Source organism: Cynocephalus volans, chromosome 8 (assembly GCF_027409185.1).
Source record: "Cynocephalus volans isolate mCynVol1 chromosome 8, mCynVol1.pri, whole genome shotgun sequence".
In the NCBI taxonomy this organism is placed as follows: Eukaryota; Metazoa; Chordata; class Mammalia; order Dermoptera; family Cynocephalidae; genus Cynocephalus; species Cynocephalus volans.
This window is the reverse complement of record NC_084467.1, coordinates 142334719-142453482: the sequence shown is the minus strand read 5'-3', so window position 1 is coordinate 142453482 and position 118764 is coordinate 142334719. Positions and strand designations below refer to the sequence as shown.

Here is a 118764-nt window from a genome sequence, read left to right as displayed (position 1 = left end):
TATCTTAGATACCTGGAGATGCCACAGTCATCATGGTGAAGGCTATTCTTTTACTACAAGTTACCCTGTTTTTTTCAGAAAATTCCAGAGCCTTTTTAACGCGTGTTCTAAATGCTTGGAAGCCCCATTATCTACTAAACAGAAATGGTACTTAGAAGAAAAATGTGAAGGTATGGGAAAAACTGGATTCCCATGCCTCAAAAGATTATCTGAGTTCCTAGTCATCAGTGCCTCTATGTAGCAAGAAATGCAGGATGAGGATATGTAGTTATTTATTGTACAGGCAAGAGAGTTCCACATTTTTTAAAAATCCCATTTAGAATTCCAGAGAAAAGAGATTTATCCCTATCAGGATCTTTGAAATTATTAAATAATTTCAAGGAAGGATGCTGATTGGCCTGGCTTTGGTCACCCGCAAATCCCTAGGCATGCCCACCCCTAGCAGGTGAGTAGAGTAACATGATTGGGAGCCCACCAGAAAACCATGGAGTTTGGGAAAGCAATTCAAAGGAAAGGTTGCTGTTGCCAGAAGGGGGCAGGTTACAAGGCAGAAAAAAACAGCAGGTGTCTACTACATCAACATTTAGAATCTGTGATATAATTAGAAAAATTTAAAAGTTTGTATAGACCTTTCAAGATTGCAACTTTGTCCCTTTTTATCCTTTTATAATTACCAGTGTGTTTATTTTTCCATTCCATAGTCTTTCTGACCTCATTTCCCTGTATTCTTCCTAAGCCTAAGCACCACTATACTATGTTTTATCTTTTATATTTAGATGTGTAGACTAAAAATAACAATGATTATTAATAATATAATAATGTTAGCCTATTTATACACCCTGTATTACACTTCTCAAAATGACACTGAAGCAGGGGATGTTATCACCTATGTATAGTTGAAGAAACTAAGGCTCAAAGAGATTAAGTAATCTCTACAGACTAGTAGGAAGCAAAGTTAGGATGAATCCTGCTCTTTCTGGATCCCTGTCCAGAGCTGTTTCCTGTTCTGTTGTGTAAAGGTCACAATAGGGAAGAGGGTAAACGAAGAGCTACCTCACACTTCCAGGGTTTTTAGGTTATCAAATGAAAATTTTAAATTAGGTGAAAATCAATGAGATACTGGAAAGAATTACAATATCCCCCCTTCAGAGTAACTGCACATGATACTTTGTGTTAGGTTTATAGATCCTGCCTGGCTCCTTGGTTCTGCTCCAAGCCTAACAAGATAAGATATCTTTTGTGGCCGTGCTCAGGTAAAGACAGGATTCCTCCTGTATGAGGTAAACCCCTTCCTTCCCACCCAGCCCATGCACCCAATTCAAGCCATCTTTATATTGTGATACGGGTTTTAAAAGAGAAAGAAAAGAGTGACATATAATTCGTAAGATTTAAACCAGTATTTTATTACAAAGACAATAAAAAAGAAGTATTTCCAAGAAATGAGTAGCAAACCCCACCCCTACCCTCACCTATTAAGAGAGAACTTCACATCTCAAAAATTTTATTATTCTATTAACCAGATGTGAACTGCATCCCACTGTAGAGAATAGAGACAAACAATATTTTATATGAAGATGACATGGTTTTATCATGGGAATGCATAATATTCTTAATAAGTTGTTGACCCTGATGGTTAATTACTGTTAGAAAGAAAGGGTAATTCTTTTGAAACCAAAGTTATTGTAATTGGTAGTTTTCTCCAACATTTAATTGCCTTATAGTTTATTACCTCATTCCATTATCTGGGTATTTATTGCAACAGATTTTTTTGGAGGTTATACCTGAAAATTGTATTGTTCAAAATTAGAAGTTCACAGTTCCTTGAGTGAGATTCTTCTGGGGGCTGTGGTAGAAGGTTATAACACCACCTTTAAAATTTTTTCCAACTGAAATTATTATGGTGCTCCACAGAACTCGAGGGCCCTCATCTCCAGTTTATATTTGTATTTGAACAAATGCCAAATTATTTTTTCCTGCCACCCAAATTTTATTTATTGTAACAATAAAATTAAAGCAAAGCAAGATTTTAAAAAAATTTTATCCATGATTCTCTACACTAAAATGACTCATTTATCAAAATTCCCTCTCCTAGCCCATATTATTCTTTTGTTTTAATAAAAGGTGTCAACATCTTGTATTGAAATACTGTATACAAACAGAAAAAGTGCATAAAATCCAAGGATATAGTTCAGTAGTTGAATGAGGTATCATAAAGTGCACACACGCACACACACCCACGTGATCACTATCCAGGTCTGGAAATGGAATATCACACTCACCCAAAAGCCCCATCCTGTCCTCTGCCAGTCAGTACACTTCCCTTCTCCTCAAATGTAACTTCTATTCTTCTGTCACCATAGATTAGTTTTGCTTGTTTTTGAATGCTATTTAAATGAAATCACACAGTATGTACTTTGCATGTAGTTGACTTCTGATCATTATTATGTTTTTGACATGTACCCATATTGATATATGTAGAAATCATTTATTATTTTTCTTTGTTGTATGGTATTCTGTTGTATAAATACACTGCAATTTATTTGTTCATTCTACTGTTGGTGGACATTTCAGTAGTTTCCAGTTTGTGGCTATAATGAATGTTACTATGTTACTATCAACATTTCTTATTTGTCCTTTGAAGATATATTTTATACACACACACACGCACGCACGCACACACGCACGCACGCACCTGCACACACTTTTGATGAGTATATACCTATGAATGGAATTTCTGGGTCATAGGGGTAGACATGTACTCAAACTTGGTAGACACTGCCAAACTGTTTTCCAAACTAGTTGTGCATGAAAGTTGTTGTTTCACCACATCCACATCAACGCTTTGTATTTTCAAATCTTAGTCATTCTAGGCTAGTGTTATTATGGTATTGGCACAGAACTTGAGGTCCTCCAGCTCCAGTTTATACATGTATTTGCACAAATGATAACTTGCTTTAATCACTGGATGTGTACTGTTTAATTGTGGCTTTAATTGCTAATTCCTTGATATCCAATTGGACTGCCCTCCTTTTCATATACTTATTAGCTATTTGACATCCTCTTTTGTGCTGCTTTATGTTTTTGCTAATTTTTTTATTGAGTTGTCTGGGATTTTTTATTGATTTGAAGGGATTCTTTATACATTTTAGATGTAGACCCCTTTTCTGGTTCCATGTGTTGCAAATATCTTCTTTCACTATGTGGTTTGCCTTTTCCTTCCTTAATAGTGTCTCTCTTTTTTAAACTTTTATTGTGAAAAAATTCAAAAATAAAAGTAGTGAGAATTATGCAGTAAAATCCCAGCTTCAAAAATGATTCACGACAGTCTTATTTCAGTTATTATCCCTCACTTCTCCCCCACCTCACTCCAACCACCACTTAAGTATTTTGAAGCAAAACCACAAATGTCATACCATTTCATTTAACAGTGCCCTTCGATGAAAAGAAATTCCTTGTTTTAATGTATGAAATTTAAGCTTAGTGCTATTTGTATTCTCATTTAAGAAATCTTTAAGGTCATTAATGTATTCTCCTATGCAAAGATCTGAAAATGAAGATTAAATTAAAATTTAATCCACCTAGAATTGATTTTTGCATATGGTGTGAGGTAGAGGTCAAGATATATTTCTTCCTATGGCTACCCTGTTAACAAATCCCCATTATTGATAAGACTATTCTTTCCCCCATTACTTTGCAGTGTGTGACCTTTATCACCAATCAAATGCTTAAATGGTCTGTTTCAGGTATTGTATTTTGCTTCCTTGTAACTTCGTAATAAATTTTGCTGTCCAGTAGTATAGGACCTCCAACACTTTTTTTTTTCTTCAAGACTATCTTGGCCCTTGGCATTTCCGTAGAATTTTAGAATTAGCTTGTCAGTTTCCACCAAAAAACTACACAGAATTTTGCTTGTGATTGTATTCAATCTATATATTAATTTTGGAAGAAGAAACACCCACACAGTATTGAGTCTTCCATCCCATAATATGATATCTCTCTCCATTTACTTAGGTCTTCTTTAGATTCTCTTGGTAATCTTTTATAGTTTGCTATGTAGAATCTTGCACATCTTTCATTAAATTTTTTGCTAGGTGTTTTTTTATCCTATTGTTTGTTACTAGAATATAAAAATACAATAGATTTTTATATATTGGCCTTATATCCAAAAATCCAACAACCTTACAAAATTCACTTATTATTTCCAATAATTTGTAAATTCTTTGAGAATTTCCATCTATACAATTGGGTCATCTGTACATAGTGACAGTTCTATTTCTTTTTTCCAATTTTAATACCTCTTAGTTCTTCTTCTTGTCTACTTGTACTGGTTAGGGTATCTAGTATAACATTGAATAGAAAAAGTGACAGTAGACATCTTTATCTTGTTTCTGATCTCAGAGGGAAAGTTTTCAACGTTTTACCATTAAGTAAAATGTTTGCAATACATTTTCTGTATTTACCTTTTATCAGATTAAATAATTTCTTCTATACACCTAGTTTAATAAGAGTTTTTTAAAAAATTATGAATGAGTGTTGGAATTGGTCATGATTTTTCTGCACCTATTAAAATGCTCATATAACTTTTCTATTATATATACCATATGATATTATTCTGTTAATGTGGTGAAATATAGTAAATATATTAAATATATTAAATGCTAAACCAATTGAATACCTGCAATAAACACAATTTGGTTGTGCTGTTATCTTTTTATCTATTATTAGATTTTTAGTTTCTAATATTTTATATAGGATTTTTATCTATGTTAATGAGAGAAATTCTTCTCTAATATTCCTTTTTTTAAAAAAACATACCTGTCAAGATTTGGTATCAATATTATGCTGGCTTTATCACACAAATTGGGAGGTATCTCTCTTTTTTATTTTCTGGAAGAATTATTTTAAATATTATTTCATCTTTAATGTTTGGAAGACTTCATCACTGAAGCCATCTGGACCTGTTTTATTTTGGGGGGTTAAGGGAGAATTTTTAATTATAGATTCCATTTTTTACATAAATATACAGCTATTTAAATTTTCTATTTTTCCTATAATCCGTTTTAGTAAGTTGTGTTTTTTAAGGAATTTGTTAACTTCATCTATATTTAAAATTTATTGGCATAGAGTTATTCATGATAACTACTTATTCTCTTTTTAATGATGGTAGGAACTTTTTTCATTCCTGACATTTGTGTCCTTTCTCTTTTTTTTTTTTTTTTTAACTCAGTAGGGTTCGTCAGTTTCATTAATTATTACAAATTACCAGCTTTTGGTTTTGTAATTTTTCTCTTATTTATTATGTCATTTATTTCTGTTTTTTATTTTCTTCTTTCAACTTTGAGTTTGATATCCTGTTCTAACTTCTGGAGATGAAATCTTGGATAATTAATTTCAGCAATGTTTTCCCTTAATGCATATGCTTAAGAATATACATTTCCCTCTAAACACCACTTTAGCTACATCTCATGAGTTTTTATGTGCCATATTATTATTATTATTATTTGGTCTAAATATTTTCTAATTTTTGTTTCAATTTCTATTTTGGCCCATATGTTATTTACAAATGTGTTGTTTAATTTCCCAACATTTGGAGATTTTCCAGTTTTTTTTTTTTTATTATACTGTTTGTTATATATTGTTATTTAAAGGTGAATAGCTGGGATCTTGATTTTCTTGCTCAGATCATGGAGTCTGCCCTAGCTGGACTTGAGGGAGATGAGAAAGAGGACTCTGCGGTTTGAGCAAATTGGAAAGGGAGGGCTGGCACCAGAATATGTCTGACCCACTATCCTGAGGAACGTTGCTACAGGAGCAACAATGGCCTTTCAATAGCAGAGAACAGTCATCAGAATTGATCCCGTGAGTGAGTAATACCCCTCTGGGTTCCTGGACTTACCATAACACGGGGACCCAAAAAAGGAAAGATGCTCTTATAATAAGCAAGATAGATGTTTGGAGTCATATTACTACTAAAATATGTGGCCTTGGGGCCAGCCCGTGGCTCACTCGGGAGAGTGTGGTGCTGATAACACCAAGGCCCCAGGTTCGGATCCCATATAGGGATGGCCGGTTAGTTCACTGGGTGAGCGTGGTGCTAACAACACCAAATCAAGGGTTAAGATCCCCTTACCGGTCATCTTTAAAAAAAAAAAAAAAAAATGTGGCCTTAAGTTATTCTCTAAGCTGATGGAACAGGACATCCCATTTTTCATTTGATATCATTCTTATCATTTTATATTTCATTTGATATTTAGGAGACATGTATATAATTTAGTCTCCCTAATGTAAAAATAATATCCATAGCTAATATTTACTGAGCATTTACTATGTGCTAGGTACTCTTCTAAGCATTTTGCCTCCATCATTTATTTCAGTTAGTCCCCATGTTTGTTATTATCCCCATTTCAGATGAAGAAACTAAGGTATCATGATATTAAGTAACTTGTCCAAGGTTACTCAGCTGCTGCTGAAGCCTGGATTCAAACTCAGGATGTTTGATACTAGAGTCAATGCTCTTACCCACTATACATAATGGTAGCCAATGCTTGTTTGGAGTTTTCTTTGTAGCAATGACATTTTAAGTACTCAGTATATATTAATTCATTTAATTTTTGCAATATTCCTATGAGATATATATTTTTACTATCATCCCATTTTATAGATAAACAAATGGAGGTATGGGGGAGATCAGTAACTTGCTCAAGATCATACAGCTAGTAAGTGGCAGAGCTGAGATTCAATTGAGTCTTTGTCTCACCATTACATAATACTACCTCTCAAACTAGATTGATTTATCGAAGACATGGCAAGTGTCAAACATCAGTAATACTGTCAGTCACAAATTAACATTCACTTAGGTTTGAAAATTATTTAAGAAGTGACAAAACATTTGTTTCTGAATATGTTTTTGCTTGTAAATAAAATCTTCATGAAGTTGTTTTTTGAATTTTTAAAATTTAGAAACATAATTTATAGACATAATAGGAATAATCTGCAAACAATGTTGACAAATATCATTACACAAAAATACGTATTATATTCTAAGTTTGTATTATGTGATCAAAAAATGACTGTTACAGATAAGATCAGCTGAAGGAAAGAAAAATTCAATTTACCTTAAATTAAGCACACAGATTATTTCTTCCATGGCTGCAGTCCGAATTAGGATTTCATTAATATACTGTAGTTTTATTCAGTGTTTGTTCCAGCTGAAGGGGAGAAGGGTCCATTTTCATCTAAGTCAAGAGACAGGGTTGCCTTATAACCAAGTAAGCTTAATGGCAGCAAAACCAAACAAACTTCTCCCCGCACATCAGTTTTTAAACTGCCCAGGAAATCATATAGTTATTGAAGTCCTTAAACTGAAAGAAAAAGCTCCTACTTATAAGTGTGCCAATTTCAGGTATAGGACTTTAAATCCTTTATTCGATCATTTTTGACTGAAATAATAATAGCTTTCTACTAACCTTTCACCTTTCATCTTTGATGTGTGTTCATTATATAGATTTGTTAACCACAGAGGATGTGCTTTTCCAAAACAAGCATTAATACTGACTCAGGCTGATTTTATTGAAAAGTCATTCCAGGAAGTAATTTGACATCAGAGAATTCACTAAATCAAGAATGACATTTTCTTTTAAAGAGCTGGATAGTTTTTTGGATGTCCAGTTTACATGAGCATCAGAACTTTTCAAGCATAAGGCACCCTTGTTTTGTTTTTAATAGCATCTGAACATTTGTGCTAATGGAAGCATTGATCACTTATTCGGGAATGATATTTGTGGAAAGGGAAGTCTGAATAAAAATGACCTCTGTGACATCATCGCAGCTTCAACAAAGAAAATAATCCAGCATATAAAGCAGGAATACAGTATAATCACTTATATAAGGCAAGTCAACAAAAAAAAATATTAGACAGGTTTTGAAACCTTAAGCAGAAAAAGAAGATAACCACCTCCAAAGAATTCTTCTCAGTGTGTCGCAAAATGAAGAGCCCATAGGCACTCAGCAATGTCAAAAGAAAATTGCTAAAGTTTAAAAAAAATTAAAAATTTAAAGTTTAATAAAAACCAACAGAATGTTAGAAAAACCAACACTTTCTGGAAATTGGCACCATGGTAACTCCCAACAGCTAGAAGTACATCAAGAAAGAAAAAAAAAAACCCTTTAAATTATTGTTGCAGAGTGAATGTTTGTATCTCCCCCTCCCTGAATTCATATGTTGAAGCCCTAATTCCCAATGTGATGATAATTAGAAATGGGGCTTTTGACAGTATTTAGGGTAAGATGAGGTCATGAAGGTGGGGTCCTAGTCTGATGGGATTAGTGCCCTTATAAAAAGAACACCAGAGATCTAACAACCACGAACCCCCATGTGAGAACAGCGAGATGGCAGCTGTCTGCAAACCAGGAAGAGAGCCCTTACCAGGAACCAAATCAACCAGCACTCTGATCTTACACTTCTAGCTTCCAGAATTGTGGGAAAATAAATTTCTGTTATTTAAGCCACCCAATCTGTGGTATTTGTTATGGCAGCACAAAGTGACTATACAATTGTCCAAAACTACCTTCCAGGGTTTAGTAGACACAGGGTGAAACTGCTACATCTCAGAAATTGTGACTTTGTGTGTGCTGAAGATGAGCCTGCTTTTTTTCTTAATCAGTTGTGGAACTTAAAAGTAGGAATAAGTTATATCTTAAATATGCCAAAGTTTGTCATAATCTAAAAGTCACTGCCATCTAAAATATACCGATAAAAGTAGCTCCTTAGTAACTCAGTGAAGTGCCAGTAATTAGTCATAACAATAAAAGCCAAAAGCCTGTGTTCCTATAGCTCTAAGGTGTGTTCCAGCTCTGAAACCTTGTAATTTTAGATATGTGAAATTTTATTTCAGTAATTGTAAGAGTGTATTTTCTTTGCCCAGCGAGTAAACCGTTTGAACCTTTTTGTGGAATAAGATGTTCAAACTCAGAATAGTACTTTTCCCTCATTTTGTGTGTAGGATCATTTTAAGCAACAGAATAGCTTTAGATTATTCTGAAATCCTGGAATATTTCTTATTCTGGAACTTCCTTCTTCGGGCAAACTCATTATAAAAACATCATATCGATGTCTGTTGAGTGCATGAAAGAATCATTGTCATCAGGCTGCCGTCTTGATCAGTCTTATCCCCTCATCTGAGATATATAATTACACGGCAGCACTGAAGCTACAGAAAGTGGAATGTGTTTCCCACCGCCATGGCAGAACTGCCAAGGAAAGAGTTCCTTTGAGTGCAGACAGAACAGGGCAATAACCAGTGACACACAAAGAATAAATTTGCAGGTGCCTGATTTTATCCATATGATATGGCTCTTATATTCCCCATAACCTGAAGTTAAAAACCAAGATTTTTTGTTTTGTTTTAAATATTGATACCAGTGAGAGGTGTGAGGGAGACTGTAAGAAAAAAAAAAGGAAATATAAATTAGATCTTAACATTAACTAATTTCTAAGGAGTAAATGGAGTTTACCTTGGAGATGGCAGGTTTTTGATAAATTTAAAACACCTTATAGAAACAATTTTCTTCTCCATTTTTGTTTTTAAGTATCTTACATATAACAAGGGTCCACTAACTATGATTGACTGAGTTGTTGGAAAAAACGCATCCTGGGATAAAGCCCAACAAAAGTAAGCCAATGAACACTAGGCACCTGTACCTCTGACCCAAACCCTACAGGACAGCCCCAAAGATCATTCCTACTCTGAGGCAAAGCCAGGATTTATTTCAATATCTGTCTGCTGAGCATTCCTCCCATCCATCTTTCACTCCTATAGGTTACCTTTGCCAATCCTTCAGTCGCTATTACTAAGTGTTCTCTACATATGCAGAACACAATGCTAGGCACCTGGAAGTTAAAGATGTGAGGAGTGGCAAGAGATTCAAAACAAACAGAACTTACATTTCAATTCTAGGGGAATTTATAATTCAATCAAGAAGATAGAGTATATAAATGTAAAAATTACTTAAGTACACTTACAAAATAACGAAATTTTAAATGATGTTATGTAACTCAAACATATAAGTGAGTAAGAATATGCAAAGAGACTCCTTTTCCAATAAATGAGCCATACATTAGAATTTTAAAGGTTGCAAGGGCTGTAGGCTGGCATGAGGAAGGGAAAGAGTAAAGGGAAAGAGCACATAAAAATATGTGCTGATAAAACATTTCAAAATATGCCGAAAATTCATATTTGCTTGAAGATATGTGGTTGCTTATCTATTCAATAAACACTTATTGGGTACCTACTATCTTCTAGGTATTCATTTTTTTCAACAAATATTTCTTTACTGCCTGTTATGTGCTGGAAGCTGGAAATATAGCAAGAAATAGGCAAGACAGTTCTATACCCAGAACAAACTGAAATGTAATGGGGAGAACAAAAATTGAAATAAACAATTAAACAGTAAAGTAATTTGGTATATGATATAAGAAATATAGAGACTACTGGAAATCATTGAAGGAAATATTAAATGACTGAAAGTGATTTAACCAAAGGAGTAATACAATCATATTCTCAAATTTTAAAACTCATTTCTCTTATTGCAGATGAAAAATGAATTCCAAAAGAGCAATAGAATAGGGCCATTTAGAAAGCTGGTGGCTGCCATCCCAGTAAGAGACAAAGTGATGGATAAGAGAATAAAGAGACAAGGCAAACTCAAGACCTACTTAGGAGATAGAATAAGTATCTCCTAGATATTTCTTGACTTAAAAAGATTAAGAAGACAATAAGAAAGATAATTCCAGATTCTGGAATGAGTGACTAGGTTAATGGGGATGTCATTTAGTGAGATAGAAAACACTGGAAGAAGAACAGGTTTGGAGATAAAGTTTGAAAATGTTGAGTTCAATTTCCAACAAGTTCAGCTTTGGTTATAACACTGTGTTAGGTACAAAATGAGGCATAGCATCTTACTGAGGGTTTACAGTATAGGAGAAAAACAACACGTTATAATAATTCGGTATAATAAAATGCTAGATAGAGATATGTCACATGTTGAGTTACTCAGGGTAGGTGAAATGACACTGTGGTAGCAAATAAACCCCAAAGCTCAGTGGCTTAACCCACTAAAGTTTATTTCTTGCTTACATGAAATCTAATGCAAGTTCAGAGGACTTTTCAGAGCAGCCCCCTCCATGTGGTGTGTTTAAGTCATCTCCATCTTGTGGTTTTGCCATCTCGTCACAAGACCTTCATAGTTGCCAATGGAAGAGAGAGTTGGAGAGTCAAACACCAACTCATAAGTAGTCTGGACCAGAAGTGGCGCATCTCACTTCCACTCACAGATCTTGGTGCAGAAGTCACATGTCCCTACCTCACTGAAAGGGAGCTGGGAAATGTGAGGCCTCAAGAGACTAGTCTCTGAGGAGTAAGCGTGTCTGCCATAGATATGAAATGGAAATGATTAATTGTATGGGGGAGTCAAGACATCGTTCATAGAAAGGGCACATTTGTGGTGGGATTTGAAGGAAGCCTTAGGAGTTGTTCCTCTCAAAACAGAGAAAAGAATCGGCAGGATAAGGGAACATCACATGCAAAGACACTGATGCATGAAAGAGCTGGAGATGCTGGAGATCTCCGGGGTATGGCAAGAAGAAATCATCAGACTAAAGGGAAGTAGAAGAAAACAAGGTGATTATCAAGATTGAGGAGGGCATGAATATACTAAGGAGGTTGTATTCTTATCTGTATGTAAAGGTGAGCCAGTGGTGGTTTTTAGGTAAATAAATAATTGTATTGGATTTGTGAGGAAAAAGATGACTTGAAATAGGAGAGAATGGAGGCAGGAAAACCATCTAGAAGACTGTCGTATGGTCCAGCAGAGAGGTGGAGAGGCTCAAACTTTAGAAGAGGCAATGGAAATTACAACATATTTTACACAAGTAGATTCAGTAGATGTATCTGCTTAGAGGATAGAATGGGCAGAACTTGGGAAATCATTGATGTGTGAGGGTGAGAGAGAAGGAGCTGTGGAGAAGTAATTTGAGGTTTCTAGCTTGGTCGGTTCAATGGATGGTGAAACCATTAACAGAGGTAGAGAAAACAATCATTGGAGCAGATTTAAGACTAAAAATAACTGTTTCTACAGCTAGAAATTTAAGCCTCTGGGATCGTCCTTTGTTAAAAACTGTTTACCGAGAACAATCTATAACCGTGCTATAATAATATTTTTCTTAAAAAAAAAAAAAATCCTTGTCTACGGAAACACTGGAAGAGTAGACTTTGTTATTAGCTAAAAAACACCCCACTTCTTTGAGTCTCAGCCCAGTTTCTCTTGCCTACTAGATCCGATGTGCTTGGAGCATGGAAGCATCTGGAGCAGCCACATTTCCTTATTCAAGCCAAAACAAGTTAACTCATCTGTTGCTTATCTCATATCCGCCCTGTAGATCTCATGGGAGGATATAGCCCTTATTACTAAAATAATGTGTAGAAGACAAAAGTAGCATGGAAAGAAGTTTCTGAACATCATCTTTATAGTTAATTTCCAATTAACTTACTCATATAAACTTAACATAAATTAATGTTTTGTGTCTAATTATTGCTTGATTTTGATAATGTACCTCTGTTATGATTTTTTGTTGTTGTTGTTATTCTTATGTACGTTAATCTAACTTTGGGGGAATCTTTTTTGTAATAAGAAAAAAAAACTCCTAGATTCTGTTCTTTCCCCTACTGCTTGACTTTATAACTTGTAGTAAACCACTTGACCTTTTGGCAATTAAGACCTTGATTGTGAAACAAGGATAATAATGTTTAATTCTGTTACAAGATTAGTACTGGAACTTATTCAATCAAAGGCTCTAAAACAGGTGAAATGTATTCATAAATGGTAAATATGAATAATTACTACTATTTATTTCAAGTATAATAATTTATTGAGTCCTTAAATTTAGTGACCCCTCCATTAGATGCTAGGTGCTGAAAATAAAAACAAATACACGATTCCCACCTACAAGGAATTCCTTATTTTAGTAGGGAAGATAAACAATAAGATCAAAAGGTCAACATGAAGAAGCACAATTTCATGAATGGTCAAGTCAATCACTAGAAGAAAAAAAGTGAAAGAGAAGAAAAATCAACAGAAAGGTTACCTGAGCTAGCTGTTCTAAAAAAGTGCGAGAATCTTGGCTGACTCTTCTCAGTAAGTTATAGTAATTTCCACAGCTTTCTCTTCATGGCAAGTTGTTTGAGGCAAGGCATGTTTTTCTTATTTATCAGAAGGAATGGTTAAGAGTGTTGGCCCTGGATCCAGACCACTTGTATTTAATTACTGGTGTGTGACCTTGAGCCAGCTTCTTAGCCACTTAATGCCTCAGTTTCTTCATCTGTAAAATGGAAATAATAGCAACACTTCACAGAGTGGTTGAGGACCAAATTAGTTATATATGCAAAGTACTTAAAAAGTGATTGGCACTTATCACACATTCAGCAAGCGTTAGCTATTATTATCTGCTACACTTAGCAGAATGTTTTGCAAATAGTAGATACATGTTTTTTGAATTAAATTAGCAGACAGGCATAATACAGAACCAGATGTCAGAGCTACTCCAATGTCACTGTTACTGACAAAGACTAATATAAAGTCTGGAAAGATTTCACCTCACAGACAAATGAGGAAGGAGATAAAAACTAAATGTGGGCCATGAAAAAAATCCTGCAGAACAAGGGGAAGGGAACAGTATCTTTAAAATGCCATGTGAGCAGGAACACCACCAGTCTCTCAGCCCCTGCACTTAGCTAATATCTTGCACATAGTAGATTCCCCACAAATGTTTGTTGACTGACAAACTAACAGAAGGGGTGGGGTGGAATATATTTCTGAAAATCATTAGTGCATTATTCAGAGGAAAATTTCTTTTTTTCTTTTTTTGGCCTCTTCCATAAAATACCAGAAGACATGCCCTCTATGAAAAAGTATCAGAAAACCATAATGAAAAAAGGATAGGACATCAGTAGTCCTAGCACTCAGTAATAAAACACTTAAATTATACCTGTGATTACTTTGAAGCAAGTGTCTATCAAAGGCAAGGCCTTAGCAGATGTCACATCTGCTGTAAAAAATCTTAAGGGGTGGGGGGAACAACGAGTCAAAAACTGTTAAGTGGGCTGGCTGCATCTAAGTGCTAATTTATATTGTCCGAGCCCTGGTGAATATGTGTGATAATGGATTCTGAGGTTGTTAGATCAGGAGGCAGGAACATAATTTTAAATTAGGCTGAATTTATCAATTGGCATGTATCTATGAGAGATTCTGAAATCAGTGAGCCAACTCAAACAGCTGAGAATTGTTTCAGTGGTTGGCTGAGATGCAACAGTGTTTTGTGCTAAGCTGAGATAGAAATTCCTTGGTATTATTCAAAATAGTGATTCTCAACCCTATTAGACCTAATACCCCTTTTTATGATAATTTTTTGGTAATACCCCTTTTATTACTCTCAAATGAAACTCATAGTTAATATAATCTACCTAACCATATTTTTTTAAATCAACATAACATTTTAACTGTGACATATAGAATAAAAGGAAAGTATTATTTCAATGTGTGAATGCTTAGGCACAACTCTACTAGAAGACGTGGCAAAGCAGGCCTGTGTCTGCATCTATACGTGAAATCACCTTGACTAAACAGCTCCAAATGCAGACCAATACAGATATGTTGCTTTGAGGATAAAATTTTGCAGGCAGTATTGCAATCAGTAATGTGCTTTTTCAAAAATGATGAAACAACTATTGGTAAAGTTATGAACAAAACAATGCAATAATACCTTTATTTACATGATTCGTACATTCCAGAAAATATAGTGTATAATAGAACCTCACGAAAATACTTTGTGTTTATATATGAAATGATGTCAGGTTCTAAATTCAGATTATTATAAATATATTTTTCACATAGACCGTGGAATGTTATGCAAGAGGCAGGATAATTCTTTGTGGAGTTTGTCCCATGAATTGGTGTATGGAGCCTGATTTCAGATGCCCCAATCATCATGACCCCTCACCATAATATTGTTTGAGATCCAGAGCTCCTAACTTTTTCCAAAAGACTCTGTGTCTTTTACTGATGTAACTGAGCACTGGGAAAGAGAAATACCATCCATCTCACAGTGGGTCATGAGATTTACAAACCTATCCTACCATTACTTCCCTTATTCCAGAGTGTATAATTGGGAGCATACTCAGTAACTAGTAAAATTCTAGCACTGGCTCCCTAATTCATATAGTAAGGGCTATTTTGGTAGGAAAGGTCAAGCAGAAGACTTCTCACAATCAAAACAGCAAAACAAAAGCAATACTGCATTCCTGGGAGAATCATAGAAATGAGTTTAAAAGCCTTTAAAGGGCTTAAAAGACTTAAAACTAACAAAAGTAGTAGTAATCTCTATCTTATCTCCATTGAACTTGGCATTGTCCTGTGCTAATGATAAATAAGTCTTGGTGTTGCAAGCCTAATCAGAAGAGTTGAACATTGTAGCTATGGTCTCTTTACTGGATCAAATCAACAAAATACTACATCTGTGTGAAGCTATTGATCTTCTAAATGCATTCTTTTTCTCTCGTATGCTGAGAACACTAGAAGTACCTTACTTTCACTAACAAAAACTGCAGTACATCTTCACTGTCTTGGAGAGCATATGCCATGTATGCCAAAGAGTGGTAGATGAATCTCGTAAAAGTGTATGGTCCTGCCACCTCAGTAAAGTTTCTGGAATTCCAATTACTTGAGTCATATCAGGATAGTCCCTCCAAAAGGAAAGATACCCTGATGTATCTTGCAACTCTGCTTTGAGAAAAAGGCACAGCACAATATTTGGCAGATTGTTTGCATTTGAAGTTCATATGTGCCATAATTTGTGCTCTACTCTGACCTGTTACTGAGTAACCTGTAAAGGCACTGATGCTGAATAAGGCCTGGAGTAAGAGAAACTGCTAGTCTGGGCTGCAGTGAAAGTACCTGGTCATTGAGACACAGAGGATACAATGGTGATATACCCATGGCTAATTTGGAGTGCTGTGTAGAAAACACGTGGCAGGCCTAAACAATAGAATCATGTAAAAACCCCTTTGAATTTTATCACAAAGACATTCCCTCTTCAGCAAATAATTACTCTCCTTTTGATAAATATCTCTTAATTTGATATTGGATCCTGATAAAGATGATAGGACACTAAATGACTAACTAGCCTTGTTGCTCTTTACAAACTGGGTGGGTGTCTCCTATCTACTCTACCATAGTGTAAAATTGGGTATGACCTGTGCTCTCTCATCCAGTGGAAGCAATAATTGAGAGCTTTGTCTGAAGCAGGCCCTTAAAGCACAGGTAAGTGGCTTACTATTCCAATGCACCTACTCACACTGTACCCCATATATGACTTCATGGGAATACAGCAACACCAGTTAACTGAAAGAAGAAAAATTCAAGTTTGATTGACAGATGATTTTGGAATATATGCTGGCACAGGCAAAAAGTAGACTGCTATAGAATTAGACCTCCATCCAGAAGTGGCCCTGAAAAACAATCCTGCTCCTGGTGGGAAGAACTTTAAGCAGCAATATGGTTACCTGCTTTGCCTGGAAGAATAGATGGGCAATAGCTAAAATCAACAATGATTTATGAACACTATACAATGGTTTAGCTGAATGGTCAGGGACTTGGGAATAATGTCCATTGGAAAAATTAGTAACAAAAAGATTTGGGTAAACTACACTATGTATATAAACTTCTCAGACTAAATGAGAATTTGAGGGTATTTATGTCCCATGTGAATTATCATACAACTCTCCACCCCACCTCATAGAGAAGTCTGTAAATAATCAGGTGAACAAGTTGACCTGCTTTATGGATGCCCATCATCCCCTTTCTCTAGCCTTCTAATGGATGTTCCATGGGCTGAAGTACAAATGAGCTATGATGGCCATAATGGAGACTACATATAGGCTCAACAAAGTGGACTTTCCCTTATCAAGGCTGACTTTGTGATTGCTACTGCTGAGTGCCTGTACAGGCTAGGCTATAGATTAGGCTGAAAAGATAGCAGCTTAACAAGGCAAATGTAATAGGAATGAAGTATATTTCTCTCTCCTGTAAAAATCCCAGTAGGTAATTCAGGCTACTATGGTAGCTATGGGAATTTGGGGGATCCAGATTCTCTCCTGCTTGCTTTTCTGTCGTTTTCAAAATGCACTTTCATTTTGTGGCTTAAGGTGGCTACCGCACCCACAATGAGGTCCACACTTTTAGCCAGCTGAAATTAAGGAAAAAGGAAGGGTAGCCCACTACTTCCCTTAAGGGCATGAATTGGAGATTACACATCACTTATGCTCACATCCTATTTGCCAGAATTTAATTGTAAGGTCAAACTGCAAGGGAGGCTGGGAACTGTAGTTTTTATTTTGGGCATCCATGTGGGCAGCTAAAAAACTCTTGTATGAGGGTACTTCAAAAAGTTTATGGAAAATGGAATTAAACAAAAAGATAAATCATCCCATGAACTTTTGGAAGATCTTTTATATAACAAAGAAAGAACATAGTGGGGACAACTGTATCCATCTGCTCAGTGCTACAGAACCCAGCAGTGAGACCTTAAATGGCACACATTCAGGGGTCTGACGATCAACAGTTTCTACTGTGGTGAAGGTGAGGTAAACATTTATTAAGAATATGGATTTCCCTTTACTACTTACCATGTTCCCACCAGCAATACTATCTATGGGTTTACTGAATATCTTAATCCCCATCATGGTATACCAAATAACATTGCATCTGTTCAAATCACTCATTTTACAGCAAAAGAAACAGGACAATGACCTGATATATATATATGTACACATATACACTTATCTCACCACTTATTTCCCAAAAGCAGATGACCTTACAGAACAGCAGAATGAACTGCTTTAGACTTGCTTATCTTCAGGCTGGTAGACAACACCTTTAAAGCTTATCATATGTGCTCCTAAAAGTGATCAGTATATGGTGTGATTTCTCCCATAGTGAGAATACACGGTCCCAGAAACTATAGTAGTGGAAGTGGTACCTCTCATAATTACAGCTAATGACTCACTTGCAAAATTTTCATTTCCTGCTCCTGCAACTCTGAGCTCTGTTGGTTTAGAAGTCTTAGTGCTCAGAAGGAAAATGTTTCCATCGATGGTTCCATTGAACGGGACCTTAAGATTCCCATCTGGCCATTTTAGCATCCTCATGCCACTAGACTATAGACTAACGGGAGTTAGTATGTTGGCTGAGATGATTTATTATGATTGTTACACACTGGGTCAGGAAAAAGTATGTCTAGAACCCAGGGACTCCTCTGGCAAATCTCCTGGTACCTCCACATCCAGTGCTAAAAATTAATGGGAAACCAAGCAACTCAATATAGACAGGACCAACAAAGGCTCAGGAATAAAGGTTTGGTTACTCTACCAGGTAAAAACCCTGGACCGGCTTGGGGCTGGCTGAGGTCACATGGAACATGGAATGAGTTGTGGTGTAGACAGTAATGAATATTGACTATTCTTCATGATCAGTTGAAGAAATTGGACAGTAGTAGCTATGCATTTTTTTTTCCTATAATGTATGTATTTATATAAAATGACTAATTTTACTTTCTTCCCTTTTTCTTTACCCTACAATTTTATATAGGGTGTGTTGATGGTGGCAAGTTTATTTAGTTCACAGGTCACAGTTTACCAACAGGGAGATTGTAACTGAACTGGAGGAGGAAAGAACATTGCTCAGAGACAAATGTGTTAACTAAGAAGATCTTGGATCTCTTCTTTGGGGAAGATGATGAGGATGTTTTCATTTGTACAAAGTATAGTTGTATTATGTTAAGTGAGAATATGTTGTTGATGGAAGTTTTAGTGTGGGAAGAAGGGTGGGTATAGATGTTGGGCAATCATGAGGCCTTTGGTTCATACTGTGGAATGGCTTGTGCAAGACCTATTTCAACCTTGTCTGAGGATACCTCCCTGTAATGGAGAAGCTGGAAAGCTGAAAGTCATTCATCCCAGAAGTCCTTGAAAGTAAGTTTCCAGATTCAGATTATTTGGATTCAGCCAATCAGATGCACTCAGAAAGAATTTGATTTGAAACTAAATTATCTGAGAGTAGAGACTGGTAGAGAGTGTGGAGAGGTGATATGGTTCCAAAGCTGGCAGCCGTGGCTGTGGCATGCTGATTCCCAGGTGTCCTACTGAGTTAGCAGGAGGCATTTCAATTCAGCAGCTTTTGCTGCAGCAGAGGTGGCCTGGTTCTGATGCCAGTCACTGTGGAAGCAGCCTCCTGATTCAGCAGCTTCCTGATCACAGCAGAGGCAGCAGCTAACTTGACAGTCTGTTTCTATGGTGTGGCTGTGGGCGGGCTTCCTGGAAGCTCAGCCTAGAGACCTTTCCTTCAGCTTTTTCAATGGTTGTATAAGCCACACAAATTTCTTTGGGCTTACACTAACTAGAGTATATTCTCTAGACTGTTAAGAAAAAAATAATACACATGGAAGTCAGAACACAGGGATCTACCACAGGAGAATGATAAAGGTATGTCCTATCTTAACAGATATACATCAGGCCTAGAGGGCACTAAGTACAGATTGGAGTAGGAGGATGGTAAGCACTGTGATCTGAGTGTTTGTTCCCCCCAGAATTCATATTTTGAAAGCTAATCCCCAATGCAGTAATCACCATTAGAAAATGATTAAGTAATGAGGTCAGAGCCCTCATGAATGGGATTATTGCCCTTATCTAATCTAAGAGGCTTGAGGGAACCAGTTTGTCCCTTCTACCATGTGAGGATACAGCAAAAAGGCATCATCTATAAAGTAGAAAATGAGACCTCACTAGACACTGTGTCTGCTAGAATCTTGATCTTGGACGTCCCAGCCTCCAGAACTATGAGCAATAAATTTCTGTTGTTTATAAATTACCCAGTCTAAGGTATTTTGTTATAGCAGCCTGAATGGACTAAGAATGAACAAAGATGTCCAGGAAAATAAAAATAGAACTCACTTATTATCTGATGTAATTGGGCATTTGGAAAGACTATTGCTAGATGTTTAGTAGATCTTGGGGCATTTGAAAGAAAGCTTAGAGCTAGGTACAGAGAAAACAAGCAAATTTTTAAAAGGAGGCAATTATAACTTGAAGGAAAACCAGCAAGGTTTATAAAAAGAATGCATAATCAGGGCTGGCCTATGGCTCACTTAGGAGAGTGTGGTGTTGACAACACCAAGTCAAAGGTTAAGATCCCCTTACTGGTCATTTTTTAAAAAGAATGCATAATCAATATTTGCATCCTTTCTATCTCAGTAGTGAACAATATTTACATAGTCAGAACAATTTATACATTGGCTATCATTTCAACAAAATTTTTTGAGAATGGAAGAAAGGAATTACAGAAGAAAATTCTCAGCTTCTATAACAGGTAATCTATAGATTCTATCTAAAATTGATAAATCAAGAAATAGCAATATAAATATAATTTTGGAAATATGGAGATGAATAGCAGAAGATACAACTAAAAGAATTAGAAATGGCTGCCTCTAGGGAGTTACATTTGACAGTAGACAAAGGAATGACTGATGCCTATTAATGTAAACCTTCAGTACTAATATATAATTTATCTATAGATAATTTATTTATTTGTATATAGTACTTTGATAAACATAAGTTTTAAAAAAATTTAAAAATTAAGAGAAAATACAGGAATTAAGCATTCCATTCAAGAAGTTAGGGAAAATATAACAAAATATATCCAAATGGGTAGAAATAAAGAGTTAATAAAGACAATGAAGTGAACTGATAAATAAGAACCCAAACAAAAATAAAAATGTAAACTTAATCAAGAAAACCAAAAATTGCTTCATTGAAAATATCAATTAAATAGAAAAACTTTCGGTAAGAATGGCCAAGAAAAAAAGAGTATAAATCATTAAACACCATTAGAAGCAAAAGAAAGAAACATAATTGCATGTAGCAATGTGATTAGATACTCTTAGAGAATAATGTTTGCTACTATACAAAATTAATTTGACAAACCATTTGAAATAGATTATTTTTAGGAAAGTATATTATAAATGTTTCTTTTGACTTAAGGAATGGTAGAAACAACGAATACACTAAAACTATAGAAGAAATTGGAATCTGTTAAAAAAAAACACCGTTTAAAAAAAGACGAGCCAGTTGTTTTCTCCTGCTGAACCCAAGGCTGCAGTCGCTCCAAAAGTGGTGACAAGGTAGTTCCCACAAGGAGGTGCTCCAAACCATCCCAATACGGGGCTGGTTAGGATTAAAAAAAACACAACAACAACAACAACAACAACAAACCATTAAATGCTCAAGCGATAGTCCAAAGCATTTATTAGAGGAACTTACAGAGTGCTGCAGTGTGTCCTCACAATGAACGGCAAGAGAAAAGGAATGTTCTACCTAGGTATGTCCACAGTGAGGGGTTCAGGGTAGGGAGTTAATATGAGGGTTTAAGGAATTTGGCTCAGACCAAGGGCCCGTTTCTTTCAGTGTTTCAGGCAACAACCTACATACCTTTATCAGTGCCTTGGAATGTTCAAGGCACTGGTTTTGTTTCAAGCCTTGTGGAAAAACTTGCAGCTGGCTGGGTCACAGAGTAGTCAAGACACTGTGTGATTTTCAGTCAGGACACAAAGAAAGTGGAAGGAGTAGAGAGACCCTCCCTATGCAATTTATTCATTTAAATGCAGTAATGTCTATGTTGTAGAATCTGTTCAGGAATATGTGTTTGAAAAAATCTTCCCAACCCATTCAATGAATCTGACATAACCATGGTATTAGTCTATATACAATTGTAGCACACCACAAAGAAACTTAAATGTCATTCCCACTAATAAATAAAGTTGCAAAAGTGCTAAATAAAATACTAGCAAATTAGATGCTTCAATGTATGAAAAGATGAATTGTTTTGCCTAATTAGGATTATCACAGGAATATAAAGATACATCACCTTTATGGAACCTAAGCATGTAATTCACTACATTAACAGATTAAAGATTTTTTAAAAAGTAATCCTATCAAAGGACGACACAAAATAATTTGATACAATTCCACAGCTATAAAGACCCTCAGAAAGCTAAGAATATAACTTGATAAAAGTAATCTACCAGTTTCTATGGTGAACATCATATTTAATGATGAAATATTAAATGTAATCCCATTCAAGTCAGGAAAAAGCTAAGATTAATGTTATCAACATTGTACTAACCATTGCAATAAGATAAGAAAAAAATGAAGTACAAAGTTTGAAATGAGATTGGCAAAATAGCCATTATTTATAGACAATATGTACCATTAACAACCACTTAGAAAATGTGATGAAACAAACAAACAGCGGCAAATTAATTAAACATACAAAAATCTCTATAAGGCCAAAAATTAAATCTGTTAGGATATGAGCAAGACCTATGTGAAGAAAACTGTGAAATTTTACTCTAAGACACAAAAGACAAGCTGACACATAGAGAGGTGAATTATGTTCCTGGATCGGAAGACTAAATATTGTGAATATGTTCCTTTCTCCAAAAAAGTAACCCATATACTCTATTAAAGGGTATTTAATTTGTTTTCAATGTTTTATTCCATATTTCATCCATTGTTGTGAATATCTGGTATAATCCACTGCAAGACTGATTATCTTTCCTTTGTAGATAAGTATTTTTCTTTCTTGATGATTATAAAGTTTATTTATCTTTGAAATTTGTATATTTTATTGGAATATGTTCAAGAGTACACCTCTTATTTAGTGATCCTGACTGCATATCTATTTGCAAATTTCTTTTTGTTGTTTTCTTTATTTTTATTTCTGTTCCTTTTCTGCCTCCTGCAACTCATTTAAAAAAAAAAAAAATCTACATTCCATGCTTTAATCTTTTATCTAATAATTTCCGTCAGCCTTTTTTCCCCCCATTTGGGTAAACTGACCAAAACTTAATTCACAATTTTCTATAGTTTGGTGCTCCTTCAACTCCAATCTGTCGTAACTGAGTTTGTTTTAAATACATTTCTCTTTCTAATTATCAGATTGTTTCCTTTGAGCAGGAGCAGAGCCAGTGGCTGTATAGATCACAATCTTCCTGGAGCAAGTCTCCAAGCAGACTTCTTTGTTGAGTGGTTTTGAGAGCAGGGCCAGGCACGTCTTTCCCCGGGGGGTAGACCTGTGAAGAAATTGCCTCCAAGGTGGGAGGCTAATAAGTATTTGAGGGCCAACCAGTTCTTATACAGCAAGCAAAAAAGGATATGAGTCAAAGCCATCCTCCCTACCTCTCCTTGGAGAAAATGGCTTAAGGTACACTGCCAACAGGTTGGTGCACCTCTTTCTCGCTTATGGTAGCTCAGTGAAAATTTCTTGAGTCTTGAGATATGAAAGTGGGACAGGCCTTTATTTTCTAGAGTGAGGCAAAATTTATCTACTTGATATTTGCTAGGCTATGTTAGTTGGTGTTTGGAAAGGGAAGTCATCAAATGCCTGTGCTTATGTTATTATCTTGACTTTATCCTAGGAAGAATTTGTTGTTAAGCGGGAATGTGAAAAAGGAGAATGTTCAATTAGAAAAACAGTAACTATAATTTAATTTTACTTTTTTGGTTGATGTATATCATACATGCAATCAGGTACACAAAATCTTAAGTATATAGCCCAATTAATTTTACAAAGTGCACACACCTGTGTAACCAACATCCAGGTGAAGAAAACTTTAAGAGATCTGGCTGCTTCCTCTGTTGCTCTGGGAATCCAGCCATCAGGCTGAAAGAAACCTGGGCTAGGCTCATGAATGAAGATACTCCAGTGGGGGGTGGGGGTGTTGCACTTGAAGGAGAGCACAGAGGAGTCAGACAGTGAGTGACGTCTTCTTGGAGCTTGTAGCCCAGCCTCCAGCTGAATGCAGAGGAGTGAGTGACCCCAAACTTTGCTACGTGGAGCACAAAAACTGCTCAGTTGAGTCCCTCGTGAATTCCTGTCTCAGAGAATTGTAAGGAAGTTGCATTCTTTTTCTTTGTACACGTAATTTTATGTTGATACCATCTGAAACTTAGAGAAAAGTTACAAATACAATACAAAGAATTTTTTCCTAAATCATTTGAGAGTCAAGTTGTTAACTTGATGTCCCATACCTGAGACCACTTTATGCATTCATAACCACAATACCACCATCAAAATCAAGAAATTAACACTTAAAATCTCCTTTATGGACAACAAATTTAGTCTAAAATCACCTACTAAATTTACTTGGGATGTCTCTGTAGGCTCCTTCAGTGCTGAACAGTTCCTCAGTCTTTCCTTGACTTTTATGACCTTAATATTTTTGAGAATTACTGGCAAGTTATTGTGTAGAATGTACTTCAACTTGGATTTGCCTTAGTTTTCCTTATGAGTTCAGGTTTTTTAATCTTTGTCAGGAACATCACAGAAGCAATGCTCTGTTCTCATGCCAACCAATCCGGGGGCACAGAATTTTGATTTGTTGCATTTAACTCTGATGACATGATTAAGGTGATGTCTGCCAGCCTTCTCCACTTTACAGTTACTCTTTAATTTGTCATTAATAAGTATTTTACAAAGCAGTACTTTGAAACTGTGCAAAGTTTCACCAAATATCCATTTATTCACTTATTAATCTATATTAGTACGGACTCATGGATTCTTAACCTGTGACAAGCATTTTTTATTTTGTTGTTCAAATATTTTGACCAATGGAAACTTCCTTCAAATTGGCTTCTCTGTCCTTTGACATGACCCCATCACTTGTTGAGTATTTCCTTTCTCTCTGGTGCAATAAAAAGTTCCAGGCTCTTCTTGTACTCTCTCTGTACCAACCTTGGAATACCAGCCATTCTTATAAAGAATTTTGATTCCTTTTAGTGGAAATGGTATTTAGAAACCAATTTCTAGACCCTTGGTATGCTCACTGCTATTAGGGAATTGCTGTTGCAGACTAGAATTAGAGGAAAACATGTGTGTTATATCTATAATTATTTCCATATGTATCTATATACACTGAAACCCAATGAGTTCATACCAATACCTCTAATTCCAATCCAACACAAAGTGTTCATTCTAGTTTTCTCTCTTTCCATATCTGTAACTCCCTTTCCTGACAGTGAGGAACCTGGCACCCATCATTGTTAATATATTCTGTTATTTGACTGATCCCCTGTTATATAACCATTTTCCCATTGTCTCTGTTGCATGTTTAGCTTGCTCCAGGAATAGCAATGGGTCCAGTATAACAGAAGTGGTGGAACAAGAGAGAAAGTGGTGGAAGATAAAATCAGCATTATATCACTAGCATCTTATATTAAATCTTCATTCTGATTCCAGGATAAAACAGAATAGGTATAATATAAATGTTAGTTAAATTTAACTTAAACGAAGGATGATGTTGTAGATGGACTTCATCTCCACACATGTACATTTTTTCCCTCTATTTTATCTTTTGAACTGTTTTTGTCTTATTAATCTTTGTATGCTTCATAATACATAGCAGGTACCCCATATATTTTTTATTATCCAATTTTGATTTAAAATTTTAAGTTAAAAACAATAAATTTAAATTTTTTTAAAGCACAATTGAATGTTTTTATTTTCTAAATAGGTATTGACTGAATTTTTTCATAAAGGAAATAATGATTTGCAATATTTCAGAGGAAACTAGCATATTTTTATATATTCTTGAGGCTTTCTTTTTTAAGAATTCTATTGTTTTAAATATGTAGCTTAGACTCTTAAAAATAACATTTCCTCCCCCTTAATACCAATGTATTTATTTTTTCCTATTTGGCAAACATTAATTTGAGGCTTCCAAAGTTTACAGTAGAACTAAAATCAACCCATACCATTCCCAAGAATTAAAATTAACACACACTTTATTGCATTTACCTTTTTGGGTCTCTTTTCAGAACTATGTAACATCTTCTTAATGCTATAACTTGGTGAGAACATATACTTTGTAGAGTATAACAACAGGGTCCAGTCAGGGAATTAGAACCACTCTAAGATTTATAAACAAGTGGATTTTAATATAAGTAATTGGTTCTGTAGGTGATGGAGGAACTGAGAAGCCTCACTATCCCAGGGTGTGGTGCGGCAACCCAGGTATTAGCCAGGTCAGTGCGATGGGGAGCTGTTCCTAGAGCCTAGAGGCCAGGGGGCAGCAGGGGACTAGCACCATGGTGGGGATGGGAGTAGATATGGGGAAACAAAAGAAAAAAATAGAGTACAACATAATTTAAGAAAAATATGTACAGATATAAAATGAGTAAATAAAAATAAATAGTGAGGTATTTCATTAAGTTTGATTCAGTATGTTAAACTTTCCAGTACACTTAACAAGTATTTATAGAATTCCAAGTTCTAATAACGTCTCTTCTCAGTTTTTCATTTAGCCTACATGTTATTTTATTTTCATTTATTCACTTGAAGGTATTTTTCCCACCTTCCAAAAGTCTGGATCAACTGGTGTGATTTGCTCACTGAGTATACGTAATAGCATATAAAAATCACTTCCTTTTTTCATAAAATTACTAAGTTGATTGATTACAGGAATGCTATAGACATAATGTTTTTTTTTCCATAAGGCATTAGGCACTCATGGAAAATATTCTACTGAAGAAGATGATGAAAAATAGGAGTAACAATAAATGCTAGATGGTTTCATATCTAGTTGAAGAATATGTCCAAATACTGGTGATTAATGGCTTTGGAACAAGCTTGAAAAAGTCTCTCATGGACTTTCACAAGGATCTGTCCAAGGCATTTTGCATTCAACAATCTTTAAAAATGACCATAATAATTTGGAGGAAAGTTTGTCACATTTCAGATGACACAAAGTCCATAGGAATGAGAAAAATCTAGTTTTAAAGGGATTTCAATAGGCTAGGATGTTAATTTAAAATCTTTAAAAAGAAATTTAATAGTTATAAATATAATGTCCTATGTTTATGTCCAAAAATAACTCACACCACCATAGGCCAGGGAAGATCTGGCTTGATAGAGACTAGGTGAAAAGAACTAGGAGTATTTAGCCAGAAGATTATTTAAAATTAAGCTTTTAAAGGGATACATTAGAAAAGAGGAAAAATAATTTGTTCTCAGTTGTTTCAGAGGCTAATACTAGGGCTAAGACATTTATAAGAAAATAGGTGGGATTTGTTGTTTTTGTTGTTCAGTGTAATAAGATATTACCTAATAATTAGAGTCACCCCAAAATGAAATGGGCTGGCTTGAATGCAACTACCTCCCCTTCCTGAAAATACTTAAGCAGAAGTTGCATGACCACTTACTGGAGAGACTAGAAGTTTCCACTGTACTTTGTAGAAAATTGGGTTAGATAAACATATACTCTTCTGTTAACTCTAATATTTAACTGTTAGGAATCATTAAGTAAAACCTGCGCCAGCACCTCAGTGCCCACCTGGGGACCCGAGGCATGGAGAAGGGGACCGGACCCTCCTCCCACAACCAGACACACCATGCCAGTACCTTGGGGCCTGCCCAGTGACCCGAGGCATGGATCTGGGGAGTGAACCCCCTTCCCACAACCAGGTACTCCATGCCAGCGCCTCATGGGCCTGCCCAGGGACGCAAGGTATGGAGTTGGGAAACAGACACACCTCACAACCAGGCACACCACCAGCGCCAAGGAGCATGCAAAAACTATCACCTCCATGTGTGTGGCCCATGACAGCTACCACAATAACCATGGCTGCTGCGAAAGTGGCTAGATGCCACAACTACCATGCAGATGGTCCACCAGCCACTGGAGTGCATTGACACATGGAGAGTCACCAGCAGAGATAAAAAAAAGAAGAAGAGGATGTCTCTCTCCACAAAGCCCATTTCAGAGTGACAGAAGAAGCATCTGCTCTATGATAATATTGGAGGACTTGATCACACCTCTCAGCATTGGACAGATTATCTAGGCAACAAATCAACAGAGTAACCATTATTCTTTCAGAAAGAGAGAACAAATCTAGGGTAATTGGGGAGAGAGAAGGGGATGGGGAGAGATTGGACAAGGGGCCTAAAGAATAATTACAATTTGTAACAATATATATGCTAGTAATATTGATTTGATCCACATATCTCAATGTTGAACCCCCCAAAAATGTATGATTCAATAAATAAAATAAATTAAAAAAAAAAAAAAAAGCTTTTTTCCACATGTGGTAATGCATTACTTGGTCAAATGAACTGATTTAAAGAGAAAGTTTCTAATGCTATAAGACCTTGCAGGAACCAAGATCTATGAAAAGAAGAAAACCAAGAGAGATATGTCTGCTATTTAGGGCTGCATTTCCCCTTGATGTGATTGTCAATTCTGAAAGTTGAAACAGCAATTAAAGGGTTCAAGCTTACCAGAATTTTTACAGTCTCATGGTAGAAGGAAGACAAAAATTGGAGTACTAGGTCCAACAAAGAGGAGAGGCCCTGATAAACATGAGACCCTGAAGGGCTGTACTCTAGAATTAAGAGTAGACAAGAAAGAGACCAGCCTTCACAAAGACTGAAGCCAAGCATTGAATAACCTTAGGCCCTGAGTGAATTGAATTGATCTTCCATTGCCTAACTGATTGTCAGAAGCAAAAGGAGATCAGCTGTGGGAAAAAAATATCATTCAGAGCCTCAAATTATCTCTATAATTTTTCATACACAATATCTGGAACTCAATAAAAAATAGCCAGACATACAAGCCAAGAGAGGTAAGCTGGCATTTGAGGCTGATATTTCTCATATTTAAATGGTGATTATGAAAGTAAAGTAGAAGCTGAAGGGCTTCCCAAAATGAGAGATAAAAACAATAGGAAAAAAAACTCAGAATTCCAAAGATTGAATATAGTTATTAAACTATAATTAATATGCTTGAGGAATTAAATAACAAGATGGAGAAATTTGGCAGAGAACCAAAAATTAAAAATAAATAATCAAATGGAAATTATAGAACTGGATAAAAACTGAAATTAAGGATCAAAGGATGTATTTAACAACAAAATAGAGAGGATTAGTAAACTGGAATACGGGGTCAAAAGAAAACAGATTGAAGACGGGGAGATTAAAAGAGAGAAGATACTAAATTGAGCATAATAAACACAGAGGACGCACTGAAAAAGTCTAACATACATATGTGTGGAGATTCAGAAGGAGATAAGAAAGAGAAAATGGGCAGATCTAATATTTGAAAAGACAATGACTGAGTATTTTCCAAAACTGGTGAAAAAAGTAAACCACAGTTTCAAGAAATACTGTGAACCCTGAATAGGATAAATACAAAGAAATCACACGTAAGCACATTATGTACAAATGGTAAATATCAAATCCAAAGGTAAAAATCTTAAAAGAAGTCAAATCCAGGTACCTGCAATAGAACAATAATATGACTGACTAGTGACTCACAACAGAAGCAATGGAAGCCATAAAACAATGGAATGATATCTTCTAAGTGGTGTGTGTGTGTGTGTGGTTGGGGGAAACTGTAAACCTAGGCTTCTATATCCTGTGAAAATATCCTTAAAAATAAATATGGAGTAAGGATCTTTTTCTCAGACACACACACAAAACAAGAAACCAACAGGCAATGCTATAGGATGTTCTTGGCATAGAAGGAAAATGACCTAAGATTGAAACTTAGAAACGAGGGAACACATGACAAGCAATGGGAAGGGTAAATGTTTCAGAAAATATAAATCACGTTGACTATATGAAATAATAATAAAGCCTTGAGGGGATTAAAAATATGTCTAGAACTAAATTACATGATGGTAGCAGCACATAAGGAAAATGGAGATCGAGTCTTCTAAGGTCCTTCCACTGTCTAGAAAGAACTAAAAGTGATCATTTGAATTAGACTTTAAAAGATCAATAATGGCTCATCATCTCTAGTCATAAGGGAAATGCAAATCAAAACCACAATGCGATATCACTTTAGAACCAATAAAATCACTGTTATCAAAACAAAAACAAAAGCAAAACCCAGCAAATAACAAGCGCTGGTGAGTGTGGAGAAATTGGAATCTTGTGCACTGTTGGTGGGAATGTGAAATGGTGCAGCTACTAGGAAAACAGTATGGAGTTTCCTCAAACAATTAAACATAGAATTACCATATAATTCAGCAATTCCACTTCTGGGTATATACCCAGAAGATTTGAAAACAGGGACACAAAAAGATATTTGTACACCCATCTTCAAAGAAGCATTATTCACAATAGCCAAAAAGGGGAAGCAACCTAAATGTCCATCAACAGAATAAACAAAAGGAGATCTATACATGCGATAGAATATTATTCAGCCTTAAAAAGGAAGGAAATTCTGACACATGGTACAACAAGGGTGAACCTTGAACACGTTAGATGAAACAAGCCCACCACAAAAGAATAAATAATATGTGATTTCACTTATATGAAGCATATAGAGTAGACAAAATTCATGGAGACAGGATGTAAAATGGTATTGCCAGGGGTGGGGGGAGTGGAATGGAGAGTTACTGTTTAATGGGTACAGAGTTCCAGGGTGGGAAGATGAAAAATTCCGGAGATGGATGGTGTTAGTGGTTGCACAACAGGGTGAATGTACTTGATGCCACTGGACTGTACACTTAAAATGGTTTAAATGGCATATTAGTCCATTTCTGTTGCTTATAACAGAATACTTGGAACTGGATATTTTATAAACAAAATGAAATTTAACGCTTACAGTTTCAGAGGCTGGGAAGTCCAAAGTCCAGGGAAAACATCTGGTGAGGGTCTTGGTGGTGGTAACAGTGACCCAAGAGTCTCACATGGCAGAAAATGGCAGAGCAAAGAGAGAGAGACTAATCTCTCATGTGCTCTCCTTTTAAAGCCCTCACAACCATGCCCTGACCACCATTATTAATCCACTCACTACAGCCTGGTCCTACAATCTAATCACCTCTTCAAGGCCCCACCTTTCAATTACCATAATAGGATTTCCCACCCTCAACATTTACAGTGGGAATTAAGCTTCCAATGAATGAAATTTGGGGGACACAATTCAATCAACCCACAGCAAATGATAAGTTTTATGTTTATTTTACAATTAAAAAAATTTTTTTAAAGTGCAACCAGTAGAAGAATAGTAAAAGAACATATATGCAGTGAGGTATTTGAGGGAGAAAATCAAATAAAAATAATTTATTTCACATGTTTATGTATAATATAGTAAAAAGTTATTAATGAAAATATATTCAGGTGAAAAAATACTGAAAATATTTACTAAAAAAATATTGAAAATTGTGTTAGAGCATTGAGATCATTCATAATTTGTTGGCCTCAATTTTCCAAATTCACTATGCTATGGTTGCCAGTTTTTAATATACTTCTTTGTCATGAAACTTTCTCTATAATGTAAAAAATTATGCTTTTTAAAGTGACTTATGGTTTCAAGGAGAGATCAGATCTGAGCTACTTGTGAGAAAAATTTTTAAAGAACCACTAATGGAAGTCATAGATTCTATTAACTTAGAAATCTTTAAAAACAGGTTATCTGTTTTACCTAATCATGATTTGGCATATGCTTCATTAAAGCAAGTTCTACTTAGGCATTTTAGGTTAAAAACAGGTAACTCATTTGGGTGATTTACTCATAAGATGTTCACTTTCTATAAAAACTTAACCAATATCTGATCAGTACTAGGATGAAAATTAAGTCCATGCGCAAACACATGAGGTACAAAAGGGCAAGTTTCTGTTTTGTCTAGTATGAATTCTCTGTTCATTTTCAGTTGCAACATAAATGTTCAGTTTGTTCCAGAACAAATCCTGCTCTGTGAAAAAGCATGTTGTTAATTCTCCTATAAAGACTGGAAATGATAATGAGCCATTATAGATGATTTAAAGTAAAGCATTTTAAGGCCTTTTTTCTCTCCTCAATTTAATTCCTTTCTCTTTTAATAATATGTTTTGATTTCACTTTTAAAAAAAAACATACAAAAACCAAAGCTTTCTGTTACTTGCCCAACTACCTATAAAGATTTATCTTAATGCTACAGTAATTCAAACTATGAAGCATAGGTGAGTGGACAAATAGATCAATGAAACAGAATAGAAAATCAAAAACAGATTCATGAGTATTTGAGAACCTGGTATACAATGGAAAAGGCCATGTAAATTAATGAGGGGAAATGAACTACGCAATAAATAATCTTGGGACAATTGGATAATTCATATACTAAAACAAGCTATTAGATCTCTACTTCAAATCTTATACAAAAATCAGTTCCAGATGAATTAAAGATTTAAATACAAAAGATAAAACCTTAAAACATTTAGAAGAAAATACAGGAAAAAAATTTTTATGAGCTTAGAAGTGAAAAGTTTTGTTAAATAAGACATAAACACCATAAATCACAAAGAAAAATATTGATAAATTCTACCATATAAAAATTAAAAACATCTATATGACAAAAGATATCTTAAAGTTAAAATACAAGTGACAGCCTCAGAGAAGATATTTGCCACATATATGACTAATAAAGTGTTAGTATTCAGAATATTTGGGAAAAAAAACACCAAATAGAAAATTAGGCAAAATATATGAATAGCCAGCTCATAAAAAAGGAAATTAAATGGTCAATAATAAAAATGATCCACCTCACTAGCAATTTAGGGAAATGCAAATTAATGTAATAACAAAACAAACATTCTCCAAACTGGATGGGCCAGAGAAGCTTTCACTTAATACCCTATTTTTGGTATACCCGACACTCACATGGGCCTGTGTCCACAAGCCCAAAATTCTGTTATTTCTTCTCCTTTCTCTATTGTACCTGTGGATTTATGACTTTAAACTTTATACATATATGTATGTATTTTTCTGTCACTCTAGTTTGGGAGGAAGCAGCTATGAAAGCACATTCAGTCAGCTAATTTAACTAATTAATCTATTTATAATTAATTTTTACCTCATATCAAACTCATTTTAAATGTGAAACTAATTTTTATTAATTTATTATAAATTAATTTTATATTTATTTTTTATAAATTATATTTATTTATTAATAATATTATAAATATTATATTTATTTATATATTATATTTATTTAATAATATTAAATAATATTATATTTATTTATTAATAATTTATTAATATAATAAGAAATCATAACATCATGACATCATAAGTTAGTATTCACATTTCCAATTCTTATTCATTTCTTTAAAAATTTTCATAGTTTGTTTGAATCTAAATAAGGCCCCCCTATTGGGACTGGTTGAGATGTCTCTTGAATCTCTTCAAATGTATAGGTTCCTGCTCCATCTCTCATTTTTCCTTCACTAGTTTGCAGTCATTCTTATTGTTGTTGCAAAAACAAGTTGTTTGTCTTTCAGAATTTTCCATGGTGTGGATTTTGCAGATTGCATCTCTGTGGTGTAGGTGAAGATATCCCTGTGTCCTCTGTATTTCCTGTAAACTGGTAGCTGGATCTGGAGGCTTGAACAGGCTCAGGTTCAATTTCTTTTGGCTAGATGTCACAGCTGGTTCTCCCATCAGGAGGCACATAGCGTCTGATTCTCTTTCTTTTGTGATGTTAGCAGCAGTTGATCAGCCTCAACCCACTAATTTATTACAAATTGCAAAATGGTTATATTTTCTTTCTTCATTTATTATCCGGAATACTGTAAAGAGAAGCTTCCTTCATTTACTCTTTGGGTAACCAATAGTAATAGTTTATATAAGAAAAGCAGGATATACCCATATTTGCTGTGTTTTTCAATCCCTTCAGTCATTATCTTTGTTGACTCTCAAATTTTCCCAACTTGGCCGGGGGGAGCCTCTTCAAGTTGGCTTCTGTGCTCTTTCAACAGAACTCTAGCAGTCCCAAGCCTTCCTCGTGATCTAAAACAAGATTTTCTAGTCTCATCCTGTATATACCTTGCCCCACACCTGAAATTAACCCTTTTCCCAAAGAGTTTGAGGAAAACAGAAAACAGTATATGGAGAAAGTCTGGATGCTAGTGGTGCTTATTGTTACTGGGTTGGTCAATGCGTTTAGGACTATTCGGAGGACAGAGCTAAGTAGCTATTTTTATTAATAAAATATTTTTTAGATACCAAAATGTATATATAGCACATATAGAATTTAAGCTTTGAGTATTCCTATATGCCCAGGTAACAGCCCTTTTCAATTTGTTATTCTCTTATTTATGTATGCTTAAAAAATAAATAGGTTTTCTTTTTTTGAACTTTATAAAATGGAATCATACTACAGGTGATTCTTTTGTGACCATTTTTTGTGTGTGTGTGGGTTTTTCTCTTTTTTCTGGTCAGCCTAAGTTTGTGAGATTTACCCACGTTGAAACATTCTTTTTTGCTACTGTCTACCAGCCCCATTCTATGACTATATCACAATTTATTTATCCATTCTACCAAAGCTGCAAATCTGAGTCATTTCCAGTTTCTTATTTCAGTGAACAAAGCAGTTATGAACTTCCTGTGTATGGTTCTCCTGATGCACACATGCAAGAGTTTATTGGTTATAACATAGAGGTGAGATTTCTGGATTATAGGGTATATATAGCTTTTATCCCTTCAACTATACTGAAACACCCTTGTCAAGGTTACCAAAGGCCTCCATTGTGCCAGATGGGTAATTTTCTGTTCTCATTATGCTTGGCTCCTCAACAGTATTCAATGCAGTTTTCCCCCTGTCGAAACATTCCACTCCTGTGTTTTTCAGGACATCACACTCTCCTGACATTGCTCACATTCCAATGGCAACTCCTCAGTCTTTGTGGTTAGCTCTTCCTAATCTCCTCTACTCTACCTCTGAACATTGGAGTTCTGTGGAAGTCCTCCCTGAGCCCTTTCTTTCTTTATCTCTATCCATACTTTCTCTAAGAGAACTCACCCATTTCCATGACTTTAAATGCCATTTATTGGTTTTAGACCCTAATTTTATCGACCCTAAGCTTTCCTCTCTGAACTCCAGTTGTGTAATATACTGCTTAGATGACTCAGGGTAAGTTTGAAGTGGAATTTTTCACCATTTATCTAACACTACTGCACTCTTCTGCATCCTAATAAATAGCACTATCATTCTCAGCTATTAAAGCCAGAAGCCTGGGACTAATGCCCCCCTTTTCTTAGCCCCTGCCTATCACTGCATTCTGGAGGTTCTAACTAACCCTCCCACTTCCACTTTTGTAATCCTCCAGTTTATTCTTCCCACAGCAGCTAAAATGACATTTTCATTTATAAATCATGCTCACCCTTCCTTCCTTAAAGATTTCCTGAAAGACTTCCAGTAGTTTGCCAAACTTTTTACCATGGCCTACAAGGACTTTTATATGTGCTTTTGCAAAAATCCATTAGTTGGTCAAGGAATCAACTTAGTGGGTAATGATCAGTATTTAAAAATAAAATTATATAATAGAATAAAAAATATCAGGCATTACATGTTATAAAGGTAGGGCTTGTTTTTATGTAAACATTTCATGTTACTTGAATACTGGGTGAGATGTAGTAAGCCATGGTCAAAAATTTTTGAGAAAAGCTGCCCTGCATAGTTTGTGCCCACCTACGTCTCCAACCTCGTTACATGCCACCCTCCCTGGCTCTGATGCTTCAGTCACACAAGCCTTCTGTCAGCTCTCGCGTAACACACCAAGCCCTTGGCCTTGCAGGGCTGTGCACTTGCTCTGCCTCTGCCTGCACGGTTCCTCCTAGCAGGTTGCCCGTGAATGGCTTCTTTTATCTTTCAGGTCTCAAGTTGAAAGTCCCCAACCCAAAGAAGACTTCTCTGACTAACCTATTTAGTTAGTTTCCCTCTATTATTTTCTGTCTCAGCACCCTGTCTATTTCCTTCAAAACAGTAATAGCAATTCGTAAAAATATATTTTAACAAGATGTTTACATCTGCTTCCTCCAGGAGAATATAAGCTACATGGGAGCAGGAGTCTTGTCAGTCTTTTTGCTGTTTTATCCCAACACCTTGCAACTAAAATGTTACTAAAAACTTGCCATTTGTGAATAAGATCCACATCATATCCCCAGACGTGCCAAAATAAATTATATACTATTATTTGTAAAATATTCATCAGCCTTGACAGTAGTTGTATATTATAGTAGTAGAGGTGAATTTACTTAATAAATTCCTGTCTGACTCAATTTATCTTGTTACTTTGCTGCCTTAATTGGAGCTTGGTGAAGGCTTCCAAAATGCCATTAAAGCCATGTCTAAAATTCTATCTCATTTTTTAGCGTGGCCACACAGCACTGATCAAAAGTTCAATCTTGAGGAAATGAGGCAAACCCTTTTTCTTGACTTGGAGTCCACTTTAACAGCCACCAAAGATCTCTTTGTTTGGTTGGGTGGGTTCAGCTTTATGAATGAATAGCCCCTTTACCAACAAACAATAGCACAGAGTTGGGCCACTAACTAGTTGAGGGGTGTTACTGTACTTGCAGGTAATTATTTCCAGAAATCGAGCAACTATAGAATGTTTCAATTCCTAATGTTTGTTAGAAATTTAACAAACAAACATAAAATGTTTTAAAAACATTTCGAAGATTTTATAGTTTTCTGCTGCAAATTTACTTTCAAATATCCTAGTTTCATATTGAAATTCTAAAAGTTATAAATATTTTTCTTGAAATTATTATGAATTTATAGTTTAGAATCTAAGAGCCTGATTTCATTCATAAGTTTAATTCACTTTCGACTCTCAGATCAAACACAAAGAATTGATACATTGATGAAATGTGTAGTTTACCATTAATACCTTTACCTCTCTAACTATGTTAAACTTACATAGAGGCACAGCTGTGACTTGCAATGTTTATGTCAAGAAGTTAAACATCAAACTTTGAGCAGGGGTTAACCAACAGTCTATTTCTAATAGCTTACGAAGGCAACCCCACTGTATGTCTTTTTTTAAAAGCCACCAGTTAAAAACAACAACAACAGAAAAATCACCAGTTAGTTCTTGTAAGGTCATTGTGGAAATAAACAGCCATGCCTTGCCTCGATGTCCTTAGAAACCACGGAGTCCTTAAAAACCAAAAGTAAACCTCAGGAGGAGAAAAATAACTTTTAAACTTGACCTTTCTCCAAAATTACAGTTACAGTTAAAGTAAACTGAGGCTCCACTTCCACACCTTCTTGTGAATTGGAATATTTCATACTGAGTAAGAGTGTTCTGGTAATGAATCATGCTGAATTTAGCCCATATCTGAAAAATACCACAGCTATTCTTGATTGTTTGACGTTTACTTTCTGACCAGAAAGAATTTCCAAAAAGTATTCATTCTCTCTGTCTCTCTTAGGCTCTGGACCTTTGTTGATAGTGGTACTGCTGTGTATGGGGGAACTTAGGTTGAGTTCTGAATGCTGAAAAGGCATGATTAGATTTATCTAAACTATGCTGTTCAGAAATGTTATTCATATCTTACTGTGTCTTGAATTCATCCCAGTCCATTTTTAGGCAAGATTTCTAGGCAAAATGATTTAATGTTTAAAAGCTCCTGAAACCGTGGATTAAAAAAAAAAAAAAGACACAAAAATTCCAGTAGCTTGTCATTTCTTATTTAATCTTGCTGTCATTTAGATGCCACATTCTTGTATTGAATAGGACTCTTCATTCCTTTGCTGTATCTGTCAATGTTCAATTAAAGGTCTGAACTGCTTTGGGCTCCTCAGTTGGTCTTCAGTTTCTCTTCTGGTGATAAGCAAAATACTTGTACATCTGTTGAGCTATCCTGGCTTCCAACACTGATATAGGGACAGCCTTAGCTCTCTCATGAGGTATACAGTGTCTAGTATTATATTACTATGTCATTAAACAGGAGTAGCCTCTAAGAATGGGTTTCCTGATTGGTAACATTTTAGTTTGACATTGCCATTTGCATTTATGTAATTGCATGATTTAATTTTTAAAATTATATAAGCCAATAAGCTATAAGTTTATTGGAAAGAGAAGTGTTTCTGTAAAAACTAAGTTGAATGCCTTAAAAACCCTCAGTTGATTAAATCACTTAAACTTTTTCAGTTGTCAAATTAGATGAAGATGAAACAATAATAAATATAAATAGCATAAGTAGGTCTGAGAACAAACACCTCAAGCATAATGGAGTAGCCACCTAGCCACAAGAGTTAATGATACAAGCAAGCATCAGGTAGGTCAGATAGGCGGAGGTTGTTAAAAGAGAGTATACATGAATGCTGATTTTAGCCATTTTTATGATAGACCTTATTTTAAAAATACAAGGGTGTGATAAAGTGTGCCCAAGAAATGCAATTGAACAAATGAAGTGAGAGAGACTGATGAATAGTTTAACAATAATGATAATAGAAGTTGAAGCCAATGACTTTTATGGTATGTAAACTATATCTCAATAAAGCTGTAAAAGAAAAAGAGGCTCCAGGATATCTCACAGAATCAGTGGGAGGAATGGCTTGCACCTACATTCCCACGAACAGCACTGAAGAACATGGTACAGAACAAGCCTGCTGAGGACCCACTGCTCCTGGCTCTGCTCACCCCAGCATGGAGGGCACATGGTTGGCCTTGCTTCTGGGGACTGACTTTGCAGTGCTCATGCTGCTGGCCAGCATCAACGCTAACCCCTGGGTGAGAACTCGACCTTACGATCACAGCCATCCTCTCTGCTTCCACACTTGTTTGCAAAATGGGTGTCCTCCACAGAGCCTGGTTCCTCATGTCATTTCTGAAATAAAGTCTCACATGCCTACACCCTAGCTTCAAAGGACCCTAGGAAATCCAGGTTTGGGGGGTTTCTATCTTGGGGAAGTAGAACTCGTAAGGCCAGAGATTTCCTAGAAATAGCAAGAGTGATCAAAAGATGCTCAGCAGCTTGAAAGCATAAGAAATGTCTATATCCACAGCTTTTAATTTTCAGTGGACTTGACTATGTTCAGTCAAATTCTCCTAATCCAGTACTTATGATATCGGAGAGTTCCACATCCAATATGTGGCTTATCAAATTTCTGGTTTTTCCAAAAGAATACAGTAATTAAGATCAATGGTGATTGTGTATACTTCTCCTAGTGCTTAAGAGCACGACCTCTGACTGGAAGCAGACTTTCTGGATTCAAATCCCAGTTTTGCTACTTATTAGCTGTATGACCTTGGGCAATTTACATAGTCTCTCAGTTTCTTCAACTGTAAAGTATAGTGGTAACCTATCCCATACTGGTGTTGTGCGTTTTATTTATTTATCTATCTATCTATCTATCTATCTATCTATTTATTTGTTTGTTTATTTATTTATTTATTTATTTTTATTGAATAGGCATATTCATGGGGTACAAAGCTGACCATCACCACCTGTGCCCAAGATGTGATGGCCAGATCAGTAGTATCAGCATGCCCACTACCACAAATTGTGATTATTCCCCATATCACCTATCCAGTTAACCCTGACCTCCCTCCCCGCTGGCAACCCTGTATATGCTTTCTCCCTCTGCAAGTCCAATGCACCACTGTGGTCTTTCTTCCCCTCCTTCTTTCTCTATTAGCTCCCACTTATGAGTGAGGACAGGTGGTATTTTTCCCTCTGTGCCTGGCTTATTTCACTTAACATAATATTCTCCAAGCTCATCCAGGTTGTTGCGAATGGCAGAATTTCATTCTTTTTTATGGCTGACTAATGTTCCATGGTGTATATATGCCACATTTTCCTTATCTAGTAGTCATCCAGACATCTTGGCTATTGTAAATAGAGCTGTGATGAATATGGGAGTTCAGGTATCCCTTCAACATGATGATTTGCCTTCCTTTGGGTATATACCTAGAAGTGGAATTGCTGGATCATATGGTTGATCTATCTGTAGTTGTCTGAGAAATGAAAAAGAAGACACTACAACTGATACTACAGAAATACAAAAAATATTAGAGACTATTGCAAGCAACTGTATGCCAACAAATTTGAAAACCTGGAAGAAATGGATAAATTTCTGGACACATACAAACTACCAAGGCTAAACCAAGAAGAAATAAAAAACCTGAAAAGACCAATAACAAGCAATGAGATTGAAGGAGTAATCAGCAGTCTCCGAACAAAGAGAAGCCCAGGATTGGATGGTTTTACTGCTGAATTCTACCAAACCTTTAAAGAGGATTTAATACCAATTCTCTTCAAACTATTCCAAAAAAATGAAACAGAGACTATTCTCCTAACCTCATTCTATGAGGCCAGCATCACCCTGATACCAAAACCAGACAAAGATACAACCAAAAAAGAAAACTATCGATCAATTTCTCTGACAAACATAGATGCAAAAATCCTTGATAAAATGCTAACAATCAGAATACAGTGACACACCAAAAAAATTATACACCATGATCAAGTGAGATTCATCCCAGAGATGCAAGGATGGTTCCACATATGCAAGTCAATAAATGTGATACACCACATCAACAAAATCAAGGACAAAAACAATATGATTATATCATAGATGCTGAAAAAGCATTGAACAAAATTCAATATCCCTTCATGATAAAGTCTCTCAGCAAATTAGGTATAGAAGGAAAGTGTCTCAACACAATAAAAGCCATCTACAACAAGCCCACCACCAATATCATCCCAAATGGGAAAAAACTGAAGGCTTTTCCCTTTAAGAACAGGAAAAAGATAAGGATGCCCACTCTCACCACTCCTATTTAACATAGTACTGAGTGTGCTAGCCAGAGCATTTAGGCAAGAGAAATAAAGGGCAACCAGATTGGAAAAGATGAAGTCAAACTGTCCTTATTTGCAGATGACATGATCCTATGCTTAGAAAAACCTAACAACTCTGTCAAAAAGCTCTTAGAGTTGATTAATAATTTCAGTAAGATTGGAGGATACAAAATCAATACCCCCAAATCAGTTGTGTTTATATTCTCCAATAATGAACTAACGGAAAGAGAAATAAAGAAAGTAGCCCATTTACAGTAGCCACCAAAAAAGTAAAATACCTAGGAATCAATTTAACCAAGGTGAAAGATCTCTACAATGTGAACTACAAATCACTACTGAAAGAAAGTAAAGAACACACAAAAAGATGGAAAGATGTTCCATGCTTTTGGATTGGAAGAATTAACATTGTGAAAATTTCCATACTGCCCAAAGCAATCTACAGGTTTAATGCAATCCCCATCAAAATACCAACAACATTCTTCACAGAAATAGAAAAACAATCCTAACATTCATATGGAACAACAAAAGACCCCAAACAGCCAAAACAATCCTGAGCAAAAAAAAAAAAAAAAATCATGCTGGAGGCACAACACTACCTGACTTCAAATTTTACCACAAAGCTATAGCAACCAAAACAGCATGTTACTGGCATAAAAATGGACACTCAGACCAATGGTACAGAATGGAGAACCAAAAATCAACCCACAGACTTACAGCCAACTGATATTTGACACAGGCAACAAAAACATAATTGGGGAAAAGACTGCCTCTTCAATAAATGGTGCTGGAAAAATTGGATATCCATATGCAGAAGAATGAAACTAGACATGCCTCTCTCACCATATACTAAAATCAACTCAAAATGGATTAAAGTCTTAAGTATAAGACCTGAAACTGTAAAGCTACTAAGGGAAAAATATAGAGGAAACACTTCAGGAAGTAGGACTGGGAGTTGTGTGTTTTAAATTAGTCAATATATGTAGAGCTTTTAAAACAGTGCTGGAATGAGTAAGGGTGAGCATACGTACTATAAGGAAATGAGAATGTACTGAACATATGAGCTTTGCACATAACACTTTGTTCAGTACAGTATGTGCAAAGCTCATATATCGAGGCTCAAAGGTGAAGAAGATATGACCCTTGCATTCAATGAGCTGGAAACAAAGTGTGAAAGATACAAATCAATAACTGTGATATAAGACAGATGGCAAAAAGTGTACAATATCGGTACACATAAAATATTAGGAAATTATTAAGTATGGTGAGATTCTTTTCTGCAGGAACCTTGTATGACATTTTGGAATACATCAGGTTTGAGCTATGCCTTAAATAAAGAGTACACATTTGATGGGCAGATATTGGAGGACGGAGAGGAAGACAGCATTCCAAACAGGAATAGAGCAATTTGTACAAAAGCACAGAGGTAAGAAACAGTATGAAAGGAGTCACAAGTGTTTGTGTGACTTTAGCAGAACACAGAGAGTTTAGCAGAACACAAGGCTAGAAAAGGAAGCGTGAACCAAATTGTGGAGTGCTTTACATGCTAATCTGGGGAGATGTGCCTGATTTTGAATGAATAAAATCTTCAATCATAGCAGGAGAGTCCCAGCCCATCTCAAATCATTCTACCCCCAAACAATCCATTTTTCCTAGTCCAGTAGTTACCCATATTCTAAACTCTTTAGAATGGCTAACTTTTCAAGGCTGCAAAGTAAAATGAATTACATTTACGAGACAAATTGGAACCTGTTTGGAACTAGCCTTGACTGGAGTTTTCCAGTTCCCCATTACTATTTTCTTCTCTGAGCTGCCTAAAGGTGGTTTTTATTATCTCAACAGGCAAAAGCCAGTTAAAACTATTCAGTGATTCAAGTTTTTCAGCATTTATGAGGCAAAGACATGACTGCTCTTCCCACTCACCTCTCTAGCAGCTTGTTTCTCTCCTTTTGCTCACTCTCTCTGAGATCAAAGAGAATGATATGGGGAAACTATGTTTAAGACAAACAGTTCATTATCAAAATGTACTCATTTCCCCTTTTGTCAGTGTTAGGTATGTTCCCTCCAGCAACAAATCACCAGAAAAAAGTATGGGTGAGTGACTCCCTTGAACAGCGCTTGTTCACATAGGTTCCCTTGGGCCCTAAGTCCCTTGGCCAGCCCAGATCTGGCAGGAGTCCCGGGTCAGTCCAGCGTTCCAGCACCTCTCACCCTGCAATAATTCCTTCACTCAGTGAGCCTTCCAAACCTGCAACTAATGAGTGGACTCAAGAAATGTGTTTCCCAGTGAAATGTACTTATGGCTTAGACTTAAAACATATGAAATGAATCAGAGTTAAAGAGTATTCTGAAAGAAGTAGGATTTGGAATTCCTAGTGATAGGGAACAAACGTACTATTGTTAAAACCTTGGTGTGACTCTGCTTAAGTCCATGCTCCATAAATTTCATTCTATGACTCAAAACCAAAACAGGAAATTCACTTGTTCTGTTAAATACCTGGTTGCTTTTGTAGTATGTGTAATATAAATTATTGGTTATTTAAAAAAGAAAGAAAGCATAGGGATTTATTGGCCCATATAATTGATGAGTCCAGAGGTAGTTCTGAGCTTCAGGCATAGTTGGATCAGGACTCTGGATTTCCTTCTTTCTGCCCTTGTGCATGCTGGCTTTGTACCCAGGCTGGCTTCCCTCCTGGTTGCAGGAGAACTCTCAGCAGTAGGGCTACTTGCTGGAAAATGATCTTATAATTTCACTGTAGGTTTAATGAATTGTTTTACTTTCCTTCAAAATCAAGCGGGTGCTGCATTACACAAAGGCAGGGTCTTTGACAGATGGTTCTTCAAAGTATCAAAGTGCTGAAGCACCAAACTTCTGGTTTTGGACAAGGGTCATCATGGGTACTGTGGGTGTCCTCAATGTCCAAGCCTGTATGGTCTCTTCCAGCTGGATAGCAATGCTGGTCAAATGTCAGGGCAGCACCTGGGCCTTTGCTTATTTGCAAGCCCTTATATGCAGGGCTAAGCCTTCTTGCATTGCCACATGGCCAACTTTCCTCAGAGTCCCTCCACTACTGGTTACTTTTAAGGGATTTGGAAAATGAAGCATTGGATATAGTAAAACGTTAAGACCAATTTCTAAGGACATAGAAGAAGCCTTAAAAATATAGTGAAAAAAGCATTTTAATGTATCATTTTCTATTTATTACTATATTTTAGTATGCAGGGTTGTTCTATTTCAGGCCCAATTGTTAAGTAAATGAGCTAATTTGTATTATTGCCTGAAATAACATTGAAGACATTTTCTGTGTGGTACAGCCTGTGTTTGGGAGTGTGTGGGTGTATATACGTGTATGGACTATGTGCCAGGGGTGGGAGTAGGGGACATAGTCAGGAAAGTGAGAATTAGTTTCTGTTGCTGAGCTAAGCAGCAGGTAACATAAACTAAGCACAACTACATGCCAATCTCTGTTTTAAGCTCTTTATGTAGATATCTCATTTAATTCTCATAACCACCCAATGATGTAAGTTCAATTATTATTCCCAGTTACAGATGGAGAAACTGAAGTTCTGAAAGGCAAATAAATTTCTCAAGGTTGCACAGCTAGAAATGGGCTGGCAGGGCTTTGCATCCATATAGTCTGTCTCCAAAGGGTGAGGGCTAAACCACTAACGTGTGCTGGCTTCCAGAGTGCTTTACCCTGATGTGTACGTTTGATGTCCTCTAGTAATATGACAGAAAATGTCAACCATCTCCAAAAATGTCCTCTGGGATGCCTTTTCTCTGGAACTCCGAAGACTTATGGTTCAGCATCAGGAATCAAAGAGCTTGCCTAAACTAAGCTTTTTTCACCCCAGGAAATATTTCATTTCTACCAGTGTAATGACCCTCTTCCTTTTCATATAATTCAACAAGCTTCAAAACTGAGACAGAGCTACTATTTGATTCTTGGAAATATATTTTTTTGATTGTGAAAGAAATACATGCAAATTGAAAACTTTTTAAGGAAAGAAAACATGGAAATATTTAAAGAACCACATAAAAATCCCCTAAATCTCCGGAGATAATAACTGTTAACATTTTTGTGCATTTTTTTTTTAGCACATACAGCTTCATATTGTGCTTTTCATATATGGTTACGTTGTGAACATTTTCCCATAATTCTTGAGGGCAACAACTGTGTTTATCTTGATCAACATTATATTCCCGGGACCTAGCACAGTACCTGGCATATAACAATTAGCACCTAACTAGTAATATCTAATTATTTGATTTAATAAGTATTTTTTGAATGACTGACTGACATTGTATATGCTTCCAAAACTCTTTAAGAAGCCATATAATTATGAATCTATGGAAAAAATGAAACCGTGAAATCACATTAAGATACTACATTACTCATTTTCTGAGGTTTCACCAGGGTAAAAGGTAAAGTAGTATAACAGAAAGAACTCTGAGGCAGGAGTCAGGTGGCAGCTCTTGCTTAGCTCAGCCATTGTACACAGAATGCACTCTCCATTTTACTTCTTAACACCTCGGTTTCCTCATTTGTGATATGAGGAGGTTGATTGGACTGCTTGGTAAGATTCCCTTCTATTTTTACACTATGTCATTTTCTTTCTTTGAAAGAGTTTTAATATTTTTAAAAAGATGTTGAAATAGTATATAAATATGGTTCATTAAAAAATATGTAAATTATACAGAATTCTGTAGGTTAACACATGAAATTCCTCTTTTATAACCACCCTCTTCCCAATACTATTGTCCTCCCCAAAGATTACAATGGGTATAGTTTGATGTTTGGATGTTCTTTTATCCTTTTTCCATGGTTGTATATATGGCCAAATATGAATATGGAATTTAAAAACACCACAAATAGGATCATATTATAGGTATTATTCTGATAATTGTTCCCCTCCCCCCCCCATTTCCCGATAATATGTCTTTGGAACTCTTTCGAAGTCAGTGCATCTATATTGACCTCAACGTGAGGTTATTTAACCATTCCACTAGCGATAGAAATAGTTTGTTTCCAGTTTGACACTATTATAAATGATGCTACAGTAAGCATCCTTCTACTGCCATAGCATGGTAGTTAACAGCCTGAACTTTGGGATCAGACTGCCTGCATTTGAATCCTAGCTCCACCACTTCATAGCTGTTACTGAACCTGTCCGTGCCTCAGTTTTCTCATCAATAAAATGGGACTGCCAGGATGTTTTTAGAATTAAATTAGTCAACATATATAAAGTTCTTGAACTGTGCCGGGCACATAGTGAGTACTAATATCATCATTATTATAATTATTATAAATAACATTTTTGTGTACATGTGCACACATTTCTGGGGAACTGATTTCTAGAGATAATAGAATTGCTGGGTTGAAGCTATGCACATTTAAAATATTGAAAGTTTTTGCCAAATTGCCTCCCTAAAAGGCTTTACCAATTTCTACTTCCATCGACTGTGGTTGAGAGCACCTGTTGTCTTGTACTTTTGATAGACCAGTTACTATATTTTAAGTATTTGTCCTTTTATTACATATCTGTGCACTTTTCAAATTGTAGTTTAATTGTAGGCTAATTAGTGTCCTTTGCTATCAAAACTGAAATGTAAGGCTTCTAATAGTTATTAAGACGAGTTTGGGCCATTAGCTTTTTATCCAGGTAGCGGTAGAGGTTTTAGCTTGTGCCTTGTCCATATCCTCTACTGCCTCTCTTTAGTGGAGTTCATGTGCCCTTAAACATGTATTGTAGTTCTTTTCTTTTATGTGGTTCATGCAAAATGAAATTGAAATTTTGTATTTATTTCAAAGAGAGCTAAGAACAAAATCAGAACACAAAAGTATCAGAGGGTTAGTATGCATTGCCAAAGGCTGCAGATTTAGCAGAACATCACGTCTGAGGTTAAAGAAGTGTTAGTCATTAGAGAAATGTGTCTGAGCTTGTCCTTTAGCAAAGTGGTGGGCAGGCGGCTTCTGAGTCAGGGCTTGAGCTGTGCCAGGCTGAAGGAATGCTTCAGGCACCACCCAGCCCTCGGGGACTGGGGCCCTTCAACAGCCGGAAAGCTCTCCAGTGCCCTCCTCTGGCCAAAGCAGTGAGACACACACTTCAAATCTGTTTCTGTATTTTAAAACCATTTCGAGTATTTGTTCACAAAGTTAATGTGAAAGAGTTGAGAAGGAAAAAATCAGTGTTCTAAGAGAAAAAAATTACTTGAGAATAAATTGCTGACTGGAGTGTTTGTTAATACTTTTTTATTTGTTCAGTTGAGGAAACCAAAAGGAAAGATAAATACAACTGTATTTCACAGCATCCTCTTGTGTGCACCTCCAAAATAGCAAAGACCAAGCCTCCACCATATAAAACTTCCAAAATTCCTAAATCCCCAGATGTACTCATTTAGTGTGTTCTGACCAATATGAGTCTTATTAAAACTCCTACCATGTAGAGGAATATGAAAATAATGTGTTAGAAATATTAAAGACTTTCTAAAACTGTAGTTACTCTTTATTTACCTATGTCCCTTATAACTGAACTGCCCTCTGGGAATGACTTGGTGATGGAAAAAAATGTTCCTTCCCTTGCAGCTGTGAAAGTCCAAGATTTTCCTCTTGACCTTCAGATCTTTACTCAAATATCACCTTATGGGTGAAACCATCCCTCCCTACTCTATATAAAAATTGTATCCTCTGCCCCACCCTCTAAAACTTTCTTATCCTGCTCTATCCCATCCCTCTCCATATTTTTATTCTCCACAGCACTTACCATCTACTATACTGTAAATTTTACTTTTAAAAATTGAGATATGATTAATGTTGCCCATTTAAAGAGTACAACTCGGTGGTCTTTAGTTCTCAGAGTTGTGCAACCATCCTCTCAATAAATTTTAGTGCATTCTCATCACCTCCAAAAGAAACCCAGGACCCATTAGCAATCGGCTCCCATTTCCTCTCAAACTCAGGCCCTGCCCTTTTCACTCTTTAAAAAAAATTATATTTTTGTCTGTCTCCCCAACAAGAATGCAAGCTCAGATATTTTTGTGTGTTTGCTATATCACCAGCACCCAATGCCACGCTGGCACAGAGTGGGTGGTCAGTACATATCTGCAAAAGAAGTCATTCTCCCCCTTCCTCTGTGCAAGCTCAAGCCTGCTGCTGATGGGATCCTTCAGTTCCTCTTAATTCTGGTCCTAACTTTGAGTAGTCGTCACTAGGATAAAGGGAAGGTGAGTCCTCCAGGACACTGCTGTCTCTCCAGTACATCCCCCCGCTTCCAGAACTGGCTATATCACACTCCAACCCTTATTATATCTCTATAGTTATATCGAGCAGATCCGCTTTGCTCCTGACCCTAAGCCTCTGCACTTGATAATAATGAAATATCAAGGAAACTCTGAGTCTGGGTGGATCTCTGAAATGTCAGTGACTTGCTTATTTTTTGTTTTGCTTAGACCCAGCTGTAATTACTTAGGAATGTGTTGCTCTTTCCTTCTAAAAGAAAAGATCTCAAAGAGTTATATGCTCAGGGACTGCAGGGTGAAAGAATTTACAGGCCTACTTTCTGCTTCACAGTGAGCCATGAAGAAAAGCAGTTTTGATTAGAAATATTTTTCTGGTAGAAAATGATGAATTTTAATTTTAAAATAAGCTTTTGTAACTCAGATCATTTGTATGTTAGACACTGCCCATGGATTTAACCCAGAGCTCCCTCAGATAGCCCAACCCTAAGGTAATAACAGCATACAAATATTCACATTGGTTTATAGAATTTAGTAGACATGCATTTGGAGCCCACAGTATGACAGCCCTGTGCTAGATAAACTCTGCAGTGGACATAAAGATGAGCAGAAAATGATCCTGGTGTCAAGGAGGTAACAATGTAGGGGGAGAGAAGAAGAGTTCTACTATAGTTGTGCAATCCTTAGAACTTTCTGTAGTCAGATGTCAAGCACTGTTTTAAGTATTGGGGATAGAAAATTATGAATGTCATTGTCCCTTCACATGAAGTGTTTCCGGTGTAGAATACTGTACAGAAAGTTCTCTGAGAACTCTGGGGAAGTAAAGTTTAGTTTGACTAGAGCCATGTATTAGAACCTGGCCTAGAATAATTCCGACAGGAGGAGACAAGCAAGGGCATTCTAGGTGAAGAAAATAGCATAAGCAAGGTAGGACAACGACTTCTGGTCAGATCTCTGGGAACAAGAAATAAAGAAAGATGCCCAGAACCTTAAAATTCTTAAATTCAATTCTGCCATAGCCAAGCATCCTGTTCAAGTTTTTGTGAGAAACAACACAAGACCAAGAAGTTTTGGCCACAAAACTCAATGTGGAAACTAGCTCATGTATGCAGGGGCCAAAGCCTCTTTTGTCACCGTTAGCAGGCCTGAGTCCTAGTGTCCCCACAAGCCCAGCAGCAGCCTGTCCTCTCTACCCAGGCACCCCCTCAGCTATCAGTCTCATGCGTCTTACACTACAATGGCAAGGAAGAGCCAATTCAAGAAAAAACCTTCAAGGAAAAAGAGGAGAAATGAGTTTTTTCCCCAAGATATGGAGCAGAGCTGGCATCATTTAGCATCCAAGGCCTCGCTAGTTGGAATCGCTAATCAAATGTGAGGCTTGTTTTAATTAATGTGTGAAAGCACAGACATTTAACGTTGATGGGATGCTTACCACGTGTCAGGCACTATGCTAAACACTGAGTGTACATAATCTCATTACCACAAGACCGTTCATGTAAGTTTCATTTTACAGGCAAGGAAACCAAGGCCTTAGAGAGGAGAAAGTTATGATTACGTCATAGCCAAGCCATTGAATGCAGGCAGGATGGCCCGTGCCCTGCTTTGATCACTCATTATACAATATAACTTTAGCAAAGAAATGAACTGAGAGAAAGCACTGGAGGAAAAGAAAGTTTGAAGACATGAGTCTAATGAGAGCAGCTATATGGACGATCAAGCTTTTCAAGTCCTTTGCATGGCTCCATCCTAAAGTCACTTGAATGCCAACCTAAGGAATAGGGTGACTAACATTGTATAGGCTAATGTAGTTGCCTAATTTTCTGTCAATACCCAGCACTAAGATGAATTGACTTCCAGAAAATAATCTCAAATACTGGAACTAACCCTGGCTTCTAGGCCAATAGCTCAGGTGAGTCAGCATCAAGTCCACTTTTGTAGAGTTCTGTTCTGTCTTACATCCCAGTTCTGATAACTGCATGTAGTGAATGCTGTGGGATGCTGTCCCAATCTCCCTGTTAGGACCAAGACATTCATTCTCCCGGCTCCTATGAATGTTGGCTGCTAAAGGCTCATAGCTGAGTCCCTCCCTGGGAGTTGCTCTTGGCCAAAAGGAGCTCCACAACCAAGGTTATGCCTCCACTCTGTGGGCAGCCCATATCCAATGACTGGCAGATGTAGAGATGCAAAAGCCCATCCCCCTGCCTTAATGCAGGACAACTGTAAGGGGCCATCTCTACGAATGGCTGAGGGACTCTGTTACAAATGTTTCACGGTCCAGTAACTCTCTTTACCTATTCCCGTTTCCCTCATTCTTTTACAGATGTTATGCTCAAAAGCACTTTCCCAAGTCCTTTTTCTGCAAATCATTGCTTTAGAATCTGTTTTCCAGGAAATCCAACCTAAGATGGTGGATGTGTAAGCAGACTATATGATGTTATTTTGGAGCTGGACCACCTGCTAGCTCACTATGAATGAGGATACTGCTGTTGGTAGGTAGAATAGTGATAGCTTCTAGCATGCTATGCAGGGGCAATTGTTAAAAATCTTCATAGTTTGTGAAAGGGAAGAGAATGCACTGGTGGTATAATATCTCAGGAGTCTGAGAGGCTTTGTGGAAGTAGAAATTGTAAGGACTATGGAATCAAATGGTTCTTGCTTAATCTTATTGATTGATTGGCTAAAGACAAAGGAAGGCTGAGGTGATTAATCACCAATTTAAGGTGAAGTGTGGAAGCCAGGGGGCCTCCATTGCAGCACATAAAAAGATTCTCATTTCCTGCTGGAGGGCAGAAAAAAGTCCCAAGTTTTTATAAGGATAATGAAGTTCCAAAGAAGATTGAGTTTTTAGCCTGAAGAGGACTACTGTGCCAAAGTCAGGTTCTGATTGAGGAGTAGGATACTGAGACAGGAGAGGGATATCGTGGTTGATATTCTTGAAAACATTGAATCCCCAGATAATATGGAAAAGAAATGAATACATCCTTTTTGGGAAACAACTTGGCAATACTGAGAGCCTTAAAACGTTTATATATCTTGACTCAATGATGTAGAGCGCACTAACGTTAATAAAGCAAATGTATTTCACAGGGCCTAGCCTCCAAAGCCCTGTAGTTTCAGGTTTAGCCTAACTTTTAAAAATTACACATAGAAATGTTAAGCTTGCAAAAGACAGGAAAATTTCCCCAGGCTAAAGTCTCTGTTGTAGTTAAAGAATTGTAACACAGCAAAGTTGCTGGCTCAAGGACAGACATCCTCGGTGCATTTTAAACTACTGATTGATATGTTAAGAAAATTACTTGATTGTTACGTAAACATGCTAAGGAAATTGCTCTAGGGAAAGAAAGGGTTTGATAAGAACAAGCTTTTGTTGGTGGACTGACTTAACTTTTTACTAATTGCATTATGGAATGTCACTTTGTTATTTCACTGATGTTACCAGCTTCTATTGTTAAACTATACTTAGCCATAACTCCACCTATGTTCCTTTTCTTTAGCTTTCTGGCCTGGGGAATAAATACTGAGAAAGAACCCCAGTTCGGTGTTAATCTTCCAAGGAGGAATGCCTCTCTCTTGAGGGTTCCTGGAAATTAACCCCTCCAGGGCTTCTCACTGCTCAGAAGAAATGGGCTTTGAGTAATCCTTTGCATCTCCGACACCCTGGGGGTGAGAGATGACACAATGATCCCACTTTCCTCTAGGGGAAAGATCTGAAATATAAGCAAAATCTCATGCAAAATATCCAAAATGGCATATCTAATAACAATTAATGTATCCTGAACACCTGAAAATATAAGGTTATACAAATTTCATTCATATAAAGAAATTGTATGCAGCTATTGAAAATTGTGTTTAAATGATTAGTAATGATATGAAAATACTTACAATATACAAAGTAAGAAACCAAAATATAAAACTTTATATGATCTAAACTTTGCAATAGTGCGATAGGAAAAAATATTGAAAGTCAGTATACCAAAATCTAACAATAGTTGTTGTGAGTATTGGAATTACAGCTGATTTGAGTTTTCTTCTTTCTTATGCTTTCTTTGTATTGCCCAAATTGGCTCAGGGTACAGGTATTGCTTTCAAAATTAATAAAAAGCAATAAAGATTATTTTTAAAAAGACTTAGCTTAAGTATCACTTCTTTTGGGAAAAAAGTTCCCTTTCTTTCACAATATGGGTTAAAATACACACACACACACACACACACACACACACACACACACAATCATGGTCCTTACCAAACACAACCATCTACTGACCCATCTGCACAATTTGCTAGGATTATGAAGGCATCTTTTATCTTTATAATTTGACGTCTATGCATTGACTGGCACATAGCAGGTTCATAACAAATACTTGTCTGCTTCTTGGCGGACAGGGGACTGTTGTCGTTTTGAACTTTGGACCAGGACAGGCAGTCTTTATTATTCTGAACCTGAGAATTAAAAAACTAATAATTTGTTAAAAACAAACTGTTTTTGAAGAAACATTAGAAAAAGAGATTTTAGTTTTGGTGAGTGAAATCTGTGATAGTTAGGTGTCCTCTTAAACAAAGGCCAGGACTCCTGACAAAAGGTATTAACTACGAATAGTCAAAACATGATGCATGTTGTAATTATTCCCTGAACTACAGTAACATGATATTAATACTAATATTTTCCTCACAATAAACTCGGAATTTAACACAGTGTCCTTCCAGATGAGTGTGAAGGAAAGCAGGTGTTCTCCCAGTGCTGTTCTCCTCCTTGGGATCTGTCAGCCCCGCTGCAATATTTCACAGCGAGGCTGTAAACAAACGTTATTCCAATTGGCTTAACTCATACTGGATAGTGAAATACCAGAAATGAGTGGTTTCTGTTGTTCTCTAAAATGTGTTGTCTTGAGCAGACTTTTACTGTGAAAATGTTGATAGTCTGCACACGTTACTCCCAGCTGGAAATGTGTCCAGTTTAATAGTTACATAATATGATCTTCTATGTGACAGTTTTGAGCAGCACAACAGGGACAAGAAAACAGACTAATGTGTCCTTGATATTACCACATGTTGGCAAAAAGTGATCATCCTGTTTAAATGTAAAGGAAATTTTATTTTAGGAACCTTGTGAATGGGGGGGGGGGAATCTAGGTCGCTGGATTTGTCACCAGGGTTTTCTCCATTAATAACTAAAAGGTTCCCGTTACTATCGCCTCCCAGTGTGAAGGTTGTTTGTGCAGATACACGTGTGAGGAGTGGGAGGTGGGGCATTTGTTAGGTCCTGATGACGCGGGGTGTGAATCACTATCACCCTGAAACGTATGAGGACCCTAAAGAATTACCCACTTAGAGAGAGAATTCCGTCGTGCAGTGGTTCTCAGGAGAGAGCAGTGGCCTTAGAGCGAGCGCCGTGGGGCTCGGCTCGCACCCCTTGGTGTGGGCACCTCCCTGAGCCGCTCGCCGACACTCTCCACCCTGTCCCCACACCTGCCCGGAGCCCGGGCGCCCCGCCCGGTCCCACCCAGTTCCGAACCGCGCCCCCAGCACCCAGACCCCCCCTCAAGCCCCGCCCCCGGCATCCCCCCCTCCACGGGACCCTCGAGCCCCCGCGCTGGCTCGTTGCGGACACTGAGGGCGCAGCGCGCCCATTGGCCAGCGCGGCTCAGGGCGGGAAAAGTGGCTAACGGCTGCGGCTGGCCCTCGGGGCGGCGAGGCAATGGCGTCGGGGCCCAGGGCTGCGGTGCCTGAGGACTCGGTCCGCACCATCAGCCCGGGCAGGCGAGGCGGGAAGGCTGTCTCCACGTCCCCCGGGAACGCGACGGCGGCGGCCTCCCTGACGAGCACCGCGTCCCGGGTGCGGTCCGTGGTGGCCTCCGCTCGGCCGGTGAAGGGGAAAGCGGGTCGGGAGGCGGCCCGGCGGCGGCTCCAGCTGCTGCCCGGGTCTCAGGCCGAGGGCCCGGGAGAGGCGGCCGAGGAGGAGGAAGCGGCGCCCCTTTTCTCGGTGCCTGGGGAAGATGAGGAGGAGGCGCAGCCCCTGCCCCCAGTCTGCGTGTCCCCTATGACGGGGATGTGGCGGGACCAGAAGGTGGCGCTGTATTGCGACGAGGTGCTGCAGGGCTGTAAGGTGAGGGCAATAGCGCAGGGCCTGGAGGAGAAGGGAACTGGGATCTGCCTCTTCGGGTGATGGGCGTACAAAGGGCACAAAGAAAACCCGCGTTTCAAAAAATTAAATTAATTCAACCTTTGTAGAGTTTCCATCTTATAAGGAGGTACCCAGGCCCTGTCCTACAGGAGTTAAGATTTTAGATTTTCTGTCAAATAGAAAGTATTGTGTTAAGGGGACAGCCCTGGGCCGGCCTGTGGCTCACGTGGGAGAGCGTGGTGCTGACAAGACCAAGTCAAAGGTTAAGATCCCCTTACCGGTCATCTTTAAAAAAAAAAAAAAAAAAAAAAAAAGTCAAATGGGCAAATATTTATTGAATGCTTAATACGCTCATGCATTTTATAGAACAGAGTGTTATTTTAATTTTTTATATACCAAATATGTTTTAAGTAGGCCATTACATCTTTAAAGTTCAGAAAAAATTACTGTTTTTAAACATAATAATTACTATGTTTTTAATATGTATAATTAAATTCCTTCTGCTGAGTGGATTAATAAAACAAATAATTTGAAGACATAAATAATAAGTAGATGTCTCGTCACTGAATTACTCTGAGTGAATGGATCTCTTTTAATTTTTTAATTTTATGGGGTTTTCCATTAAGTATAGTTTTGGTTAAAATATATAATTTTCAGGTTTTATGAAAAACCTTTATTTAAGGCAGTATTTGTTCCATTTTAAAATAGAAGTCAGTAAAAGTATTTAGTTACAAATAAATCTATAGTTTCACATATTTATACATATTTATATATTTTTATTTTGTTAGGCAGAAGATGCTGATGAGGCTATGAGTATATATCTGTCAGAAAAATTAAAGTTGAAAGACAAATGGCTTGGAGTCTGGAAGACTGATCCTGAGTTATTCTTCGTGAAATATGAAGAAGATTCTATTCCTTTTGTTGGTATACTGGTTGAGGTAAATAAATCTTACTTGATCTTTATTCTTTTGAGTGAAATTATAGTTCTTTTTACAACTGAAATATGATCTTATTAATTCGGAGCTTTGATACTTATACAAGGGTTGACAAAAGTTTACTTCTATTTTAAGTTTCTAAGCAAAAGTGTAAAAAGAAGGTAGGGGGAATATTAACACCCATTTACCTGTCAACAGTTATCATTAAGTAGAATCTAGTGGTATTAGACTATATTAGCCTCATTTCAATTATTCAAATATAAAAAAACAAAAGTGTATTTCTTGAAAAATTAATTTAGGCTTTAATAAAATTTTTTCCGTCATTTTCCTTTAATCTTGGTTTATCTGAATTATGAGGTTTAGTTAGTTCAGATGAGGAAAGAAAAAGAAATGGATGAGAAAACTGTTGGTAAAATTTGAGATTTTTTTCCTTTGAAAAGTACCCTTTCAGTACTTTTCAACTTCCAAGTCTTCATCTGATAAGATTTTCCTTTTTAGGTCTGTAGGCTAAACATTGTGGCATAGTTAATGTTACAAATTTGATTCCCTTAAAGATTAATTATCCTCGTACAGAAATTAGTATTTATATTCATAAATGCTATCCCTGCCCCAGATAGATATTTTAAATCTGTAGATTTGGTCACGAGAAAAACTTGTGTTTGAAACTCATTATTTTAAACACTACCTGGAAACAATTAAATAAGTGTTCTATGAAAAGTAAGTTAGTGGCAGTTTACAAAGAATGACATATTTTCAGCCTCAGAGATTACAAAGGAATATAAAAGAGTTTGGGATTAGTTAATTTTTTATAATACTCTATTTTTAATGTTTTTTGGGGATTTGCTCATCTTTAGACTTTCAGTAGCTTTTGCCTGGATCTTTTATAACTTCTTTGGACTTTTTTCATCTGGTTAAAATAAAAGGAGGTGGACTGTGTATCACTGGCTTTAACTTTTTTTTTTAGCTGTATGTTTGACTCAAGTCTTATGGGGAAGCCTAGCATATATAGCACACTAAAGCAAATTATTTCTGATTGAAATAAGGGATGGTATCCTAGCAATTGCTTGGCTTCTCTCTTAACACCTTATTATTGTCCTGATACTCCATTAAACTTTTCAAGATCTCTAAAGTTCTGTGGAAATGCACTGGATTAGGTTTTCTAAGTGTTCTGTCAAATTCTAAGATTTTACATGCAACGCATTGATTATTTAATTTTTCTCTGCCTTATTCCAAAAAGTAACAAGCAAAATTACAAATGATTAGATTACTTTAGAATGCTCTAGAGGCTGCTAATGTCCTTTAAACATTAGAAAGGTAGGATGAAAAGAGAGAACAGAAAAAAAAAGCAGAATACTGTATTGTCAGATTCTAATTCTTTTAATAATGTGGCAGTAAATCAAGTGAGAATAGCTCTTCGGACCTCTTAAGATAGTGCTGCAGAATACAAACTTTGTTTTGTCTTTCTGTGCTTCTTTAGTCTCACTTGCACTGAAGTATCAATGATGCTATATGCTATGGTTTGAATGTTTGTCTTCTCCAGAACTTATGTTGAAACTTAATCCCCAAAGTGGCAGTATTGAGAGGTGGGGCATTTAAAAGGTGATTGGGTCATTAGGGCTCTGCCCTCATGAATGGATTAATCTATTCATGGATTAATGGATTAATGAGTTAATGGGTTATCATGGAGTGGACTGATGGCTTTATAAGAAGAGGAGGAGTGACCAGGGCTAGCACACTCAGTCACCTTGCCATGTGATTCCCTGCATTGCCTTGGGACTCTGTGGAGAGTCCTCCCTCACCAGATGCAGCCCTTCAACCTTGGACTTCCTAGCCTCCAGAACTGTAAGAAATAAATTTTGTTTCTTTATAAATTACCCCATTTCAGGTACTCTGTTATAAGCAACAGAAAATAATCTAAAACACTATATAATGCTCTTTGTTCTGAAGTCACAATAATTTATCCCTGTGGACCGGAATCTCTTTTTTTCAGATGCTGTATTAGTTTTCTATTGCTGCCATAACAAATTACCAGAGACCTGACAGTACGAACAATACCAATTTATAATCTTATGACTCTATAGGTCAGAAGTCTAACACAGGCCTAACTGGGCTAAAATCAAGTATAGGCAATGCTGCATACCTTTATGGAGGCTCTAGGGGAGAATCATTTCCTTTCCTTTTATAGCCTCTAGAAGCTGTCTGTATTCTGTGGCTTCTGGCCCCTTCCTCCATCTCTTCACAGTGCATTTCTCTGGTTCTCTGCAGGCTGTAAAGGTAGTTCCCTTTTAAAGGACTCATGTGATTAGAATGGGCCCAACTGGGTAATCAAGTATAACTTCTGAATTCTCAGTGTTTTTAAGTGTAATCACATTTGCCAAGTCCCTTGTGCCATGTAAAGTAACATATTCACAGGTTCCAAGGATTAGGACACAGACATCTTTGGAGGCCATTATTCTCTCTACCACAGATTCATACAACAAGAAACAAACAAAAAACTTGGAAACATAATATTTGATTGGAAGGAAATCTAGCATATACTTAATTTTGGTTACAAAGTGGTCCAGAAATTAAGGAAACTGTTTTTTATAACCTCTGTAGAAAGCAGTTTGGCAAAATAAATCAAGAACTTTAAAATAATTTACTTAATTTCTGGAAATTTATTCTATGGAAATTAGAAAGGCAGAAAAAGATTTATGTATTATGGTGATCACAGTGATATTTACAAAATTAGAAAATTGGGAATACCACAAAAGTTTAATAATAGGATGCTGGTCAAATAAACGATGACCTATCCACAAAATGGAATATTGCGTAGTCTGGGGCTGGCCAGTTAGCTCATTTGGTGTTAGGGCATGGTGCTGATAACACCAAGGTTCAGTATTTGATTCCTGTACTGGCCAGCCACCAAATAAATAAATGAATAAATAAATAAAGTAAAAAATTTAAAAAGAGAATATTAATGTGTCATAAAACTTACATTAACAAAAAAACTATTAATGACTTAGAAAAGTGCTCATTGTTTAATGTAAAATGAAATGGAAGACAAAACTAGATAGTGTGATCCAATTATGTAAATTAGGTAAATACATAAGAATGAAGCTGGAAGATAAGAAGCAAAAGGTTAACAGTGGTTTTATCTCTGGTGATAGGATTATGGTTGATATTAAAATTTTGTGCAAACAGCATATACTAGTCACTATCAATAAGTTTTTTTGTAGGTACCTATTTCCCAATCTCCAATTTTTTTGTCAACATGCTTTAAAACTTTATTTATATTCCTTGATCAGGCTTAGAGAATATTTGATTTGAAGAGGCTTAAGGGAACTTTTACTGGATTTTGGAAACTGGCCCATTTTCCTGATTTGAATGTATCATAGTTTTAAAGAGGGAAACTAATCACTTTGAGCTGCTCTCAAACATTTACATCTTGCAGGGCCAGCCCGTGTCTCACTTGGGAGAGTGTGGTGCTGATAACACCAAGGCCACGGGTTCGGATCCCTATACAGGGATGGCCGGTTAGCTCACTTCAGAGAGCGTGGTGCTGACAACACCAAGTCAAGGGTTAAGGTCCCCTTATCAATCATCTTTAAAAAAAAAAAAAAAAAAAAATTTGCATCTTGCATTATGATTATTTCCACAATGGTTATTTCTATCACCCTAACTTCAGTAGTAGACTTATTTGTTTTAGAGCCTGTTCTAGCTACCTGTTTTGTCTTGATTTATAACTTACTTTCTGAACTTTCTGAGAGGCCTTTAAATGCACATTTTAAACTGCTTGGAACTCTTATCTTCCCTCCAGCTACCTTGTCTTTCTCCTTTATTTCATTTGTAAAGGCCCCCCAAATATATTAAATGTCTCAATTTTCTTACCTTTTATCTACCTATTTGTTATTAAATTGTTTTCTGAGTTTTAGCAAAGTAAAACATGCACATAGTGGGCCGACCCCATGGCGCACTTGGGAGAGTGCGGCGCTGGGAGCGCAGCAGTGCTCCCACCATGGGTTCGGATCCTACATAAGGATGGCCGGTGGTGTGCTCACTGGCTGAGCACGGTGCAGCCGGTCACAAAAAGACAAAAACAAAAACAAACAAAAAAAAAACATGCACATACTTTACAGAGTCAAATAGAGTTACAACTTTTGTTATGAAAAGCTGCAGTCACCCAAACCCTATCCACCCCCTGCTGCCATTTCTTATATTTTCCAGGTGCAGCCAATTTCAACCAGTTTAATTCATTATAATAGTATTAATTCCCTGTCTCCAAGTAATAAGCTTGTATTACTACATCTTGATTTCTCTATTTTAAATTTTACATGTATGCTCCCACTAAAATGGGGGTTTAGCTCTTTTATATACACCATCACTACTACCATTCCCTGTTCTACCTCATACCCATGTTTTCCACATGTTTCCTTCCTCCCAAAATACTTATATAGGAATTTTGATTTGATCAGATACTCATAGTTTACCTTATTATGAATATGTAAAGACTTCATAGATGGATAAACTATGATTAATTTTCATTTCCTGGACATTTAAAAAAAATTTCCTACAGCTAATAATGTCATTTTTCATTGTGTTTAGTTTTCTATATTATGTAAACCTGGAAACACCAATAGGTGTAGGCCAAAAAAGAAAAAGAAAAAACCAGAATGAAGAAAGAGGAAACAATTAGTGAACTTGAAGAACACCAGAAAGAAAATAGGGCCTCGGTGATACATTGGACTGTAACAAAAGATCTAACATTCATGTCTTCAGGATCCCTGGAGGAAAGAAGAAAGAGGTGAACATGAAAAAATATTCAGAGAAATAATGGCTAAAAATTTCCTAAATTTGGCAAAAGACATAAATCTACAGGTTTAAGAAGCTAACTTGAGAAGCATGGGTAAGGGTTGGGAGTATCCCACTGAGAAGAAGAGAATTAAGTGAGACTTTACTGATACTGAATGCTGGGATCCTCTATTTTCTGTCCTGATTCTTCTAGAACACTGGAAGCTAAAGCATATACCTCCAGGCAAGAGATTTGGAAGATTTTTGTATAATCAGATCAAAAGACCTAAAGATACTGGAGTTCCCATGGACAGAGCCTAGGCAGATCATCCCTTAGTAAAGCCCATTGTGGATTTGTTTCACCCATATACACAGATCTTCCAGTCACCTTTTTAGTGCTCCACTCATAAATATGAGCAGACTGTTTGAGTCACCAGATATTTGAGGAAACACTAATATCAAAATAGTGGTCTAGGAGGTTGGTCTGTGGCTCACTCGGGAGAGTGTGGTGCCGATAACACCAAGGCCATGGGTTCAGATCCCCATATAGGGATGGCCGGTTGGCTCACTTGGGAGAGCATAGTGCTGACAACACCAAGTCAAGGGTTAAGATCCCCTTACTGGTCATCTTAAAAAAAAAAAAAACAGTGGTCAAAACCAGCATAAAAGAAGACATTTGGAAGAAACAGAGTTGATAGGGAGAAAAACATATACACATATATATTTTTTAAATTTAATAGTTTCAGAAAGAAAAGATGAGATAAAACATCCATGAAACAAGAACTGGAACCTATATGACAGGAACATTCCAAGAAAGAAACAGAGCTTTTGGAAATTAAAAATATGATAGCAGGAATGAAAAACTAAATAGAAGGATAAAGTTGAAAACTAAATTGAAAGATAAAGTTGAGTAAATCTCCCATGAAGCAGTGCTAAGGGACTGGAAAGAAAGAGGAATTAGAGGATCTTGTCCAACATCCAAATAGGTGTTCTGGAGGCTGGTGGGGGTGGGGGTGGAGGAAGAGAGGTGAAGGAGGGGAAGGAGTCGGCAGGGAGAACAACAGAAGAAATAAATTGTCTGTATTAGTCTCAAATCTCAAAGCTGGTGAATCAGGTACTTTGACTCCATGTTCGACTCCTCTGCACGCTGGTGTGGGGTCAGATCCCCAAGTTCTTGGGCAGTTCTGCTCCTATGGCTTTCCTGATCATAGGCCACACTTCAGCTCTCCCAGACTGTTGTTCCACTTTGGTAGTTCCACAGGTTTGGGGTATCCATGGTGGTCACGCTCTCACAACTCCACTAGGCATGGTGCTGATGGGGTTTCTCTGCTGCAACTCTGACCTCACACTTTCACTCATCGTTGCCCTAGTGAAGGTTCTATGTGGTGAATCTGCCCCTGTGAGAGATCTCTTCCTGGGTCCCCAGGCTATTCTATAGATCTTTTGAAATCATGGTAGAGGTTCCCAAGCCTTCCCAGCTCCGGCATTCTGTGAGCCTACAGACCTAACACTATATGGATGCTGCCAAGACTTCTGGCTTGTGTTTTCCAAAGCTGTGGGTCCAGCCACAACTGGGCCCAATTTAGCCAAAGCAGCTGGGGTGGTGGTGCTGGAAGCAGCTTCCCAAGGTAGCCCTGAGCAGTGAACCCGTGGAGGATGCCTCGGGCCTGTTTGCCAAGACCATTCTGTCTCTCTAGGTCTTTGGGCCAGAAATGGAAGAGTTGGCCCTGGAGCCTTCTGCAATGCCTTCATGGCCTTTTTCTCCTTCTCTTGATAATCCTGTTGTTTTGAGTTAATCTTCTTAGTATTAAGTTTTCCTTAATTTCCTTCTAGAATTGAGTTTTCTTTCTGAAAATGCTCTCTGCTTCTCCACCACATGGCCAGGCTGCAAATCTTCCAAATCTTTACACTCTGCTTCCCTTTTAAATTCTGGCTTTACCACATGGCTTTTCTGCCTGAACTCAGCATAGGCTGTTACAAGCAGCCATGCACCTTCCTTAATGCTTTGCTGCTTAGAAATTTCTTCTGCCAAATATTCTGGTTCACAACTCTTAAGTTCCAATTTCCACAAAGTCCTAGGGCATGGACACAATGCAGCCAAATTCCTTGCCAGTTCACAGGAAGGGTGTTGCCTCAGTTTCTGATAAACTCCTTCTTATTTCTATCTGAGACTTCCTTAGAAGGGTCTTTACAGTCCATATTTCCATAAGCATTCTGTTCACCACCATTTAACCGGTCTTTAAAACTTTCCCTGGTTTTCTTGTCTTCTAAACTTTCACCAGCATCTAGGCTTTTTCTAGCTTGTTCCTCCAAATTCCTCCAGTCTCTCCTCAACACCCAGTTCTAAAGCCACTTCCACATTTTCAAGTACTCCTTACAAGCAACACCCCACCTGTCGGGTACCAATTTTCTTTATTAGTCTGTTTTTCTTGCTTATAACAAAATACCTGAAACTGGGTGATTTATAAAGAAAAACATTTATTGCTTACAGTTTCTGAGGCTGGGAAGTCCAAAGTCCAACTGGTGGTGGTGACAGTGACCCAGGGTTCTCACATTGCAAGATGGTAGAAGCAGAGAGAGAGCAAGAGAGATTTACTCTCTTCTTTTAAAGCCCTCAGAACCACACCCCTCACCACCATTTTTAATCCATTCACTACTGCATGGTCCTACAATCTAATCACCTCTTCAAGGCTCCACCTTCCAATTACCATAATAAGATTTCCCACCATCTTAACAGTCACAGTAGGGGCTAAGTTTCTAATACATAAAACTTGGGGGACACAATTCAAGTTCCAGTGAGTTTTGGGGGGACATAATTCAATCTACTACATTGTCAAATTGTGAAAGTTTCCAAGAACCAAAGGACATGAATTTCTAGATTGAAAGGGCCCACTTAGTGTCCAGTACATAGTGAAATTTGGAAATACTGGGGCCAAAGAGAAGGTTCAGCAGGATTCCAGAGAGAAAAAAAATTAGGCTAATATAAAGAATGGCCCTGGACTTCTCAACAGCAATTCTTAATTTTAAAATCCTATGAAAATATATTTTTGAGGGCCAGCCCTTGGCTCACTTTGGAGAGCATGGTGCTGACAACACCAGGTCAAGGGTTAAGATCCCCTTACCAGTCATCTTTAAAAAAAAAAAAGAAAGAAAGAAAGAAAAAATAGTTTTGAAAATTTCAGGGAAAGTGATATCCTACCCCAGAATTCTATACCCAGTCACATTGTAAGTTAAGAGTAGAAAGAAGACATTTTCAAATACATAAGGTCTCAAAAGTTAGGTTTAATGCACCCTTTTTCAGGAAGTAAGTGGATGTCATCTTTAGTCAGAGGAACAAATCAAGAAATGTGAAGACAGATTCAAAATGCAGAGAAGCAAACATAAGAGGAAAGTAAAGGGAATTCCCAGGATGATGCCAAAGAGATAACAAAGAGATGCCTATACTTAGCAGGCCCAGAGAGTCAGTTCAAATTGGAACTTGACAGAAAACTATGAAAAAGAGTGCTTCAAGAAAAATGAAACCAGTATTTCATTTCAAATGCAATCTGTTCTATTTGAACATACTGAAAGGAGATTTTCAAAACTTAAGGAATTTAGGTTAAATTAATGAAAGGCACATAGAAAATTGAGCAAATGAAAAGTGATACAATGACTGACTCCTGGGAAAACAAAAAATTTTTGCAGGAAAAGAAAATTAATGAGCTTATACTAGATGGCTCACCTGTGAATGATATTTTCAAACATATTAAGGTAAAGGGTGAATACTAAGATATAACCATGTTGGTGGGTTTATGTAATGGAGATGGGGGAAAATGAAAGAGACAACTAAATTCTTATCTTTCAGAGCGGGAAGACATTATATAATGCCAAAAACTGAAACAAAACAAAACTACAAGTAATGATATAAGCATATTATTTAAAGATAAAGGTGTAAATGTTGAAATAGTCAGCTAAAAGAATTAAAAATGGTTGCCTCTGAGGATCAGGAATTAGTGGTAGAAGACTATCAAGGAATTCTATTTTTTGTAACAAACCTGGTATAGCTATCTGATTCTAAAACCATATGCATGTATAATAAAGATTAAAAATTTAAACTGAAATATTAAAATAAAAGGCTCAATATCAAATTTTATAATTACTTCTTGGAAATATATTTTTGTCTGTCACAAATAGGTGTAGCAGATCATTATTTTCAAATACCCAGTTTTGTTATTCTATTTTTCTAGTTTTTTCTGTCCCATAAATGCTTTGAGGAATAGAATTTATATTAAATTGACTATAAAATTTGTATTTTAAAGTTTGGCTAGTAATTTGAAGGTATTTTATATATTTGAGTGATTGTTGTCATATATATTATAACACTTGTTAATATTTAAAATATGTTTTTTTACCTAACTACCTAATAATAAAGCATTTTATTTAACATGTACTTGGCATTTTTCAAAATCAATTTTGGAAGTGTTTGTATTAATATTTAATTTTGTGCTAATATTTTAAATTTTGTGTTAATGTAATTTGTTACATTTTAAAAATAGTGAGTACTATGACTCGGGTTCTCAAGCACTGATTTTCAGACAAGACTTGCAGGTATCACTATATTGTGGTGAGATAAGATGCACAAATATAGCATGTTGTTTATGAAGCTAAATCTATTCAATTTAAGGACTTTATTCTTTATGTGCTTTCTACTCTTTCTGCTATTTGAATAGCCTTTTACAAATGATACGATAAAGGTAGCACTTTTTTTTTTAACAAACTTTTGTGGCAAAATTAATCCAAAATTTTTTTAAAATGTATTGTTCTATGAAATGCAAAAGTCTGGCAACTCAAACTTAGAAATAAATAATGTAGGAGATATTGTAGTTCCTTCTGTGAAACTTGAAAACTAATGTGTTTAAGAAGTAGGATTTGAAAAACTTCACATTTTATTTAATATTAATCTATAATTATTATATATGTTGCTTGTCAGAGATCACAAAAAATTTGAAAGAAGAAACTTTGTAGTTAGTCATATAAGAAAGAAATCCTTGTGGTTTACTTACATTTATAATTATATATCTTATAATATTTATCTTAGGTAACTTGTAAACCACGCCAAAACTCATCATCTTGTTTCAAAGTTACTGTTTCTGTTGCTGAGCCCTTTTCTTCTAACATTGCAAATATTCCAAGGGATTTGGTTGATGAGATTTTGGAGGAACTGGAGCACAGTGTGCCTCTCTTGGAAGTGTATCCTGTTGAAGGACAACATACTGATATACGTGATATTGCTCTGGCCTTAGAAGTTGTAAGGTATTAGGGCATTTTATTTCTGAAAGTTAAAATTATATTCAAAAGTTAATGTGTAACTTCTGCTCATATAAACACTTTATAAATATTTATTTATTTAATTTTACTCACTACTGGATTAAATTTGTCCATTTTTAACTAACTTATTGTATTTGTAACTCTTTTAATTAAAACATTTCCTTGCACAAGTATTATTTGTGGGTAATGAAAAGTTTGCCATTTTTTGACATTGCATTTTACAAAAATTGAATTAAAAAGAGTTCTAGAAATAAGTAACATTAGCTTCTGTTCATATTTAAGCATCTTCAATATATTAAATTTTATTCAGCATTTGAGGTCATTACAAATACTAGATGTCATCATTCACATTTTGATTGCTTCTTATAAATTGATACAGTTTGAGGAAAGCTGTCCATAAACAAAATACAGAATATTTTTTGGCATGTTTTTGTTTTTCTAATGCTACACCCCAATGCCAATTTGGTTATATCTGACTTATTCTTTGTTGAACAAAATTATAGCCAAAATACATGAAATTTAGAACCTGAATTTTATAATCCCACTTCCAGAACTTTATCTGCTTATCTGCAGTTACCTAAAATAGAATCTAGATCATCTAATTTTAAAGTTTTATTTTTTATTGTTAGTTCATTGAAAGTTCATTTAAAAATATTTTCCTTAAGAATTGAGATTCATGTAGAGAATTCTGACACCAGAATATTTTTAAAATTCTAAACATAGTAATGTCTGCTTTTGATTAGTATCATCTTAATTTGGTTTATCTTAGGTTTTTTTATGAATTTCTTTGGAGAGACTGGGATGATGAAGAAAGTTGTGAGAATTATACTGCTCTTATTGAAGAAAGAATTAATTTGTAAGTATAGTTTAGAAAATTATTCAGCACATTATAAAAGGTAAACACTGCAAATATATTGATACTTTTCAGGTGGTGTGATATACAGGATGGAACAATACCTGGTCCTATTGCACAACGTTTTAAAAAAACTTTGGAGAAATATAAAAACAAGCGTGTCGAGCTCATTGAATATCAGAGCAATATTAAAGAAGATCCAACTGCAGCAGAGGCTGTTGAATGCTGGAAAAAATACTATGAGATAGTAATGCTCTGTGGATTATTGAAAATGTGGGAAGATTTACGCCTCCGGTAATAATTTGCTTTATTTTAAATAGAAACAAAAGATTACATGGTCATTCTTTTATTATATTGCTTAATTTGACATATATGTTGCCCTGATTAAAATAGGTTATAAAATTAGATGTCTAATTTATGAAGTAGGCACAAGGTAAAACTACCAGTATTGAAAAATTATCTTTATATTAGCTGAATTCACTGAAATTATTGTTTTTTTGACAAAAAAAGCCCCTCATAAATCCAATCCTTTCCTTATCTTTCATCTTTACCTTTTTGATTTTGGCCAAAGCATTGAGAAAGGAGGAGGTAGACCTCCTCTACATATAATAAGTGAAGTAAATATGAGAAAGTTGACTAATTTGGCTGCCTCATAATTTCAGCTTCTCTAACCAACATAGATCGATAATTTGTTTTTGATGATAAATAAAATAATGTAGATTCAACCAGCATCATTCTCCAGAATACTTGAAAAATGTATTAAAATATTTTCCATGTGCAGTGAAGTGAAGAAAGTATATGTTTGTGTCTTTGTTTTATATGTGGGGAAAAAGAATTCTTGCTCACTGTCTCAAAATTGATGGAAAATCTTGAATGGAGCCAAAGGATTTCTGATTATTTCCTACTAGATTGTCTAACCCCTTCTCTTGTGTTCCACCTTTACTTATTCTTTGTCCTTAGGAATTCTAAGCCACTTTTTACTTGTCTAACAATTAACTATTAGCATAAATCTTTTCTTTTTGTATTTTTTTTTATTACTAAGAATCCCATTCTAGTGACCTTTTTTTTTTTTTTATTAAAGATGACTGGTAAGGGGATCTTAACCCTTGACTTGGTGTTGTCAGCACCACTCTCTCTGAAGTGAGCTAACTGGCCATCCCTATATAGGGATCCAAACCCATGGCTTTGGTGTTATCAGCACTACACTCTCCCAAGTGAGCCACGATCTGGCCCCTAGTGACCATTTTTGATGTTTTATTGTTATTGGGATTCCAGTAGTAAACTTTGAGATTACTTTGGGAAACCGTTTCAAAAATCCACTTGTCTAGAAATCAATAGATTCAACAAGTTGAATTTGAATGCAAGTTATTATTGCTAGACTTTAGATTCTAATGGCATGGAACAACACAGAGTTCTCTCATCTTCAAAGCTATAATCACAGAGAGTTGAGTTTCAGGAATAGTGGAATGAGTTGATTGGTCAAACTCTTCCACCAGATAATAACTATAAAATCTGGACAAAATATATTAAACATATCCAACTCTTTGAAAGCACTATAAAGCGACCAGAAGCAGGCAGAAACCAGAAAAGTTTATCCTTGAAATTGATTTATTCTTGGAATGGATAGGAAATTGATTTAATCTTGGAATGGATAGGAAATGGGAACTTGTGGATTTTTGGTTTAAGGGTGACCTCCAATTCTCATAGCTCTGGCAGCAAAAGATACTGTTTCAAGGTGACTCAGAGCAGAGTTCAGGACTGGAAGAATGGCTGAAAATTTAGGGGTGATATCCTGAAAGTAGAAGAGATGCAAAAAGGGTGAGGTCCAAAATTTGAGAATAAACTTTACTCAGATCTTTGGCTGACTACTAAACATTGGGAGGAGGGAGAGAGGGGAAGGAATCAGAGAACTGAGCAGATATGTCAGCTGCTGCACACCATAGAGAAATAGTTTGTAGTTTGAGACCAGGCAGGTTAAACTTCTGCTAGAATACAAATCTAACAATCTTCAGGAGAACATAACACAGTCCAGACTGCTATAATGTATTGCCCCAAATCTCTAATTTTCAACTAAAAATTAATAGACATGCAAAGAAATCAGAACATTAGATCCATACCCTGGAAAAAAGAGAGTTAATAGAAACTAACTCTGGATGGGCCCAGATATTGGATTCATTGAACAAAAACTCCAAGTTCTTTGAACATATTATAAATATATAATATTATAAATATGTTCAAAGAATTAAAGGAGAATATGGTCTTAATGAAAAAACATATAGGGAATCTCAATAGAGAAATGAAAACTTTAAAAGGAACCAAATAGTTCTGGATTCAGCTCTGACTTGTAAAGAGCTTGTGAGGCATCACTCACATCCTTACAACAAGAAAAAAGCTGAACAAACTGAAAATGACTTTATTGGACCCATAAGAGAACTGAGGTCATAGTTTCAAATTGTCACCCTGAAATCTGGAGAGACAGATGAAATCAGAAAGTCACAGCCAAGATCTGCTTACCTGGAACAAAATCCACTAAAGCCATAGACTGTAGGAAAGCTTAAATGATAATTTTAATAAAGTGGCAGAGGCTGAGTGTGGACCAGTTAAGAGAGTGAGAAATGTCTGGGGGGCTGCAGTCTTAGGGAAACCCCAGCCCCTTTGTGCGTTTTTACCTTTGGGAACCTCACTAGGTTCTCGGATGAAAAGTCAAGAAAGATCCCATTGTGGCTCTGGCATGGGGAAGTGAAAAACAACCATTGTGAAATACACACAGCACATTCTCCAGAACAAAGGTCTACTCTCTAGGGGAAAAGACTTTATCAGAGCCTTACCCGACTTAGAGGAAGGGCTAAGGACTTCAGTCCCCTCTAGCCTTCCTGTCTGGGGAATAGGGGTAGGGGACAGGAGATTAAAAAAACACTTGTCTTTCAGGGACATAGCTTCACTAAAAGACTAATATTTAGTTATAATATTATAGAACATGTTCTCTCCACCAAGCTTTACAACTACACCAACAGGTCTCCAGTTTAACAACTGGATTATAGCTAAAAGAGTGGCAAGACACAGACTCTTGTCTAAAGAGAGTTTTTAAAGAAACCCAAAGACAAGAGTGGGATAAAAACAAGAAAACTAGAGAAATTAGAAGCTTTTGGCATCTACAGTTACAGCTAACATTAAACACAGCCCAACTCCTGGCCAAATTCATATAAAACCTCACACTAAAGGCCTATTTACCTCTGTCCTATTACCTAATACATCATGTCTGGTTTTGAGAAATTATAGGCATTGCTAAAAGGCAAGAAAAAACAGTCTGGAGAAACGAAGCAGTTCTCATAACCAGGCTGAGGCATGATTTTTTTTTCAGACAGAGAATTTAAAATAACTATAATATGTTAAAGGCTGTAATGGAAAAAATATTAAACATGCAAGAACAGATGGATAATGTAAGCAGAGAGATGGAAACTCCAAGAACAAATTAAAACAAAATGCTTGAAATCAAAAACACTGTCAACAGAAATGAAGAATGCTTTTGATGGGTTCATTAATAGCTGGGACATGATTGAAAAAGAACCAGTGAGCTTGAAGATATGTCAATAGATATGTCTTCCCAAACTGAAATGCACAGAAAAAAGAATGAAAAAACTGAAAACCTCCAGCAACCGTGGTACAGTTTCAGAAGGTGTGACATATTTGTAATTGAAATACCAGAAGAAGAGGAAGGAACAAATGGAGCTGAAAAAATATTTGAGTTATTAATGGTGAGTGTTTTCCAGAATTAAGTACAGACATCAAACTACAGATCCAGGAAGCTCAGAGAGCACCAAGCAGGATTAATACCCCTAAAATCTACACCTAGGCATATCATGTTCAAACTGCATAAAGCCACAAATAAAGAAGAAATCTTGAAAGAAGCCCAAGGGGGAGAAAACACCTTATCTATAGGTGAACATGAATAAGAATTACATAAGGAACCATGCAAACAAGATGAGAGTGGAGTGAAATATTCAAAATGTTGAAAGGACCACCAAACTAGCTTCTATATCAGTGAAATTATCCTTCAAAAGTGAAAGAGAGGGCCGACCCTGTGGCTCACTCGGGAGAGTTCGGCGCTGGGAGCACAGCGGCGCTCCCGCTGCGGGTTCGGATCCTATATAGGGATGGCCGGTGCGCTCACTGGCTGAGCACGGTGCGGGCGACACCAAGTAAAGGGTTATGATCCCCTTACTGGTCACACACAAAAAAAAAAAGTGAAAGAGAAATAAAGACTCTTAGATTAAAAAATAATAATAAAATAAAACTGAGGGAGTTTGTCATCAGTAGACCTTCCCTGCAAGAAATGTTAAAGGAAATTCTTCAAGGAAAAAATATGATAAAGATCAGAAACTTGGATCTACATATAGGGAGAAGAGTGTAGAGAAAGGTATAAAGGTTAAATAAGTTATTTTATTTTTCTTATTCTTGATGATCTAAAGAATAACTGCTTAAAGTAACAGTAATGATTCATTGGGTGATTATAGACTATAGCATATGAATTAGTGAAATAAACGACAGTACTGTTATAAATGATGGGAGGATAGAACTCGGAATACTCTTAAGTTACCTGCACTACCTGTGAAATAGTATAGTGTTACTTGAAAGTGGACTTAAATTAGTTAAAAATCTAAACTACAATCTGTAGGGCAAATACCAGGTTTTTTTTTTTTTTTAAGTATAATTGATATGTTAAGAGAGTTGATAAAATAGAATAATATAAAATGCTGAATTGAAAATAGAGGAGGCAAAAAAAAAAAACTAGAAGGGGAAGAAAAGGAGGGGAAAAAAGAACAAGTGCAACAAATAGAAAACAGTTACAAGTACGGTAAATGTTAATTCAATTTTATCAATAATCGCTTTAAGTGTGAATGGTCTAAATACAAAAAAGACAGAGGTTATCAAAGTGTATTTTTAAAAAGTTATCTTAGAAAATTTGCGTATAGTTAGATATTACTTATTGGTTATACTTTAAATAATGGTTATTATAATCATTTCATAGTACTGAAGAAATATTACCTGTAGGATTCTGCATACATGAAGGTAATAATACATTTTCAAGCCTAAAACTTTGGAATTTTCAATAATTTTCTTTGGTGTTTGAGAATCATTTTTATCCTCTGTTTACTGCTAAAAAATGCTATTCATTTGTCTACCTGATTAATTACTCAAACGTTCTGATAAAGTTACTTAACATTCTTTATGTCCATTTATTTGTTTTATGCCAGAACAGTTCATTTTTATGATGATGTTAATGTTACTTAATATGACTGTAAAGATGTCAGTTTTGTATTTTCATGAATCGTTGAATTATACATTAAAATTGTTGTTATTAAATTTATACACATAAGTGGCTTGAAATTGTGCTTAACACATTGTGTATCCTGAGTATTAACCACTTTGATTCCTTAAATTTTCATCTTTTCATACCAAAACAAAACAGAAAAACAAGACCCAACTATATGTGATCTACAAGAAACCCACTTTAAATATAAAGGCTTGGGTAGATTAAAAGTAAAGGGATGAAGAAAGATACTCAATTCTAATAGTGACTGCTAAAAAGCTGCAGTAGATATATTAATTTCAGATGAAACAGACTTTCAGAACCAGAAAAATTATCAGGGGTAAATAAGGGCATTGCATAATGATAAAGGGTTCAGTTCTCTAAGAAGACATAATCCTTAACCTGTATACTTTCATCAACAGAGCATTAAAATATGTAATATTAAAATATCATCAAGGCCTGATAGAAATGCAAGGAGAAATAGACAAACCCACTGTTGTAGTTGGAGACTTCCACCCTTTTTTCCATAATTGATAGGCCAAGCAGGCATAAACTCAGTAAGGATATAGTTGAACTGAACAATACTGTCAGTCAACTTGATCTCATTGCCTTTACGGAGTACTCCATTGAACAGCAGGATACACATTCTTCTCAAGCTCATGTGGAACATTCACCAAGAGAGACCATATTCTGGGTCATAAAACATGTCTTAACAAATTTAAAAGAATGGAATGTATATCCTTGGATGATAATGGAACTAAACTAGAAATCAGTAACCGAAAAATAGCTGAAAAATTCCCAAATATTTGGATATTAAACAACACTTCTAAATAACACATATGTCAAAGAAGTCCTCTCAAGAAAATAACTTTAATGTGAACTAAAAATATCAAAATTTGTGGAATTCTGCAAAAACAGTGCTTAGAGGGAAATTAATAGTATTAAATGCATATATTAAAAAAGAAAGATCTGATAACCTAAGCTTCCACTTTAAGAAAGTAGAGAAAGAAGAACAATTTAACCCTAAAGCAAGCAGAAGAAAAGAAATAATAAAAATTAGAACAGAGATCAATGAAATTGAAAATAGGAAAACAAAAGAGAAAAATTGATAAACCAAAGATGGTTCTTTGAAAAGATCAATAAAATAGATAAACCTCTAGACAGACTAACCAAGAAAAAAGAAAACACAAATAAACAACACAAGTTAACAATTAAAATGAAAGAAGACCCATCACTACTGATTCCATGGAAATTAAAAGGGTAATTAGGGAATATTAATGAACAACTTTATGTCAACATATTTGATAACTCAAATTGGACCAATTTCTTGAAAGACAGAAACTACAAAAACTTCATAAAAAGAGAAATAGAAAACATGAATAGGTCTATGTCTATCAAAGATATTGAGTCAATAATTAACCTTCTAGAAAAGAATGTACCAGGCCTCAATACTTTTACTGGGGAATTCTACCAAACATTTAAAGAAGATTCCAGTCTTCCTTAAGAATTCTACCAATTCTCCATAATCTCTCCAGGAAATTGGAAGAAGAGGGACCACTTTCTAAATGATTCTACAAGGCCAGCATTACCTTAAAATCCAAACCAGATAAAGACATTTCAAGAAAGGAAAACTGCAGACCAATAGCTCTCCTGTGATATTGAACATAAACACAAAAATGAACATGAACATAGATGCAAAAATTCTCAATGAAATATATTAGCAAATTGAATCCAACAAATTATAAAAAGAATTGTACACCATGACCAAGTGGGATTTATTGCAAGTATGCAAGTTCAGTTCAACCTTTAAAAATAAATCAATGTGATCCACTACATCAACAGGCTAATGAAGAAAAATTGTGTGATTTTATTAACTACTGCAAAAAAAACATTTGACAAACTCCAACACCCATTCTCAGCATAATAGAAATGGAGAAGAGCTTTCTCAGCTTGAAAGAGAATAGCTATAAAAACCAAACACTTTCTCTCTAAAATCTTGAATAAGACAAGAATATCTTTTGTCATTACTCCTATTCAACATCATATTAGAAGTCCTAGATAGTGTAATCAGACAAGAAAAATAAATAAAAGATATACAGATTGGGGAGGATGAAATAAAATGATCTTTGTTTATAGATGACATGATTGTCTATGTAGAAAATCCCATAGAATCAAAAACAAATTAAAATTCCTGGAACTAATAAATGAGTACAGCAAGCTCACAGGATGCTAGGTTAATATTCATCAGTCAATTGCTTCCTTATATAAAAACAAAGAACAATTTATTTGAAATTTTAAAAATTATTTATAATAGAACCAAAAACAAAATAGGTATATATCTAAAAAATATTTATGGTGTGTATACACACACACACACACACACACACACCATATATATATGCAGAATATATATTTGTGTGTGTGTGTGTATATATATATATATATACACACACACACACATACATACACATACAGAAAACTACAACACTCCAGTGGCAATAAATGGAGAGATAGTCCACATTCAAGGATTAGAAGACAGTATTTTTAAGATGTCAGTTTGGCTCAAATTGATCTATAGGTTCAGTGCAACCCCAGTGAAAATCCTAGCAAACTATTTTCTAGATATTGACAAACTGTTTCTAAAATTCATACGGAAAATCAAAAAACCTAGAATAGCCAACAAAGAGGGAGGACTCATACTACTACCCAATTTTAAGCCTTTCTGTAAAGCCATAGTAATCAAGAGAGTGTGGTCTTGGTAAAAAATAGATACATAGATCAATGGAACAGAATAGAAAGTTCATATATAGTCCAGAATAGAGAGTCCATAAATAGATCCACACAAATAGTTGACGATCTTTGACAAAGGACAAAGGAAATTCAATGGAGAAATTATATTTTTTTCAGCAAATAGTGCTGGAATAACTGAACATCCATATTAAAAAGCATGAATGTAGACCTTTCACAAAAATTAACTTGAACACACACACACACACACACACACACAAAAAAAAAAAAAAAAAACCCGGGGGGGGGAAGAAGATATAACAACCACAATTACTTGAAGTTGACACGACAAGCAAACAGAGGGGACATCGGTGGGGGGAGGGGGGGAGGAGGGAGGGAGGTTTTGGTGTTGGGCAACAATAATCAGCCACAATGTGTATCGACAAAATAAAATTAAAAAAATAAAAATAAAAAAAGTAACTTGAAGTGGTGCATAGACCTAAACATAAAACTGAAAACTTTAGGACTTGTGGAATAAAATATAAGAGGAAACCTAGGTGACCTTGGGTTTGGCAATGAGTTTTTAGATACAACCACAAATGTGTCATCCATGAGAGAAAAAATAAGTTGAACTTTATTGAAATTAGACCTGCTCTGCAAAAGACACTTACCAGAATGGAAAGACAAGCCACGGATTGGGAGAAAATACTTGCAAGACACATATCATATAAAAGTCTTATATCTGAAATATATAAAGGTCTCTTGAAACTCAAGCATAAGATGACAACACAATTAAAAATGGGCAAAAGACTTGAACAGACATTTCACCAAAGAAGATACATGGGTAGCAAATATGCATATAAAAAGACACTCAACCATTTTTCATTAGGGAATTGCAAATTAAAACATTGAGATACCACTACATACCTATTAGAATGGCTGAAATCCAAAAACTGATAAGACCAGTTCTGGTGAGGATATGGAGCAACAGGAACTCTCACTCATTGTTGGTTGAAATGCAAAATGGGTACCACCTCTTTGAAAGGCTGTTTGGCAGTTTCTTATAAAGCTAAACATAATTTAGCCATAGCACCCAGCAATTTCACTCCTAGTTGGTATTTACCTAACCTGAAAAGTTATATTCACATAAAAAACTGCACATAAAAAGGATCATAAAGGAATACTATGAACAATTCATGCCAACACATTAGGGAACCTAGAAAAAACAGGCAAATGCCTAGAAAGATAAAATCTACCAAAATCAATTCAAGCAGAACATAAATTCTGAATGGATCTATAACAAGTAAGTTCATTGAATTAGCAAATGGAAAACTACCCACAAAGAAAAGCCAAGAATCAGATGTCTTCACGGATAAATTCTAATGAAAGTTTAAAGAAGAATTAACACTAGTTCTTCAAAAACTCTTCCGAAAAATAGAAGGAAACACTGTCCCAACTCATTCTATGAGTCTGATATTACTCTGATACCAAAACCAAAGACATCACAAGAAAACTATAGACTAATAAATGAATTTAGATGCAAAATTCTCAACAAAATACGACCAAACTGAGTCTGTTAACATACAAAAAGGACAAGACACTATGACCAAGTGGGATTTATCCCAGGAATGCAAAGTTGTTTTCATCATATCGAAGAGATACCTGTACTCCCATGTTTATTGCAGTGCCATTTACAATAGCCAAAAGTTGGAACCAGCCTAAATGCCCATCGGATGAGCGAATAAGGAAAATGTGGTATATCTACACAATAGAATATTACTCTGCTGTAAAAAAAAGAATGAAATACTACCATTTGCAGCAACATGGATGGACTCAGAGAAAATTATATTGAGTGATTATAAGCCAGGCACAGAAAGAGAAATACCACATGTTCTCACTTATATGTGGGAGCTAATAGAAATAAATAAATAAGTATACAAAAAAGGTGGGGGGGGACACACAACAATCACAGTAATTCCTTGAATTTGTTAAGATAAGTGAACAGATATGATGTTGATGGGGTGGTGGGAAAAGGGGAGAGGGAGTGGGGGAAAAGCAATTGGTAAAGGGACACAAAAATCAACTACAGTGCATATTGATAAATTAAAATGAAAAAATGAAAATCAATCAATATAATACGATATTAATAGAATTTTTAAAAGTCACGTGATCATCTCAATAGACACAGTAGAAGCATTTGACAATTCAATACCCTTTCATGATAAAAACTTTAAAGAAACTTGTTATATAAGGGATTTTCCTCAACCTGTTTAAAGTCATCTATGAAAAACCCACAACTTCACACTTTGTGGTGAAAGAACGGATGTTTTCCCCCTACAATCAGGAAGAAGACAAGAATGTTCCCTCTTGCCATTTATATTCAAATTGTACTGGAGGTTCTAGCTAGAGCAATTAGGCGAGAGAAAGAAAAGGCCTCCAGATTGAAAAGGAAAAAGTAAGATTATCTCTACACAGATGACATGATCTTGTATATTAAAAATCCTATAATGAAATGCTACTCAGCAATATAGAGAAACAAACTGCTAATACACACGGCAACATGGATGGATCTCAAAAATAGGCTGAGTGAAAAAAGCCAGACCCAAGAGTGTATAGTATATTATTCCACTTTATTTATTTGTTTATTTCTTTTTGGTAGCTGGCTGGTAGACAAGTCCCATTATTCCACTTTAAAATTCTATTAAAAAATTCCAAGAAAGGAGTGGAACAACAGGAACTCTCATTCATTGCTGGTGAAAATGCAAAAGGGTACGGTCACTTTGGAAGACAGGTTGGAAGTTTCTTACTAAACTAAGCATACCCTTACCATACGATCCAGCAATCAAATTCCTTGGTATTTACCCACATGAATTGAAAACGTGTGTCCATACAAAACCCCTGCACACTGATGTTTATAACAGCTTTATTCATAATTGCCAAAACTTGGAATCAACCAAGATGTCCCTCAGTAGGTGAATGTGTAAATAAACTGGTATGTCCAGACAATGAAATGTTATTCAGCACTAAAAAAAAAAAAAAAAAAAAAAAAAAAAGACCTAGCAAGCCATGAAAAGACATGAAAGAAACTTAAATGCATATTACTAAATGAACAAATTTAATCTGAAAAGGCTACATAAACTGTATGGCTCCAATTATATGATATTCTGGAAAAGACAAAACTATGAAAGCAGTAAAAAGATCGGTGGTTGCCAAGGATTAGGGGAGAGGGAGGGATGAATCTTCAGATCACAGAGGATTTTTAGGGCAGTGAAACTACTCTGTGTGATACTATAATGGTGGCTACATGTCATTATATATTTGTCTAACCCCCAAGAATGGACTGTGCCAAGAGTCAACCCTAATGTAAACTAAGGACTTTGGGTGATAATGATGTGTCAGGGTAGGGTCACCAATTGTAACAAATGTACCACTCTGGTACTGGGGGTCAATAGTGGGGAAGGTTGCGTGTGTATAGGAACAACGGGTGTATGGGAATTCTATGTAACTTTTGCTCAATTTTGCTGTGAATCTAAAACTGCCCTAAAAAATAAAATCTATTTTTAAAAATTTCAAGAAAGGGAAATCTATAATGACAGAAAGCAGATCAGTGTTTACCTGGGAGTGTGTGTAAAGGATGGCAGCAATGATGCATACAGAAACTTATCAGTATGATGGAAAGGTTCTATATCTTGATTATTGTGATTTTGAGTTAAATGGGTATAAACCTTTATGAAACCTCATGGAACAGTTAACTTAAAATGGGTATATTTGATGTAAATTATACCTTAATAAATTTAATTTAAAAAAACTCACTTATATACCTTCGATTTAAAACTAACATAGCATGATAAATTGCTATGGTTTCCTCAATATTTAGGATGCTTTACTCTTGGAGTAGCTGGTAATTTGGTACATGATGAAAAAATGCATGAGCAGTTCTTTATCTCTCAAGATTGAAACCACTTGCTTAAATGGGTATAAAAATGCTGAGTGGCTTGATTTTTAAATGTCTGAGAAAACTTTGGGAGACACTGCTAATATGTTGAACTTCAAATTTTAATAATTTGCACGGAAAATTCTTAGAAACAATTCCCTGAAATATTATGCTTTACTAAAATATTTGATAACTGAGATATAAGCTAAAAAATACTGGCACTTAAAGCTGCATCCCCTTAGCATCAAGCAATAATCAAACTGTAGAGAACCCAAAAAATGATACCTAAGGAGATTGTTGGTAAATCTATACCTACTGGCAAAGGATTGTTGTCCCTTTTGGCTGATAGTAATTATGAAAGACAATAGTTAGAGTGAAATTTTTTCTCTGACTTTGCTTTGGAGACACTTAAATGATTAAGAAACGGGAAACAGGAAATATAAAGAAAAGCAGAAAGAAGAGAAAGAATGGAATTAATTAGAAATGCTGAGCAGCAAACAATATGAAAACAACTAAGAGAAGCTGTAATAGTTCTGCTGCGAGGCTAACAGCCAACTATGCTATGGAAACCATATCCTTTGAAACAAAACAATCTGTGAATTGAACAAAGTATCAAAAATTAGGTATGTCCCAAAACATTTTTATGCCTCAGTATCACAGACATAACCATCTCAGTTTTGTGTGAGTCTACAACTCAGTGGATTATGAAAGTAAAATCAGGAAAATTTTCTACAGGAAGGTTGAGGTGGCTGAGGCAATGGTTGTAGTAGGTTGTGTACAGATTTCCAGGTACAATCCATTACAATAACAAGATTTTAGAGTTTAAAGGTAAAAAGATCTTAATCATTACATCACTCTCAAGTTGCTCATTACTCTCAAGGAGCTTATAATTAATGAAACGTTTCTTAAAGATGCTTGCTACCAAGTTTTTATTTACTGGGTAGAAATAGAGTATTTTTCATGTTGATTTAATCACAAATAAATATTTTTAACTATAGAGTTCATGGACCTTTCTTTCCAAGAATTCTGAGGCGTAGGAAAGGAAAAAGAGACTTTGGAAAGACTATAACACATATTGTAGCAAAAGTGATGACTACTGAAATGGTAAGTATACTTTATTCTTATTGGTTCATTTAAGTTTTAGCTGCACATATTCAGAAAAGAAGTTCTTGTCTGATTCATTAATGCCTTATTTTCCCCATTACATCCAGCTCAGCAATTGGCATATAATAGGTACTAAATAAATTAACGTTGACTACAATTTACTGAGTATTAAGCTTGTTGCCAGGTACTATGCTCATTGCTATTGGGAGGCTGAGACACAGATGTAAAAAAAGATTGCATTCAGGGGAGATACAGCATTGAACGATACCCACAGTCTTGCTTCTTCATACATTCAACCAATTTTGGAGATGAGGACAAGTAAGCAGACAATTACAATCAAAGCACAAAATGACAAATGCTGTGATAAGGGTCTGTATAAGGAGCACATAGAATGGTGATATAAGATAGAATTAGGAATTCTGGCAATGCTAGCTAGAAGAAATAACTCAGCCTAAACCTGAAGGATGAATATAAATTTAGCCAGCCCAAGAGCAAAAAGTGTTCTAAGCCAAGGAGTAAATATTTCTATTTCACTGGACCTCTCAGTAGCATTTCACACCTCTCTCCTTGAAATATTCTCTTCCTTTGTTTTTTACTATATTGGCTTTTATCCTCTCTAGGTGCTTTTTTACTCATACCCTCTAAAGTCTTGGTACTTGTCTTTTTACTGCTCTATATTATCCCTAAGTGATTAATCTTCTCCCATAACTTCATTTATATATACTTGTAATCCAAAATGTACATCCACAGCCCAGACTTTTTGTTCTAAGCCCCAAACCTACATGGCCGACTGCCTATTGCTTATCACCACTTGATTGTCTCGCAAGTACTTCAACTCAGATGTCTGCAATTAAATTCATGATCATATTCATTGACTTGCTTATATTCTGTAGTTCTCTGTTTCAGTAAATGGCACAACCATCTACCCGTTGCTAATTACAGTTTTCTGGGAGTGTTTTTCCTCCTAGCCTTCATCACCTTCATACACTCACTTTTCTCCCTTACTTTAACCCCACATTCTTGTGTAAACCATATTGTTTCTTCCACCTGCTGAGCCACTGCTCTTCAGGTCTGAATTTAAATATTATTTCCACAGAAAAAGGCTTTCTAAACCTCTCAGAACACATTAGACAGCTATATACAATTACAGCACCCTGCACTTTTCCTTACTGGCACTTTCCCATATCATGACTATACATAGTACTTTATGTGGCTATCTATTGACTGTTTCTTTCGCTCAAATATGAGCTTCTTACGAGCAATGAGTGTGTATTTACCACTCAGGGAATCACCTAGCATGATGCTTGGCACATGGTGGGTGCCCATCAGTTTTTGCTGAATCAGTAAATGAGTGTATATGTGACAAGAGAGTATGGTGCATATGAGGGACTGAAAGAAGTCCACCAAAGCTGGTCTTTAAAACCTAAGAGGACAGTGGTGAGAGATAAAGCTGGCTTATTAGACTGCTATCCTACCCATTTTTACCATTTTCACTAAAATTTAATTTCCTTTTAATTGCTTATTGGATTAGACCATTCGATAATGTTAATTATTCTACCAATATCTTTGTAAACATCTTTTAAAACATCTTTGTAAAAAGTAAGGTATAGGTTTTGCTTTTATCCCAGCCTTATGTTGTCATTTTCATTTTTACTTCTCACTTTCGCTTTTATTTCTGTTCTGGCTTCATTTTCTTCACTTTCCTATTGGACAGTGAGAAATTTATTTTATTTTTATCTAGCACTTTGCTATCCTGTCTTCATTTGTGTAATTATCCCTGAACTTTAGAGGTCAGGTAAATGAGAGGAGGACTACAGAGGAGCCGGCATCATCAGCTTCTATTTTATTTAGATCTTTGGTTTTAAATTTATCTTTGAGGTTGACAAATTGGTTTGATAGTCATCATAGCTATGCACATAGCCTTTAACAATTTCCTCAGCTTGGAAGATACTTTACTCAGAATTCTTGCTCTATACTCTCCCTGTAATAAGTTTTACCCATGCCCATCATCTTTACAAAGTGGTGTGTGGAAAGGCATGTACTTTGTAGTAAGATAGCGCCAATGTTCAAATACCCTACCTGAGATCATTTCATAACTATGCAGTCTTGGGCAAGCTACATAACCTCTCTGAACCTCAATTTCCTTATTTGCAGAGTGCTTTAAAGAGAGAGAGAAAAAAATTGTGTACTGGCCTGGTTGAAAGCATAGGCTTCAAGACCAAACTGCCTGGATTCCTGGCTTTGCCACTTACTAGTTATATGATTTTCAACTAGTTACAAGGGATCTTCAAAAAGTTCATGGAAATATTCACATTATCTTTCATTTTATTTTTTTACAAACTTTTTGAAGTACACTCATATTTAACCCATCTGTGCTTTCATCCTCAAATGTAAAATGAAGATAATAATACTGTTCCATATTACAGAGTTGTTGTAAAGATTAAAAACGTACGTATTTGTAATATGCTTAGAATAATGATGTAGTGGACTGAATTATGTCCCCCAAAATTCCTTGAAGCTTGAATTGTGTCCCCCAAGTTTTATGTATTAGAAACTTAGCCCCCACTGTGACTATTAAGAGAGTGAGAAATCCTATTATGGTAGTTGAAAGGTGGAGCCTTGAAGAGGTGATTGGATTGCAGGACCATAGTGTAGTGAATGGATTAAAAATGGTGGTCAGGGTAATGGTTCTGAGCGCTTTCAAAGAAGAGAGTTTGACTTCTGCTCTGTCTGCTCTCTGTGCTTCCACCTCATTGTAATGTGAGACCCCTGGGTCACTGTCGCCAACACCAGATGGACTTTGGACTTCCCAGCCTCAGAAACTGTAAGCAATAAATTTTGTTTTCTTTATAAATCACCCAGTTCCAAGTATTTTGTTATAGGCAATGGAAACAAACTAATACAAATGCCCAGAACATAGTAAATGCTCAATTAAGAGTTGACCACCTGTTCCAGTTCCTGAACTAAAGTTAAACATTAGTAATTCTCCCAGATTTAGAGAAATAGCGGTGTCTCCACTGTTGATCACAGGCCTCTCTGCGGCTCCTTCTTTCAGTCTAGAGGCAGTATAGTATGGTGGTGAAGAACATAGACTTGGAAACCTGGGTTTGACTCACAGTTTTGCTTCTTAAGATTTGTATGAGATTAAATAAATTACATGGTTTCTCTTATTTCCTCATCTGAAAAAGAGTAATGAAGTCTATACCATAGGGTGTTAGGCTTAAGTAAAATAATTTATATAAATCTTTTAGCAAAATGTCTAGCACTTACAAACATATCAATTGCTATTGTGATTTCTATTACGCTATTCATGTCCAAATAATGTAGCCATTATTGTCAGATTTTTCCTCTAGTGCTACAAAAGGTGATAACCATGTCTGAAAATATACCCAGTACAAAGAATTCAATTAATTTCCTTCCAGTCATATTACTCTGATAGGGACACTTATCCTTCCTAGTGCCTTAAACTTGATCCTGTTCAGATATAACAAGTTAGTAGAAGTTTAATGTGCTGTTAGGTTTGGTTGGCTAAAATTTATTGAGGACTTTTGCATTAAGATTTTTGCATTAGGTAGTCATAAGAAACATTAGTCTATAGTTTTCTTCCAGTGTCTTTGTCTAGCTTTATTATCAGAGAATGCTGGCCTCACAGAATGAGTTAGAAAGTGTTCTCTCGTATGTTTTGGAAAAATTTGAGAAGAATTGGTGTTAATGGTTCTTTAAATGTTTGGTAGAGTTTACCAATTGAGCTGTCTGGTCCTGTACTTTGTTGGGAGGTGTTTGATTACTGATGTAATCTCTTTACTTGTTATTTGTCTGTTCAGATTTCCTATTTCTTCTTGAATCCATTGGAGTAATTTGTGTGTTTTTAGGAATTTGTATACCTAATCCTTATTGGTGTGAGATCAGCATATTTGCTGGTGTACAATTGTTCATAGTATACTCTTACAATCATTTTTATTTCTTTAAAGTCAGTAGTAATGTCCATACTTTTATTTCTGATTTTAGTTATTTGTACCTTCTTTTTTTAGTTTAGCTTGTTTTGTACATTTTGTTGATCTTTTCAAAGAACCAACTTTTGATTTCATTAGTTCTATTGTTTTTCTATTCTCTATTTTATTGATGCCTTCTGTAATCTTTATTATTTCCTTTCTTTTGCTGCCTTTGGGTTTAGTTTGCTCTTCTTTTTCCAATCCTTAAGATGTAAAGTTGGGTTGTTGATTTGAGATCTTTCTTTTTTAATGTATTTACCGCTATAAATTTTCCACTCAGCTCTGCTTCTGCTGCATCCCATAAGTTTTGATACGTTGTGTCTTTATTTTCATTCATCTCAAAGTATTTTCTAATTTTCCTTGTGTTTTCATCTTTGATTAATTGGTTGTTTAAGAGTATGTTGTTTAATTTCTACATATTCCTGAATTTTCCAGTTTTCTTGTTGTTACTGATTTCTACTTTATTTTAACCATGGTCAGAGATGATCTATGTATTGAGACTTGTTTTGTGACCCAACATATGGTGTATCCTGTGGTATGTTCCATGTGCATTTCAGAAAAATGTGTATTCTTTTGTGTTGGGTGTGAGTCTGCATGTGTGTTAAGTCTAGTTTGATTATAGTTTTCTGTTTTCTTATTGATCTAGACATTGTAGTTATTATTGAAAGTGTGGTATAGAAGTCTTCAACTATTATTGTGGATTGTCTACTTCTCCCTTCAATTCTGTCAATGTTTACTTCATATATTTTGGGGCCTTCTTCATATATTTTGGGACTGTCTTCTTGATAAATTAATTCTTTTGTCAATCTATTATGTCCTACTTTGTCTCTAACAACAATTTTTGATTGAAGTTTATTTTGTCTAATATTAATATAGCCATCTCAGCTCTCTTTTGATTACCATTTGTGTGGAATATCCTTTTCTATCATTGCACTATTAACCTATATGTGTGTTTGGATCTAAAGTGAATCTCTTGTAACATCATATAGCTAAATTATTTCTCTTTATCCTTTCTATCAGTCTCTATTTTTTAATTGGTGATCTTGATTCATTTACATTTAGACTGATTACTGATAAGGGGAAGTACTTCTGCCATTTTGCTATTTGTTTTCTACAATATCATTTTTTTGTTATTCAACTCCTTCAATACTGTCTTCTTTTGTGTTTGATGATTTTTTTTTCCGGTGTACCATTTTGATTTGTTCCTCATTTCCTTTTGTGTATATTATTTAGTTATTTTCTTGTTGGTTACCAAGGGGATTATAATTCACATTCTAAATTTATGATAATCTAGTTTGAATTGATACCAACTTAGCTTCAATAGCATATAAAAACTCTGCTCCTGTACAGCTCTGTCTCCCCTTTATGTTGTTATTGTCACAAATACATCTTCATACATTGTCTGCCCATTAATATGTATTTATAATTATTGTTTTATGCATTGTTCTTTTAAATCATACAGTAAACTAAAAGAGGAGTTACAAACCAAGAATACAATAATACTGTCTTTATATTCACCCATGTAGCTACCTTTATCAGAATTCTTTATTTCTTTATATGGCTTTGAGTTGCTGTCTATTATTCATTTCATTTCAGTCTGAAGGACTCCCTTACAAGAAATGCTTTTCTGGGAATGTCAGTTTCTTCTTCATTTTTAAAGGATTGTTTTGCTGGATTTCTAATTCTTGGTTGACAATTTCCCCCCCCCCCCCCGCCCAGCACTTTATATCATCTCACTGCTTTCTGGCTTCCATGGTGTCTGATGGCAAATCAGCTATTAATATTATTAAGGCTTCCTCATATGTAATGAATTGCTTTTCTCTTGCTGCTTTTAAGATTCTTTGTCTTTGGCTTACTTTAATTGAGATGTATCTTGGTGTGTTATTTATTTGTGTTTATTCTACTTAGAGCCCATTGAGCTTCTTGAATGTGTAGATTCATGCCTTTCACAAAATTTGGGAAGATTTTAGTCATTATTTTTTCAAATATTCTTTCTGTCCCTTTTTCTCTTTCCTCTCCTTCTGAGACTCCCATAATATTCATATATATACTGGTATGCTTGATAGTGTTCCACTGGTCCCTTTGTCTCTGCTCATGCTTTTATGCCCTTTTCTTTCTGTTCCACAGGCTGGATAATTTCTAATGTCATCCTACTATCAGATTGCTGATTCTTTCTTTAGCCAGCTAAAATCTGCTGCTGAACCTCTACAGTAAAATTTTCATTTTATCTACTGTATTTTTCAGCTACAGAATTTCTGTTTGATTCCTTTTTATCTCTTTAATTATATTCTCTATTTGTTCATACATTGTTCTCTTGGTTTCCTCTAGTTCTTTGTCCATGGTTGCCTCTAGCTCTTTGAGCATTGATTTAACATTTTGTCTGGTAAGTCCAAAGTCTTCTCTGGGCTTGCTCAATGATAGTTTCTGACAATTTCTTTTTTTTTTTCTTCTCCCTTTGAATAGTATAGGTCACAGTTTCCTGTTTTTTTTTAAATATCTTGTAGTTTTTTATTGAGAACTGGACATTTTGGATATTAAAATGTGTGGAAATCAGATAGTACCCTTCTCAGGGTTTGTATTGGTTGTTGGAGACTAAATTTGTTTGTTTGTTTAATGACTTTTTCAAACTACTTTTGCAAAGGCTGTATTCCTTTTTTGCATGGCAAGTTAAGTCGCTGTCATGTTATCTCTGTTATATTATCTCAGAGTGACCTGATAGAGATTTTCCTAAATGCCTGCAGCTAAAAATAAAAAAAACTCTCCTAGTCTTTTCAGACTGTCTGAGCTGAGGCACTCTAAAGCTTAGCCAGGCTGCCTAAAAGTCTGCTTTGGCTTTTGCCTCCTGCTTGTGCAGGGCCCAAAGATCAGCCACAGGTTCAAGCCTACGGTCCTCTCAGATCTCTTGTGAGCATTTGACCAGCCCTGGGCATGTGCATTTCACTACAGATTCCCCTGTATAGGAAGTAGTCCTTTCAAGCCCTTATTCCTCCAAGAATATTCCTTCCCAGTCTCCTCCTTTGAGGGCTTTTGCTTGCCTCTTTCTCTGTCCCTTTTCCCAGGTGACTAAAGGAAGTATATGTCTTTAAATGTTCTCATCGGATGCTGCCTACAAAGCTGGTCCAGCCTGAGGGAGCGAAAGAAAGGTCAGTTTCTTTGTGTTGGTTCTTCAGGGAACTGTCAGTATGCACAACCACAGTATTTAGAGAAAAAGATCCGTGTTGCACCCCACCTTATCCTCTGCAAGCACCAGCAAGCCACACCAAGAGTGCAGGCTGCCATCCCCACTGCTGCTTCTGAGATAGGAAGTGGAAGATGGTAGGCAGGTAAGAAAAAAATGCCACAGTGCTTTCTTACTGACTTTTAGCAGCCTCTTCATTAAGCACTCCCTTCTTTGCTGTGTTTGATTAGATCCTAGAGTTCTAAAGAGTTGAATCTGTCAGTGTTTGCAAAGTCAACATTTGCTTCAGTGGAAGCAATTCTTGGAGCTCTCTTTGCCATTTCTGTGACCTCACCTCTTTCTTATATCTTTAACCTCTCCTCTTTATTCTTGAATACATGAGACATATTCAATTCTATTTTAAATAACAAAACAATATGTGCCTTAAACACCGTACCTCTATATCTTCCCTTGCAGAGCAAAACTACTTGAAATATTTATCTGCACTTAATCTCCTTTTCTTTCACATTCATGTGTCTGCTCACTGTGATCTAGCTTCTGCGTCTAGAATACCCCTGAAAATGCTGTTGTGGTCCAGTGGGCCTTCCTGGGGCCAAATGCAGTAGGCACAATGGAGGATTACCATTTTATGCAATATTTTGAGACAAATAATACATTGAGACATATTCAGTAGGTTTGCTGATTTAGTAAAGATTAGAAGTTTCACATATATCTGGAAAAAATGTTCAGTCTCGCTTATGAAAGGAATGTAAATGGAAACAAGGCACGGTGAAGATTTTTTGTTTATCAAAGTGGCAAATTTTTTAAAAAAAATTTTAAATGCTCTGTATTGATGAGTTTGCAGCAAATGAACATTCTCAAACTAATTTTTAATTGATTAAAATTTTCTGGAGAGCAATTTGGCAATGTGTATCCAAGAGGCTTAAAATGTTTATACCTTTTGATTCAGTAATTCCCTATCTATTAATTTATCCTAAAGAAATAACTAGAAGTATGCATAAGGATTTATTTTTTGTAGTATTTTCATAATATTGAAAATTTGTAAACAATCTAAATAAGAGTAAGAAAATCATGATATAAATTCTGATACATCTATATAATTATGTAATCATTAAAAATTAGGCTTTGAAAAAATACTTAAAGACATGGGGAAATGTAATATAATGTAATTAAAAAATAAGAACTCAAAACTATATCCAGTTTATGATATGATATATTGGTATATGAATAAATGAATATATGTGTGGGAAAAATAATAGAAGGAAATATCTATGTAAACAAAGGTTTTATTTAAGTAAAAGTTTACAAGTTAATTTTTCCTTTCTTGTTCAACTTGCTTTCATTCTCTATGTTTTTAAAGAACAAACAAGCACCACTTTTATAATAAGAAAAAAGATTTATGAATGATAATGCCATTTCCATTGGAATAACAGAATAATAGGCTTTTTTTACAGAATATATTTTTAGTTTCCAAATTTATACCTGAAGCTCTTCACTCTTCAGGCCACTGATAGTGAAATTGTCTCATCTTTTCTACTCCCAGTGCAGATTCTTGGTACTTTTTATTTTTAGCTCCAGAATCTTTAATATATAATATTTTATTGATTTACAAAATTGGTGGGTCAGTTTGAGTTAAAGAAAACAAATAGTACATAGGAAAAAGCGTGAGATCTGGTGTCATACAGATGTGGACCTAAAGCTCGGCTCCATCACTCCTCACTCTGTGTCCTTGGGCGACTCTTTTATCCCCGTGAGCTTCAATTTCCTTAGGTTTCTAGCAGGGATAAATGATGACTTATCTCAAAGAACCGCTGTGAGGCTTAGTAGGTAATATGTAAAGTTCAAAGTATGATTTCTGGCAAATGGCTCATACCTAGTATTTAATAACTATACAATTATTAGTGATTGTAAAGAAAATTTCATTTCATCATTTCCTGAGTTGATGGACTGATACGTTAAGTGTTTACTGAACAAATACAATATAGGTAAGGCTTTGGGGAAAAGCACTGATTAAAATGATATGTTTCAGTTTAATTTATTGTTGAAGGTGCACTGTTTTATGTCTTCTTAGGTAAAGGACTTATCTTCAGACACACTTCTCCAACAGCATGATGATTTGGATTTGGCTTTGGATAGTTGTTATAGTGGAGATACAGTAGTTATTTTTCCAGGAGAATATCAAGCTGCAAATCTGGCTTTATTGACTGATGACATCATTATAAAGGGTTAGCAGGGCATTCTTTGTAGTTTTTTGCAGCAATGTATATTGGACTAATTTTGTATTATAAACATGCTTAATGGAATTATTGGAAATTCGAAGAGTTTATATTTCATGAAAATCTTTTATGTGCTTTTTACCTGTTAAGTAAGATGTGTTTATATTTTCTATTGGCTCCATCTACATTTTTACCAAAACGACTTTTTTCTTATCTATTTCCACTGTTCTTTATATCACTTTAGTAAGAAAACCCAGATGTAAGGTTATATTAACAGCATCTCCTCAAAAGGACTAATTTACTTGCTAACTTAGAAAAGCAGCATTTACTAAATTTCTTTTAAGATCTTAACATATTTAGTAACTCTAATTCTACCCTTTTAACTTTGAAGTAAGGATATTCCCATTGTCTAGCGAAAAGAGCAGTTGACTTAAACCTTCCTATCTATTGGAAAATCAAGCAAAATGTTCACTATATTTTGATTATTTTAATAAGTAGTATTTTGCTGAACTATACGGGTAATAAGGATCATATAAGCAATTTCAAAAATCTGTAGCCTTCTTTGAGAATCCAACCCCTCATTTTTGGGTGTGTTATTAAGTTTAAATAATTGCTTTGACTATTATAGAGCAAAATTAGGGGTATGATTACTTAATCTAAGTTAATTCAAAAGTCTCTGCCAGTCTTTTCTAGTTATAGTAATTAATTACAGTTTTGAAACCAGGTTAGGGTATGGTATACTTTTGTATCATAGACATTTTGTACATGACTGCTGACTGTAAGATTTGGAGAAATATATAGCAGAATGAGTATGTTGAATAAACACCAAAGGTACATTTAGATTGATTATAAACCCACATTTTTCCATCATGGCATCAAAATATAGACAAAAAATTACATTACAGTTAAGCATCTACTTAGTTAACAATGGGATAATTATGTAACTTGTTTAAAATATTTAAAAGGAAAACAGTAACAGCAAGCATTTTTGAATGAATAAAGGGCTTTAAACCTTGGGATTACTGACTTAATTATGTATTTTTGTCTCTATGAATCAGGAATTGGAAAGAGAGAGGAAATTATGATTACTTCTGAACCTTCTCATGACAGTTTTGTTGTGTCCAGAGCTGACAATGTAAAACTAATGCATCTGTCTTTGATACAACAAGGGACGGTTGATGGTATCGTGGTAGTGGAATCTGGTCACACGACTCTAGAAAACTGTATATTAAAATGTGAAGGAACAGGAGTGTGTGTTCTCACAGGGGCCGCTTTGACAATTACAGACAGTGAAATAACTGGTGCCCAGGTATTTCATTCTATAAAAAGTACAGCTTTATACTTTAAGTGATCTTAATATGCAAAGCATAACAATTTCTCCATCTTTGAAAGGAATTATAATAAAACTTAGAAACTGGTAGAAATCAACAAAACGAGGATAAGTACAGCATGTCGTAGTACACTTAGGAAAAGAGAACTGCATAAGTCCAAAGTAAAGAATCATTACCTTTAAGTGTGATTTTCAAAACATCCAGAAATTAGTGGCTAGAAAACAAATCACGAGCCAGTTACTTGAAGGCTTATTGAAGAAGAAATAAGGACTTACAAGCTCTCAGACATTGCTGTAAATATTGTGCTTAGTTCTGACAGCTTTTGAATAATCAGGACATAGAAAACTTGAGTCTTCAGATAACATTCACCTAGATCATTAAAGTAACGGAGAATTGAATGAGAAAAAGGTTTAAAGGAAGAAGAAAAACAAGAGGATCTTTTAAAGAATGACTTTTTCATTTCCACTTAAAATGAGGAAATACATGTTAGCAGCACTGTGAAGGATTTACAGTAGGTACAAATTTTTATTTCTGAAACAATTGCTTATAGAGGTTTTGGACTCCCTTCTAAAGAATTTGAGTGGGAGAATAAGGTAACAAACTATATGACCTCAACCTTCCTTCTAGGCCAAATGATTCTGTAACAGATTTAGTTTTCAACATTTGTAAACATTCTCTCTACAATAGATTGTTGCATTTATTATCACATATATTCACGTAACTTAGTGTTTAGATTGCTAATATAGAATTACAGTTTTCGAGTGTAAAGAAAATTTTGGAGATGGATTTGTGTGTTTTGTAGATTGTTTTATTTGCTTTTAATTGACAGGGTGCTGGTGTTGAACTATATCCTGGGAGCACAGCCATTTTGGAAAGGAATGAAATTCATCACTGTAATAATCTCAAAACCAGTGATAGTTCGAAAAGCACTTTAGGTGGAGTTAACATGAAGGTATTCTCTTTTCTTAATGTAGAATTGTTGTAAGAATAGTAATTCGATAGTAAAATGTTAGTTTTAGTCTTAAAATTTAGTCTAAATGCTATCATTGATTTGGAAAATAGTATAAGTAATAATTAAAATATGGTTAAATGATGTCTGATGGGAAACAAGTTTAGCCTTATAATTTAATAATTTCAATTTAAACTTCTAGCAAATAACTTTGCATATGAGAAAGTAGATAGGTTTTGCTCTTTTAAAAATATTTTAGATTTTTCATCATCAGATCTATAATACATTTTGGAAAGTAAAGCATATTAAGAGAATAATAATATATTAAGAAACACTTCAAGTATTACCTTCAAAGTTGTGTAAAATGATTTAAGCTAACCAACTAAAACATTAATAGCAATAATTTATAGGTAAAATGTCTTCCCTTTTTTTTTTTTTTTTTTGCTTCTGTAAATCCTTTCTAGGTCCCTCTAGGCTTGGATAGTTAATACGTTTTACGTTTATGATGTTTTCCCCTAGAACTCTACATTCTAACCAAATGAGCTAACCAGACAGCCGTTGAACTTTACATTCTAATTCTTTGTTTTATGAATGTACATTTTGTCTCCTCAAATAGATTATAAATGACTTAAGGGCAGGAATTGTATTTTATACTCAAAGTGTGAGCCATGGACTGGCAGCATTGGCATCACATGGCAGCTTGTTAGAAATGCAGAATCTTGAGCCTTACCTAACATCTAGAGTTAGAATCTGATTTTTACCAAGATCCACAGGTGATTGATATGTACATTAAGTTCGATAAGCATAGTTTATAAAATCTGACAAGGTCTGGCACCTGCCTTCTCCAAACTCATCTCCTTCCACTCCTCTTCACATGTATTGAAGCCACACTGGCTTTCTCTGTGTTCCCAGAAATTATTAACCTTATTCTGGCTATTACCTTTACTTGAAACACTTCCTGTAGATCTTAAGGTGCAGACCTCATTATTTATTTCTGAACATAATTGTCCATCTTCAAAGAAGCCGTTACTATGAAGGACACTTCACTGTGAAGAACACGCTAAACTGAGTGATAGCTCCTCCCTACCCACTCCTGCTATCGCATTGCCCTATTTTATTTTCTCCGTATCACATATTATTATCTGAATTTATTTATTTTCAGGTTTATCATGTTATACTAGAGGTCAGCTTTATGGAATGTATCTCTATCCAGAATCAGTTTTGTTTTGTTTTTTAATCAATAACTGATAAAAATAAATTGAAAACCTCATTTAATATTTTCTCATTAAACATTTTTGTAGTTAATATTACATTAATCAGTGCCAGAAAAATAGCACTTGTTCAAAGTTGAGAGTCTCAGATGTTTTAAAGAAACCTGTAAACTCATGAATAAGTTATAGAGTAATTTTTACATGTTCATTAGTTCATATTTTTTTTAATAAGAATTATTGAAAAACTAATTTCCTCAAATAATTTAACAGGTTCTCCCAGCACCCAAACTGAAGATGACTAACAATCATATTCACAACAACAATGGCTATGGAGTAAGCATTCTTCAACCAACTGAGCAATTTTTTATTGTAGCAGAAGAAGCTCTCAACAAAGGGGCTGCTTCAGGAGATAAAAAAGATGATCAAATGCTTTCCAAAGTAATGCAAAACCTCAATCTGGAAATGAATAATAATAAGATAGAAGCAAATGTAAAGGGGGATATCAGAATAGTCACAAGTTAAAGCATCTGGATTAATGTTAAAGTGTATATTTCAAAAATTTGTTGAATAAATAATTCTCATATCCCACAGAAATGGTAGTTTTAATTCAATTCAAAACTTAAAAAATAAACATTTGAATGCTTTCAATGAATGAGTCTTTCAACATATTTTTTAAATAATTTATTTTTTAATAGCTTTATGAGATATAATTCACATACAATAAATCTACCCTTTAAAGTGTACCAGAATAAGGTAATATGGCACTATATTAAAATAGAATTAGGTATAACTGCAAGAAACAAGGAAATCCAGAATGAGAGGTAAACATTGTAGACATGTATTTCTCGCTCATATTCAGGAAGTGTGGAGGTACTCAACGCTGATAGATGTTCAGTGTTGGTCCTCAGTGCAGTTCTGGTAGGTAGGTGTTTCATGTTGTGAGAAATCCAAGTTTCTTCTGTCTTGTTTCACCATTGTATGGTTTCCGTCAAAAATCACCTCAGAGTCCAAGACAGCGATTATTGCTCAAAACATTATGTCCAAATTCTAGCTAAGCAGAAGGGATAGGACCTTTCTACAAAGTTGCACACATTATTTCAACTTTCATGCCTCTACCTAGAATCTAATCACATGGATACACCTAGCTGCAAATGAAACCAGGAAATAATCATCTTTACATGATGGCCATGTGTCCTCTAAAATAGGGGGTTAATTTCCTAAGAAACAACAAATGGTCTTTTTCACTAAGCAGAACTTATATTGACTTAAGGATGTGAAAAGAAATAAGCACTCAGGTTCAAACACTTCAACCTTTGACTTTTACTTCTTCATGTGATCTGTAACCTAGGAAAGATGACTCCGAATTGCCATAGAGAATCTCCTGAGGCCAAGAGATGATAATTTATTTTTAAAGGCGTGGTTGTTCTACAGTGTTTCATTGAAGAGCCTCCCCCCCCACTTTGTTTAAAGAAGAAAATCTATAGGCAATTCCTTAGGTTTTATTTAAACAACATCTTATTTAGCATGTTATAAAAGATAATTTCAGGAATTGTCCATGGGGGCATTAACAAGAACAATCTTTTTATGATGAATTTAATGAGCGATAATAGTGGGAATCTTCCTTTCCAATCCTCTTCCTTTACCAACTTCCTCAGTTTTTAGCTTCAGAAAGAAGTAATCGGCAAAAATAAGAATCTTTGGGGGTGAGCGGAAAGAGCAATAGCTTTGTGTGAACAACCTTCTCACTGGTCATCTGCCTCCTTTCTGCTGCAGCCACTGGTTTCTAACCAATTTCTCTTTTCCCAGGTCAACTTCAAAATACAGTGATACTGTTTTTTCCTAATCTCATATCCCTAATGCATGCACAAAGCATTTTAAAGGTTATCTAAGAATTCTGATCTTTCATATTTTTTCTTCCACCTTCCCACCCCTACTTTTCCCCCCATATCTTATAATAAAAGACTGAATTTATATGTTGTATTAGTTTTCTATTAACACATTACTACAACCTTAGAGGCTTAACATGAATTTACTAACTCACTGTTCTGTAGATCAAAAGTCTGACATGGGTCTGGTCTCACTGGGCTAAAATCAAGGTGCTGACAGGTCTACACATTCCTTTCTGGATCCTTCCTGGGAGGATGTATTTCTTTGCTCATTTGGGTTGTTGACAGAATTTAGTTCCTTGCAATCTAGGACTGAGATCAGTTTTCTTGATGGTTGTCAGCTCAGTTCCAGTTTCTAGTGGCTGATTGCATTTCTTGGCTCATGGCCCCCTTCTACCATCTTCAAAGTCAGTAATAGTGGATCAAGCCTTTCTCCTCTGAATTCCTCCTACCTCTTCTCTGTCTTACCTCCCTGATCCACTCTTCTGCCTACCTTTTCCACTTATTAATTAATTAATTAATTAATTTTGTTTTTCTTAATTTTATTTTGTCAATATACAATGTGGTTGATTATTGTGGCCCATTACCGAAACCTCCCTCCCTCCTCCCTCTCCCCCCTCCCTCCCAACAATGTCCTTTCTGTTTGCTTGTCGTATCAACTTCAAGGAATTATAGTTGTTATGTCTCCCTCCCCCCCCGCGGTTTTTGTGTGTGTGTGTGAATTTATTTATTTATTTTTAGCTCCCACCATTAAATAAGAACATGTGGTATTTCTCTTTCTGTGCCTGACTTGTTTCACTTAATATAATTCTCTCAAGGTCCATCCATGTTGTTGCAAATGGCAGTATTTCATTCATTTTTATAGCTGAGTAGTATTCCATTGTGTAGATATACCACATTTTCCGTATCGACTCATCCGATGATGGACATTTGGGCTGGTTCCAACTCTTGGCTATTGTAAAGAGTGCTGCGATGAACACTGGGGAACAGGTATACCTTCAAGTTGATGATTTCCATTCCTCTGGGTATATTCCCAACAGTGGGATAGCTGGGTCATATGGCAGATCTATCTGCAGTTGTTTGAGGAACCTCCATACCATTTTCCATAGAGGCTGCAGCATTTTGCAGTCCCACCAACAATGGATGAGAGTTCCTTTTTCTCCGCAACCTCGCCAGCATTTATCATTCAGAGTCTTTTGGATTTTAGCCATCCTAACTGGGGTGAGATGGTATCTCAGTGTGGTTTTGATTTGCATTTCCCGGATGCTGAGTGATGTTGAGCATTTTTTCATATGTCTGTTGGCCATTTGTATATCTTCCTTAGAGGAATGCCTGCTTAGCTATTTGCCCATTTTTTAATTGGGTTGCTTGTTTTTTTCTTGTAAAGTTGTTTGAGTTCCTTATATATTCTGGATATTAATCCTTTGTCAGATGTATATTTTGCAAATATTTTCTCCCACTCTGTTGGTTGTCTTTTAACTCTGTTATTTGTTTCTTTTGCTGTGCAGAAGCTTTTTAGTTTGATATAATCCCATTTGTTTATTTTTCCTTTGGTTGCCCGTGCTTTTGGGGTCGTATTCATGAAGTCTGTGTCCAGTCCTATTTCCTGAAGTGTCTCTCCTATGTTTTCTTTAAGAAGTTTTATTGTTTCAGGGTTTATATTTAATTCTTTAATCCATTTTGAGTTGACTTTACTGTATGGTGAAAGGTATGGGTCTAGTTTCATTCTCCTGCATATTGATATCCAGTTCTCCCAGCACCATTTGCTAAAGAGGCAGTCTCTTCCCCAGTGTATAGGCTTGGTGCCTTTGTCAAAGATCAGGTAGCTGTAGGTGTGTGGGTTGATTTCTGTATTCTCTATTCTATTCCATTTATCAGTATGTCTGTTTTTATGCCAGTACCATACTGTTTTCGTTATTATAGCTTTGTAGTATAGTTTAAAGTCAGGTAGTGTTATGCCTCCAGCTTTATTTTTTTTCGTCAGCGTTGCTTTGGCTATGCATGGTCTTTTGTTATTCCATATAAATGTCTGGATAGTTCTTTCCATTTCTGAGAAAAATATCTTTGGAATTTTGATGGGGATTGCATTAAATTTGTATATCACTTTGGGTAGTATGGACATTTTCACTATGTTGATTCTTCCAATCCAAGAGCATGGGATATCTTTCCATCTTCTTGTATCCTCTCTAATTTCTCTCAGCAGTGGTTTGTAGTTCTCATTATAGAGATTTTTCACATCCTTGGTTAACTCAATTCCTAAGTATTTTATTTTTGGGGTGGCTATTGTAAATGGGCAGGCTTTCTTGATTTCTCGTTCTGCATGTTCACTATTGGAGAATAGAAATGCTACTGATTTTTGTGTGTTGATTTTGTATCCTGCTACTGTGCTGAAGTCATTTATCACCTCCAAGAGTTTTTTTGTAGACTTTTTAGGCTGTTCGATATATAGGATCATGTTATCTGCAAACAGGGACAGTTTGACTTCATCCTTTCCAATCTGGATGCCCTTTACTTCCTTCTCTTCTCTGATTGTTCTGGCTAGTACTTCCAACACCAATTTGAATAAGAGTGATGAGAGTGGGCATCCTTGTCTAGTTCCTGTTCTTAAAGGGAAAGCTTTCAGTTTTTCCCCATTCAGGATGATATTAGCGGTGGGTTTGTCATATATGGCTTTAATTATGTTGAGATACTTTCCATCTATACCTAACTTATAGAGGGTCTTTGTCACGAATGAGTGTTGAATTTTATCAAATGCTTTTTCAGCATCTATAGAGATGATCATATGGTCCTTGTGTTTGACTTTATTAATATGGTGTATCACATTTATTGATTTGCGTATGTTGAACCAACCTTGCATCCCTGGGATGAATCCCACTTGATCGTGGTGAATAATTTTGTGTATGTGTTGCAATATTGTGTTAGCTAGTATTTTATTAAGGATTTTTGCATCTATATTCATCAAGGATATCGGCCTGTAGTTTTCTTTTTTGGTTATATCTTTACCTGGTTTTGGTATCAGGATTATGAAACTGAAACCCAAAAAACAATACAAAAGATCAATGAATCAAAAAGTTGGTTTTTTGAAAAGATAAATTAAATTGACAAACCATTAGCATGGCTAACAACAAAAAGAAGAGAGAAGATTCAAATAACAAAAATTAGAAATGAAAAAGGTGATATTACAACTGATTCATCTGAAATACAAGGAATCATTCGAGACTACTATAAAAAACTATAGGCCAACAAGTTTGAAAATCTGGAGGAAATGGATAAATTTCTAGACACACACAAGCTCCCAAAACTGAGCCATGAAGATATAGAAAATCTGAACAGACCAATAACAATAAAGGAGATTGAAGCTGTTATCAGAAGGCTCCCAACAAAGAAAAGCCCAGGACCAGATGGATTCACAGCAGAATTTTACCAAACATTCAAAGAGGAATTGACACCAATTCTTTACAAACTATTCCATAAGATTGAAACAGATGCAAGTCTTCCGAATTCTTTCTACCTTTTCCACTTTTTAAGGACTCATGTTATTAGATTGAGCCCACCTGGATAATACAGGTTAAATTTCCCATCTCAGGGTCCTTAATGTTAGTCACATTTGCAGAGTCCTTTTGGCCCTGTTAAGTATAGCACAGAATCTAGGGATTTCAACATGGGGTTTAAACGTGGGGGACCATTATTCTGCCTACTGCCTATATCTTAACCAGTATTCTAGGCCAAGGGAAGATAAATCCTAATTTTACTCCTCAAATGGGATTTAAGAAGTTTCTTCCAGTAGGACCAACTATCCAATACACAGCTCATGTACACTAAAAAAAGCTTTCATACTAGACTAAATTACTCACAGTGTAAGTATAAGCACTGGATCTAAGTAACCATTATATCCCACACTGTACTATGTATTGCAAGTTAATACTGCTCAATAGTTTTTGTCAAAAAATGTAATAGGTTTCTGCCTATGCAAAACACTGAAGTGAGATTTTACAATTCAGAACTTTTAAGATTTTGTCACATGTGCTAAGGACGGAAATGTTGATTCTAGAGATGAAGACTGGACAAATTTAGGTTAGGAGAGTGGCCTTGGGAGTGGGATGAGAAGGGGTGAGTTAGAACCTCTTTTTTCCTTTCTGTGATGGGCTGGCAGTGGGAGTGAAGATTTCCTGGATGCCAGTAGCAGCTGGGGTAGAGCCTCAGCTCAACAGCAGAATGGGAATCACAGTCAGTTTATGAAGTAGCAGTGAAAGTGGCAAGTGGCTGAAAGGCATACACGAGGTTTCTTTGAGTACAGAAACTGTCATGGAGTTGCCAGTCTTTGTGGGACACCCCAGTTGGGAGATGCATGCTTATTATCTCACAGATTTAACAGTCATGTCAACCAGAAAGCAGTAAATTTGAGGACAGGGACCTAATTTTCCCAAAGTATTAAAGTGAAAAATGAGAAAACTGTAAAAGGGCACCTCAAAAAGTTCATGGATTTGTATACATTATACATTCAGTGACTGGACCAAATCATTTGTTTTTAAATTGGAGTATAATAGCCAAGTTTGAAGACTGAGAACAACTTGAAATTTTAAATAAAAAGTTTGTGTACATGCCTGTTGGGAAAAATAGGAAAATGTCAGGGCCCCTCGGATGTTCAGAACCCTGTTGAGGGAGAAAACACCAGCCACTGCACTAGAGTCTCAGTGAGTTGAAGAGACTGGAGTTTAGGCAGGACAGCTGGAACTTGTGGGCCAGAACAGAGCAGAGAGCTACACAGAGTTCCAAACACCTGCATAGGGACCTCCTCAGGTCTTTAGGTAAATACTAAAAGAATTTAAGAACTATGCCTGAGTGGCTCTTTCAAACTTTAGAGAATGTCATTTGACATTTTTGGCCATTTTTGCCCATCTTTCAACTTCTCATTTCTAACTAAAGTTGTGGGAGGGATGACTGTCAGTTATGTGAGGCACGCATTAGCGATTTTATACCTTTTATGAGAGTCTGACAAAGTGTAAAGGGCAAGAGAAAGAAGCAGGGTCCATACACGGGGCTAGCTACAGCTGTACAGAACTGCGGGTGGGGCAGGAGTGGGGGTAAGAAGGCAGCTGAGCCTCTACCTGGAGAGCAACAGGAACCTCTGGCTTAGGTCAGAAGCAGAGGGGGTGGCATTAGATTTGTACGGGAGTAACTGCAGTGTGAAGATGGAGGCAGGACTGCAGCGTGACCGGCTGAGGTTGTGGCATTTATGTCCACGCTAATGACAGCTTGACTAGAACAGAGGCATTGGGTTAGAAAAGCACAGGTCAAAAGATGTTTTGAATTGACTGGACGTGGTGACATATTTGACTTCAAAATTTCATGGAAAAATGGAATTAAAAGATAGCAACATGGGACTTCCAGTCAAGATGGCAGAACAGATGGTCCCCACCATCACTCTCTTCCACAAATCAACCTATTTACAATGATTAAAAAGCAACAACAACCAAGATGGGGACACTAGAGCTCAGGGGAAGGGGAGACCCCTATGGAGTGCATGAAGGTGGGAGAAGGCACGATGAAAGAAAGGATCGCTCCCACCATTTCGAGCCCTGGCTGCTTCAAGGCTGGAGCTGCTGAGCACATGGAGCAGGAGTTGGCAAAAGCTGCAGCTGTGCCCATTGTATGAAGTTGCTTGGGGGTGGCAGGGGAGGAGGGCCTTGGTGGCCCCCAGGCCAGCTAGACCACTATCAGGGTTCCCATGGACCAACATAGGAGTGAGGAGCCAGAACAACTGAAAAAAGGAGCCACTTAGAGGCCAGTTAGTCATTGTAAAGGACCGGCACACGGCTTGTCCCATGGGAAGTGTTTGGAGTGAGGGGTGTGGGGGAGAAGGGCCCACGGAGGGACACTGGGGCACAGCCAGGACAGCTGATCTGCCCCCAATCATGACCACAGTGGAGACTGGTCAGGAATATAGAGCTGCAGGGGTGCAGTTTGCTGACAAGACTCAGGCCCAGACCAGAGTTTCCACACAACCCAGGTTTACCAGACCTCACAAGACCCAGAAGTGCATACAAGCTCAACAATTAAAACCTGAGCTGCCCAAAGCCTTCCCCAGGGAATCAGCAGCAAAGCAGCAATTTAGCTTAACTCAACTACAGGGCTCAAGTGCTGCTCCCCACAGGAAGTTCTCCCATTTTAGAAGGAAGCAAAGGACAACAAATTAGTTCCAGTGCAGAGTTTAAGTGGTAGGAACAGCAAATAATCCAACACAGAACTGAAAGAAAAAACAAAATACCCACAGACCAGAGATAGAGTTTGATATTAACTAGTAGAGGGCTCACATCACCAAAGAACACCTATAAAGCCTAGAAGGACTGGAAGTCCCCTGGGCTACCAAGCCAGGGACAGGGAGGGCTGGGGGCCTCAGCCATGCCCCCAACACCTGCAACCAGCCCAGCGATGACCACCGAGAAATGGCTGGTAGTGCCCTGGGCTCCTGAGCCTGTTGTTCGGGGACCGAGAGCCTCAGCCATGCCTCTGCCAACATCTGCATCCAGCCTGGCCATGACCACTAAGCCACCACTGGAAGCCCCCTGGTTTCCCCTGAAGGAATCAGGGGGGTGCCATGGGCCTCAACCATGTCCCCTCTCCTTCCTCCTCCCACCCTATTTCCTTCCCCATTCCCATCTCCCTCTCCCCCACAACAGTTCTGCAACATCTTAGAACATAAAAAAAATAGTAGTAAACTTAAAAGAAAATGATAGCAACATGGAGGATAGAAAGAAAAAGAAAGTGAAAGAGAGAAAGAGAGAGAGAGACAGACAAGACCATAATCTGTTGAACTTTCAGAAGGAGAGAAGAAAGCTAAGCAAAGCTAAGGATACTAGAGATGAGTAGGAAGGGAGGGTTGGGGAGTGAGAGGTCAGGTGGAGGGCATGGGGAAGGATTATGATGTTATGATGAATATGCTAATAACAAAAAAAGATAGAAATAAAAAATACACACTTTCTCAATTCTATCAAGTTTGACCCCTTTGTAAACAATGATACCAGCCATTTAACCCATCTCTAAACTGAGGATCTTGGAAATTTAACCATGTCAATGTATCTTTTTCACATTATTAACTGAAAAAAAACGGGTGTCCTTTAAGGATTTTTTAAGATTAGGTAACAAGTCAGAAGGAGTCAATTCAGGAACATAAGGCGGATTCCTAACAATTTCCCATTGAACCTCCTACAACATTGCCCTTGTCTGAGGAGAGGAATGAAAATCATTGTCCTGGTGGAGAAGGGCTCTCTGGAAAAGCTTTCCTGGCTGTTTTTCTGCTAAATCTTTGGATAACTTTCTCCAAACACTCCCCTAATAAGTAGATATTATCCTTCTTTGGCCCTCCAGAAAGTCAACAAGCAAAACGTCTTGATCATCCCCCAAAACGGTTGCCACGACCTTTGTTCTTGACCAGTGCATTTTTGCTTTGACTGGACCACTTCCTCTTGGTAGCCATTGCCTTGATTGTGCTTTGTCTTCAAGATCTTCATCTCACTTGTTTAAAATTTGCATTGCAAGCTTTGCTCTTGTCTGCAGCGGATTTGGGCACAACAGTTTTGGTACCTATCAAGTGAAGAGTTTGCCCAACTTTAATTTTGCAGTCAGAATTGTGTAAGCTGAGCCAACTGAGATGTCTGTGCTGTTGGCTACTGTTCCTGCTTTCAATCATCCGTCCTCTTCAAGGAGGGCACAAACGAGATTAATTTTTTCCTTGCAAACTGATGTTGGTATTCTGCTGCTGCAAGCTTCAGCATCATCTCACCCCCTTCAAATGAGTTATCCACTTGTAAAGTGTTGATTTCTTTAGGGCACTGTCCCCATAAACTTTCCATAAAGCATTAATGATTTCACCATTCTTCCTCCCAAGCTTCACCCTAAAGTTGTTGTTTATTCGTTCTTCAATTTCAGCAGAATTCACGTTGCTCTGACAGGGGCTCTTTTCAAACTGATGTCTTAACCTTCTTAGTGCCTCAAATTAGATCCTGTTCAGATGTCATAACAAGTAAGAATGAGTTTATTTTGGTGAAAAAAAATTTGAAATCCATGCTGTTTTTTCATAGTACATATTTTCCATGAATTTTCTGGAGACCCTTGTATATATGGCTTAAGCCACTAAGTATTTGAAACTCCTGTGATAAAAAGAAAATAGTTGAACAGGGAACAGAGAACATGGGATACAGTGGGTTGGGAGTGGGGAATGTTCTTCAATTTGAAAATTACTGAGTTTTCTTTTTCCTGTGGGATATCTAAGCAGAGATGTATGTCCAGTGAGCAGTTGTTTATATGGGTCTGATGCTCAGAAAGGAAATCTCAGTTGGAGATACAGATTTGAGTGTCTGTAAATAGACAGGAGTCACCAGCTATCAACAGTAACTGCTGAAGGGCATCTAAAGCACATATGCAGAATGAGAAGAGGGCTTTGAAAAGGACACTAAGACAAAATATAACTTGCCCAAGTTCTCCCAAGTAGCAGAGAACAGAATTAAGATATAAATGTAATTGTCTAATCCAACGCCTTTGCATTCTCCACTATATTGTGCGCTCTTATGAGAAATCAGTGAAAACTCATTGGAAACTATAAAGTGTTAGAAATGTGCAAACATTTCTACTAAAACAAAGTAGCTTAACAAATAACCTTTAAAGTATATGTTAATGTAGATAAATTTGTCAAATATCTCCCCTCTTTATGCACTGCTGAAGCTTCACTTACCTTTGTTCTTTGCCTAAATATGATCTTTATTCAAGCGTTCTGTGGATTACCTTTAATTTTTACACTGGAAACTAAATTAGCAAAGAAAATGCTGACCCTGGGTTAGGATTTTTCAAAGACAAAGTTTGGGAGGACGCCAAAATGTTCAGCCATAGGTCAAAATAGTTTCATTCATGCAGAGGTCCATGTGACTTGTGCAATGGCCAGTATTTATAGCAAGAGTAGCAATTCAATTCCAAGGGTACTTACTCTATTTCAAGTGATAAGATCGCTTGGTATATACGTAAAATCAAGAATCAACTACACGGCCAGTATTTAGTGTAATACTTTATTTTCTATTATACTAAATGAAAGCCAAGAAAATATCAAGTTAATTTTAAAGGCAAATCTTTACTCCTTAAAGCAAAAACTACAAACTGTGGTTCTTCTATATTAGTTATATTTTACATAATATAAACAAAATCACTAATGTACCTATAAGCTTGGTTTCCTTAAACTACAATGAACCAGAATGGGTGGAAAATAGGTTTACGTTCTGGTGGCAAATAAACACCTTGGGAAAACACATAGCATGCATTTTTTTAAAAGTGTCTACACGCAGGCATAACCAAGCTTTAATAGCCACCACCTCCTCTTCCTTGTCCAAAGTAGCCACTTCCATAGCCTCCCCTGCCACCTCGCTGGAATCCCCCAGATCCTCTGAAGCCTCCACTAGACCCTCTGTAGTCTCCAGAGCCGCCTCTATAGCCACCTCGGGAACCTCCTCTGTAGCCTCCACCACCACCTCCACCTCCACCATATCCTCCCCGATAGGAGTTGGAGCCACCACCGTAGCCTCCATTGCCATAGCCGCCCCCACCTCTGTAGCCTCCACTACCATAACCTCCACTGCTGTAGCCACTGACGTATCCCCCCCACCATACCCAGAACCTCCCCTTCTGTATCCACTTCCGTTGTCATATCGAGCCATCTTGGGAGGACGTGGACCATCTCCATACCTGGGAAAAGCACAAAACCAACACTTCAGCAAAGCATTCTTGATACATCTCAAGTAGTCACCAAACACACACATTTAGTCATATTTGAAAATTTAAGGCATAAAGAGAATGAAGTCAAATGCACAAATACAAACTGAAATGAAATAAATCTGCTTTTCCAAAATAGACACAGAAAGTGACATCAATGTTTTTTTAAAATTCTTTCTGGTTCATTATCAAAGGTCTGGAGTCTTGGCAGTATGTCCACACAACACAACTTAAGGATAACCCTCTTTCGCTCAGTTCAACAATACAGTGTTGAAGAAAGCAAGTATTATTTTTTAGTATATGTGCTGCCGAAGCGAGCACGAAAGCAAGTATTATTAAATAATACCTTAGGAAGAGTTTCCCGGAGCTGGCAATAAACTATTTGATCTTTATTACCAAATATTTTCTTGCATTAACTCTGAAATATGTTTCTGAAAAATGTCTTTGGTAATTTGTTCACACCTAAATCTGTTTCATATGACAAATAAAATGAGGACTACTGAAAAATTGCAGGGATGGCCGGTTAGCTCAGTTGGTTACAGTTGGTGCTGATAACACCAAGGTCAAGAGTTCAGATTCAGATTTCTGTATCTGCCAACTGCCAAAAAAACAACCCAACAAACAAAAAAACCCAAAAAAACTGCGGAAATCTGAGTATTTTACCAACAACCCAATTCAGCATAACGTGAAGCTATTCTCAGAGACTAGCACTACAGTTCAGCAGCTGTCCACATCAGAAATATGCCTGTGATCTCTCTCTTCATCCCTTCACTGCTCCCCCATTTTAATCCATCGGTAACCAATTCTTCATGAATCGACCACGAACCTGTCTAAACCAGTCACTTCCCCCATTCAATTCTCCCTACTGTAATCTGGACTACCATCATATTTGTACATCCTAAACTTTCTTGTATTTGTCCTGTCTGTTCTAGTTTCTGGACTTTTGTCTTTCACACAAGTAGGTTATATGTGCAGCCTCTTTGCTCACCACCCCTCCTGCCAAAAATACTCTCTTTTCCTTAAATACCCACGAGCACTTCATTTGTAACTGCCTATGACACTTAGTTTCTATTTTTGTTTTTGAAGATTCCCCTTCTCAAGAATTCTTCCATACATCTGACCAACTGGGAGGTCCACAACATGGCATAAGAGCACAATTTTAGGAGCCACACTGCCTGGGTTTGAATTTGATATACCAGTTAGCAGCTGGATGACCTTGGGTCTTAAGTTATCTGCGCCTATTTACTTTATTTGTATTAAAGGGAATAATAATCTATATTAGAAAAGCACTAGGCATAGTGCCTGGAACACACTAAGTATTTTGTGTTTAATAAATAAAGTTTAAAAAGTAAATAACTCACTTATAACAAAAATGGAAAACCAGAATCCATGAAGTACCTAATAATTCTGCTATATTAAAATTATAATGGTTTACAACTAAATACAGTAAGTGATCGTTGATAAGGAGATTAAAGAGCATTTTTGGATAAATAATTTGAAAATTTTTAATACATTTGTATATTATATAGTATTATTGGAATACTTAACTTTTTAGAGTGTGACTGTGATAGTGTGGCCATGTTCTTAAAAGACAAATGAAATATATGGATGTAAAATGTAAGTGTTGCAACTTCATCGCAAATGATTAAGCAAATGTCACAAAATGACAAAAGTTAGTGAACCTAAATAAAGACTATATGGGTGTACGCTGTACTATTCTTCTGCCTTTTCTGTAGGTATCAAATATTTCCAAATAAAAAATTACAGGCTAAAAAAAAAAAAAAAAATGAAGAGAAAAAAGCAGAAGCAAATAAAACATTTTAAAAATTAAGAGAAATTTCATACTTCTTTCCTTTAATATATCCATGGCCTTCTATTTTCCAAAGATAAACCCTGATGCTTTTCACTTAAGGAAGAAGTAATTTAACCCCTCATCAATATTTTCTTTAGAGATGTGACTGAGGACTGTATAGGCTGTCACTTCGAAGCCATGTGACCCACTCTGGACTATGTATATACTTTTAATAAGGTCATTCTCTATGTCTAACATGCACTGATGTAGTAGACAGGTTATTAATACAGAGACAAACAAAAGTAAATTACATTCTTTTGTTCTGAATGCGTTAGCCAGAACTAAATTCCATAGTTAGTGCTTGTCTAGAATTCTGCCTCTATCAATGAACTCTGGTATTCTAGGCCTGCATAAGATTTCTATCTTCTGCTCAGTTCAAAGAGAAGTTAATGCGGTACTTACCGTGTACTGCCAATCATAAGGTTGATACCAGCAGCCGAAGGCCTAGAGATCTGGCGAATTGTGTTCAGCATACGTTCATTTACAGGGTCCAACTGGCTGAGGATATCAGGTTGTTTGGTGACTTCAACAACCAGAGCCTCCATCGCTGCTCGAAGAGCAGTGATGCAGGAAGCAGCTTCATGAGATATTTGCAGTTTGATCCTAAAACGGAGAAAAACAACTTAAAAAAAATAAGAGAGGGAATACAAGCAGAAAAAGACTTATTTCTCAATTTCACTCATGGCAATCACGCAATAAATTTAACTTCTTAACAAGTATGAATTCTTTAAACTATTGTAATAGCCTCAGACTTAGGCAAGTATTAACAGGGATGAAGAGTAACAATGGGCTGGCTGGTATCCCAGTTGGTTAGAGCACAGTGCTGGTAACACCAAGGCCCAGGGTTCAATCCCTGTACCAGCCAGCTGCCAAAAACAAAAAAAAGAAACAATAATTTGCAACAACCTCTTGCAATTCACTGCTAGTTATTGGCAGGAATCTTAAACCATTAAGTCTATCAAGCCAAATATGGCTATCAATACAGATCAGCCTCCAATAAAAGAATAAATTAAGAAACTCAGAATACTGGAGTTTTCTAGGTTTTCAAGACTATGGCTAAACCTATTGACTGTCCACTAAGCACTATTCCATTTTTGCCAGGTGCTTATCACAAGTTTCTGACCAATGTAGAGAGTACGCAAAAGAGGTTCCCAAGATCCAGTTAGATTCTAATTCCATGATGACAGTATTCACAGGGGTGGAGGCAGCTCAAATTCCTAATGCACTTGCTTCTACTGGTATAGTTAATTTAAGAATTTAGTTTATAACAAACCATACTACCAAGATTTGCCACTCTCCAAGAAAAGAGGTTATAAAGCACTACATTTGAGCCATCATATTTTGCCATGTTTGTTTCACAAATTAGATGAGCCCCTGAATTCCATCACATCTCAATTCTAAGACTTCAGTTTGGAGTTCACATCTGAAAATCCGTACCAGTCATCTACAAGCACAATCTGCCCATCGGATTGGACTTTCTTGGAGGCAAAGAGAAGTAACTGCAGAGGGGTGACTAAGGTCATGCCTTTAGCAGAGATGGCTCGGGTTCGAATCTGTGGATGGAGAAAGAAGCAAGAGGGAAACGATCGACATTCCAACTGCCAATATTGCCATATAATTACAACTATGCTTTAGACATTAAAACTCATGTTCCCAATTATTAGTAAATACAGACAACTTGTATTTTCAATGTAAACTTTTCTAAACTAATATTTTCTTACCTTTTCACCAAATACAAAGAAGGGAGACGGGTACTTCATGTCTTGGCTGCTAAAAGGACAATTAACAGATGATTTGTGGATAAGTGCATTACGCCCTTCAGTGGTGAGAATCTTTCTCTTTTCCTTATGATAGCATACGTTGGGGTACACACCAAAAGCCAGGAGAGAGATAACAACATCCAAGTTATTATCTGGTCCAGTGTTAGTAAATACTTGTGTTAGCAAACAATCTGTTGAGGAAGAAGAAGAAAAAAAAAATCAGGTAACTAGCTAATCTTCATGTCACTCCACTGAAGAGAATTAAGAGAACTGACTTCTCCCCCAACCCTCATTTTCAAATAACCCATCTATAAAACTTTCTCTCTTCTCAGAACGCTTGCACCCAATTAAGTTCAAGGAGAAATTTTGCTGAATCTCCACAATCAGAAAACTAAAATGTCTCTATTCTCTTACAGACTTAACCATAACATAAGACTGAGATGTTACTTTAAAAAATATCCCAATCAGCCATCTACTCTCAGAATAATAGAATGACAGGACCACAGTCAAAGTATTTATCTGCTACTCTTTTCATTTTTTTTTTTCTTTTTTGGTGGTTGGCCAGTACAGGGATCTGAACCCTTGACCTTGATACTGTAAAACTGTGCTCTAACCAACTGCCACCCTTAAATAGTTGTTGCTTGTAGAGAAGATGGAGTGAAAGTCTAAGAGGACACGCACGGTCATGAAGGCTGTTTTCATCCCGAGTACACTTCATGAGTGCTACATCATCGATTAGAAACTGTGAGAGTTGACACGTGAAGAGCACAGACATAGTTTGCTTTAGGCAAACCCGAGTTCTAGTCTTACAACCTCCTAATTGAATGAATTTGGACAAGTAATTTACACTTGTGTCTGTTTTGTTATCTACAAAATAAGGTAATAACATCTGCATCTCAGGATTGTTGTAAAGATTCTATCATATAAAAAATGCTCTTTCCCTTTCTCTTGATTATTGAGAAAAGCTTACAACAGAAGAGAACTACTTTGTTTAGTTATTTAGGTTATATCTTTATAAAACTTGCCATCTTGCCCAAAAACCTTGTCTCTCAACTAAACAGATCCTAATTCTGGTAATGCATTCCGGTTCTTGACATTTTAGGAAATAATTCTCTTAACACAGTTGGAAAAGAAAAGTATAAAGCTCAACTTTATATCAAGAAACTAATAGTTGGATTATTCTTTCTACATCACAAGGTCCTCTGTAATTGTCTCTACATTACAAGTTTAAATTAAAGCCATTTAAAATGGACTGATAAATCCCTTCTCAAACTATTACTTGAGGTTATTCAACAAGGTGCTCATTCTGAAAGCAAGAGCAGTGTTTATGAGATAAATAGAGAGATTTAAAAAAACTTCTGTTGGTCGAAGCAGCACAACGCTTAAAACATTTATCATCTGTCTACTACACCGCAATTGCTTTTACTGCCTTTAGGCATCATAACCTTATGCTTCCTTTTTTTAAAAACTGAATTAATGTGAAAAACTGATGTTGCCACAATTCAAAGAACTGAGAAATAGCTGGAAACACAGAAAAATAATAGGGTCTAAAGTTTGAAGCTCAAGTATAATGCACTGCCAATGTGCATGTAGTACATAAATGTCACTTCAAATATTATCTAAAGAATGGGAAAAGTCTTACCTTCGGGAAATCCAGAATTAATCAGAATCTCTTTGAGCTGAACTTTGGCTTCCCAAGTCATTCTCAGTGTAGCCATATTGAGTCTCTTGTGCTCACAAAAACGTATCTCTGCTTCTTCTCCACCCATTCTAAAATAAATTGGTATGATACGGAGTTATTCTCACAGGCCAGAGAACTAGACACTAGACACAGTTCACCCAAATCTCACAATAATTCTCTTTCAAGCCCATACCTAGCATCATCCCAGGCCTGAAATACTGACAAAAGGGCCACATGATCAGAAAATCTGTTTCCAGCAAAATTTCGATGGACATAGCCCAGCCGCTTCCCTTCACTGATGAAAGGCTCTGGAAAGCAGGTAGCAGCAGAAATGGTACAGACGGCATCTCCCACACTGAAACACAAACAGTTAAATTCAGACTAGACTACAATCTTGTTGCCAGCAGCTTGGGCAGTATTGACAACTGTGGGTCATGTGCTTCAGAGTCTTTACCGGCTTTGATACTGCTTTTATTAGCACTGAAATTGGCTTAACAAAGAACTTTACAGTTGCTCTCTCCAGAAGCAGAAAGGGAAAAAGTAATGAGTTCTAATATTAATGGCTGCATATTTATCACAAATTATGACCAAGTATTATATTTTTCCTTTCCTATTCTCTCTCCTCCATTTTACCAAATCTCTTAATCTTCAAAACTTTCTGATAAAATATACCCTTTTCCTAATGCTATTCTCTTTCAAGAACAACTAAATTAACCACCTGGGAGAAAATGCCCTTCCCTTTTGAGAAATCAGTGCTCCTTCTCCCACAGTGTTTCTTACTTCATACTTCTCTCGGTACCTAGGTACGCCACTTCTCTTAATAACATTTAGTTTTTTCTTCTGTCTGAGCCCATCCTGCTTTTATGGAGAAGGGGATAAGCTTCTAAAACTGTCCTACCCACTCAACTATAACCAGTTAAACAAAGCACTTACTAGAAAATACACCCCATTATCATCATTTTGCCAAGACGGGGCTCGATGGGGAGTTTAGCCAGGATTCTTCCCAGAGGAGTCAACTCATCATTGGCATCTAATGCATCAAGCTCTGTGGGGAGATATTCCTTGGTGAGCAGAAACAGTAATAAACACTCCTTTAACCTATGCAAAGATGAAACATTTCTTTGTATATTAAGGTTACAGATAGTGCACTTAAGATTTCATCACTGGTCAAGCCAACTGTTAGCAGTATGTCCACAGCCAACAATTCTCTCCACTCAAACACAGAAATACTGAACAAAACTAAACTCTGGAGTGCATAATACAAAGAAGGATTAGAACCAGACCATGTAGTTTGTAAAGCTGAAAACAGTCCATGAAAAGTCTATAAACACAGTAGTAATTGTAAAAGCAGCATAAGTACCTACACGCCATAAATCTGACTTGCATCTGTTGATGACTTTTAGAGAAAAAAATGAAATCTGGAGAAGAAAAATCTGAAGTTCACATAGCAAATTCAAATTCAGATCCATCTGGCTCCAAGGGCCTTATTTTTTTCACTATACTTTACTGCTTCTATAATAAGTCTGACAAACAACCAGGCAAGTAACTAAGCCAGCTGCTCAGGTCCTGAGACAGGAGTCATGGGCCTCAGCCCCGATCCTTCCCCCATCGCACCCCTGCCCCGCAACAACATCTTAGAATGTACTTATTAGCCACGTGGGTTTCTTTGGGCTGTGTGACTTATCTACTCATATCCTTCACCAAATTTCTGATTAGATTTTTCTAACTCATTTTTAAGAGCTCTTTTTGCATTAAGGATGTAAATCTTTGAGTGTTAAATCTGTTACTTATCAACTGACTTCAAATTTAATTTGTGATGTTTCCCTTCGTTTCTACGTTGAGAAAATAATTTGCTATCTAAACATTAAATAAAAAAAAAGTTTGAAAAGAAAAAATAAATGTTCTAAGACATGCACACAAAATGGTGTGGGTATCATGAGTAATTCATGTTCTAATATTTAAGTACTAACTGAAAAATGACATCCTGACCTTTTAAAAATAAATCTCATTATCCCCTTCTCTCATGGGGTTCACTATAACAGATAGTGACCATACCAAGTCCCTAAGGTAACACTGGAAGCCTTCTTATCACAGTCCTGTTGACTGTACCTTCACCTATACCTTCATCTTGATTCTTCTGTTAAATGTTACCTGCCAGGATAAGACAGACAGCATAAATGGACACCTGTGTTCAGTATGTCTGCACTTGTAAGTACCTCTGAGAGTGTGCTCTGCTTCAATCACAGCATCCAAAGGTGGAGGTTCAATTGCCTTGGCCAGGAATTGGCCGATTCCTCCCAGACGCAGAAGTTTGATGCTCAAAGCAATTTCATGCAATGGTGTTCGGAACATCTCTGGTGTCATGTGGGTTTCAAGTCTAAGAGAAAACAAGCATAAAATAACAATTCTCCTTGTGTAATTGCAGAGGGTAGTTTAATAAGATCTTTGCAGAAAGATAATCTGGGAGACAGAGCTACTTTTTCCTCATCCCTTAGCACAGAGCCTTTTATCACTCACTACAAACACTTTCTCTGGACAAGATTTAAGCTGGCTGAGTAGCAGCTTCTGACTTTACCCTTACAACCTGATGGCATTTTCAGCTGAGGAGTGAAGGAGGATGAAAAAATGATCCAAAGTCCCTAATGTCATTACCCCCACCTATGGCTTCTTCAGGTCTCATCTGCTGACAAACACGGGTTAAAAATGGTAACGAGACTTTTTGTGGTAGACAAAACCTCCACAACCTCCCCATCTTCCTAGTCCATATAATTTTAGTGCCACTGGAAAGGATATTACAGGTAATCTAACCCTTTAAAATTCTAATAAATAAGTTATTATAATAAATTAACACGATAATAGCAAACATTTACTGAGAGCTTACTATGTGCCAGGCACTGTTTAAGTATTCTGCATTAACGTATTTAATTCTCACGCCAACCCTTTGGGTTAGGTATTATTTACCATCTTCCTTTTACAAGTGAGACAACAGGTTAAGTAACTTAATGTCATTTTATAGAATGGGAGAAACAGAGGCCTAATGAGTGTAAATACTTATGATGAATTGTATTAGGCACAAACACTATGAAAACTCAGGTATCTACACTTCTAATTCAGGCTTGTTCCCTATAAAACATTCATGATAAAGATTCATGGGGAACATTTACGTGTGATTCCAAACATTTACATGTGATTCCAAACACTGCTGGCAAGACTTAGATCAACTTAAATCAGGCTAACATACATGCACATGACATCTGTTTCTCATCCTATAGAGAAAAATACAAAAATCCCTTAATAGGGGTCAATTCATGCCGTTACTAACTAGCAGGTGGTTTTACTCTAAGATGTTAAAGAGTAAGTACTTGTTCCTTCAGTTCAAGGGACAATCTAATGTTTAAAAAGAATGAGATGTCTTCCAAATGTTACAGCCAGTCTCCTGAGTTAACTTGATGGTCAAGTAAATCTATACTTACAACTGCCAAGGAGCCATATGTTACCAACATAAAAGCAAATCAAGCATCTTTGATTTTTTTCTTCAGCATATTTTATATATCTGGTCACCTATATCATTCTATCCCACGTTACTTTACTGACGTATGCCACGTGGATGTCCAGAAACATATAATTACAAATATATCTTAAATCTATAATTCAGAAAGATAGGAATATTTTTAATCAGTAGGTCCCATCCACCAACATTCCCAAAAAGGCCCTGTAGTATAAATGGAAATGGACAGAATTAAGAGACTTGGATTTCAGTCCTGGCTCTGGTACAGTCTTGGGGAAATCAGCTAAACTCCCTAAGCTTTAATTTCCTTATCCAGACAATGCCTTCTACTTCCCAGGGACATGATGAAGATTATATGAGACAAGTTAGTGGTAACACAGAGGAGAAAAAAGAAGAAATATTCTATAAATACAAAGATATTGTTATTTTAACTTACATTTTTCATGAAGTTAACCACTCTATAAATATCAGTAATTCCAAAGTGACAAAGCTATGTGGAACCAAAAAAATGTCCATATATTGTACTTTTAGTAGGTAAAATGGTATCAAACACAGCACCATCGAAAATTTCTGATTTCTCTTCATTCGTATCACAATCTTGTTATCCAAGCTAAGCTTCCTCCAATATATTTAACTGGAGGTATTTATGCACTGAGTTCATTAAGTTCACAGCAGGGTATAAGGAGGCTGGGGGGACTGCACATTGTGAGGATGTTTAAAGTGTTAGAAAAAACTTCAGTTTTTATTGAAGAATTGGTCTTACCTCTCAAAACGAGCTCGACTACAGAGGTGAAAGCAGAATCCAGGCCGTACACGGCCAGCTTGCCCTTTCCGCTGCTCAAGGTTTGTTTTGGATGCCCATACTGTAGCATAGTTAGTCAATTGTTGTGAGCAGTGAACAGTTTCACTTTCTGTCTAAATAGTAAAGAGCGGTTAACATATGTACAACCAATAACTATTACACAAGTAAATCCACTGAGTGGTGGATACTCTCCATACCTACCTTTCATGCCTATTTGTGAATGGCACAATTAAGAATCAGCAATTTGACTCTACACCCTCCTAGCTGTCAACATACATGTGCTACTTACGAGCTGGATTGCCTTGGCCAAGTTAAATAACCTTTTTGTGCCTTATCTTCCTCATTTGAAAATGAGTGTACTACTGCTATCTACCTTACAGGTTTTTATGAGTATTTATAAACATTGACGTGAATTAGTAAACATAAAGCATTCACGTAGGATCTGGTACATACATGTAAGTGCGTGATAATTATTCAAGCCATCTCTACTCTAAAGTTTAATGTAATTTTTAGGATATCTATGATCTAAAGGTTATATGCGGAACCGGAATATGTGGACGATGTCACACCACACCTCATCAAGCAGTGCCTGTGTGGTCCTTTTGAAACTAAGCAACTTCAGATTTCTTCAGTGTCGCACACACAGGCAGCTATTTCTAAATGACTGGCATTGGCATAGAATGCTACTCACCATTCCCTAAAATGGGCATGGGCAAGTTATTTTCAGTTGCCAGGACAGGTTGAGGATCTACATAGAAAAGACATGGGGCACAGTTAGATATAACCAAACTTCAACTTTGTCGTCCTCTATGCGTGTCAATTTCCATATAATTACCTTATATACAACACCTCCCTGTGTATTTCCCAGGGTCATCTCATACCAAATACAAAGTCACTGAATTCTTAAAGGAGTGTCCATCAGGTAGGACACCTGTCAGGTACTAAGTATTGGTCATCCTTACACAACAAACAGCATCCATTGTGTGGCAGTGGTCAATGGAAACACCCAACGGGAAATAAGCAAAACACCAGCAGACAAAAGCAGCAGGAAGCAGTCAGAAGTTACAGTGTTAAGGTTTGTCACTTTCGACCATGACAAATGATAGATATGATCAACATGAACAATTACTCTTAATTATCAATTACCTATTTATAGATGGACAATAATTTTGAAGTACAGAACACAAGAGTTTAAAAATAAGGTGTTTTTGATTCTGTTAACTGATAAGAAGTTTCCAGTTGGTAACAATGGGACAGTCAAACAGGTTCCCTGGGAACTTACTTGCAGGAATCAATGACATAAACAACATCATTTATAGTAATGCTTGTTTCAGCAATATTTGTGGACAAAATAACCTGTGAAAAAACGATATAAGAAAAATTATATCAGAAAATTTTCCTATTCCGTACTTGAAAGGACTGATTTGCTTGCTTATTTAACAAATGACGAAAGAATTACAGAAGTCTTAAAAAATCACTCACCCCTTAACTGGATAATGAGAAACTTACTAAGTTCAGCAAGAAAAGATTCCTTTTTCTCTCCTCAATTGAGATGGGTTACAAGGCTGGTAACATTTGCAGGCTATGTCACTTACAACCTCATCATTGTAACAGTTAATATTTACCTTGGTTGGGGCCGAGCTGTGGCGCACTTGGGAGAGTGTGGCGCTGGGAGCACGGCGACGCTCCCGCCGCGGGTTCGGATCCTATATAGGAATGGCCGGTGCACTCACTGGTTGAGTGCCGGTCACGAATACTTTGCGCTGCTCCTCTCTGCTCCTCTCCAGGAATCTGAGAATGCAGAGGCAGAATCTGATAACGATGACTTCCTGTAACAATACAGAAAGGTTAAGGACTAAAAATAGGGCTGGTCAATTCCAAATGCTTCTGCATAGTATAAATCAAATTCCAGCCAGGCAAAAAAACCAACACAGCTCCAGGAACATTAAGGGTTTCAATGTACTTAAGCAGAGCTTCAATGAGTTCAAAAGGAGTTTCCTTTTCATTCAACTGAGACATGCTCATCTTTGTTTCTGGACCATATTCGTCACCACAGACAGGTTGCAATTAGCCTGCAAAAAATAGAGATATATTTTAGATTGTCTCAATTACTACAGCTCATAAGAAAAGTCTTCTAGATTTGTTCTTTATGTTCAAATGAAATCGAATGTCATTAATAATTCTAGCTGACTAATCATATACTAACATACAGAATTTCCAAAAATATAGAATCTACATCCATATAGAATTTTTCTACTGACTAATGTTTTCTATAGGACATGACTAAAACTCAAGGACAAACTTTTAAATTTGACTCTGAAACTTCTAATGGCTCCTTCTACTGAGTATATTTCTTTCTTAAGACTATTAACTCTTGGTTTTTAAAAAATATTTTCCTTACTGATCAATGAACTCCTCCTTATCATCTAATAATCTTGGGTCATCTTCATCTATCTCTGAAATAATGTAGTCTGAATTTTCCAAAAGGTCTGCCTTAGACTTAGAATCAACGATAAACCAAGACCTAGGTAATAAGAAACAAAGTTGTTACATTTGGTTGTTTTTTCCTGTTAAACTTTCTAAATTGTTATTCATCCTCGGGTCTTCTGAATTGAAATATACAATCTCAGGTTATTTTCTATCAAATTCTACATTGCTAGCTGTCTTAGCCCATTTATTCTATTCAAATTTTCAGATGCAAGATCCATTTTTATACTATCATTTGTCCACCTCTCAAGCATCACTCTTACATTTTATACAGGCTCCCAAGTACCAAGTTTTTACAGTCTTTCCTGTATTTCTAAATATGGATCTAATCAACCTTTCAGAGGATAAAAGAACTTTAAAGAAGGAAAATGTGAAAATTCAGATGAAGCATTCAAGATGAAAGATTGGTTTCTGGTGTCTTGGACCACAGAAGTCTTAAAAAATCACTCACCCCTTAACTGGATAATGAGAAACTTACTAAGTTCAGCAAGAAAAGATTCCTTTTTCTCTCCTCAATTGAGATGGGTTACAAGGCTGGTAACATTTGCAGGCTATGTCACTTACAACCTCATCATTGTAACAGTTAATATTTACCTTGGTTGGGGCAGAGCCCTGGCGCTCTTGGGAGCGCGCGGCGCTTCTCTTGGGAGCGCGCGGCGCTTCTCTTGGGAGCGCGCGGCGCTTCTCTTGGGAGCGCGCGGCGCTTCTCTTGGGAGCGCGCGGCGCTTCTCTTGGGAGAGAGTGGTGTTCTTCATGCATTTAAAAAAGTATCAGATGGTGCAATGACTCCCACATGCAGAGTTCTTGTAATTCCAGTTCTGAATATGCTGGGTTCAGGCTTTGTACAGAATCGGGAACCTCTAAAGTTATCTTGCTAAAACAAGAATGTTTTCAGCTGCAAAGAATTAAATTTCCAAGGCTTCTCGATGTTGGAATATTTGCCACACAGTGATTTATGATGTTAGGGCTAGACTGATGTATATCATAACGTATGCTGTTTCTACTTCTAGGTTCCCCAAACTGGCCACTATTTAGGAATCAACTTCCTATGGCAGAAGAAAACATCTCTGCCCACATTCATTCCACCTGCGCCCTTTTCTGCCTTCCTGACATTTTTACACAGGAAAAATACCATCTTTTAGAATAATAAAATCTGAATCAGATAGAAAAAAGGAAATTTTCCCTAGGGCAGATTTATTACAATCATTGAATTCAGAAGTGAAGAGAATTTAAAGTAGGGCTATTAACCATGTAGAGATTTTACACCATGAGTCTTCATTCTTTGAAGTGTACATGAGATTATGATATCTACCTATCTATCTGTCTAAATTTACATAAGGAGGTTTAAAACTCCTCAGGAAATGATGCTTTCTTTCTTTCTTTAACCACTAATATAATGTCAAAATAGCTTCTGTTTCCTTTTCTTTAATTGAATCTCATCACTTCCCTTCTGGAAAGCCAAGTTTTATTTCTCAAGCTCTTTACCACAGTAGCGCTTTGAATTGTTGAAATCATTCTGCGTTCATTTCCACACACCCAGATGATAGGACATGGATGTCTTTTAATCTTTTCCCAGAAGTTGTAAATAGCGACACCAGATTTTAGTGGTTGGTAAAGGATTATGTAAATTGTAGTAATCTAAGACATTGGACACACTTTAAAGAAAAGGGAACTGAGTTAAAGAAAGTTGGATGTGATTCTTTAATGCCTGGGAAACTTTACAGTGGAGTGTATTAAAAAATTCTTCCCAGAGAGTTTGCAATCAATATTCATTCCAGTAAATTCAAATACCCTAAGCAGGTGATTGAAATTAATCTGAATGGTTGTAACAAAAATGGGGAAAAGGAGGAAGGAGGGGTGAAGAACAGAGCAAAAATAAGATTCAAGACTCCAAATATAGAGGAATTAAAGGTTATAATGTCAAAGGGATTTTTTTTAAGTAAAAAAATAAGAAAGAAGTAATATGCCACATAAAAGAGCCTGAGATGGTCTTTTAAATATCCCTGCAAAAAACAAAACAAACAAACAAAAAAACCAGTACATTTAAGGGACACGGGTAGAATGCTCCTGAGCAGAAATTCATGTTCTAATAACTGAGGAAGAGTAAAACAGCATTGATGAATGGTGGCATGACTGTCTCCTAGGTTTTCTACATGTTGGAGAAAGGTAAACAGTACACTCATCCTGCAGCCTTGCAGATGATGAAAATGACCACATTTGTCTGTGTCACAGTAATAAGATGACAGAAGTACACGAAGAACTAGAGTATGGTGTCACTGCTGTGACTCATGTTGTAGAGTGTTTTTACTCTGAGATCTTGTAATTTGGCATTATTTCCACTAAACTGTGCTGTCTTGCCTGGCTATTGCTTTATTATTGAATAAACACCCTGAGCAAGGTCCCCAAACAGCTGTTAGAAATGTGGAAGTTACACGTGTTTCCTGGGGAAGGAGGTGGGTTGAAGGATGTGAGGCAAGGAGAAGATGACCAAATTGGTCAGGACCGTCAGGGTGAACCTGCTCCCTGTTCTCAGTAGCATTTGTCTCACTAACACAAACTACATTCTAATGGTGAAAACTGTAGAAGGCTGCAGCAATTTATTCAGTAGTGGCCTGTTTACATATGAAAACTCCTTTCTTAGACTGTGGGGAATTAGAGAATGAGGTATTGAAGTCCTTGAAGGATAATTTTGGTGACTAGTGGTGTCCTTTTTTAATAATAGCTAGAATTTATTGACTGCTTAGTAGGAATAGTCCCTGTGTTAAGAACTGTGTAAACTTTTAAAATTCTCATAATGACTCTATGTATTATTATCCCCATTTTAAAGCAGAAGACGGGGACATAGAGAAATGAAGGAACGTGTCTGAGGTCATCCAATGAATAAGTGAAAGAGCTTGGATTTAACCCAGGCCTTAACCTCTACGCTACGTGGCTTCTACTTCCTTCTCACTGATGAAAATGAAAATACTTCTCTTAAGTACTTGGTTTGGGAATGAAAGTCAGGTGTGTAAATAACCTTGACTATGGGTAATTGGTTTCAGGCTCATCTCATCCTACTCTTGGCCCTCTCCCCATATTTACTCTGTATTTCGGTGTGTCTTCCTATACATCCTTATGCTTCCTCCTC

The 118764-nt window shown here is 36.3% G+C and overlaps 2 protein-coding genes across 2 annotated transcripts; one reads left to right on the top strand and one right to left on the bottom strand.

Moving 5' to 3' along the window:
- Positions 1 to 53646: 53646 nt before the first annotated feature.
- SHCBP1L (SHC binding and spindle associated 1 like) lies at positions 53647 to 92427 on the top strand. The gene is made up of 10 exons (XM_063107056.1): positions 53647 to 54069; positions 54876 to 55025; positions 64870 to 65084; positions 65869 to 65955; positions 66028 to 66246; positions 78923 to 79028; positions 88270 to 88423; positions 89473 to 89723; positions 90575 to 90697; positions 92176 to 92427. Exons 1-10 carry the CDS (start codon positions 53662 to 53664, stop codon positions 92425 to 92427), a joined length of 1965 nt encoding a protein of 654 aa, XP_062963126.1. The 5' UTR covers positions 53647 to 53661.
- Positions 92428 to 102909: 10482 nt separating this feature from the next.
- Positions 102910 to 112400, bottom strand: LOC134384901 (ATP-dependent RNA helicase A-like). The gene is made up of 10 exons (XM_063106708.1): positions 112314 to 112400; positions 111057 to 111217; positions 109774 to 109885; positions 109034 to 109195; positions 108802 to 108929; positions 107121 to 107350; positions 106837 to 106952; positions 105802 to 106002; positions 103428 to 103520; positions 102910 to 103395 (listed from the first exon to the last, which is right to left on the bottom strand). Exons 1-10 carry the CDS (start codon positions 112328 to 112330, stop codon positions 103137 to 103139), a joined length of 1479 nt encoding a protein of 492 aa, XP_062962778.1. The 5' UTR covers positions 112331 to 112400; the 3' UTR covers positions 102910 to 103136.
- Between the last annotated feature and the right edge of the window lie 6364 nt (positions 112401 to 118764).

Excerpts from the sequence above, each read along its gene's own strand:
- SHCBP1L (XM_063107056.1), top strand. The coding sequence starts at position 53,662 with ATGGCGTCGGGGCCCAGGGCTGCGGTGCCTGAGGACTCGGTCCGCACC. Across the intron at positions 54,070-54,875 it reads AGGTGCTGCAGGGCTGTAAG|GCAGAAGATGCTGATGAGGC; the intron begins GTGAGGGCAATA and ends TTATTTTGTTAG. Across the intron at positions 65,956-66,027 it reads ATTGAAGAAAGAATTAATTT|GTGGTGTGATATACAGGATG; the intron begins GTAAGTATAGTT and ends GATACTTTTCAG.
- LOC134384901 (XM_063106708.1), bottom strand. Across the intron at positions 106,953-107,120 it reads TCTTTGTATTTGGTGAAAAG|ATTCGAACCCGAGCCATCTC; the intron begins GTAAGAAAATAT and ends CTCCATCCACAG. Across the intron at positions 106,003-106,836 it reads ATTGTGCTTGTAGATGACTG|GATCAAACTGCAAATATCTC; the intron begins GTACGGATTTTC and ends TCTCCGTTTTAG.